Here is a 144179-nt window from a genome sequence, read left to right as displayed (position 1 = left end):
AAGCAACTTACTTAGCTACGGTGTACTCAAATATTAATATCCCATCACTTGTACGAGTCTTCTTTGATATTATCTTTTGTCACTATGGATTATCTCATGTCATCATTTTAGATTGAAATCCACGCTTCCTGCAAAGTTTTTGGCAAGCCTTGCTCAAGCTACTAAATACACAACTTGTCATGTCTATAGCCTTTCATCTTCAAATAAATGGCCAAACAGAGCATACAAATCGGACCTTGGAAGATATACTACAAGCTTTTGTGGCAGTTCATCATAATGATTGGAATAAATACTTGATGCATTTAGAGTTTACTTACAATGATAGTATTCAAGCTAGTACCAATCATTCACCATTTTTCCTTAATACCAGTCAATATCGAATTATAATAGCAACTCTCTATCGACCCATCGACACCAACAATCTGACAATAAAGGAATTTATATAACATCTTACAATGGCCTTATAAGAGGCATAGCACCGCCTTCTTATTGTACAAAATCAATAGAAGCAATAGAAAGCTCAAGATGGTTATTTAGGTGGAATTCACTACTTAAGAATATTCTAGAAAGTATAGGGTCATAGGATAAGGTATAAATAGAATTAGCTAGGACCTTTTGGAGCATCTTGTTATGTATGGCTTCAAACCTTTTGTCTTCGTAAAGTTTGGTTTTGCATCTTTCTATTCAAATTTGTTGTATTCTATTTTTATTTGCTCAGTTTTGTCTTTCATGTTCTATTCTATTTAGTTCCATTCAATTTTGTTTTAGTCTTTTTTGTCCTATTTTATGAAAAGGTCTTTGCCAGTCAAATGTGTAAGTAGAACTACAACTTAAGAAAAGTCTTTGATGAAGATCCAATAGTAGTTGGTAAATCCCAAAAAGCATTAGACATCTCTTATCGTTTGTGGGATCTTCCAATTCATAATACTTTGAACTTTCTTATGATCTATCATAAGTCCATCATTTGAAATGATATATCCTAAGAAGTCAACTTGAATAGTGTGAAATACACACTTTTCTATCTTGGCATAGAGTCTCGCATCTCTTAGTTTTTGTAATACTTGGCGAATATGAAGTTCATGTTCTTCTGAGTTTTTAGAATAGATTAAGATGTTGTCTAGGTAATAGACAACAAAATCATCTAAAAACTCTCAAAAAATATCATTCATTAGATGTTGGAATGCTGCTGGTACATTTGTAAGTCCAAAAGGCATGACATTGTATTCGAAATGTCCATATCTTGTTCAAAATGTAATCTTCCATTCATCTCCTTCTTTGATGTGTACCAAATTGTATGCTCCCCATAGATCTATTTTTATATAGATCTTAGCTTGATTCAACTAATCAAGAAGTTTAGATATCAAAGGTAGCGGATATCTATTTTTTATAGTGATTTTGTTGAGTCCTCGATAATCAACACATATTTGCAATGATCCATCTTGTTTCTTCACAAATAAAATTGGAGCTCCTGCTGAAGATTTGGAATGGCGTATGAAGTTCTTAGCCAAATTCTCTTCAATATACTCCTTGAGTTTAATCAACTCATTTTGAGATAAATTGTAGATTGGTCCAAATGGTGGTTGTGCTCTTTCTTGAAGGTCAATTGAACAGTCATAGAAACAATATTCTGAAAGAGTATCCGCATTCTTTTTCTCACATACATCTTGAAAATCTTGATATGGGCTTGAAATGCCACTTGAAGTCTTTCCACCAGTAGAAACAAGTATGGTATAAATGACACAAGGTGGTTTTTCTTTTGCAACATGCAAGAAAGCACTTGCACCTACAAATATAGGTTTAATTATACTAGACTTATGACTTTCTACTTGATTAACTACACTCTTAGTTATACTTTTAGAAAAGTCAAGACTACGAGAAGTCTAATCTATTTTAGGATTATATTTTTTTAGCCATGATAAACCTAAAATTATTAGATTAAAAGAAGATCTAATGATATTAAATACTATAAAGCTACTATGACCATTAGTTACTATTTCTATGGGAAGGATTTCATGAGTAACATCTCTTGAAGACAACGGATGACCATCTATGACTTCTACATGAACAAGTTTAGTTTTCTTTACTAAAAATATACTATATCTTTTAGCAAATTTTTCATTTAAGAAACATCTTGAGGCTCCTGAATCTAGCAAGGCAGAGTCTTTGAGATGTTTAGGTCCTAGAATAACATTTATCGTAAAACATGGAGAGGGTTCTAAGGAGAAGATAGGACCTTCACCAGGCATTGTACAAGGTTCCAAGTGCATGGTCTCTATTGTAGCTGGACAAATTTATTTTCCGACATGCTATCTTCTTTGATCACCATACTCCTCATTTTATGGTTCCATGGCTTCTTTGGACAATGTTGAGTATTGTGCTTAGGTTCTCCACAATATAAGCACAATCTTTCTTGACGACAACGAGTCTTTTCTTACTTAGTAAGAGATTTGAAATATACTGCATCAATTTACATATCCTCTACTTCCGAATGTATGTGCTGAAGAGATGTTGGTGTTGCCATTGAATTATAGTAACATTGTCATAATACATGAAGTCTTGCTTGAGAATGCTCCGGGCACCTGACTGTGGAAGGAAGAATGGAAATTACAATGACAAAATCCTAATTCTAATAGAATATTAACAATGCTCTAATTAGACCATACTAATGCTAAGCAAGCTTAATCAAATTCAAAAAAATCTCAAAGAAATTTCAAACAAACAATAAGAATTCTTAAAGAAATATTAAAAGGATCACAAATATTACTCAAATACATCTCAATTCAATCTTAATTTAATTCTAGTTAAAATCCTATTGAACTTCATTCAAACTTTAGGCCAAAACTAATTTAATCTTAAATCCTAATAAAATCCTAAACCCTGAATCAAACCCTAAACAAACCTTAAACCAAATCCCAATCAAATCCTAAACCAAATCCTAACCAAACCCTAAATCCTAAATCAAATCCTAATCAAATCCTAATCCAAATCCTAAATCCTAAACCAAACCCTAATCCAAACCCTAATCCAAATCCTAATCCAAATCTTAAATCCTAAATCAAACCCTAACCAAATCTTAAATCCTAAAATAAATTCTAACTAAACCTTAAATTTTAAATCAAACCCTAACCAAATCCTAATCCAAATCCTAAATCCTAAACTAAATCCTAACCAAATCCTAAATCCTAAATAAACCCTAACCAAACCCTAGAACCAAACCCTAGTAATTCCTATAATAGATTTAAATCTGAATAACTAATGAATAAACCGTTGATCTTAATTCAAATTTTGCATACTTCTAAAAAAATAAGTTAAGAATAAGCACAAAAAATTAAAAATAATTGGAGTTACCAAATTGATGATAACCTCAAAAATGTGCTTGAGTATTGGTAGGCCTCCTTCTTTAATCTTAATGTCAGTCTTCTAGAGCCAATATCTCTCTTTTGCACCGTTCGATTGATTTCAAAATTCTCATACACATAGAAAATCAAGTCTTATATCTTCTCATATAAGTTTTGTTCCAATCCAACTAGTAGATTGCAAGAAATCTTAAAAATCCACACTAGACCTAAAATTCTACTTTCTAAGATCTTGACCCACTTAAACCTTAATATCTCTCAATTCAACCATTAGATCGAGCTCAAATTCACAATACATATTGAACACATTTATAACCATAATTCCACAAAATTTCACTCATAGATCTATAACAAAACTCAAAAAATCACCCAAAACGTAAATTCTATTTTATTTCATAAAATCCAAGTCATCTGAAACAAACCTTGACTTTGCAAAGCTATTACAAAGTCATTACAATTCCAAAACGCCCAAAATTGATGCCTATAAAAACCCTATCTAATTTTCTATCAAATTCCACTCTCCGATCTGCTAAAGAGTCTCGGAGTTGTCATCGAGACTCAGTTTTGTGCCTCAGGGTTTGATTTCGACCCTGGTTCATAACCGACCCTCTCCGAATATCAACATCTAGTTTTTTTAAAGTAATTTTTACTAGAATTTACTCTTAACTTCCTCTTAAAGATGTCTATATCATTTATTTTTTCAATCTACCTTATTTTGCCTTATTTTTGGCCCTATAGAGTAAATAGAAGCTATTTCTATTAAAAGGGCAGCATTACTACTAAAAGTTTTACTATCTTCATGTCTTTTATCCATATTTTTCTACCTTTTCTTTTAACTTGGCTCTTCTATAATATGATCCATATTATCATCTTTCACCATATAATCGTGTTACAACATGACAACGTTGAGATCCACTTGTACAGTTCTCAGATCGAAATTCAAAAAGGTGATTGTCGCACTTCACAGCAAAGTCAATTACTTGACTCAATTTTTGACGATCATGTAAGGAGCATTAATTTTTTTACTTCATATTGTAATCCCTAGAGAAATTGGCTAATAAGTGCAGCATCATCTTACTTGATATTAGTTGCAAGTTGTCAAAACTATGAAGCATACAATGTTACTGATCAATTGTCTTGTCGTAAAATATGGATCTTATTGGTTGCAATACAAATTGCATCATGTTTTCCATACATGGATCGAAACTTCACCAAAAAAGCTTCTAGATTATCCAATATTTATGGTCGTTTAAGAAAAGATGAAAACCATGATAATGTTGAATTTGAAAGAAGCGTATTAATGAATCTAACTTATGATCCTGGAGTTAGGTAGTTTTGGAGTTGAAGTTCAATTACAAGTTGTACTTGATTGATAAATCCTCTAAACTTTGATCTAGTGCCATCAAACTTCTCGGATAAGACAATTCTTGGTTCTCTAACACTAGAAGGGCGTTCCACCATAAGAAAAGGGACATGATTTGGTGCGGATGTTGAAGCAGCTCTAATCATTTCTATATCTTCACTTCCTGCCAATCTTTTTGCTTCCACTCGTGGTAAATTGAATTGATGCATCGCAAGCATTAACTTCCTCAATTGTTCTTGCATTTGTGCCATTGCACTCTTCATTTCAAGAAGTTCTACCATGATAACACTGAGAAAAGAGAAGATGTCTAATAACACTCAAGACAAACAGAAGAGAGGACTTGAGAATAAAGAAAATACTAAGGACGATATCAGTTTAAAAGAGGATAATCCGCAACTTCTAATATACTTATGTCTTATCAAGAAAAGGGGGTAATTCATTCTTAATCAAGATTAGATAAAGCTCTGATATTGTAAGTGTACTCTTGTCAATCTATCAAGGACAAGAACATAATAAAGACAAATAAACAAGTCAGACTTCTCTTATAGAAAGATGACAAAATAGAAATAACTTCATATATATATTATGAAAGAAACTGGAATGGCTATTATCAAAAGCCAAGAAAACTAAAGACCCTTGAAACTTGACTGGAAGTAAGAAAGGAGTTGACAAGACTGAAGAAGACTTTACTCTTGTCTCTATATATACTATCTAACTAGGAGCTACGTGGCGACGTTTTACAGGACCTCCAATATGTGTTGACTTTATAGGACACATGCCTTGACTTACAAGGCAAGTTTTTCTATGTGTGGGCTATATAGTTAGCTTAGTCTTCAAGCTAACAACATATGTGGCACATGGCCAACTTGTTGATCACGTTTTTAATACCAAAAAGTCAATTAAAGACACCTATAAAGTCAAAGCAGCGTCTATAAAGCTTCTATACCAAATACTATAGAATTAACTTATTTTTACCTATTTTTACTTATTTCAACCTATTTATACATGTAATTACTAGCTTACATGCGTATGTCCATAACAACTTTATGTTATTGTGGATTAAAAGGATCTTAGGTTTTTGAGATAGTCTAGTCTTAGTTCAGATATGAACTTAAGTTATGTAAAGTATAGAATAAAAGTTCGCTACTTTAGCATATATTCTATACATCTCTAAGTTTTTATAACATACAAAAAATATAAAGTTCATGATCTTTTGTGTTTTTAAAATAGATTCAAATATTTTTTAAATAATAAATAATAAAATTATCTAGAAATTCTTAGAAAATATTATTCATTAGAGGTTGGAAAGTAGGTGGTACATTTATGAATCCAAAAAGTATGAACTTAGCCAATACTTGCATAGAATGTACATCTTCCATTGCATGAACTTAGCCAATACTTGCATATAGAAGACTGTCTAGTAAGACTCCTAGTTGTAGAATGTAGTCCATTTCCACCAACTATGATTCATGATTTGCTACATGATTTTTCTTAATAAGATAAAAAGATTATTCAATGTGTGTAAAGGAAAAAAATACATACACATAAGGAGAGAGAAGTCATCCTCATCATCCTCAGATAGAGTGTACTTCGGTGGAGTATTCAGTGACAGCGAGCTCCTGCAGAAGAATTTAACCACATTGCAGAAAAGCCACACCTAATGCTCAGCACTTTGTAGGTTTGATGGGCAAGTATGTTGACGTTGTCTTCCTGGAAGGAGCATCAGTTGCAGCAGATTGGATTGAAGCGGTTTTGACTTATTTGGTTTCGATCCATTGCATTAATGTGTAGGTCATTTGCAACTAACAAACAATGTATGGAACACAAGGGAGACATCCCTAAGACACCGGTGGCCATCGTCTGAGCTCAGAATTGATCGCCTTCAGATTTTAAGAAGCAAACTAAAATCCATAGTAAGTGTGTCTCACTTCAATGCACCTGAGAATTTTATGGTCATTTATAATACCAGCCGAATTGCTTCTCTGCACATTTAAGAGCACCGTCGAAGATCATGAGCAGTTTTCTTATTATTATTGACGGTGACTAAAGACAATAACTTATACCAACTATTTTGTTGAAAGGAGTGATGGATACGCTGGTGCAGATCTGTGATCTGTTGTCTCTGTTGTTGCTTCTATAAAACCATCTGTTTGTAAGCACACTGTCAATGGTTTTCGATAATTGAGTCTACATGGATGCTCCCAAAGTATATGGTTTGGAGAGGGACGAAGTCAGTACATTTATTTGCAACAGGATGATTCACAGGTATCTCCAAACCATGCAACTTGAAAACAAAGCTTGACAAAGATGACCCATGGACAGAATGGACACAAGAAAGTAACTGTTCGGAGAAAGAAGCCACAGTCTTTCAATAACATGACCCTAGGGGAGAAACCACGAAAATTCAATATAAATACGCACAGGAGATGAGAAATGCAGAAGTGCATACTGCAGATTACACCGAAAAAATTATATTGGAGGATTTACGAGGATATGGAAGACATACTTGCGGATGTGCTCCATCAACAGCCCCAGAAAGAATCGAGAACATGGAGCTAAACTAATTTTGTACACAGGCAGCACACACTGCTACACTATGAGAGCGAAACGCGCTCTCCAATTCCCTATATCCTATAAGTTAGTCGGTGTTCCCCAACGGGTTAGGTTACTGCCTAGTTGCTACCTGCCCAAGTTGAGTTGTCGGTACAAAGTTGGTGCTCGGTGGATTCTGATGGTCAGCCGGATCCCTTTTGTGAAGAAGCTTCAGGAGGGAGCTTGCTTTGCGCTTCGCTCGTGGAGTGCCCATTGTGAGCAATGAGTATAATGAAGGAACTGCAGTGTTAACCTGCATGACGGCGGAGACAATTCGTTCTCCTCCATTCCTGCAGAGAGCTAGTAACACGGCAATGGCATTCTCTCTGCCCTTTGGAGTCCCCACCCTCAGCATCCGAACCAAAATGGGAATGGCGGATGCCTCGGCGATGGCTGTGAGGCCCTCAGTTGATCCTGCCACGAGTGCCAGGACCATCAATGCATCATCGGCAATGCCACCCTCTTCTTCCCCAAGAAGAGAAACCAGGATCGTAACAGCGCCCGATTCTACAATGGCAGACTTATTGCCGTGATAGACAGCAAGATTGAAGAGGGCAGAAGCGGCATCTTTCTTTCCTCTTCGCGGTGTGCCGTCCCTGAGAAGTGCCACGAGAGCAGGAATGGCAGCTGGTCTCCTGCCAATCGCGATCTTGTATCCATCCACCACAGACAAAGAGAAAAGCGTTGCCGCAGCATTTTCCCTGGCCTCCATGCTTGCACCGAAGCTAAGGACATCTATGATAGGATCCAGAGCGCCAGCCTCGATTATCAATGGCTTGTTGTTATCATAAATTGAGAGGTTGAGAAGCGCGGTAACGGCATTCTCTTGGGTTTTGGGATCCTTTGACGAGAGAAGCGTGACAAGATATGGAATTGCCCCTGCCTCTGCTATGCACATTCTGTTCTCCGTGCCGCATTTGGCAAGCAACCGCAGCTCGTACGCAACCTGTTTCTGCACCTCGGGAGAACCTGTGGCCAGCTTACCCACCAGAAAAGATGCCGTCATTTTGGTTGCTTCAAGGGCAGCCTTCGAAGTCGCTACCTGGTTATTCCCTGCTCCTCCTTTGGAACCTTTCTCAAGCTTATCAAATGGAATATGATAGTCTTCGCACCACTGTGAGATCAGGCTCCGTAGTGCGTAATTAGGGATCAAGTTCACATGACCAAGCTTCTGCCCACTCTTTGGGCATGTAAGATGACCTGCCTCAATCCACTTGGAAATTGAGATGCGGTCGTAGGTTTGACCAGTGGCGACAATCACTGGATCGCGCATGAGGTCGAGAGAGATGGGGCAGCGAAACTCATCAGGAGGATTCACAACTACATCACTTCGTCCGCTCGTAGAGACCTCGCTGTCGCCCTCACCAGATGAAGTTCGAGGCCCATTAGAACCACTCTCCATCTCGGCCACCCCGTAGAGGACACACTTTCCATAGCGAACAAATACTACGAGATTAGTCACAGAAGCGAGTGTTTCCTCTGCATCATCAACAAACTCCAACCCTGCTTCCAGTGCCTGCACTTCCTTCTCACAGTCTCTCGCATTTTTTAACTCCAACTTCGAAAACAACTTTTGCAATTGCGCAGCGTCAGGCTCCTCTTTCCTCTCGAATTGAGCCAAAAGTTCGATCACCTCCTCCGCTAGTGCATCCTCCGCTGGGTCCACGATAAGACTGGCTCGCTGAAGATGCAACTTAACCAGCTCCACCTGCTCTCGGACTTCGTCAGAGATTTCAAGAAGTTCTAGGGGCAAAACATCCAGAGCAGAAGCCAAGCTTACGGTAATTTCATGAAATTTCTCCGACGTAGATTTGTTTCTAAAGACTAACAAGAAAACACTAGATTCCCTGCAGTCATCCAACAACTCCTTTGTCTTGGACATCACATGGAAAATGTCCCGGAATGCGATTAGCGCAGATGGAGGCATCGGCGGATTTGTATCACGAATCTCCTCGAACAGTGGAGACAACAACTTAATCCTGCGGGTAAGATTTGCCGCGTTCCGCTTCTGACACAATTGCGGCCTGTCGGGACTAGCAACCTGCTGCGCTAGAGCCACTATGGAATTGACCAGCGCCTGGGACGACATACTCTCAGGAGGAGGCGACATGTCTGCCATAGGTGATTCTGCCCTCTGCCTAAATACTCCACGCCGCCTGATTTGAGCCATGCTATTGGGATCTTACAGCTCCTCTGCCGCTACCTGCGTCTTCGCCAATTCATCAAGATCTGTGCTACAACCTAAATCAACCACGTGACCATCTACACTTACAAAGGCCAAACTCTGCGACTAACCATCGAAAACACAGCCTTACCAAGATTCAACCTCTCAACACCTTACACCACCACCAAAAACCTTCCAATACTGATCCATAGCTCTCCTATCCCCACCCACGAAACCCTAGACCAAAACCACCACGACCCCACCGCAAACACAACCCATTCTCACTCAAACCTGGTGCAAAATGCGTCGCTGGAAAGCCAAATCACAGACGCCCAACGCTCGCTACCTCCAGTAACACATAGATCACCCTCTTACGCAACACAGACACGGCGATGCAAACACTCTGCTGCTCCTGTAAGCCTAAAAATCCTGCGAGCTACACGCATCGAGCAAGAAAAGAGAGCCAAAACAGTCCATGGAACGACGAAGTCTTCCTGTTCGTGCCACAGCATGCATCGACAATAATACGTACTAAAAATAAATAAAAAGTAAAAAACTGTTTTTACCACTTATGTATTGAGGCTATTAGATTATTATCGTCCTGTCGTGCTTCGTGGGTGCGCACCGTTGACTGTGCGTTGAACGCTGGCCACACTACCCATTACTGCGTCCCGCTGGGGGAACGCGCTTGCCATTGGCGTTGTGGAATCAGCTGCCGGGTTGTCGAAATACTACCCAGTCCACTAAAACCAGTGCTGCAGCTGCTTCTTCTGCTGAGAAAGGTCTGGTCTTATTGACCAGCCCCGCTCCGTCGCACCCTTACCTCGAAATCGACCACCACTCATGACCTGTCATTTGAAAAGCCTTGTCATTCTTATCTCCATCGCTACTGCTGCTGCTTCTCCTGCCGCTACCGCTGGCTGCATGTACCACCCTACCTTGGCAGGATTCACGCGGAGCTAAGCTACATTCATGGAAAAAGTCGCAACCAGAGGACGGACGGAGAAGAAGATGAAGAAGGAGACGACGAATCCCCACAACTTCTTCTTCAGTTCATCATCGTAAGTTAATCTGTTCCGTTGTTGCTCTTCGACCACCACCACCGAGCGGCGGCAACTGAAGCAAAAGCATGGAAGACGACTCCATTCATAGCCTCGGGGCCATTTGCGAGCGAGCTCATTTTGTACCTTGGCCCCGACTCACCCTCATAAAATATAAATACTTACCGTATTCCCCTTCGTTGTTGATAGTCAATCAATGTGTACTGCCTTTCAAGGTGCGTGAGAAACTGCCTTTCTAGGGGGCGTGGAGGGCTACACACATTCATCCATGGATGGATGGATGAAAGGATTTCGGGCAATTTCTAAAAAAAATGTTTTATACATGTGTTGTCTATGCTATTTTTTAAGACCAGGTTTAGGGTTTAGAATTCATCCATGGATGACATGGATGGATGGATGGATGGATGGATGGATTTCAGGATAATATTGCAGGTTTCAAAAATTAAAAATAATAATAATAAGAAGAAGAAGAAGAAGAAGAGAGAAAGAAAGCAAGAAGAAGAAGACGAAGCTCAAAAAGCTCCAAATTTTATTAAAATCAAATCACATAATTAATTAACATTAAGAAGGGTTTTATTTAGGTTAACTATTTATTTTTTGACACACAAATGATTGTTTAGTGGATTTTTAAAATTTTGTTTATTTGAAAGCTGCGTTTTTTATTAAAAAAATAATTGAAACAATGTATTCATAATTATACTTATTAAATATATAATATAATTTATAATAATATTATTAAAACAATATACGATATTTGCAATTACTATACTTTATGAAAATATCATGTTTCTGTCTAATGTTATAACACATAACACAATCTGTTTTGATTTTAATAAACTTGGGACCATTTTAGTGGGCATTTAGGGTATTGTTTTTAGACAAACTTTGAAGGCTTTTACAACTTTAGTGCTTAACTTAGGAGAACCACATGGCATTTGCTGGCTCATATCTTAATCAAAACATCTCTATAATGGTTTTATTTTTTTAAGTGTGTGATTTTGTGTCTATTCTTTCCAAAAATATGATATAATGTTATTTAATTTGAATTTTAAAAATTTAACTTCTAAATTTGCTCTTTCAAAATCTACAGTAAATAAAAAATATTTAAAGCTTAAGTAAAAAAAAATTGAATCGTTTTTTTTTTGTACATATATACTGAACTCATTTTAAACCTCTATTGTGTAATAAAATTATTTTATACTACTATTATTTTTTTGTATTTTTATAACATCTTTATTTTATATATTTTTATATTTTTATAATTGATGTTACATGGGTTAGAATTTATTAGTATCAAACAACACTAAAGCTTTTATGATAACTAATCAAATAAAAAGATATTTGAACTTATAAAATCCCTCTTTAGGTATCCTAGCTAATGTCTTTTTTAATATATTTAATACATTTTTGTTTTCAACAAAACTTTTAAACATTTTTTAACTTTTTAACTTTAATTTTCTAATTTTGTTAACAAAACATGTACTATTTGTATAAATATTATATTTCTGTATATTTAATGTATACATATATATTACAGGAACATTCAAAATACATTTTAAACTTTTAAAAAATATGATAGTTCTATTTGATTAAAAAATAAGTCTAAATGTAAAATTCTAATTAAGACTATTAATTAGAATTGTTGTTCGCATAATATCTCTATTCTTTGATACTTTTACTAATTCACAATAGAAATTCCTAATGTCACCAAACTCAATCATATTCAACATGCATGCACTCATGGCTTTTTTCTTTCTTTTTGTTTTTATTTTCATTCATTTTTTAATTAATATTCTCAAGATTCATATTGCCAATCTTCTTAATAAGATGTTTTTGTTCAAGATCTTTGCTCTTGCTTGGTATACACTAGAAGAGGATCCACTCAAGCTAAAAATACAAAAGAAAAGATGACCAAATCAAGATCACTTTATATTGCAACAAATTTCAAAATTCAAGATTTTAAAAATTTAATTAATTTTTTTATTCAAGTTGTAGGAATAAACCTTGTAATAGAACCTATCAAGCATGATTGATATTTTCCAGGTGGGATTCAACCACCAATCTTGTCACTACTAATGTATATACTTTCAATGCAACTTATCATTTTTGAATAGTTGAAGATCATTCCATAAAAAATAATACAAAAAATGAATAAATCAAAACTCCAGATTTGACCTTGTGCCTTCACATGAAATTGATGAGTCCTCAAACCCTAAAATCCAGCTGAGATGGCGTTACGAACACCAATTTTTATTTATTGTTTTTCAACCTCAACACTTCAATTCCACTAACAAGGATTTCAACGGCCCACAGTTTTTTCAAAAAATTACTCAATGTGACGATGCTCCGTTTGAGTATTCAGATCTGGTTTTGGTGTGAGTATTCTGATCTGTTAGTTTCTTCAATCCCAGTCATGCCTCCGTCAATTTGTTTGTTTGTTTGTTTGTGTTGTGTCGTGCGCATTCTACACCGAATCTGCGGCACATCAACAGCACCCCACAAGACATTCAATTCATACAATAATACATTCTCTTCCTTTGCGCTTCTCACATTCTGTCTGAGCATTGTAAAGATTGAGCCTCAATGTAAAGATTGTGCCTCAATGTACTCAACCACTTAATGATTACATCGCCTGGCAGAGTCAATAGTGCCCAAATTTACCCACAAATACAAAAAATAAAAAATAAAAAAAAACAAATAAAAATCTTATGTAGATTCTTAAACGTGCGCCACGTTGTCATGATTTTGTGGCAGTTGAAACGAACTTCTAGTCTCTTCCAAGTGAAACGCAGTAACGTCATTAATCATTTGAAGCATCTTGTGGTTTATTAGTAAATGTGCTTTCTAGCTTTTAAAGTTTTTGTATTCTTTTAGAACATGATTTTGGCATGTCTTTTTTGTTCCTCCAGTCATCTCTGGTTTTTTATATGTTATAATTTATACCAATGGGACCATGCCAATCAACTTTTTTCTTATTGTTCACACATATGCTTGCTTGCAAGAGCTGTTTAAATAGTTATTTTACAAGACTCTGTTAGGCACATGTGTGATGCATCAACATTTATTTTATTTTGTTTTTTGTCAGCTGTTTACTATTTATCATCTGTAGTTGTGGACCTGGATTGTTTGTTATTATTCTAGGGCGACCGTGTGTAACTTTGTCAACGCTGGCTGCTTGCTTGAATTATTTCTTAAAATATTTTTGGTCTAAAAACTTGCTGTATGGCCCCAAATCAACAATTGAATGGAATCACTTCTTCATGTGTGCAGCAACTGGGTTGCGAACACTAAATCTATTAACAAACTAAAGGTAAGCTTTACCAAGGTCAGAGTACTTTATCCAGAGCAGATGCTTGATTTGGAGCAAATTCAAGCACATCATGCTAACCACAATACCAAATATAGCATTAAATGTTCAAAGCCCTAACACAATGTAGAAACACAAGTCAGCAATGGCAATAGTAAATTTGACTACCATTTTCAAGCTTTTTTGGATAACTTTTGGGTATTGTTAATGCTACCTCAATCTGTCATCCACCACATGTCACCACAGTTTATGGTAGTATTGTTAATGTTACCACAATCTGTCAATAACAAACAGTGGTGACATTAGCAACATCCTAATTGGTTTGGATGCACAAGTTGGTGAAGGATACACGAGGCAATAGACCCTGACAGCACACGTGAAGTACAGCTGATAGTCCTAGTGACACCATCAGCTTCAGGGCGGTAACTAATTGAAACCCAAAATAGTGCCCACTTGAACGGCTACAATTTTATGCAAGGTCACAAAGAAAACTCAAACTCAAGTTTGAGCTCAGCAAAACTGTAGTAAAAAAAAATGCATTGGACGAATTTTAGCAATTCCCAACCCGAACTGATATAGTCTATACACATCGGCCAAGAGACAGACTCAACGTCCATCTTACTCCGTGGTCCAATTTTCTAAGCTTAATTACTCAAGTATAACGACCTTGTGGAGAGAAACAAGAAGTCTCCCGCTTTTGCAGCCTCAATTATCCTGCCCAGACCTAACTAACAACTGGTCCCTGATCCAATCCTTCCATCTCGACCAAAAATCAATTTTACAACTGCCCTCTCTATAGCTCGTGCACATGCACCCCTAAAAGCAACTAAAATGCGCCGGGACATAGTTCAGGCACCCTCCTATAAAATACTAAGGATGTAAACTTGTGTTTTGCTAACACTCCTTAACCTGGCGCATCCACTGCAATCGAAGAGAAGGACAAGATGACCATTCCTTATATTATCTACATTACAGGCTACCATCTGAACATTCCAACTGAACTTTACACAACTTGATAACTATCCACCACCAATTGCGTCCGTTTTCCGAACTTTACAGAGTTACCGCTCTGAGTCTGAATTACGGATCCAACCTGCAAAAATGCACCGGAAAATCACAAATCGTTACATAAGCAAGGTCGAACTTCCATTTTAGATATGGCCAACCAACCCTTCAACTCTTACATCAAAGAAGTCTAGCATGAGGACACATACCTTCAGATCGCAGAAGGTCTTGTTTGATGTAAACTTCACATCTATAGGGAAAAACGAATTTGGATCTGCTGCAGGTACCACAAACTCCATAGATCCACTGCACCAAGAAGATAATCAGATGATGCTGATAGTCAAGAAGTGAACCTAGACGAGCAGTTGACTTGAAGTGTGCATCTCACCAACAGCAGGTTCTTGCAAGGCAAGCTCAGTCGTACCTTCTGTTAGAATTGTCAATCAGCGTGATGGACCACTCTAATACTGAATTCCTGGAATCATACCTGAAGGCACATACCAGAATGCAATCAGGATCAGGATTCGCATTCCGAGAACTACAAAGAAAATGTGCATTAGTAAGATAGGAGATAAGGTTCACTAGGGTAGCGGTATGCACTTAGTTCGCAGTTTGAAAATCCACTGACCTCCATTCGCCATCTACTTGGTTTACAGCCGGGACATCACGAATTGCTGGCAAAGGTATACGAATAACAACATTCTGAAGCTCAAATGTTCTAGAAGCTTCGTATTCGATGTTAACATACGATTCTCCACCGGAAACGGATGGCCAGCAATTAACTGAAAAAATAATGAAAAAAATGATGCCTTCAATAGCCCCAACAACAATTTCATTCATAGCTATCACAATATATACATACTTATCAGCACAACATGCACCACAAAAAGAAATGAAATAACAGTCACTTAAAAGAGGAATAAAGAGCATTCATAACCATAGGCAAGCCTTACATGTATATCTTTACATATAGCACATGAATGTGCACCATACAATAAACATTCAATTTCTTACTTAATTACAAAGTAAGGTTATACAGGGGCTTACTGCTCAAGGGAGCCATTGAATCCTGCTTGCTTTGCATGCGCCACTTCAAGATGTCCAGAGGATTTCCTGTAGGAAACGGCCTACTCGAATCCTTTAGACCCAAAACATTCTTCTCTGAGTAAAGATTCTTATCAATGTTTGGATGCGTCTTGAAGTTGAAATTCGAGTTTTCACTTGATTCAACCTGAATAGAAAACGGTCAGCTAAAAAATTGTTTGATGCTCCACATGAGCAACGTTGATATTTATAGAACTAGAATAAATATAAAAAAAAGAAAACTCGGACAACATGGATGAGTTAAGCACCTGAACCCGAATGTAGGCATCCTCTTCTTTTTGCACCACAAGAGACATGTTACCCTGCACTTCCAAGTTCTCAAGTCCTCCATCCTTCTTCAAAACGACCACAAGGTTCTCCTCCACACCCACCATAATAGGATCTGAACTGATGGGCAAAGCAGCTGATGACCTGACTGGCCCAGGTGCAACGTCTTCAACAATAACCTCGCCTTCCGCTTTCAGGGACTCCAAGAACTGATTTGCTTTAGTTGACTTGCCCAGTTGCATGCCTCCTTTTGAAGGAGCTGAAGTAGAAGTAACACGGGCTGAAATAGCAGAATATGGGAATCAGTCTATGCATCAGACGTTCATGTAATTATCGAACTGGGACTAGCAAATAACCAAATTTAAACAGAATACCATGTAAAGAAATGCGTTGCTAAATAAGCACACCTGGAGGTTTGAAGGTATCGTAATCAAGGCCTGATCCAAAGCTGGTTGAATTATTTCTCACACCTCCACCCATTGATGAGTCCGTGCCTTCGAAGCTATTGTCAAACCTTGAGCTCATTGAGGACATGGAAGAAACATAATTTCCTTTACCGCCTCTACCTTTCTCGATCTATATATTCAGACATGGAATTCAATAAATCATTACTAACAAAACAACGAGATGCATCTTTGCAAGATAACCAACTCAGTGAAAGACCCCGTAGAAGCACCTTCATGTGCGTTTTCATCAATCCAATACCTGATCACTGTAGTTTAGAGCAATGATAAGTAATGTACCTCATTGACACCGCTTTCGTTACATACGTGCGGGCTTTCTTCACCTAATGATTAGGGTGAGAGTAGATAAAATCAAAGTCAATCTAAAGAAATATGTACTAAAAATACATCACAAAATAACACACCTTATTCTTCTCGATCTCATTGGCCTTGCGCTTCATGAGATCTTTAGAGTCATTTATTTTGCTCTCGATCATGCGCTTGTGCATCCTTTCTTCATGGCTCTCCATCTCCACGTACTGTTTGACTTGCGCGATAGTGACGTTTTCTTTATGACCTAAGGAGATCACTTCATCGAACGCAAATATGAGTTCAAAGGCCATCCTGCAGACACCCTCCTCGTCGAGGGATGGTACGTATTCCGGTACCTGGCATGCGTCAAGGATTAAAACAATTCCGATGCACAAAATCTAGAAGCGATTATGCCCAGGCACTTGCCCATGTTAGTCAACACTAAGATCATGCCTAATGAGGGAAAGTTCAGAGGAAAACTTGGCCCACTCAGAATGACATGGTTCGCAGGTGACCCGACAAAAAAAAAGGTCTGTGACCACCCGTGTGATGATTGCACAGTGGTATTGACATGAATTTTGGGATTGAAGCACAACAAAATAAGCAATTGAGAAGGATACAAGCTTGGAGAGTGTTTGTAAGGTATCGCGATCTTCTAAAATGTTGCTCTGCTTGTTGGTCACCAAAAGAAGGTACAACGACTCCATCGGCTGATAAACATAACGAACATTGTCTGTTTCAACATATGTATGCTGCTTGCCGATGTCAACAAGCTTGGGGAAGGTAGAGAGCAACCCCTCAATTCGAATCCTAGACATGTCCACACATTGCCGAGAAACAAGAGCTGCAAAACAATATGAATCTTTTTCAGATTACAATTATGCAATAAAGTCTTCAATAATCCAATAATATGCATACCACTATCCACACGTCGAGATAAAAATGACCAAATCAAGGCAACATAATATAGTTCAAGGACGCTCATTCGAACACAGTAAATGTAACAAGTAACGGTTTCTGAAGGGAGACTATACCAGCACCTCAAAAGAATTGTGCTGCCATCATGCGATATGAAAACTTACAAGTATCATGTTCCAAGTCACCACATGTTTCAGCTAGAACACTTCCAAACTTGACCACACGCCTGAGTCTAGAACTACAGCACAATGTACTCATTCACAAGTTTATGAAGTATCTCCTAATTGTCATCAACTACGTCACCAACGATCCTGACAAAGACTGAGCCCTCCGCCGAGAATGGCCACCCTCCAGACTTCACAAAGTGTTAACATATTCTTGTTCTGCTCGGCTCGATCAATACCACCCGAGACATGGTCACGTGTTTAGACGTGACAACAATATCCTCGCAAAGTCTTCCAACTCACAATGCCGTGACCAATACTCGCAACACAAGACAACAGACTAATGAGCACGGAAAAAAAAATTAAAGTGCACAAGCCGTACCTTTCCCGGACTTGCTGATGATAGAGGCTGCTAACACCACCTGCCGCACGTAAGACAATCTCACTTTAGCACAAATACACGGGCAAACAGATATCAAACTCTCTAACCCTCTTAAGCCCACAGACAATCAGGCCAAGCACAAAAAGTTATGGAACCTACCATTGTGTCCGGAAAAAAAACAATCCTGAATTCGAACGCTTCCGGGATGCTCTTAATCGATCGCGGTGCCCCTTGTCCAACTACAATTAACACTTCCACATTTCTAATCGACAACAACCTTCTCTGCACCACGAAACCGCACTGAAAATGCCTTAAACTGTCTTGAAAAATGCCCGAAGACGCAGATGAAAAATTCCAGCAAACGCCACGATTTTAATCCGCAGATTTGGAAGAATGGAGATAAAAATGCACACGATCTGGAGTAATGGAGATAAAAATGACGACAAGAAGGCGAGACGAGGTGGAGCAACGCAGAGCAGTTCCAGGTGCTGGAGTTGAGAGCGAGAGAGAAGACCTCCCTCATTAGTGTTGAGCGCGGGTTGGGTCGGGTCAATGGAAACGTTCGGCTGCCTCCGCCCAGCATGTGACTCAATTTGTACGATCATTGTGCCAGAATATATGTTGGACTTTGCTTCGGGTAGAGCGACGGACTCATTGCATGGTTCGTATGACCGCTTCGCTCTTTTCACCGTGGAAAGGGCTTATGACCATGACCCATCTCACGTTCATGAGGTATGACCAAGACCGACCTCCTTCAAAAAAACACAGAAACGTCGATGATTTCTCCCACACGGCCTAATAAGGGATGATCAAAACATATGCAAAACATATGTTTTGATTGCAATACAAATTTCAAAGAATATATTTTTTTTTTATCATTTTAACCTTGCATCTGATCATATAGCTCGATCATGAATTAAAAAGAAAAAAAGAAGAAAAAAAAGAAAAACATTTTTAAAGTATACATATAACCTTTGAAAAAAAAATTATGATTAATAAAGACATAAACATATAGATACACATAATACCATTAAAAAATACAAAATATAACACAGAGAATAAGTTTTCTAGCTTTGAATGAATAATATTATTCTTCAAGATTGATTATATAAAAGATTTAATTTTTTTTTATTATTTTTTTAAATAAATTATTTTAAAATTAATATCTATATATTTTTCTATAATAATATAATATATTTTTTAAAAATTCATTATTTTTGTAGCAATAATTGATTTTTAAATTAAATTAAAATTAAATTTTGATTTAGTTTTTTTATATTTATATTCCAGAAAATTTTATTAAACATTATAAAAGGAATTTAAAACAAGACATTGAAATTAAAAAGATTTTAAATTGAAAGAAATTAAAACATTGAAAGTACCAACAATTTTTTGATAATACTTCAATTTTTTTTCTTAAGTAAAATTTATAGATTTTCATAATTAACATCTAAAATGTTCATTTGGAAAAATCTCTTAAACATGGTGGTTTGATATGGAGGACAAGAGACAAAAGATAGAGAAAAAAAAGAAAAAAAAAAAAAAAAAAAAAAAAAAATTGAGAATGAGGGATGGGAGGGTTGAGAACAGGGGATGGAGAAAAGGAAGGGGGGGGGGATTGGAAATGAAAGATGGGAAGGTTGGAAATGAGGGACGGGAGGCTATGAATGGGAGATAAGAAATAAGAACTTGAAATAAAGGACAGAATCAAGAAATGGACAAAATTAATGATAAAATGACAATAGGAGTATGGCTTTATTATCTTTCTTTCTTTCTTTATCTTTATATATATTTATATATATTAAAAGATATTATTGAATTCTTATTTTGAATATCTTTGTGTTGAAGTTTAATATATTTATTACATATAATAATTTAGATTTAAGATAAAGACAAGAAGATGCATTCTAATTGATTGTGAAAAAAGGAACTAAAGAAATTTGGATAACATGGGAGCATAAAAATTCAAACTAATTGGATCCATGAAGGTTTCTAAGAACAAAATTATTGAAACTTTGAAGGTTTTTAATAATAGCTTCTCTACCTAAGAACTATCCATTACACAAGGTACATTTTTCTTCATATTTTTTACTCTCACCCAATTTGTATTTTGTCTTTTATTCAATATCTTTTTTTAAAAGAACATCTTATTTTGTTGTACAATAGAACCAAGTTTTGTAGGCGCTTTCCAACAATGATGTCTTTTAACTACATCATTAATAAAAAAGATTACTTGTTAAATTTATATTCTAAAATTATAAATTTTATTATTTAAAAATATACTATGATGTATTAAGAAATTAAGTATAGTTAATATGTCTAATATTCCTTCTTTTTTGTATCTTTAGTTCTAAGCATGGAAAAACAAAGACAAATTGAATACAAGTTTTGGAATATTTTTAAGAATTTTTGTCCAGGATTATATCTATTATCAATCAAACAACTAAAGTCCTAGCTAGATCATAAGAATGTAGAAATTATCAAAATATAAAAGTTAATAAGCATAAGAAGCTCAAGTAAAGGACTTAAAGATAAAAAGATAACAATCAAAGTAAAAAAGATCATAATTATGATTTTAGAAGAAAATAATGTAATCAAAGAAAACTAAGATATATTAAAAAATGATTAAGAGATTATTATCAAAAACTTAAAATTACTCTACTTAATATCAAGGTCTTTGTTTCATAAAATTCACGTACAAGAACTTCAAATACTAATAGAAAGATATCTACTTCCAACTATTCTATAGCCTTTTCGACAATATTTTTTTCTAATAATGCATTAAATCTATCTGCAATTAATAAGCCATGAGATTTATGCCACTATTCTTTATATTTATCTTCATTATTTCAATCTTATAGAATATATAATAATCTCTACTTTCATCATTTTTTTTTAGCCTCTTTAAGTATTAAAGTGTAAAAGCTCTTATTGAATATGTAGTAACTTTTTTCTTTTTCAATATGCAAGGCTTTCAATTAATTTTAAAATAATATAATTTCTAAATCAAGACTAAAATTCTTTTAAGTTTTTAAAATAATTAGATTTTTTTAATAAATATTGCTTATATATTTTTTTTAATTTATCCTTTACTAATAGAATCTACAAAAAAAAATTACTATTTTTTATTTCATCTAATAATTCTATGATACTTCTAAAGACAATAGTGCTTGTAGAATAGATATTAGTTCGTTTCTGTAAGATATTGATAAAATAGACTAATAATCCATAGAATAGTCAGTTTAGGAGGACAGATGATTGATTTAGTTATTAAAAGTGGTTAATTATAGGATTACAATTAGAATCTGGGAATCAAGAGCAATTATATAGAAGTTGTAGAAGTTTGTTGGATGCCAGACTATGATAGTCATGAGCCGGGGTAAGCTTGGTACTACCTCTTTGTTTCTTTGTTTTCTTTGTTATTGAAGAATAATGGATAGTTTCCAAATATTGAGAAGTGAGTCTGTGGAATAAATCAAAGATTGATTTATGAGTTATTGATTATGTAATTAGAGTACTGAGAGATTGAAATATATGAGGAGTTATTGGAAGATTATGATTGCTGTTTATTGAGAGTTGTGTGTGTTTTGGACAAAGAAAGTTGGTGATTATAGAAATTCTGTGAATTCAGATTGGTTGGAGTGAAGTCTGTTATTTTTGGTGTTGGATAGAAATTATGTGTTTTGAGCGGTCTTTTGGCAGTGCAAGATTGCACATTGTTGTTATCAGTTGATGAAGGAGTATTGTTACTGAGAGAAAGCATTATAGTGTTTCTTAGTATTTTAGTGGTTTGGAATATGGTTAATTGTGTGACCCTAACAAGAAAAACTCATGCACTTAGTCTTTCAATGTGTTTGAATTCCCCTATACATATTTATTCTGAAAGAAATTGTAGAATAAGTAAAATGACAATGTCAATGCTACTTGTTTTTTATTTTGAATATCAAGGATATAGATCTTAAATAACCAAAAATTCAATACATTCTTGTGTAATTCAAAAAAAATAGTTATTTATTCAAAAATAATATAATATTAAAATTGAAGTGATTATTACCAAAAATAAGTAGACTAAAAAGTCTAAAAATAAGACTAAGAACTAGAAAGGCATTAACAAGAATGAAGAAGGCTTTATTCTTGTCTCTACATATACTATCTAATTAAAAGCTACATAGCAATGTTCTACAAGACCTCTAATACATGTCTAATTTGCAAGATACTTGTTTTAACTTATAATACAAGTTTCCTATATGTTGACTACATTATTAGCTTGTATCACAAGCTACCAATATATGTAATATGTGCCTAACTTGTTGGCCAAGTTTTTAACCTATCAATTACATATAGACATGTACAAAGATGAAATCTTGTCTATGAAGTTTTTAAGAAGCTTCTTTATAAGATATTATTAATTAACTTATATTTATTTATTTATTATATCTAGATAATTATTAGAATAAATATATATATATCTATGATATTATTTTCCTCTACCTCTCTTCTTTTTAAAGATAAGATCTACAAAGAGCATTGTTACATGTTGAAGAAGTTCAAGATATAGTGAATTATATTTGCGACATACTCTAATCTTTGTTTTCTTTGAAGGTAGTTAATAGGTCTTCTCATCCTTCAATAATATTTCATTCAAAGGTAAAATTATCAACCTATTATTTGATAATTTTTTAGGACTTTGTAACTTCCTTCAAACAAAACATTTATAATATCATCAAGAGTTGTTCCTACTTCGAATGAAATCACCAAACATTAGAAGTGTCTTTCAAGTTTATGATATTAAATGCATTATATTTTGCCATTTATTTAAAGGATAACTTATTATTCTTGACAATCTTCATGTTGATTATATTGTCTTAAAGGCTATGATAATTATAATGTCTTATCCAATAAGTCAACAAATGATGGCTTTTGAATTGAATCTATTAGTTCTTGATTTTCCATCTCTTTAGAGCTACAAATACATAGAAACTACAAACAAAAATTAAAAATCAAATGTAATCTTTCATGAATTATAGTTCTTTTATAGCAAATATTTATTAACTTGCATCTGAATTTTATGTTAGAGAGAAGAATTTGATAAAAGTAAATAAATAAGTATAAAAAAATAGAAATAAAAAGGTATGTATATTAAAAAGAAACTGGAATAGCTATTGTCAAAAGATAAAGAAACTAGAGATTCTTGAATCTAGAATAGAAGTAAGAAAGAAATTGACAAGAGAAAAGAAGACTTTATTCTTACCTCTATATATACTATCTAATTAAGAGCTACATGGCGACGTTCTATATGACTTCTAATATATATTGACTTTATAGAATACATGTTTTAACTTATAAGACAAGTTTTCTATATATGTGCCTCATAATTAGCTTGTCTTTTAAGCTACCAACATGTGTGGTACATGGTTAACTTGTTGACCACGTTTTTAATCTAAAAAATCAATTATAGATACCTATAAAGTCAAATTAGTATCTATGAAACTTCTAAAAAGCTTTTATAGAAGATATTATAGAATTAATATAATTTTATCTACTTTTATCTAATAATATAGATAATTATTGGTTTACATATATATTTTTGTGATATTTTGATGAATGTTGTCAATAAAAAGTATTAATCTTCTTTATTGTATTTATAAGATTTTCAATTGGCTCTCATATACGTTCACTAATAATATATTTGTGCCAATAATCAAGCTATTCTAATCTATTTTGATATTACCTTGAATCTAAAACTTCTTTGACTTTATATTTTTAATAATTATCTACTTATATAAGAAGAAGTGATATTTTTTGTCTTCTTGATATATTTATTATCTTGTATGGCTCAAGAAGAGACACATGAAATATGGAATGGATCTTCATAAACCCAAGTAGGTACAATTAATAAGCAATTGAATTAATCCATTCATATATAAAAAATGGTCTAAATTTATAGTAATCCAATCCGTCATAAAGACAAATAGTCTCAATATTACAACAAAGTATCCCTACCTTCTTGCCAACATGGAATTGAGATTGTTTCTTGTCATAAGCATCTGCATTGATCTTTTTTTATTTTTAAGTTTTTTTTAGTTGTGCCTTTATTGTTACATGAAGCTTTGACTAATACTTTTTTAAATGTTTTATTATAAGATTAGCAAATTTTGAAAAGTTAAAAGTATCAAATTATACATGATAACTATAATTGGCAAAGAAAGTTATTTTTTGAGTAACAAAATGTATTGTGTTATTATAAGCAAACTTTTCCAATGATAAAAGAATTGTCCAATCATCTTGTTGGTAGCTAATGATATACCTCAAATATTACTCTAAAACTTGATTTACTTATTCCATTTGGCCATTAATTTTAGGATAGAAAGTCAAAGATAGTTTTATGTCTACCTTCAAAATCTTAAAAAGAATTCTCTAAAATTTTGATATAAATTATGTCCTCTTATCCAATACAATATTCTTTGAGAATTTATGATAGTAATAGATGTTTTCAAAGAAAAGCTTAGCTATTTTTTATCTATAATAAATTTTATATATATTATAAAATATGCCATCTTTATGAATTGATCTACTATTATGAATATAGAGTCAAAAGAATCTTAGACTAAAAGATTCATGATAAATTCCATAGAAAAAAAAAACCATGGTTGTTTTAGAATATGTGATAGATGAAGAAGTAAATAAGGTTGATAATAATGAATTATTAATCTTAAAAAATGTAACAAGATTGTACAAATTCTTTAATAGTCTTTCATATTTGAGGCCACAAAAAATCTCTAAATATTAGCTCTAAAGTTTTATTATATCCAAAATATTTGGCTATTGGAAAATTGTGAGGAACTCAAAGAATGCATATTGATGCTTTACCTTTTAAAATATGTAATTTTTTCTTGAAATAGAATAAATTATTCTTAAATTTAAACTTAGAAATATTATAGTACTTGGAAGAATTATTCTTAATATCATGAACAAGAAGATTAGAGGACATATTTTATTGAACTTGCTTGAAAAAGGTTGAATCAATAATTGATATTGATTTCATTACTCAAAAACAAAAGTGCTCTAGGTTTAAGAAACTTATTCTTTGTTATTTAAAAAAGATATTCTTTTTTTTATATAAGATAAGAATATTTAAAAAGAGCATCTAAATAATCTTATTATTTTTTGGATTAATAAGTAATCTTGATTATGACATGTTCTTACATACTTGGCAACAATTCAAAATACATGTTGATATAATGTATTTAAGATTCTTGTGATTCATATATATAGTGACTAGATTCAAAGCGCCTTCTAGATAATGATACCATTCTTAAAATGAGTCTACAATTATAAGAAGCTCTTTATTATGGATCTTGTATTTAATCTTAGTTACTAAAAAAAATTTAGAATAAAAAGCTATAAGGTAGAGCCTATCATTTATTCCCATTTATGACAAATCTATACTCAAAGCAACGTTTCATGCATTTATTTTCATAAAAAATACCTTAAAATAGTTAATATGATTCAAAATTGGTGCAAAAATAAATGATGTTTTTAAGGCTTTAAAAAATGCTTTAGCTTCTTTTTTCCACTCAAGTTTGTTTTATATGTAAAATATATAGGAGAAATTGTAATTTCAAAAAAAATAAAGATTTTATAATAATTAACAAAATTTTAAAAATATTGCATATATTTAATTGTTTTTGGAATCTTCCAATCCATGATAGTCTATACCTTCTTAAGATCAATCATAAGGCTATTATTTGAAATGATATATCATTAGAAATCAACTTGAGTAGTATAAAATATATACTTTTTTATTTTGGCATATAATCCTACATCTTTTAATTATTATAAAACACAATGAACATAAAATTTATGCTCTTTTCTATTCTTAGAATATACTAAAATATTATCAAAGTAACAAACAATAAATTCATTAAGAAATTCATTAAAGACATCATTTATTACATGTTGAAAAGATCTTCATGCATTCATGAATCCAAAAAGGAATGACATTATATTTTAAATGTTATTTTTTATTATTTAAATGTAGAACTAATTTAAAATATATTTTTTCATTCATCTCCTTATTTAATGAATATCAAGTTGTATACACTTCATAGATGTATTTTAGTATAGATCTTTGCTTAATTGAGCTAATCAAAAGTAGAAGATATTTATTTTTTATGGTGATCTTGTTGAATCCTTGATAGTCTACACACATCTATAGAGATCTGTCTTTTTTCTTCATAAATAAGATAGGAGTCTATACTAAAAATTTAGAATGGTATATGAAGTTCTTAGCCAAATTTTTATCAATGTAGTCCTTGAATGCAATCATTTTTTTTTTTTTTTAATAAACTATAGATTGGTCTGAATAGTGGTTGAATTCTTTCTTGAAGATCAATAGAAAAATCATAGTTATGATACTATGAAAGAATATTTACATTTTTTTTTTCAAAAACATCTTGATAATCTTGATATTAATTTAAAATGCCACTTTAAATCTTTTTTATATCAAAAATAAGTATGGCATATATAACAAAAGTTGACCCTTTTTTTTGTACCACATATGAAAGCTCTTATACCTACCAATAAGGATTTGGATATATTAGATGTACGAGTTTTTATTTGATTAGCAAAATCTTGCGTTGAACTTTGAAAAAAATCAAGATTACAAGAAATCCAATCTATTTGAAGATTATATTTTTTATCTGTGATAATTTTTAAATAATTGGATTAAAAAGAGATTTAATCACATTAAATATTACCAAGCTATTATAATCATTATTTACTATATTTAAAGAAATAATATTATATTACATATTTTCTTGCTTGAAAATACACGAGGCACCTAATTATAGAAGGTAAATAGAAATGCAACAACCATCCTATCAAAGCTAATAGAATCTTAAATAAATTTAAAATAATCCTTAATAATCTTAATTAAAATTTAACCAATTAAAAATAAAATTTTAAAAAAATACAAAAAAATACACAGAAGTCTTAATTTAATCTCAAAAAAAATTAATAAAAAAATATTTAAAAAATATTAAAAAAAACTTTAAAATAATAATAATAATTTTAAAAAATATTAGAAGTAATTTTTTTAAAAAAAGAATAAGCCTTTAAAAATACTAAAAATACAAATTCTAAATAAATCTGAAATAAATTCTAATCAAATCTTATTTTAATCCTAATTAAAATCCTAATGAATCTTAATTAAATCCTAAGTCAAATCCTAATGAAATCCTAAATCCTAAATCAATTCTAATAAGTTCTAATCAAATCTTAATCAATATTACACAAATCTTAGTTAAATCTTAATCAAATTCTATTCAAATCCTAATCAAATCTAAATAAAATCCTAAATCCTAACCAAACCTTAGATAAATCTTAATTGAATTTTAACTTAATCTTAGATTATAAATCAACCCTAATTAATCTTTAATCAATTCTTAAATTTTAAATAATTCTTAACAATCCTAGAGTAGATTAAAAATTCAACAACTAATAATTGAATCATCAATTTTAATTCAAAATTTTTATTCCTTGCAACAATTAAGTAAACAACAAGCACAAAATATTTAAAGAAGATCACAGATACCAATAATAAGCAAAGCTTTGAAAACCTCTTGGTTGTTGGCTGTCCTCCTTTTCCAACTTAAATATTTATATTTTAATACAAATTTTTTATTTCTAAAAAATTCAATTACTTTATAATTTGGATTATGTATAGATATTCCAATCTAAATTTCTTTCACCAATTTTTGCTTCAATTGAACTAGCAAATACTACTAGATTGCAAAATCCGTCACTGATTCTAAATCTCAATTATTCAAAACCATGATCTACAAAAATCTTCATATTCTTTAATCTAATTGCTTGATTGATCTTGAATTTTTCACATGCATTCAAAACAAGCACAAGAACAAATTATCCAATTTTCACTCATAAATATACTTCAAAATTCATAAAAACTTGAAATTTATAAACTTATTTTATTTCTTAAAATCTAAATCCAATGCATACATCACTAACTTTAAAAATCCCTCAAAATCTTAATAACAATCCAAATGACATGAAACCAATATTTAAAAATCTTTTTTTAAGTTTTCTCTCAAATGCCAATCTCTAATTTGCAAAAGAACTCTAAAATCACTATAGGTGTGTGATTTTGTGCCTTGAGGTTTGATTTCAATCCAAGTTAACAACTGGTCTTCTTTAAATATCAAATTTTGATAATTTGAGGTAATTTTTTCTTTAAGCTATTATTAATTCTCTTCTAAATATTCCTATATTATTTTCTTATCTCATTATTTTGATTTGGCTCATTTATGCTTCTAAAAAATAAAATAAAGTTCCTTCTATAAAAAATAGCATTAAAATTAAATTTTTTACTACCTTTCTATCATTTATTTTTATTTTTTTACAACATATTTCTGTTAGATTTTTTTATAATAACATCCATATTTTAATTTTTTTAGTATATAGCCATATTGCCACATGACAATAATTTCATAGTTGATATCTCTAAAAAAAAACAAACAACCATCTATTACTTCTATATGTACATGTTTGGTTTTTTTTAATTAAAGATATTTCTTATTTTTTTTATAAAGTCTTTATCTATAAAACAAGCTGAGGCTCTTAAATCTAATAAGGCTAAAATATTGTGATTTTTTTTTCATAATCAAATTTCTATTATAAAAGAAAGTGAAGGATCTAAGAAAATGATAAGATCTTTATTAGATGTCATATAAGATTCTAGTTGCACAGTCCCTATTGTAGTTGGAAAAGCTAGTTTTTCAATACATTATCCTTTTTGGCAACCAAGCTCTTTATTTTGTAGTTGTATTGCTTTTTTTTGATAATATTGAATATTTTACTTATGTTCTTCAAAATATAGGTATTATCCTTCTTGATGGCGTCGAGTCTTTTTTTGCTTATTAAGATGTTTGAAATGTACTATGTCAATTTGCATAGATTCTTGTCTTTATGAAATAAATAAGCTTCTATGAATTTTGAAGCTATTACCATGACTTAAATTGAGCTTCTTTAATCAAATCTTTGTTCTTGGTATCTTTTAAAGAATCAATTATCGCATGCAATGGCTTTAATAATAAATTTTTCTAATAAGTTTTCTTCTGATATTGTCAATAATAAATCTTCAATATTATCTTTTAATTTATATCAAAATTGATTGATAAAGACTTTATCATTCCAATCCACATTACAAGCAAGATTTTAGAATTCAACATCATATATGGTGGTTGATCTTTGTCATAAAGATATGATTTTGATCTCTGCTATTCTTTTTTAATTACTTTTTCTAAATATAGTTGCAAAGATTTCAAAGAATGCATTTAAATTATAGAATAGTTGTGAATCATTTTCTATCAAAAGTGCAAATAAAGAGACAATATTTCCAAAAAAAAGTGTACTTATGAATCCAACTTAAGTAAATCTATTAAAATATTAAAAAAGATGCAACCTTAAATAGAGCTCTATTTGTTGTAGGAATCTTTGAAACTTTGATCTTGTTCTATCAAACTTCTCTAGATACTTATCCTTACCTCCTTCATATTTGTAGTAGTAAGACTTCTCAAATTTAATTGTGAATTTAATCTATTTGCTTCTCTCAATTGCATAAGTTCGTGATATAGACTTTAAAATTTATTATTGATCTTGTCTATAGATTTTGGAATATTACCTCCATAATTGACATTAAAAATACATAAAATTTCTACCTTAAGATTGTTGACAAGATTGTAAATATTTATAATGAATGCAAATCTATTCTCAATTTTGTTAAGAGTAGCATCTATAATTTTTTCTTTTATAGATAGCTCAAACAAATCTATAAGTTAAATTTAAAGAAAGTAATCTACAACCTCTAATATTAAATAAAAAAATTCCACAAAAAAGAATAGTCTACTCTTTTTAAAGAAAAAATCACTCTTAAAGAATTAAAATATTAGATTGAAGGTGGATGTCAAGGACATACTCATGTAAGCTAGTAATTACATATACAAATAGGTAGAAGTAAGTAAAAGTAGATAAAAGTAAGTTAATTCTATAGTATTTACTATGAAAGCTTTCTAGAAGCTTCATAGACGCTGCTTTGACTTCATAGGTGTCTTTAATTGACTTTTTAGATTAAAAACGTGGTCAACAAGTTGGCCATGTGCCACACATGTTGTTAGCTTGAAGATCTAGCTAACTATGTGGCCCACACGTAGAAAAACTTGCCTTATAAGTCAAGGCATGTGTCCTACAAAGTCAACACATATTGGAGGTCCTATAGAACATCACCACGTAACCCCTAGTTAGATAGTATATATAGAGACAAGAGTGAAGCCTTCTTCACTCTGATCAACTGCTTTCTTGCTTCCAGTCTAGTTTCAAGGGTCTCTAGTTTTCTTGTCTTTTGGCAATAGCCATTCTAGTTTCTTTTTCAATATACATACTTATTTATTTATGTTTTGTTACCTTTCTTTGAGTAAAGGCTCACTTGACTGAATTGCTTTTTCATCGAATTCTTGTCCTTGACAGATTGACAAGAGTACACCTACAATATCAGAGCTTTATCTAATCTTGATTAAGAATGGATTACCCCTTTTTCTTGATAAGATATAAACATATTAGAACTTGCGGATTATCTTCTTCTAAATTGATATTATCTTTAGTATTTTTTTTTTGTTTTCAAGTCCTCTCTTCTATTTGTCTTGAGCGATATTAGACATCTTTTCTTTTCTAAGTGTTATCATGACAGAACTTGTTGAAATGAAGAGTGCAATGGCACAAATGCAAGAGCAATTGAGGGAGTTAATACTTGCGATGCATCAACTCAATTTACCACCACAAGGAGTAACAAGATTGAGAGGAAGTGAAGATATAGAAATGATTAGATCTACTTCAACATCTGCACTAAACTATGTCCTTTTTCCTATGGTGGAATGCCCTTTAAATGTTAGAGAACCAATAATTATCCTACCCGAGAAGTTTGATGGCACCAGTTCCAAGTTTCGAGGATTTATCAATCAAGTGTAACTTGTGATTGAACTTCAATCCCAAAGCTATCCAACTCTAAGATCGCAAGTTAGATTCATTGGTACGCTTCTTTCAGATTCAGCACTATCATGGTTTTCATCTTTTCTTGAACGATGAGATCCAATATTGGATAATCTAGAGGCTTTTCTGGCGGAGTTTTGATCCATGTATGGAGAACATGATGCAATTCGTGTTGCAACCAATAAGATCCGTATTTTATGACAAGGCAATCAATTAGTAACGTTGTACGCTTCACAATTTTGACAACTTATAAGTGATATCAAGTGAGATGATGCTGCACTTATTAGCCAATTTCTCTATGGATTACAATATGAAGTAAAAAAATTAATGCTCAACTTACTTGATCCTCAAACATTGAGTCAAGCAATTGTCTTTGCTGTAAAATGTGACAATCACCTTTTTGAATTTCGATCTGAGAACCGTACAAGTGGACCTCAACGTTACTATAATTCAATGGCAATACCAACACCTCTTCAACACATACATTCGAAAGTAGAGGATATACAAATTGATGTAGTATGTTTCAAACCTCTTACTGAGCAAAAAAAGACTCGTCGTCGTCAAGAAGGATTATGTTTATATTGTGGAGAACCAAAGCACATTGCTCAACATTCTCCAAAGAAACGACGCAACCATAAAATGAGGAGTATGGCTATGAAAGAAGACAATATGTCAGAAAAAAAAGTTTGTCCAGCTACAATAGGGACCGTGCGGCTGGAACCTTGCACAACATCTAGTAAAGGTCCTATTCTCTCCTCAGAGCCTTTTCTTTGTTTTATATTAAATGTTATTTTAGGACTAAACATTACAAAGTCTCTGCCTTGTTAGATTCAGGAGCCTCAGCGTGTTTTTTTAGATAAAGAATTTACTAAAAAACATAGCATATCTTTAGTAAAGAAAACTAATCCTGTTCATGTAGAAGTCATAGATGGTCGTCCATTGTCTTCTGGAAATACTACTCACGAAATCCTTCCTACAGAAGTAATAATCAATGGTCATAATAGCTTTGTAATATTTAATATCATTAGATCTCCTTCTAATCAAGCCATTTTAGATTTATCGTGGTTAGAAAAATACAACCCTCAAATAGATTGGATTTCCCGAAGTCTTACTTTCTCTAAAAGTATAACTAACAGTGTAGTTAATTAAGTAGAGAGTCATAAGTCCAATTCAATTAAACCCATATTTATAGGTGCAAAAGCTTTCTTGCATGCTACTATAAAAAAATCACCATATATTATTTATGCCACACCTGTTTCTACTAGTGAAAAGACTTCAAGTCGCATTCCAAGCCAATATCAAGAATTTTAAGATGTATTCGAAAAAAAAAATGTGCATACACTCCCGGAACATTGTCCCTATAATTGCTCAATTGACCTTCAAGAAGGAGCACAACTGCCATTCGGACCAATCTACAGTTTATGACAAAATGAGGTGACTGAACTCAAGGAGTATATTGAAGAAACTCTAGCCAAGAATTTCATACGCCATTCTAAATCTCCGACAGGAGCTCCAACTCTATTTGTGAAGAAAAAAGATGGATCATTGCGGATGTGTGTTGATTATCGGAAGTCAACAAGATTACCATCAAGAATAGGTATCCACTACCTTTAATATCTGGACTTCTTGATCAGCTGAATCAAGCTAAGATCTATACAAAAATAGATCTCCGGAGAGCATACAATCTAGTATGCATCAAAGAAGGAGATGAATGGAAGACTGCATTTCGAGCTAGGTATGGACATTTTGAATTCAATGTCATGCCTTTTGGACTTACAAATGCACCAGTAGCTTTTCAACATCTAATGAATGATGTTTTTCGAGAGTTTTTGGATGATTTTGTGGTCTGTTATCTAGACGACATCTTGATCTATTCTAAGAATCCTGAAGAACATGAACTTCATGTTCGTCATGTGTTACAAAAATTAAGAGATTCTGGACTCTATGCCTGGATAGAAAAGTATGTATTCCACACTACTCATGTCAATTTCTTAGGTTACATCATTTCAAATGATGAACTTATGATGGATCCTAAGAAAGTTCAAACTATTATAGATTGGAAGATCCCAAAAATGGTAAGAGATGACCAATGTTTTTTGGGATTTGCCAACTACTATCGGATCTTCATCAAAGACTTCTCTCCAGTTGCAGCTCTACTTACACGTTTGACTTGTAAAGACAAACTCCAATAGAATCAAGAAGCGGAAGTTGCTTTTGAATCTTTGAAGACATAGTTTGTTTTTGCTCTAATCTTATATCGTGTTGATTTTTCCAAAGCATTCTTTATCAAAATAGATGCATCAGACTCAACTCTGGATGCGATTTTATCATAAATCGAAACAAATGACAAACTTCATCCAATAGCCTTTCATTCAAGAAAATTCTCAGCAACAGAAATCAATTATGAGATCCATGACAAAGAACTTCTTGCAATTATCGATTCTTTTCAAGAATGGCATCATTATCTAGAAGGCGCTTCCAATCTAATCACCGTGTATATGGATCACAAGAACCTCGAATATTTTATGTCAACACGCATATTAAATCATTGTCAAGCTCATTGGAGCATGTCTTTATCAAGATTCGAGTTCATCATCACTTATCGGTCAAGAAAACAACAAGATTTGTCCGATGCCTTGTCTAGACGTTCTTATCTTGCACCAAAAGAAAGAGATGCAGCTTTTAAGCAACAAAGAACGATTCTCTTAAAACTGGAGCAATTTCATCTTCGAGTAATAAAATCAACATTGACTGTTGATTTAACTTTTCTTAAGCAAGTCTAGTTAAATATGTCTTCAGATCCTCTTGTTCATGATATGAAGAATAATTCTTCTAAATCTCATGATCCCTCTAAATTTGAATTCAAGAACAACCTAATCTATTTTGAAGGACACTTATAAATTCCAAAAGTAGAAGCACATTTACGTATTCTTCAAGCTCGTCATGACTTCCTAGCAGCAGGACATTTTGGATATAATAAGACTTTGGAGCTGATATCTAGGGATTTTTGGTGGCCTCAAATGAGGAAGGCAATGAAAGATTTTGTACAATCATATGATGTTTGCTCAAGATCAAAAACTCCTTGTCATCCATCTTTTGGACTTCTTTAGCTATTACCCATTCCAGAACAACTATGGTCTTCTGTTTCTATGGACTTCATCACGGCTCTTCCAATCTCAGATTCTTATGATTCTATATTCATGTTAGTAGATGATTTTACCAAGATGGCATATTTTTTACCATGTACAAAATCTATCATAGGTGAAGAAACAACTAAGCTCTTTCTTGACAATATCTATCACTATCATGGATTATCCGAGGATATTAAATCAGATAGGAGAACTCAATTTGTATCAAGATTTTGGCAAACTCTTTTCAAGATTCTAAAAGTGGATATAAAACTATCTTTGACATTCCATCCTCAAACTGATGGACAAAAAAAGCGTGTTAATCAAGTTTTAGAGCAATATTTAAGATGTACCATTAGCTACCAACAAGATAATTGGACAACTCTTTTACCATTGGCAGAGTTTGGTTATAATAACACGGTACATTCTTCTACAAAACAAACACCTTTCTTTGTCAATTATGGTTATCATCCACAACTTGATACTTTTGACTTTTCAAAAGTTGATAATCCTGCTGCGAAAGATTTGGCAATTCATTTATCAGAGCTACATGCAACGATGAATTCGTAGTTAAAAGAGGCTCAAGAACAACAAAAGGTCAATGCGGATGTCTATCGAAAGGAACAACTACCATTCCTCTGAGATGATAAGGTATGGCTACTTCGTCACAATATCAAGATTACTTGTTCTTGTGACAAGTTGGACTATCGAAGGCTAAGACCATTTTCTATTTCTATACAAATCAATCCAGTTGCATATCGTTTACATCTACCGAAGTCAATGAAAATCCATCCACTATTCTACGTGTCTCTTCTTGAACCATATAAGACAGTGGACATACTAAGAAGACGACAAGCTCCACCTCCTCCTATAGAAGTGGACAATAATAAAGAGTTTGAAGTAGAAGAAGTCTTAGATTCAAGGCGGCGTCGAAATAAATTAGAATATCTTGTCCATTGGCGCGGATATGATATTAATGAACGCACATGGGAGCCAATAAAGAATCTTATAAATACAGCAAAGGCGGTGGAAGCTTTTCATCGATGACATCCATCAAAATCAAGATGAAAAACTTCTTTATAAAAGAAACAACATCTAGGCAAGATAGCATTCTACTTTCAATCCTTGTTTGTAGCTTCTTTGTAGTTGTGACGCTCAAGAGATAGAAAACCAACAACCAGCGGATTCGACTCAAGAGCCTTCATTTGCTGACCTACTGGATGAGACATTATGATTGTCACAACCTTCAAGCCGACGCAATCGAGATGAAGATCTTCAAGAATGACATATTCTTCCTCGAATAAATGGCGAGATACAACGCGTTTCGTATCACAATTTGGGAAGGGACTCCCGATGTTTGGTGATTTTGTTCGAGGTAGGAACAACTCGTGATGGTGTTCCAAATGTTCTATTTGAAGGAAGTTATGAAGGCCTCAACAATGATCAAATAACTAGGTGGTCTTCCCGCCCTGGTATGGAACACTACCGATGGTTGAGAGGTCCTATCAATCATCTTCGAAGAGATCAAAGATCAGAGTATGTGGCGAATACAATTCATCGCATCATAAATTTTCTCAACATATGATGACCGCTCCTCATCGAACTTGTCCCTAGAAGGGGAGGTAATGTCACGGATATACTCATGTAAGCTAGTAATTATATATATAAATAGGTGGAAGTAAGTAAAAGTATTTAAAAGTAAGTTAATTCTATAGTATTTAATATAGAAGCTTCCTAGAAGCTTCATAGATGTTGCTTTGACTTCATAGGTGTCTTTAATTGACTTTTTGGATTAAAAACATGGTCAACAAGTTGGCCATGTGCCATACATGTTGTTAGCTTGAAGATCAAGCTAACTATGTGGCACACACGTAGAAAAACTTGCCTTATAAGTCAAGGCATGTGTCCTACAAAGTCAACACATATTGGAGGTCCTATAGAACGTCGCCATGTAGCCCCTAGTTAGATAGTATATATAGAGACAAGAGTGAAGCCTTCTTCACTCTTGTCAACTCCTTTCTTGCTTCTAGTCTAGTTTCAAGGGTCTCTAGTTTTCTTGTCTTTTGGCAATAGCCATTCTAGTTTCTTTTTCAATATACATACTTATTTATTTATATTTTGTTACCTTTCTTTGAGTGAAGGCTCACTTGTCTGAATTTCTTTTTCATCGAGTTTTGGTCCTTGATGGTAGATAGTCTACAACCTTCAAAATATAATAGTAGAATTAGAGTAGTCCACTTACTTCTAAAAACAAAACATGAACAATGAATTAACATTTTTATTAAATTATAAAGGACGTGATTCTTAACAAACCAAAAATTCAATATATGGTTGTATAACTAAATAAGAATATTCATTCAAAATTAATATAGCATTGAAATTAGAATTACTATTTCTAAAGATAAGAAGATTAAAAAGTCTTAAAACATGGCTAAAGATTAGAAAGACATTGACAAGAATGAAGAAGGCTTTATTTTTGCCTTTGTATATACTATCTAACTAAAAGCCATGTAAAGACATTCTATAAGACCTTTGATATTTGTCTAGTTTACAAGACACATATTTTAATTTATAAAGCAAGTTTTTTATATATGTGCCACATTGTTACCTTGTACCACAAGCTACCAATATATGCAACATATTGATAATTTATTGGCAAAGTTCTTAACCTACCAATTCTCTGTAGACATGTATAAAGATGATACCACATCTATAAAGCTTCTAAAAAAACTATCCTACAAGATATTATCAAATTAATTTGCTTTTATCTATTCATAATATCTATATAACTATTAAAATAAATATGAATATTTACAACATCGATCCAAATTGCACTTTATCTTTTTGCTCAATATCTTTTTATAGAGAGGTTTTTTTGCTTTGTTGTGTGATGAGCAAGGTTTTGTAAGTGTTTCTTAATGATGGAGTCTTCTAGCTATGCCATCAAAGAAGAAAATCACAAGATATGCTATATTTGAAATTTAATGCATCTATCTTTGTTTTTATCTATTGAGTGTTTAAAAAGGATTGCAGTTCTTTAGATAAACTTGTTGAAAGTTAGATGATAGTAATAAGTTAATTTCTTCAAAGATACCATCATCATATTTTATAATATTATGGCTATGTAATTATTGCCATTGTATACTACTGCACTTATTAATAAATATTGTTGTAGATAGCTTTGCAAATTAAAGTTGCATGTGTAATTTGGAAAGTTTGCTTCACAATCACCACATTACAATTATGAATGTTTGTAATACAATATTAAAGTAATTTATAGAAAGTTATATAAATTTTTACACATAACTAGTGATAGTTATAATTATTCTTTCAATAAGCTTGAAATAATTGAATAGATTTTTTTAGTTAGAGTTTCATCAAAAGATTTTGTATGAAGTTACATGAGGGCTATTACATGCTCTTATAGTAATTCACCTTACTTCTACAAATTCCATTCATCTCATGAGACAATATATTTAGAAGGATTATTTGTTGCTTTAGAACTAAGTCAATAATTTTGAAAAAAATATATTTTTGCATTAGATCTCTAAAAACAATGTTATTTTAGAATAGTATTTCAATTACATTTTTTACATTATTACTTCATAGTTTTTATGTAGAAGGTGATATTATTAAAGCTATGATATATATTTCATGCTAAATTATAATATATTTTAAAATTTTAGATAGAATCCCAAAAAATTTTAAAAACTTAAAGATTTTTTATTAATAATATTTTGGTATTTAAATATTACTTGATTTTAGTAATATTACAAATGTAAGATAACTTAAAGTTGAATTCTAGTATTACTTGTTATTTTTATGTTATTCAATTTTATAAAGAATTTTCTATAATTATCATATGCAAATATAAGAGTGATCTAAATAGTAAATCAAGTAGTTTTCTTATAATGGATGTAAAATTTGATTTATTGATAAAATTTGATATTTAATTTACAATCAATGAAAAAAATGGAGGTGCCATTATGAAAAATAGCTCAATGATGTAATACATTTACAAGTCCTTGAATGACTCAAAACCTATCCATACTATAATCATATTGATGGAGGTGTCTTAATACATTAAATTATGATAAGAAGTTGGGTTATTTCAAAAGAATACAATATCATGAAATCTAAGGGTATTAACATGAAGTAATTTTAGATCTTAGGTTTTAGATGATTGTGTCTTTAGAGACATTCTCAAGTGGTAGTTTTTAAAAGATTTGAAAAACTGAAATATACATAAATCAATGACTATTCATCATGATGCATTAATTAAATTGGTTTGATGTATTTGATATGTATATGCACACAAAGACAAGGGCATTCTTCAATTGCAGTAAAAGAACACTTTTGCAAGTAAATGTGGGGCACTAAAAATTAAAGAAGAGAAGAAAAGGGAGAGCTACAAAAGTTGAAAGAACCAAGGTACCATCAAGAAAAGCCATGCAAAAAAGGACACGTAAAAAAATGTGAAGAGGAAGGAAGCAATAAAGATGCATCAAGAAAAAAAAGTATGCAAATACATACAACAATATAAATTCAAGAAGTGTGTAATTAATATACTTTTTTGATGCAAAAAATAAAGACGCATCCGCAAGGTTAATTAGATTGTTTATTCAATTTTTTCTATTAAATAAATATTTCTAGAGAAGAAAATATTTGGTTTTTCAGCAAATATTGAATTGGCTACAATAAGATCCAAAGAGAGAACATATATCAGCATGAATAATGTAATTACAATTAAAGGAGCTAGAACTATAGGCCAATTCAAGAAAAAATAATTGCACCTATCTATCTATACATTTGTTTAGGCTATTGGGATTTTATTTTTTTACTTCAATATTTAACCAAATATAAGTCACACATTTTACTTCAATAGATTATGTAATATGACTTATATTTTCTCTTTGTTTAATTGAAGGTCAGATCTATTTTTTTAATATTACACATGCTTACTCAATTTACAACTTAAGAAGTATATAATCAATTTCTTGGAAAAATGTAAAATCTTCTTTAAAGTGTTTGGAAGTGTTTATTTTTACTTTTTGGATTCTATGATGATTTCAAGTTTCCAACACCATTCATAAGGCTCTAAAGCTTGCATGCGATATATGATCTTAGTGAACATTTTTTTTTTTTATCATAGTTAAAAGTTTATTGTAGGATAAGATTTTTAAATACTCTGATTGTGGAAAGGACACATTTTCATGGTGTAGGAGGATATAAATAGAATTTAAATTTTATAAAAAATAATTTTGAAGATCTTTTTTATAAAAATAAAACACAATTGGCTATCTTTTAATATGATTCATGTAGTAGATGTATGTGTGTAACATAAGGAACTTGAAGAATATAGAAACAACATAAGAACTAAGAAACACAAAAAATTATACATGAAGAAAAGAATAGATGAATGTATCAAAAACCACAATGTTCAATAACATTAATCTTTGTTAGAAAATATGAATATGTAGTAAATTAGATATATGTTTACTAATTACACTGAAGAAATAGAAATGGTTCTATTGTTATGCATATATATATATATATATATATTCTTAATCAATGTTTTTTTAGAAGTAATTATTTTTTCCTTAGCAATTACAAATTTAAATTTTATATCTTTTTTGCAATCAATAGCATGGATTTCTACTAGTCTGTATGTATATCATTATCATCATCATCATTATAATTTAAATCACAATAGTTAATCATATCATTATTATATTATGAAAATGTACTTATAATTTATTTAATTTAATAAAAATATTAAATATTATTTTATAATAATTAAACATATATTTGATAAATAAATTAATTAATTTTTAAATATTTATGATTAATAATAAAGAAAATAATATTTTTTAATTTAAAAATTATAGATTTTTAGTACAAACTCTAAAATTCATGTTGTATATTTAAAAGAATACCAAGCAAAGAATAAAGAGTCTACAATTTTTAAATGCTTAGATGAGTTGCAATTAAAAAGTTTTACTTAGTTGGTTTTTGTACTTAGAAAAATCAAATCAAAAGTTACAAGAGAAAAAGATGAGATTGAATGTACTTTTATTTGTATGGCATAAAAAATAATGTCTTCCAATTTTTTTTGTTAAGTTCATTTTAAAAAAGATTTCTTTCCAAAAAAATTGAAAAGAAATGTTTTTTAAATACAAAAAATAGTTTTTTTAATACATATATATATATATATTATTTAAATTAATTTTTAGAATAAATATAAATAATGATATATTTAAAATAATATTTAAATTTTTATTTGGTTCATTTCATTGATTCTTCTTACTCTATGCTGTCTCTAAAAGCAAGGGCTTTAAAAAAAATTAAAACTAAAAATTAAAATTAAAATCTTTACCAAAAGAGGGACCTTTGTAAAGGTTTTGTACTACAGGTTTTTAAATCATATGTATTTATTTAATGATAAACATAAAACTCATATTAATAATAAATTTATGAATCATGTTATAAATAAAAAATTAAGTAAAAGTCTTAAATGTTTAAAAATATATAATTTGAGTTCAAAATCTGCATATTCAAAACTAAAAGTATATTATCTAAAATGTTTTCAAAGGTTTCAACTTAAAAGTAACTTGGACAGGAGTAATTCTACTGTATCCTATACTATACTAAACATACATATTCATTCGGGAGAATACGTATGGCGAGATCACGGAGATCCATCGGGATCCTATCACCAACCCCCGATGAGCAGGCTCCTTCCACCGTGTCTATTTCATCTTCCGGTGCCGCCAATTCCGCGGCTCCACTGTGTGGGTTTCTCCCAACCGGCCCCCCTCACGCCAAATCGAGGCAACAGATCCCGAATTCAGGAATCGGAGATAGAAGAATTGGTAGTCTTGCGCAATGTGTGGTGTCGAAAGAGCGATGTTGAGAGATCGAGGTTTGGGGATTTTTCTCTTCAGGAATCCGTGTGATGGGCCGGCTGTGCACTTTCTTGCACGCTGCTTGGAGATGTAATGTTGCACTGATGATGCAAACGTTTATTTCTTTTGCTTTACCTGATGATTCTCCCTCACTGGAGCATGAGGATGTGTTTCTATGAAGGTTTTGCGACGTCCTCTGGAGCAGATTAGGGGACTCGGGTTTACACTATCCATTTCTATGAAGGTTTTGGGTTTTGTAAGTGATGAGTAGACCCTCACTGTATGAGCAGGACATGGAAGAATGCTGGCTTTACTTGCATTGTAGATTTCGATTGTAGAAAGAGGTGCTTGGGTTTGTGGTTTAGGGGGTGTTTGTTCAATTGTGATGGAATGTTTCACCGAGATGGCGGGCGGATTGGTCAAGTAAACAATGTGCGCAAATTGGGTTCGTGGGTTTTTGTTCCAGTGGAATAGATGAGGTGCACTCAGTTAGTCGTGGTGGTCGCAGACTCGTTGTGTGATCATTATTGAAGTTTTCAATGGGAGTCAAAGCCTTCGTGCATCGGGGTTTGATAATTCTACCAACGGAATGCCGCAGCCCGCCATTTTTGATGCTTCGCATTGGCCGCTACGACGGAAGTCAAGAGAATTATGTCCCAATCAACGATGACGGGGGCAGTCTGACATTACCGCTTGCAGGGGACGAGCATGTTGCCGCTCTGGACAGTGTTGGATGTCGGAAGACGGGCCTAATGTGCACATGTCTTGTGCTAGCCTCTAGGGAAAGACTCAGGATTGGTAGGCTGGACATCGAAAACTCGACTTATGAGGTTGCGGGGTCGATCTCGCTAGCAGAGGAAGGAGATGTTGGGGAGTGCCTCCAGTGTTGGCTCGTTGATGGACCAACTCTTGTAGCGTGGTTTGGGAGTAAAGTAGTGGTGGCCTCAGATAGGCAGGAACACATTCTACCTTATCTTGCGTTTGAGCGCCACAGCTGTTCCAGTTGGAAGGCTGACATGCTGGAGGGGTCATTTCAGCGGGTGTTTGTTGCCGAAAATCAAGTCTTGTGCGTTTCTAGCGTTGCTGCGAGTGCTTCGTCTTCTGCACAGTAAGGTTAACTACTGGTTTCCTGCCTGTTCGTTCCTTCATTGACCTAAGTCGCTGAAGCGTCTGCATTCTTTGTCTCGAGCCATTCTATGGTGTGAGGTTTTAATTCTTTGATTCTTACTGTGCACACCCGATTGTGCAGATACGCCAATCTTCAATGTTTCACACTCCCGTCTGAAAATCAAGTCGGTCGATACTCTCCGACCCTTACCGAAATTGAGCTTCCTTTGGAGGTGGATCCATGTTCGATTACCTGTGTGGCGTATTTGGCGACAACGCTCAACTTGTCATATAAAGTCGTGTTCGGTACCAGTGAAGGAAGACTGAAGTGCTGCTCTCGTGGTAAAGTCGTCATGGAGGTTACGCTGGAAGACTCTCCTCTTTCAGTGCATTCTGCAGAAGCGGCACATGGTGTTCAAGTGTTGGTCGTTAGTTTGGGTGGAATGGATCGTAAAGTCGTAACACTGTTCGCAGATTCTCTCCGTCAAATTAATGCATGGACAGGAGTTCAACAGGTAGATATCGGTTCTTGTTCTGTTCTGCTTCTCGAGACCTTTCGATTTTGTTTTTTTGTTGAGTTCTTCTGAGTGTTGTGTTCATATTAGTGGATTGCGAATAGGTAGGGATGTTTATTTTCGTCCAGAAGTCCTTTGAAACCAATATGTTTTCACCTGTATTTGGAAATATATCTAATCTATACCAAGGTGTGGGTATCATCATGTAGATAGCGCTTAGCATAACTGTGGTCCCTCCAATAGTTATCAGATGTACAATTAATTCCCTTGATAATTATTGCAGGTGATTGTGGATGATCTTGCAGGGATTGGGCACGATCAAATGTTACTGGTCACACAACCGCTGTCTTCAACAGCATCCTTCGAGCATTGTCTTCGTATTTCCCTTCTTGAATTTGCTCCTCAAAGTGCAGGTGATAAGCATAAGAGCAACATTCTCAAGTCCGTCAACGAAGCTTTGGAGATTCGTCTGCAAGATGGAATGAAGGAGGTTCAAGAAACCGAGCAACGGAGATCAGACAAGATGCTTATGTTGAGTGCTGCTTGCAACTTGATGCAAAGCATTGCGGTGCATCAGTTGGGTAGTAAAATTGAGGACATGATTGTCCCAGATGATGCAGTATGTATGGAGTCTATACAAGTGCAGGAAGCATATATGGGAAGATGGTTTCTGGTCATCAATGTAAATGTAAATAAGAACGTGCCTGAAGGGTTTCACTTACGTCGACCCACTCTATTCGCAACAAGCTTGCTCGGCTTCGTCAAAAGCATGGCTTCCCGTCTCCCATCTCAGGCGAACTTGCAAAGTTTCCTCTTCTCCTTTCCAATTAAGGACTGCCACTTCCCGCTTCACATTATTTTGGCAGCTGAAGCTAGCGGAAACAAGAACATGTCATCAGCATGGGATCCAGTAGGAGCAAGCTTCAATGTTCAAGACAGCCAACGTAGCAAAAATTATCGCACCTACACCCAATGGATACACACAATTGACACTATTGACACAGACTATGAATCTAATGCCGCTGGGTTTTTGGGTACCCATACGGCCTTGTGCGAAAGATGGATATCTCTGATGGGCGGTGCTGACAGTCCTCATCATTTGAGTGTACTTGTGAAGGCTGTTTCAATGCACACAACTTCAGGGAATTATACGTGGGGCAGCTATGGTAGTTCCAAGGAATGCGAAAGGCAGTACGTGACAGAGGGGCAAACCAAGGCACCTCTTTCATCGATGTATATGCACGATGTTTCACTTGCGAGGAACATTGTAACTACAAACTTCTTGGGCACACTGTCAAAATTGTATGGTCCAAGGCTAGCAGAGATGGTGGTCCAATTTGCTGATGTAGTGCTGGAGGAGATCCATAGCTATGTGAATGAGGGCTCGGATGCCTGCTTAGCCGAACTGCAAGCTGCCACTGATCGGTGTTTGTGTCACTTGCTTTCGTCAATCACTTATAACAGTTTTGGGGACTTTTGAACACCAGTGAAGGTGGGTAGCCCCTTGGCATAGGATCACCCATTTTTTACGAGTAGAGTGTTGGATTTGCATCCTACTGAACCCAAGAATTATCTTGTTATGTTTGGCGTACTGTGCCAAGTGGAAAATTTCCTTACTATGAAAACTTAACCTTCATACTAGCTTTCAGCTGAATTTCCTGAATGGTAGTGCAGAGTTGTGGAGTTCAAAGTGAATAACTTGTCAAAAGTTGAGTTCTCAGTATGCAAACTTAGCACAAGATTCATAAGCGATTCACACTTAAGCTGTTTTAAAAGTCTGAGTCTTGTAATGTTGTTTGAACTCAAAACGAGCAGGCTTGTATTGCACCAATGTAAGCGTGTATTTGCATGTTGCCCTTCTGAAACATGAAATGCAAAGGTTTTAAAACATGAAATAAAATGTGGTTTTGAAGGAACCAAAAAATTCTATAAAGTTTAGTTTTTTTCTAAATGATTAAATAATATATATACATACATATATCTCAATGTATATCTTCGAAATTTTTAAATTGTTCTAATGTGAAAAAATTATTTAATGAGTTAAATAACAGCTAAAATTTAAAGAATTTAATATGGCAAATCTTTAATGTGAAAATCCTGGTTGGATTTTATTAATTTATTAGTTACACACGTTATTTACTAATATAACAATTTTGAAAAGAACAAAGTATATATATATATATATATATATATATATATTTAATATAAGTTATATATTATTGATTTTTATCTATGCAAAGATTTGTGAAAATTAAATAGGTATGTTTTATTTGTGATGTATTAGAATTTTTTGTTGATAAATTAGATACATTTTTTCTCTCTTAACAAATCTATGTGTATAAATTTATATTAGAAGCCAATAGCTTAACATATATGATTATAAATAATTTATATTTGATAGCTGCTTTTAGAATGAGTGTATTTTTTTCTTACATATTTGAATTTAAAAAAAAAGGTAAGAACACAATTCTTGAAAAGTAAAGGATGAAAAAAATGATGAAAAAAAGAAAAAGAAAAATAGAAAAATAGAAAAATCACCAGATTTATAATTTATTATAAGAATTTAACCCCAAGACCTATAACACTATGTCACATTTATCTAGCACCTGTGCTATAGTATATTATTTATGCTTTTCCATGAAAATTTCAACTATATATATATATATATATATATGAATAAATCAGGATCTTGTTGCCCACTAAGTACAAGGAGCCATGCTTGGTAGATAACATGCATGAGAAAACTTTTCTTCATAAATATTATCCCATAAACAATTATCTAGTTCTATCAGAAGACAATCTTAAGATTATAAAGAATATTGATAAAAACAGCTAATGTAAAAAAATAAAAATCTTGTTTAATAAAGAAAATAAAATTATTGAGGATATAAACTAGAATATTTATTAATTAATTGTACCTCTCCTCCTTTCAAATAATTACTCCCTCCTGCCTATACAAAATGGTTACACCAATTGTTTCTGCACACACACTAACAGAAAATTAAACTAGGCTACAATCACCTACCTACGTTGCCACATCAAGAGATGGTTTAACATGAACATTGATCCACACTCTCATCCCCCACACCAAACATTTGCATACCATCAAATCTACCCATTTCTATACACACATGGAGAATTGGCCCAGAATGAAGATAGAATACGAAAACATTGAAGGAGTGCGGCGATTGTACATCACTGTCCCGAGTCAGCACGCGGTGTCGGCACCGTGTCTTCACCGACACCATGTCTAAGGTGTCAGTTTTGGTGACAAAAGGTGACAGTTTTGGTGTGCATGGGACGTCGGACCCCCCCCCCTACACGACTGCAGGAAAATCGGTCCATCCCTTTCGCAAGTGCGAAGTTCCCCAGGTGAGACTTTAATGCACACTCTCCCTAACAAATTATACAATCTTTACACATGAGTTTCTGTTGCACATCGTGCATTGTTGCGACTTGAAGGTGGGCCGAGTCGTGGCGTCGGTTCCGCTGGGGATGAGATTGTGAGACCCTGATGAACGTCCTCATCTCTGGCTTCTCTCCCGCTGCGAAGATTGGTTCCATTCAAAGCATTGGCGGTGCTTGTTTCGTGAAGGAAGGATTCAAATCAGGGGGGAGACCAAGCACTTGGCATGTATTTGTCATGTGGGCCCGTGTTGTGTAGCTGCATTCTTTCCGGATCGGAGGTCTCGTTTGGGTCAAGGATTTGGATCGCAGCATTGCGAGTTTCCAGCATCGGCTCTGTGTTGGAACCTCCGGTAAATCCTTCCTTCAATAGCTGGAGTGCCAGATACACTTCACGAGCTTCTCTGCAGAAATTTGGCCATTTCTGAATGGAAATCCGCTTAAACTCCGGTTTGAACTGTTCCGGATTACGATTAGATAGTGAAAGTGAAGTAGAAGTTGACCTTCTATCCGAATAGGTTTTTCCGCTTCAGTACAATTGAAGATTGCTTTTCACCTGAGCGATAGTGAGTTCGGGGAAGTTCACGTGCTGGGGTATCCTCTTTGACGTCGCTTCTGAACAAGCACAAAATCACGCGGACATGAATCGTCTATTTGACGAATCCAGCAATTTTCTCCAATGCAAGTTTTTCGTGTCACACGTTTGCGATTGATTATGGTAAAATTAGTGAACTGGTCATCAGCCTGAATTGACAATTCTTCATTTTTTGCTAGATCAACTGCAGTCCTATCACCTGCAATTGAAAAGTAAACGAACATTGACTATGTATTTAGGGCAAATAAGCTCACTGCTTTTCCCTCCAAAGTAGTTCACGGCGCAAAGAAAAGTATGGTGCAGTCCCAGTGTCCACTTGATTTTGTACATGCTTGAGCGAACATAAGGGCGAACATTGCTCGCCTCTCGCTGATACTCCACCATTGAGTCTTCAACGACAAAGACGGTTTTTCTGCTGCTCCTCCCTGCGGAATCACAAGATAGCGTTGCCTAAAGGATCAATTCTCCTAAGGCTCAATCCGACACAATGTGCATTCTCACACCATTCACGTTCAGACAATCCATGCGCAGTAGAATGCAGACTTTGAATTGAGCTGGTAGAATGCAGCTCATGGCCCTGGTAGAGTGCAAACGAATGCCCGCCTCGTTGTTGAGCCAACAAGCTCCTGGAGCTCTTTGTCCATGAAAAACTTCGCAGAACTGAAATGGGTTCCAACACACCAAGTTAAGATCAATCACACAGGACATGAAAGGCAAGATGTTAAGTGCACAATCACGATGTGTACTCTTTGCTACGCGAAAGGAACAATCGCCACTTCGTCTCTAAACATGAACCTTGCTCCACCGAAGAAGCTCGCCACTCAATTCTGCTTTCTATCTTTGCAATAGCTTCGTGCGCACTCTGTCCTCTACACCCAAGCTGGGACTACATACAACAGTCGGAGATACCGTTTTTCTAGACGTGAGTTCCGCCGCGCAAATTGATGGGCTGTAGCACTCCACTAAAAGACGCGGAATAGAGTATGTGGAAGCATTGAGCTTCTAAAAACCAGGGTTCTCGACCAATAGACCCCTGGGTACTGATTCTTGTGATGCTTAACCTGTAAATATAACCACATTCTGGACTGTGCTAAATTTGAATGTTGAGTAGAATTATAATATCTCTATCTAGTGGCTAACTTGGCAATAATTTGTCTTTATTGAAGAAATACAACAAGTAAGATACAATAATTTGTCTTTATTAAAGAAATACAACAAATAAGATACAAGTAAGTAGAAATTAAAAATATTTCATGCAAGAGAAGTGTGGAATGAGATGCCTCTCTCTTCCAACACCTTTTACTTATAGAAGGAATTTACATCTATTGTAATTGAACTTTATCTATAATCATCTTCATCCATCTAACTAAATCCTACATTCTTCTTAATTTAGTTTCCATAATAGTAACTTCACTATTTTTTAATTATTAGCAATTTATCTAAAATAATATTATCTTATTATTACTTTAATATTTTTACTTTGATATTGATCAAAGGCTTTTAAACCTAATGCTTTAGTCAACTTTTGATACATATTCTTTACTAGTACTTTTATTAGTAAATCAGTAAGTATATCTTTTGTTGCATAATATTTCATGTTAATTACTCCGATTTCAAACTTCTCTCTAATGGAGTGATATTAAATGTCAATATACTTGATTCTTGAGTGATGCTTTGGATTCTTTGCAAAAACAAGATATCTTTGATTATCACACTTTATTGGAGCTGCTTTCAATTGCACAAGTCCAATATCTTCTAAAATTTGTCTTAGCCAAATTGCTTATAATTGCACCTTGACTTACTGCCATATATTCCACCTCCATTGTAGATCTTGTAATTGTTGGTTGTCTCTTATAATTCCATGAAATTGCTCCTATTCCAACTAAAAAGACATATCTTATTGTTGACCTTCTATCATTTGCATCTTCAACCTAATTTGTATCACAATAACTATGCAATACAATATTATCTCATCTAAAACACAATTTGAAGTTCAAAGTACTTTTTAAGTATCTGTCAAGGACAAAGACTCGATGAGGGAAAATATACACAAAAAGGCTATCTCGATATAATAAGTCAAAATATAAACAAGTAGGTATATTAAAAGGAAACTGGAATGGCTATTGCCACAAGACAAGAAACTAAAGACTCTTGAACCTGGACTAGAAGCAAGAAAGGAGTTGATAAGAGTGAAGAAGCCTTCACTCTTGTCTCTATATATACTATCTAACTAGGGGCTACGTGGCGACGTTCTATAGGACCTCCAATATGTGTTGACTTTGTAGGACACATGCCTTGACTTACAAGGCAAGTTTTTCTACGTGTGGGCCACATAGTTAGCTTGATCTTCAAGCTAACAACATGTGTGGCACATGGCTAACTTGTTGACCACGTTTCTAATCCAAAAAGTCAATTAAAAACACCTATGAAGTCAAAGCAGCGTCTAGGAAGTTTCTAGGAAGCTTCTATATTAAATATTATAGAATTAACTTACTTTTATCTACTTTTACTTACTTCTACCTATTTCTATATGTAATTATTAGCTTACATGATTATGGCCGTGACATTACCCTCCCTTCTAGAGACGAGTTCCACGAGGAGCGATCATCATATGTTGAGGAAATCTATGATGCGACGAATTGTATTCGCCACATACTCTGATCTCTGTTCTCTTCAAAGATGATTGATAGGGCCTCTCAACCATCGGTAGTGTCCCATACCAGGGCGGGAAGACCACCCAGTTATTTGATCATTGTTGAGGCCTTAGTAACTTCCTTCGAATAGAATATTTGGAACACCATCAGGAGTTGTTCCTACCTCTAACAAAATCACCAAACATCGGGAGTCCCTTCCCAAATCGTGATACCAAACGCGTTGTATCTCACCATCTATTCAAGGAAGAACATGTCGTTCTTGAAGATGTTCATCTCGATTGCGTCGTCTTGAAGGTTGTGACAATCGTAATGTCTTGTCCGGCAGGTCAGCAAACAAAGGTTCTTGAGTTGAATCCGCTGGTTGTTGGCTCTCCATCTAATTAGCGTCACAAATGCAAAGAAGTTACAAACAAGGATAGAAAATTGAATGTTATCTTGCCTCAATCTTGTCTCTCTTATAAGAGAGATTTTCGTCTTAGTTTCGATGGATGTCGTTGATGAAAAACTTTGATTTTAGCTGATGCATTTGCTAGATTCCTGGATGGCTCCCATGTGCGATCACTAATATCATATCCGCGCCAATGAACAAGATATTCCAGCTTATTTCGGTGCCACCTTGAGTCTAATATCTCTTCCACCTCAAATTCTTCATTATTATCTACTTCTATAGGAGGCGGTGGCATTAGTCTTCTTCCTTATATATCCATTGTCTTATATGGTTCAAGAAGAGACACGTGGAATACAGGATGGATCTTCATTGACTCCGATAGATGTAACCGATATGCAACTGGGTTGATCTGTTCAGAAATAGAAAAGGGGCCAAGCCTACGATAGTCTAACTTGTCACAAGGTCGAGTAGTCTTGATATTGCGACGAAGTAGCCATACCTTATCACCCACGTTGAGTTGTGGTTGCTCCTTACGATATAGATCTGCGTTTATATTTTGTCATTCTTGAGCTTCCTTCAATTGTGTCTTCATTATTGCATGTAACTCTGACAACCGATTTGCCATATCTTGTGCTGCAGGATTATCAACTTTTGAAAAATCAAAAGTATCAAGTCGTGGATGATAGCCATAATTGGCAAAGAAAGGTGTTTGTTGCGTGGAAGAATGTACCATATTATTATAAGCAAACTCTGCCAATGGCAGAAGGGTTATCCAATCATCTTGTTGGTAGTTGATAGTACACCTTAAATATTGCTCCAAGACTTGGTTTACACGCTCTGTTTGTCCATGAGTTTGAGGATGGAAAGCCGAAGATAGCTTTATATCCACTTTTAAAATCTTGAAAAGGGTCCTCCAGAATCTTGACACAAATTGAGTTCCCCTATCCGATATGATATCTTTAGGTAATCCATGATAGCGATAGATATTATCAATGAAAAGCTTAGCTGTTTCTTCACCTGTGATAGATTTTGTACATGGCACAAAGTGTGCCATCTTGGTGAAACGATCTACTATCACAAATATAGAATCATAAGATCTTGAGCTTAGAAGATCTGTGATGAAATCCATAGAAACAGAAGACCATGGTTGTTCTGGTATAGGTAATGGCTGAAGAAGTCCGTAAGGTCGATGACGAGGAATTTTTGATCTTGAACAAATATCACATGATTGTACAAAGTCTTTGACTGACTTTCACATTTGTGGCCACCAAAAATCTCTTGATATGAATTCTAAAGTCTTATTATATCCAAAGTGCCCTGCTGTTGGAAAGTCATGACGTGCTTGAAGAGCACGTAAACGTGCTTCTCCTTCTGGAACATATAGGCATCCTTCAAAATATAATAGATTATTCTTGAACTCGAACTTAGAAGGATCATGAGACTTGGAAGAATTATTCTCGATATCATGAACAAGAGGGTCTGAGGACATATTGGACTGGATTTGCTTGAGAAAAGTTGAATCAACAGTCAATGTTGATTTCATTGCTCGGAGATGAAATTGCTCCGATTTCAAGAGGACCGTTCTTTGTTGCTCAAAAGCTGCATCTCCTTCTTTTGGTGCAAAATAAGAACGTCTAGATAGGGCATCGGACAAACCTTGTTGTTTTCCTGGCCGATGAGTGATAATGAACTCGAATCTTGACAAAGACATACTCCAACGAGCTTGACAAAGATTCAACACGCGTGTTGACATGAAATACTCGAGGTTCTTGTGATCTGTATACACAGTGACTGTACTAAAAGCGCCTTCTAGATAATGACGCCATTCTTGAAAGGAATCCACGATCGCAAGAAGTTCTTTATCGTGGATCTCATAATTGATCTCGGCTGCTGAGAATTTTCTTGAATGAAAAGCTATCGGATGAAGTTTGTCATCTGATCCCATTTGTGATAAAACTACACCCAAGGCAAAATCTGATGCATCTGTTTCCATAAAAAATGCCTTGGAAAAGTCAATACGATATAAGACTGGTGCAGAAACAAACGATGTCTTCAAGGCTTCAAATGCTACTTCCGCTTCTTGATTCCATTGGAATTTATCTCTACTAGTCAAGCGTGTAAGTGGAGCTGCAACTCGTGAGAAATCTTTGATGAAGATCCGATAGTAATTGGCAAATCCCAAGAAACATTGGACATCTCTTACTGTCCTTGGAATCTTCCAATCCATGATTGTTTGGACTTTCTTAGAATCCATCATGAGACCATCATTTGAAATGATGTATCCTAAAAAGTCAACTTGAGTAGTGTGAAATACACACTTTTCCATCTTGGCGTACAATCTTGCATCTCTAAGTTTTTGTAGTACTTGACGAACATGTATTTCATGTTCTTCGACGTTCTTAGAATAGATCAGGATATTGTCTAGATAGCAGACGACAAAATTGTCTAAGAATTCACGAAATACATCATTCATGAGATGTTGAAAAGCAGCTGGTGTATTCGTGAGTCCAAAGGGCATGACATTATATTCGAAATATCCATACCTGGTTCGAAACGCAGTCTTCCATTCATCTCCTTCTTTGATCCGTACTAGATTATATGCTCCTCTTAGATCTATTTTTGTATAGATCTTAGCTTGATTCAACTGGTCAAGGAGTCCTGATATCAAAGGTAATGGATACCTGTTCTTGATTGTGATCTTGTTGAGTCCTCGATAATCAACACACATTCATAAAGATCCATCTTTTTTCTTTACGAATAGTATTGGAGCTCATGCTGGAGATTTTGAATGGCATATGAAATTCTTCGCTAAATTCTCGTCAATATATGTCTTGAGTTCAGCCATCTCATCTTGCGATAAATTGTAAATTGGTCCAAATGGTGGCTGAGTTCCTTCCTTGAGGTCGATTGAACAATCATGTGGACGATGCTCAGGAAGAATATCTGCATTCTTTTTCTCAAAAACGTCTTGATACTCCTGATATTGACTTGGAATGCCACTTGAAGTCTTTACGTTTTCAGAAATAGGTGCAGCATAAATAGCAAAAGTTGATCCTTCTTTTGCTGCATGAATAAATGCTTTTGCACCTATCAGTACGGATTTTACTATACTAGACTTATAATTTTTTACTTGGTTAGTAGAACTATTAATAACGCTCTGGGAAAAGTCAAGTTTACGTGAATTCCAATCTATTCGAGGGTTATATTTTTCTAGCCAGGATAAACCTAAAATAACTGGATTGGACGGGGATTTAATTATGTTAAAAGCTATGTAGCTATCATGACCGTCTATTGTTACTTTTATAGGATGAGTTTCATGAGTGACATCTCCAGAAGACAAGGGACGACCATCTATGACTTCTACATGTACTGGTTTAGGTTTCTGTACAAAGGGTATTTTACGACTTTTAACAAATTGTTCATCTAAAAAACATGCTGAGGCTCCTGAATCTAATAAAGCAGAGGCTTTATAATTCTTAGGTCCTAAATATAAGTCTATTATAGAACAAGGAGAGGGTTCTGAGGAGAGGATAGGACCTTCATTAGGAATTGTACAAGGTTCCAGCTGCACGGTCCCTATTGTAGCTGGACGAATCCGTTTTCCGACATATTGTCTTCTTTGACCGTCGTACCCCTTATTTTATAGTTGCATCGCTTCTTCGGACAATGTTGAGCACTGTGCTTAGGTTCTCCGCAATATAAACATAATCCTTCTTGATGACGACGAATCTTTTCTTGCTTAGTTAGGGGTTTAAAACGTACCGCGTCAATTTGCATGTCTTCTACTTTCGAATGTACGTTTGGCAAAGATGTTGATGTTGCCATTGAGTAATAACATTGAGGTTCCCGTGAATGATTCTCAGATCGAAATTCGAAAAGTCGATTATCACATTTTACCACAAAATCGATTGCTTGACTCAAAGTTTGAGGATCAGGTAAGTTGAGCATCAATTTCTTTACTTCGTATTGCAATCCATAAAGAAATTGACTAATGAGTGCAGCATCATCCCACTTGATGTCAATTGCAAGTTGTCGAAATTATGAAGCATACACTGTTACTGAGCGATTTCCTTGTCGCAGAATTTGGATCTTATTTGTTGCAACACGAGTTGCATCGTGTTCACCATACATAGATCGAAACTCTGCCAAAAAAGCTTCCAAATTGTCCAATATTGCATTTCGTTGTTCAAAAAAAGACGAAAACCATGATAATGCAGAACCAAAAAGTAGAGTGCCAATAAACCTGACTTGTGATCCTGGAGTTGGATAGCTTTGCGGTTGAAGTTCAATTGCCAATTGTACTTGATTGATGAACCCTCGAAACTTAGATCTCGTATCATCAAATTTCTCGGGTAAGGCAATTCTTGGTTCTCTAGTGCTTACAGGGTGTTGTACAATTGGAGAAGGAACGTGATTTGTTGTAGATGTTGAAGCAGCTCCGATCATCTCTATATCCCCACTTTCTGCTATTCTTGTTCTTTCATGTGTTGGTGAATTGAGTTGATGCATCGCAAGCATTAACTCCCTCATTTGCTCTTACATTTATGCCATTGCACTCTTCATTTCAACAAGCTCTGCCATAATGACACTAAGAAAAATTTGTTTGATACTGCTCAAGACAAAAGAAAAGAAAGACTTGATAACAAAGAAGATACTAAGAACAATATCAGTTTAGAAGTGGGTAATCCGCAAACTTCTAATATGCTTATGTCTTGTCAAGAGAAAGGGGTAATCCACTCTCACTCAAGAAAAACAAAGCTCTGATATTGTAAGTGCACTCTTGTCAATCTGTCAAGGACAAAGACTCGATGAGGGAAAATATACACAAAAAGGCTATCTCGATATAATAAGTCAAAATATAAACAAGTAGGTATATTAAAAGGAAACTAGAATGGCTATTGCTACAAGACAAGAAACTAAAGACTCTTGAACCTGGACTAGAAGCAAGAAAGGAGTTGACAAGAGTGAAGAAGCCTTCACTCTTGTCTCTATATATACTATCTAACTAGGGGCTACGTGGCGACGTTCTATAGGACCTCCAATATGTGTTGACTTTGTAGGACACATGCCTTGACTTACAAGGCAAGTTTTTCTACGTGTGGGCCACATAGTTAGCTTGATCTTCAAGCTAACAACATGTGTGGCACATGGCCAACTTGTTGACCACGTTTCTAATCCAAAAAGTCAATTAAAGACACCTATGAAGTCAAAGCAGTGTTTAGGAAGTTTCTAAGAAGCTTTTATATTAAATATTATAGAATTAACTTACTTTTATCTACTTTTACTTACTTCTACCTATTTCTATATGTAATTATTAGCTTACATGATTATGGCCGTGACAGTATCTCATTATCTTCTTGATGGTTGTTTAATAGATTGTTCTAGCCTTTAACATGTATTGACTTACAACACTGACCGCATATATAAAATCCATCTTTGTATCAATCATTGCATACATAAGTGAACTTATTATTGTCTTTTATGAAATATCTTTTATTTCATCTTCAACTTCATTAAACTCCTCATCCGTGAGCTTCATCGACTTCAAATTAGCATCTAAGGTGTTTTAATGGACTTACACTCATCTATATTAAATTGTTTCAACACCTCTTCAATATACTTGTTTTGGCTTATTGTAATGGTCTTGTTACCACAATTTCTTGCAAACTCCATTCTTAAATAATAGTAGAGCTATCTCAAATCACTCATCTTATACTCCTTTTCTAACTTTTTCTTCAATCAATTCATCTTTTTTTTATATTACTTAATATGATTAAATCATCAATATAAAAAATAACAATCAATGTGAATTTATTTTATTACATTGCATACAAGGAATAATCAACTTCATTTCTTATATATCCTTCATTCACAAAGAATATGTCAATTTATTACTACTATGCCTTTGGTGATTATTTTAGTCCATACAAGGATTTCTTCAACTTATACACAAGGTATTGATTACTTTTTTCAACAAATTTTTGAAGTTAATCCATGTATATATCTTCTTCCAACTTTTTATTCATGAAAGCCATATTCTCATCCATTTGATGCATCTTAAAGTCCATTATTACCCTAATTTTTATAATAGTTCTAATTGTAGTGAATTTGGCCATGAAAGCAAATAATTCATTGAAATCAATACTAACAACTTGTAAGTAGCCTTTGGCCACTAATCTTGCTTTATATCTTATAATATTATCTATTGTATCCCTTTTTGTTTTAAATACCTACTTACAAGTAATTAAAGATTGATTCGGTGGAAGTTGAGTCAATTTCTATGTTTTATTGTCCATGAGTGATTTGTACTCTTCTTCCATAGCCTTCTTTCACTTTGTAATATTCATGGATTTCATTGCATCATATAAATTCAGTGGATCAAAAAGAAGTGCAACATTGGCATGTTCTTCACTTACTTGAAAAAAGATGTGGTTCTTCTATCATTCACCATGTGGTCTTATTTCTCTGAAAGGACATTTCCTTTAATTTAAAAAAGATTCATCTTGTTGCAATCTATGCTCTCTTCTAAACTTCTTCTTCTTTAAAGCTTATCATTTCTCACTCAAAGGTTGATATTCATAATCATTATTATCATCATAATTTTCAACATCTTCATTATTGGTCATAGGAATTGTAAAGGTTTCATTTTTCATCTTTATTCTTGGTCCTAGGAATTATAGAGGTCTTCATTTTTATCTTCATTTCCTCTTCACTTTCATTTATACTTCCGCCATCTTCATTGTCATTATCTTGTTTTACTTTCTTTGTTGAATTTAATGATGTGTCTACAAATATACCATTATTTTTACTTAGACACATCTCTAAGTACTCAAAAGCACTCATATACTCCAAAAATTCTACATCATGACTTTTGATGATCTTCTTGGTATCTAAATACATTAGCCTATATGCCTTAGTATCTTTACAAAATCTAATATACACACATTTTGTATTTTTTACATCAAATATGGATCTCATACAATCTGATACCTTTGCATAAGCAATGCATCCAAAAATCTTCATATATGAAATATAATATTTCTTCCCATTCTGTTCTACTTCTAAAATCATTGATATGAGTGCATTTGTAGGGCACTTATTTCTTATATATACCACAGTCACCATGGCTTTTGTCCAAAATTCACATCCAATGTATTAGGTATGTAGTATATTTCTTGTTATTTTCACAATGGTTTGATTTGCTGTCAAGGACAAGAACTCGATGAAAGCTAAAGAGTAAGTGAGACTTTTCTCAAAAAGAAATAGGACAAAATAGAAATATGTATATTAAGAAAGAAACTGGAATGGCTATTGCCAAAATACAAGAAAACTAGAGACCCTTGAAACTTAGACTAGAAGCAAGAAAGGAGTTGACAAGAGTGAAGAGGGCTTCACTCTTGCCTCTATATATACTATCTAACTAGAAGCCACGTGGCGATGTTCTATAAGACCTCCAATATATGTTGACTTTCTAGGCCACATGCCTTTGCTTGCAAGGCAAGTTTTCTATGGATGGACCACGTAGTTAGCTTGTTCTTTAAGCTTCCAACATGTGTGGCACATGGCTAACTTGTTGACCAAGTTTCTAACCTAAAAGTCAACTATAGACTCCTATAAAGTCAAAGCAGCGTCTATGAAGCTTCTAAGAAGCTTCTCTAGAAGATATTACACAATTAACCTACTTTTATCTACTTTTACATACTTTTATCTATTCATATAGGTAATTATATGTATGTCCGTGACATTACCCCCCCTTCTAGGGACGAGTTCCACGAGGAGCGGTGATTATATATTGAGAAAATCTAATATGCGGCGAATTGTATTTGCTACATACTCTGATCTTTGTTCTCTTCGAAGATAGTTGATGGGTCCTCTTAGCCATCGATAGTGTCCCATTCCAGGGCGAGAAGACCACCCTGTTATTTGATCACTGTTGAGGCCTTCATAACTTCCTTCAAATAATACATTTGAAACACCATCAGGAGTCGTTTCTATCTCCAATAATATCACCAAACATCGAGAATCTCTTCCAAGGTCGTGATACCAAACGCGTTGTATCTCACCATCTATTCGAGGAAGAACATGTCGTTCTTGAGGATCTTCATCTCGGTTGCGTCGTCTTGAAGGTTGTGACAATCGTAATGTCTCATCCGGTAAGTCAACAAACGAAGGTTCTTGAGTTGAATCCGCTGGTTGTTGGCTCTCCATCTAATTAGCGTCACAAATGCAAAGAAGTTACAAACAAGGATAGGAATTTGAATGTTATCTTGCCTCAATCTTGTCTCTTTTATAAGAGAGGTTTTCATCTTGGTTTTGATGGATGTCGTTGATGAAAAACTTTGACTTTAGCTGATGCATTTGCTAGATTCCTGGATGGCTCCCATGTGCGCTCACTAATATCATATCCGCGCCAATGAACAAGATATTCTAGCTTATTTCGGCACCGCCTTGAGTCTAATATCTCTTCCACCTCAAATTCTTCATTATTATCTACTTCTATAGGAGGCGGTGGCATTTGTCTTCTTCCTTGTATATCCACTGTCTTATATGGTTCAAGAAGAGACACGTGGAATACAGGATGGATCTTCATTGACTCCGGTAGATGTAACCGATATGCAACTGGGTTGATCTGTTCAGAAACAGAAAAGGGGCCAAGCCTACGATAGTCCAATTTGTCACAAGGTCGAGTGGTCTTGATATTGCGACGAAGTAGCCATACCTTATCACCCACGTTGAGTTGTGGTTGCTCTTTACGATATACATCTGCATTTATCTTTTGTCGTTCTTGAGCTTTCTTCAACTGCGCCTTCATTATTGCATGTAACTCTGACAACCGATTTGCCATATCTTCTGCTGCAGGATTATCAACTTTTGAAAAATCAAAAGTATCAAGTCGTGGATGATAGCCATAATTGGCAAAGAAAGGTGTTTGTTGCGTGGAGGAATGTACCGTATTATTATAAGCAAACTCTGCCAATGGCAGAAGGTTTGTCCAATCATCTTGTTGGTAGTTGATGGTACACCTTAAATACTGTTCCAAGACTTGGTTTACGCGCTCTGTTTGTCCATCAGTTTGAGGATGGAAAGCTGAAGATAGCTTTATGTCCACTTTTAAAATCTTGAAAAGAGTCCTCCAGAATCTCGACACAAATTGAGTTCCCCTATCCGATATGATATCTTTAGGTAATCCATGATAGCGATAGATATTATCAATGAAAAGCTTAGCTGTTTCTTCACCTGTGATAGATTTTGTACATGGCATAAAATGTGCCATCTTGGTGAAACGATCTACTATCACAAATATAGAATCATAAGATCTTGAGTTTGGAAGATCTGTGATGAAATCCATAGAAACAGAAGACCATGGTTGTTCTGGTATAGGTAATGGCTGAAGAAGTCCGTAAGGTCGATGTCGAGGAATTTTTGATCTTGAACAAATATCACATGATTGTACAAAGTCTTTGACTGACTTCCACATTTGTGGCCACCAAAAATCTCTTGATATGAGTTCCAGAGTCTTATTATATCCAAAGTGCCCTGCTGCTGGAAAGTCATGACGTGCTTGAAGAACACGCAAACGTGCTTTTCCTTCTGGAACATATAGGCGTCCTTCAAAATATAATAGATTATTCTTGAACTCGAACTTAGAAGAATCATGAGACTTGGAAGAATTATTCTCGATATCATGAACAAGAGGGTCTGAGGACATACTGGACTGGATTTGCTTGAGAAAAGTTGAATCAACAGTCAATGTTGATTTCACTGCTCGGAGATGAAATTGCTCCGGTTTCAAGAGGACCGTTCTTTGTTGCTCAAAAGCTGCATCTCCTTCTTTTGGTGCAAAATAAGAACGTCTAGACAGGGCATCGGACAAACCTTGTTGTTTTCCTGGCCGATAAGTGATAATGAAGTCGAATCTTGACAAAGACATACTCCAACGAGCTTGACGACGATTCAACACGCGTGCTGACATGAAATACTCGAGGTTCTTGTGATCTGTATACACAGTGACTGGACTAGAAGCGCCTTCTAGATAATGACGCCATTCTTGAAAGGAATCCACGATCGCAAGAAGTTCTTTATCGTGGATCTCATAATTGATCTCGGCTGCTGAGAATTTTCTTGAATGAAAAGCTATCGGATGAAGTTTGTCATCTGTTCCCATTTGTGATAAAACTGCACCCAAGGCAAAATCCGATGCGTCTGTTTCCATAAAAAATACCTTGGAAAAGTCAACACGATATAAGACTGGTGCAGAGACAAACGATGTCTTCAAGGCTTCAAATGCTGCTTCCGCTTCTTGATTCCATTGAAATTTATCTTTACTAGTCAAGCGTGTAAGTGGAGCTGCAACTCGTGAGAAGTCTTTGATGAAGATCCGATAGTAATTGGCAAATCCCAAGAAACATTGGACATCTCTTACAGTCTTTGGAATCTTCCAATCCATGATTGTTTGGACTTTCTTAGAATCCATCATGAGACCATCATTTGAAATGATGTATCCTAAAAAGTCAACTTGAGTAGTGTGAAATACACACTTTTCCATCTTGGCGTACAATCCTGCATCTCTAAGTTTTTGTAATACTTGACGAACATGTATTTCATGTTCTTCAACGTTCTTGGAATAGATCAGGATATCGTCTAGATAGCAGACGACAAAATTGTCTAAGAATTCACGAAATACATCATTCATGAGATGTTGAAAAGCAGCTGGTGCATTCGTGAGTCCAAAAGGCATGACATTGTATTCAAAGTGTCCGTACCTGGTTCGAAACGCAGTCTTCCATTCATCTCCTTCTTTGATCCGTACTAGATTATATGCTCCTCTTAGATCTATTTTTGTATAGATCTTAGCTTGATTTAACTGGTCAAGGAGTCCTGATATCAAAGGTAATGGATACCTGTTCTTGATTGTGATCTTGTTGAGTCCTCGATAGTCAACACACATTCGTAAAGATCCATCTTTTTTCTTTACGAATAAAATTGGAGCTCCTGCTGGAGATTTTGAATGACGTATGAAATTCTTCGCTAAATTCTCGTCAATATATGTCTTGAGTTCAGCCAACTCATCTTGCGATAAACTGTAAATTGGTCCAAATGGTGGCTGAGTTCCTTCCTTGAGATCGATTGAACAATCGTATGGGCGATGCTCAGGAAGAATATCTGCATTCTTTTTCTCAAAAACGTCTTGATAATCCTGATATTGACTTGGAATGCCACTTGAAGTCTTTACGCTTTCAGAAATAGGTGCAGCATAAATAGCAAAAGTTGATCCTTCTTTTGCTGCGTGTATAAATGCTTTTGCACCTATAAGTGCGGGTTTTTCTATACTAGACTCATGGTTTTTTACTTGATTAATAGAACTGTTACTAATGCTCCGAGGAAAATCAAGTTTACGAGAAATCCAATCTATTCGAGGATTATACTTTTCTAACCATGATAAGCCTAAAATTACTGGATTAGAGGGAGATCTAATTATATTAAAAATTACGCAACTACTATGACCATTTATTACTACATCTACAGGAAGTGTTTCGTGAGTTACATCTCCAGAAGACAACGGACGACCATCTATAACTTCTACGTGTACAGGTTTAGTTTTTTGTATTAATGATATTCTATGACATCTAGCAAATTCTTCATCTAAAAAACAAGCTGAGGCTCCTGAATCTATCAAGGCAGAGGCTTTGTAATTATTAGGTCCTAAACGCACATCTATTATAAAACAAGGAGATGGTTCTGAGGAGAGGATAGGACCTTCATTAGAAGTTGTACAAGATTCCAGCCGCACGGTCCCTATTGTAGCTGGACGTACTCGTTTTCCGACATACTGTCTTCTTTCACAGTCGTACTCCTCATTTTGTAGTTACGTCGCTTCTTTGGACAATGTTGAGCAGTGTGCTTAGGTTCTCCACAATATAAGCACAATCCTCCTTGTCGACGACGAGACTTTTCTTGCTCAGTAAGAGGTTTGAAACGTACCGCATCAATTTGCATATCCTCTACTTCCGAAGGTATGTGTTGAGGAGACGTCGGTGTTGCCATTGAATTGTAGTAACGTTGAGGCCCACTTGTACGACTCTCGGATCGAAATTCAAAAAGTCGATTGTCGCACTTCACAGCAAAGTCAATTGCTTGACTCAATGTTTGAGGATCAGGTAAATTAAGCATCAATTTCTTTACCTCATATTGTAATCCGTAGAGAAATTGACTCACAAGTGCGGCATCATCCCACTTGATATCAGTTGCAAGTTGTCGAAATTGCGAAGCATATAATGTTACTGATCGATTGCCTTGTCGCAAAATACGGATCTTGTTGGTTGCAACACGAATTGCATCATGTTCTCCAAACATGGATCGAAACTCCGCCAAAAAAGCCTCCAGATTATCCAATATTGGATCTCGTCGTTCAAGAAAAGATGAAAACCATGACAATGCTGAACCTGAAAGGAGTGTACCAATGAATCTAACTTGTGACCCTGGAGTTGGATAGCTCTGGGGTTGAAGTTCAATTACTAGTTGGACCTGATTGATGAATCCTCGAAACTTGGATCTGGTACCATCAAACTTCTCGGGCAAGGCAACTCTCGGTTCTCTAACACTCGAAGGGTGTTCCATTCTGGGAGAAGGGACATGGTTTGGTGTAGATGTTGAAGCAGCCCCAATCATCTCTATATCTTCACTTCCTACCATTCTTGTTGCTCCTTGTGGTGGTAAATTGAGTTGATGCATCGCAAGCATTAACTCCCTCAATTGCTCTTGCATCTGTGCCATTGCACTCTTCATTTCAACAAGCTCTGCCATAGTAGCACTTAGAAAAGAGAAGATGTCTAATAACGCTCAAAACAAATAGAAGAGAGGAATTGATAACAAAGAAAATACTAAGAACAATATCAGTTTAAAAGAGGGTAATCCGCAACTTCTAATGCGCTTATGTCTTATCAAGAAAAAGGGGTAATCCACTCTTAATCAAGAAAAGACAAAGCTCTGATATTGTAAGTGTACTCTTGTCAATCTGTCAAGGACAAGAACTCGATGAAAGCTAAAGAGTAAGTGAGACTTTTCTCAAAAAGAAATAGGACAAAATAGAAATATGTATATTAAGAAAGAAACTGGAATGGCTATTGCCAAAATACAAGAAAACTAGAGACCCTTGAAACTTAGACTAGAAGCAAGAAAGGAGTTGACAAGAGTGAAGAGGGCTTCACTCTTGCCTCTATATATACTATCTAACTAGAAGCCACGTGGCGATGTTCTATAAGACCTCCAATATATGTTGACTTTCTAGGCCACATGCCTTTGCTTGCAAGGCAAGTTTTCTATGGATGGACCACGTAGTTAGCTTGTTCTTTAAGCTTCCAACATGTGTGGCACATGGCTAACTTGTTGACCAAGTTTCTAACCTAAAAGTCAACTATAGACTCCTATAAAGTCAAAGCAGCGTCTATGAAGCTTCTAAGAAGCTTCTCTAGAAGATATTACACAATTAACCTACTTTTATCTACTTTTACATACTTTTATCTATTCATATAGGTAATTATATGTATGTCCGTGACATTTGCTCCTTCAACAACTCCATTTTTTTGTGGAGTATAAGAAGTGGAGGTTTATCTTAAAATACCTTGAATGTTCAAAAAGTCATCAAAATACTTTGATAAATACTCACCTATATTATTTATGCACAACACCTTGATCTTAAACTCATATTATTTTTTCATAAGTGCCTTAAATTTCTTAAATCTTAAAAAGTACTCACTCTTAGATTTGAGAATAAAAATTCACATCTTCTTTGAAAAATCATTAATGAATGTAACAAAGTACCTTATTCCTCCAATTAATGGTGTTATCATTGGTCCACAAACATCCAAATGCACAATCTCTAATAACTTGCTTTCATGTGTTTTAACTCCACTTAGAAATGAAGTCTTTTGTTGTTTGTCTTAGATACAACCTTCACAAGCAAGTGACATGACATTGTGGTTGAATTGACAAAGATCCAAACTACTTATTATAAATTAGAGTTCCTTCATGCTCTTGACATTTAAATGACCAAAGTATGGATGCCAAATGCCAAATTTGTCTTGATCATATGAAAACTCAACAAATGCGGCTATTTCAATTCCATTCACTTTCTTATATTTGATAAAGTAGAGGTTTCCATTTCTAAAGTCCTTAGCAATATCATTTCTACCTAATGACTTTACAAGGCATCTATTCTTATCAAAATGCACCTTACAACTAGGTAAAATTAATTTACTTATTAAAAGGAGATTTTTCTTGATCTTGGATGCATGCAAACGTCTTTCAATCTACTCTTCTTGGTTTTTCCTCTCAAAAGAATTTCTACTACAATAAAGTCCATTCCAATGGCTTGTATCATGCTATTGACTCTCATAAAAATATTTATTCCTAAAATTTCTTCATAAGTATTAAATGAATACTTGTATAAAGTCATATGCTTGGTGGCACCCAAATCAACATTCTACTTGGATATGATAGCCATGAGGTGCCTTCACTTACCATGAATATAAAATCATGTCTTCCAAATTGTTCATATACATTGTTGATACTTTTTTTTTTTTTTTTTTTTTTTTTTTTTGTCTTGTAGCAATTTCGTGCAAATGTCTTGGTTTTTTACAAATGAAGTAAGTTCTCACATTGTCACATTGATTAAAATAGTTGTATTTACCTTATCTTGAAAAGAAAGCCAAATCTCCACTTTGAAGCTTTTTTTCTTTCCTCTTAATTACTTTATGGACAATTCTTCCATTATGTAGTCTATTATAAGTTCTTTCAACTTGATGGACTCCAATGCCACAATAAAGTAGTTGTATGACTCAGAAAGGCTCATAAGTAAGGTCATGATAGTATCACTTTCTTTTGAATGCTTGTCAACAATTGTTAGTTGATTTATAATCACTTTTATCTTATTTACATGAGCCATGAGGTTTTCACCTTCTTCTATTTTGTAAGTAAAGCATTTTCTCCTTGTGAAAATGATGTTAGATAAGTTCTTGCTTTCATATATGTTGCAAAGAATCTTCTACGCTTCTACTGGTTCTTTGCAAGAAATAATGTGAGAAAATTGGGTTCATTCAAATTGTTTGTAATTATACCAAAAGCGTTCTTTTCATGCCTTTTGAAGTCCTTCTTTTCCTTAGCATTTGCATGTCTGCTTGAAGGCTCTCTACTTTCATCTAAAATATCCCAAAGGTCCAAAGACACTAATAAAAGCTTCATTTTGACCTTCAAATCGTAAAAACATCTCTTTTAAACTTCTCAATGACTTTCAAACCGTCACAATCACTAAAAGCCATGTCTAAGAAGAGCTCTATCAAAAAATATCAAAAAAAATAGTCTTTATATGCTCAAAATCACCAAATCAATTTGACATTAACAAAATCTCAAAATACCCTCTTATAAACAATGGAGTGCTTTCTTACTCAAAATACTTACAAATCAAGTTTTGAAGCTTTTAACAAGTATGTGCACTCCAAAGAATCTTACCATTAAGATCTCTTATTCATTCAAACCAACTATTACACAATATATATGAGGGAAGTGAAATAACTTCAATAATACAAAAAGATACTATTAAGGTCTTTTTATAAGGTCTTAAACTCACAATCCTAATAGTTAAGAATCTACTAAACAATATTAAAAATCTATAAGGTCAAAAATAGTACCTCCTAATGCCATAATAGTAGTTTTGATCCTACAAACTTGAACATCAGCAAATACCATAAGATCTATTCTATACGAGTACAACCACTAGAAAATGACATTAATTTACTTGAATGGTACAACAAAGTGTGTGTAGATCCATAACTTATTGAAGAAATATAACAAGTAAGACACAAGAAAGTAAAAATCAAAAGTATTACAAATAAAAAAAGTATAGAATGAAATGTCTGTTTCTTCCAACATCCTTTACTTATAGGAAGAATTTACATCTATTGTAGTTGAACTTCATCTATAATCATCTTCATTCATCCAACTAAACCCTACATTCTTCTTAATCAAGCCACCACCTTAATAACTTCACTATTTGACTACCCTTTGACCATTAACAACTTACCTAAAATAATACTATCTTATTATTACTCTAACAATCTTCAACTCGAATTGTGTGTGAGAATGAGTATGGCCAGGGCAGTTACCATTACAGGTACATAAAAAGGTACAAAAATAGACATGCGGTTTTAACACATGAATCGAGTCGTAATGCAACCATGGACAACATCCTGATTGATCATTGTATCATATTCTACGACAAAATTGACAGATGCTTCAGCCCACTGACTCAAAGCATCGTATGGGTTTAAAGAGTTGGCGGATTGCTGTAGTGACTGGTGCCCTGGATTTGACCCCACAGCCATCAAGCAAACCCTACCGTGTTTATGGTGTTTATATCAAAGTGGCTCAATTTAGCTGACTAAGATGAACTAACTAAGAACGATCAATCGACGACGATGGATTGGAAAACTATCTGTGGATATTCTAGACAATGTGCAGATTTACAACCACCGAATTGCAGGTCAAAAGCAAGTGGCTTGATTACGAGGCAAGTTAAAAGACCTGAAGCAGCTAGCGGTTGATAATCGACCCAGTGCAACTGCACAAGCCTCATGCTATTTTGTAATCCGAACAAAATCTTTCAGGTCACTGAACACCAGCTTCGAGTAATTTAATCCTACTTGTCGCAAGTGATGCAATTATTACTTTATCTAAACCAACTCACTTGAGGATGAAACTTCAGCAGCAAACCTTGACATCCAACCAACACTCGTTTAGCGTGGATAGTTGCAGCCACAAAGACCTCCACAATGATCTAGTCCCCCCTACAGTTTGCTGAAGAGTTAACGTTATTTGAAGGTGATAAGAAAACGAAATGAAACGAATGATGCAGTCAATTAACATTCACAAACAAATCTAACAATGAACAGGAATTCCACCTCGACTGCGAGTTTTCGAACGTTGAATTGGTCTCTTTAAAAGTACGTTCGTGCGATGTCAATTGCGACCACTCGCATCACTGGCGTGGTTTTCTAAGAACTGAACTTGTGCATTAAGGAGGTCAAGAACACCTAACTTGGCTATCAACGTGGACTCCAACGTTTCAAAGCTTGAAAAAATCTAGTAAGTTTCAGCTCATACGAGCTAGTTAGTCTCTGCAACACCTTTTTCCGCATCTGCCAATATTCTGTGAGAACTATCACGGACGTCCGAATACTGTCAGATAACACCCAATCATTAGTGAACTAACACGAGTTCGTCAGTTAATCAAATTCAAAACTTTTTCTTGCAGAAACATGACAATGATAATGCAAATCGAACAAGAGGCACCAAATCTGGTATCGACAAAATTCGACATCACATCCTGAAACGAGCACACGATTTTATGGTCTGTGTGAACCTCTTGCAATCGTGTGGGTCAACAGATTCGCTTAACTGTGGACACTAGCACAATGTAAAGCCTACGACACGAATTGGGATGCACATGATGCAATCTGGTGTAGCGAAAATAGAGCGGAATGTTCCGGTTTCATTTATAAGAACTTGGTTGCAGAGTCTCAACTGTCCCGACAGAATTACATTTCTTTCCTTCACTGTCAACGAACAAATGGTGAAGCTTTATATATATACATATATATATATATATATATATATCATTCGATTGCGCAAGTTATGTATACCCTAAACACTGAAGGTTTCAATCGCCGTGGCATCGGACCAAATTTCAACTGTTTTTAAATGAAGGACCCCACTGAATTTAACATCCTGGGCAGAAAAGATGGAATGAATGCACAGTTCCAGTTTCTAGCTTGTGGGTTTGTGCATGAGTTTGAAGGAGTTCAATAGAGTGACGGCACCCAACCAGCTAAGCAGTGCTCCTCGCCTGCTCTCTACCTGCTTGCGTTGAAACGTGAGAGAGAGGTGTCTGACCTCCATATCAGCACGCACCTGCTAAACATCAGTTGTAGCATCATTGCAGGCTTCTAATGTCATCAGCTTCTCTTGAAGCGGTCTTTGAAGGCGTAGGCCTACCAGACAACTCTCATAGATGAATTAAAGCTCTCTTTCCATCAGAAGTAGAGTCATTGTGCCTGCTTTGAAGGGACTAACCATCGTCGTCACTCACTTCCTGAAGTGGATCCCTGCCACAGCACATGTTGGCTTGCTTTATCTGTCCCACACAGACAATTACTAAGTTACAGGTTGCATCAGGTGGAAGCAAAGAATCCTGGTCACTGACAGAAGAGTTCTTTCATAGGATTTGGAACTCTATTTTCAGGTATTAGATTGCTGTAAAAGTAAGATGCACTCATTGTAAGGGACAGGTAGTGAGTGATCTCCAGATGCTGCAAGACGTTGTATCATGCTCAAAATTGGTTAAGGCTCCCTAACTTCAATCCTAAAGGACAAATTGGATAAGTGATACCCAATCAATGTCACCCGAAACAGCAGTTAGCTAATTTCTCTTTAGATTGCGTCATTAGATCTTTTATTAAATTTCTTTTTCACACAAGACTTCTAAAAGTGTATTCAGCCACATTATTAAATTTACACTCAAGGTGTTCGTCCTTGAACTAGACGGTTCTTACCAAATCACAACAGCAGACTAGATAAATTGCAGTCAAGAAATTCTAAATGCAGAAGTACAGAAACTTGAAAAGCAAGAGTGATTTTCAAACTAAGCAATCTGCTAACCACAAGCTGTATGCATCTAACGGCAAACTGCCGGATCCAAAATTCCAATGCCAGCATCCCACTGTACTAAGTGTGTAGCGATTGCAGAACACCACTATTTGAAAAGAGGAAATCGCCCAACACTTGATAAAAGCAAATAAAGCTCTCATTCCAGAGTAGGTTACGACTAAGTAGACATCAAAATGTCGACACTGATACTATGCCCGTAAACATAGAGGCAAAGTGCCAAACCGATTTCGAAACCTTCCTAAAGGAGAATTTGATACAGAAATCGATGTGGTTTAATGAACCGGATTTCCACACACTAAGCTTGTATCTCCATCCTCTGAAATATACACAAACAATATACCCTATAGAACGGAATGTGTATTAACATAATAGTACAGAAATATTCCATTTAACAATAGGTTTCAGAGAAACGCAGAGCAGTGAAAATCTCAGTAGAAACTATAAAACTCGACAAGGCAAAAATGCCCCTTGACATATCACCCAATTAATAACGTTACAAACAACACAAAACCCTGCAATAGAGCTTCCACTAACTTTCATCAATTCCTACCAAGACTCAGATCACTTAAGCAAGATCTAAATGCATTTAACTCATTGCTCTACATAGCTAACACGGTGTGCGCATCCAATGTTAACGATCTTCCCTGTCACATCTGGCATCTAGAAATCCTTCTCAAAAACAATAAGAAGTACCATTCGCACATGGACTCTATTCTGTTGAGACACCGAGTACAACCTAGTCGTGACCGCTGGAAATGCAACAACCTAAGAACCACCAACACACTTTCCTTAAATGTATACCACAAAATATACTCATACTACAGCTGCTACGGAAACCATGCTCACAGGAAAGGTGCAGATAAAACAGGCTGCCCTTTAGTATGCAACTGTCGCTTCTGGTGCAGCCGGGGCTTGCATAGTCGAATCGTCCTTGCTCGCAGGACCAGTGCTGAGCTTAGCCATCCCAGCGCCGCTCTCTCGGCTGTTGCTACTCTTAGAACGCCTGTTCACCGACTTCCTGACTTCATCTTTGAATGTGTTGTCTCCATTCCTAACTCGAGCCACTGGAGATTTAGATCCATCGTGCTCCGCTTCGTACAAACTGGCTCTCCGCGCTGTAGTCAGCTTAGGAGAAATAGGTCGGGTTGGTGGAATCTTCTTAACTTCCACTTTTGGTGGACCTTCGGCATAGAAACTTGGCAGAGGAGTGGCCTTGAACTTGAGACCCTTTCGCAACTCCTTCACTTTGTTCTCTGCTTCTTCTTCTTTCTTAGCCTCCAATTGATTCTTCTCTTCTTCTTTAGCCTTCATTTTCTCCTCCAATTTAGCATAGAATTCTCTCCTCTTCTCAGCACGCTCCTGGCTCTTGACACCTAATGCGGAAGTATTGCCACCTTTACTCTTGAGAGCAGCCAATTCTTCTCCAAGCTTTGCATCTTCTTTATCCATGTTCTCGAGAGTGTCTTGGTCCTCTTTAGAGAGCTTCAATGCAGGGACTCCGTTACCTGTCTTAGGTGCAAAACCTTCGGGAAGAGACTTCCGGACCTGCGGCAACGGTTTCTGGTTCCAGGTGATGATACAAAACTCCATCAGTACACAGAATGCACACTCAGCCAAAAACTAGTTCGAAAAGCGAAGTAGTACTCTCACTAGTTTGGAATGGAGAGTATCATACTTTTTACTCCAATTAGAGTCAGTTTAAAGCACATCGACGTACCTTGACAATATCTGGCTTGACCTTCACGTGAAGCTTAGGCACTTTTGCGTGTACGTCGACATCCTTTAGCACAATTCCTCACAATAAGCAATGAACGCTATTCAACATTTTGTCAAAAAGGGTAACTGTGAGGTATGTCTAAAAAACTAGAGAATGCAAGCAGCGAACGCAAATATACTCCACATCACGAATGATATTTGGGAAAGTAGAAGGTACCGGAACATGTTTAGGTGCGGAAAGATCCTTTCTCACATGTGAACCCTTCTTCAAAGATTCCAATTCCTGCATAGATGACGAGGTGATCAACCTAAGCACATAAACGAATAATTTAAGGTGGAGAGGGCTCTTAAACCATCGGCCACATGAAACAAATAGGTTCTTACCAGTAAATACACAAATCAACAAAGCCACAAACAGAAATCAGAGTTAGCCATTGAATAAAGAGAAAAGAGAATTATAGAGCGCGTACGGACCTTCCGTGACTGCTCAAGTTTTGATTCCAACTCCTGGTTATGCTCTTTTGACTGCTGTAAGGCATTCTCAGCCTACACAGAAAGAACCAAGCTCTTAGAGAATCACAATCATACGTTCACCTTTAACAAGCAACCAATCACATAGCAGAGCAAGACAATCGATCTCCTACATGATGTTTAGGTTCGCTATTCCAAAATCTTCAAATCAGTGGCTTACTCTTGCACTTATCAAGGCAAAAGTACAAGCAAGATCCGATCTCAAATCTATAACAATTGAGGCAAATTTAATAAATGGGGTAAGTAAACGACAATCTAGACTCAGGACATCAGCTACGGCACAAAGTCCTACCGCGGCGAGCTTCTGCTCGAGCTCCTCGGACGCATGCTTCTGCGCCTCTAGCTGCTCTTGCAACTCTCGGATGAAGGCATCAGCCTTTGATACGACCACCTCAATATTTCCGCCCTCTGTCTCCAGCTCCGAGTCAGTCATGAACAGAGGCATTGTGCCGGCCTCCGCAACAACGCCTACACGAATCTAACAACCCTAAATCCAAGAGGCAACCCCTTCGCCTCTACTACTCCGTCGCGCGCAATCTGCAAGAACACAGTTGACTACGCCACTTCAGACCCAATCAAGGCAAACAACAAGCTACCAACTTTCCGCATCCTGATTAAACAACCGCACCACTTCCAAACACATAACTCGCACCACTGAACCCGCCAGTCAACACCACATCTCTCGAGTACAATGAGACCCACATCACCGTACACACAAAAACACACGCACGCATGCACAGACACACACAACCGGAACCTGATCCTCACACACGGAGATTCCATGCCAGAAAACAGACGGGCTTGGCTGCAACCTCATCAACATCAGCCTAAGCAACCAGATTAACAACAGATCGTCACCGAGACCAAAAATCCAACAAAGCTGAATTCCAAATGGCTCCGCACACCTCTCGCTCTCTCCCTCCCTCCACCTCGGCCTCACCAATTGATCACACTTCCCAATGAACAAGAGCAATGGCAAATCGCAACTAGAAATATACCAATGATCGAGGTAAGACGGCCTTTCTCACAAGATCACGAGGATTTCATATTGAAACTGTGGTTGAGGCGGTCCCGGATGTCCGACCTCTTCAACAATCTAGCTTCCAAACACAGTAGAGAGAGGAATGGGAGTTGAGGAAGGGGAGCTAGGCTGGGCTGGGCTGGGCTGGAGGAGGAGGAGGAAGGCAGACCGAGCAACAGGGCGCCAGGGGGATGCTGGCTTGTGGGTGGAGGCAGCTGGCGGTGTAGGATTTCCCTTTTCGCGATTTATCGAGATGAGGCGCGGGGAGCACTAATAAAACCTTATTCCACAACCCTCGTTGGAGTTTATTCGGGCTCCTTGCAGTTTCTTCAAATTGTATTCAAAGGGTGTTGGTGAACTGGCTTGCGGATCGGGAGGAAGATCAACTATTGCCTAGTCAGTGCCAGCCTAGGCCTTGCCGATGTTTTACTCCGAGTTCTTCTAGGGAGGAGGTGGTGCAATTTGAAGGGGCGGTTGCGACGCTTTTTTTATAAGGGGTTTTGAATCTTTCAACTGAATTCGCCGGCATGGGATTCGGGTTCGCCCTGTAAGAATCGATGCGCTCAGTCTTCTTTACCCAGTACAGTTTTCTCGTGTTTTTATCTTCCGGTGTCCTTCTTTCTTTTTTTCTTTTTCTTGGGTGTTCCTGATAATGGCGTGGTCGATGCTGCGTTGGAATAGGAGCTTATGAACGTGAGCCAATTTGTTTTTGACAGCGGGTTTCATCCGTGAGGTTGTTTGAGATGCCAATTTACGATGATGTGATGTGATAGGGCCATGTAAGTTCATTGTGACAGGGACGTTACTTTCCCTTTGGGTGCATCCAGTGACCGGTTGTTTTCAAACTCTGAACGTAATACCAATTGCAGGTGAGGCGGGTTGGAAATGTGTCACACTGAGGTGTCAAATCCTCTTCGTTGTATGCCACGCGGATTTTAGAAACACACAACAAGATGTGAAATCCTGAGACATGCCGAAGTCTTTTACCTGGTCTTGGAGGAGTTGAGGTGCCGGCATCTCTGCGGAATGATTGATCCAGAGGTGGACATTAACATGGTGAATCGCTTCGAGAAAATGTTCTGATCCAACACGTTGAGCGCACCTGAAGCAGGTGAGGTAATACAGAACGCAATATTGGATCTCTGCTTCAATAAATTGCTGAAGAGCAGAAAGGTCTCGACTGGCACAGGCTATTTATGCAATAGACACTGAGCTTTCCGAGCTGTCCCTGCAGTTCGTCGAGTTTCGTTACTTTCAGGCACAGTAAAATTTTGAGGTTCGGGAATGATGCCCGAAGAATGTAGCACGCACCAAACAGTAATCCACAAGTAGAGAGTCGTTTGTACAAAGATCTTTGTTTCCTGATTATCTAGTCGACCGCATAGAAACGCTTATGGACTAAACAAGGGCCCACTGTATCTAAAGCTAATTGAGTGAAGGTGTAAAATTGTCTGTGAGAGAACCCACTGGCTTCCAATGGATTTTATCACGCATCCCGTACATTCGACGATTTCTCCCAGCCACGAAAAAACTGACAAACTGGGCTGAAGGTTAAATGTGGAGAAGTGGAGACTTCACAATGGGGATGTAGATAACCGACGACTTACAACCTCATGGCACGGATGTCATGATCCAATTGAAGGTGTCTTCCTTACACTGTGACAGCCATAATGTTTCCAAATTAACCGCAAGTCTCCAAAGTTGGAAGACTGAACCTCTCAAAGCAGAATTGAGACAGATTTTAAAGTACAACTGGATCAAGCGCAGGAACATCGCTCACATACAGAAATGGACATATGCATGTTGGAACCTAATAAATCCTGGCCAGTCTGTCAACAGATCTAAAGCTTCAAAATTAGCAATTAACTCAGGTACATACGTGACATGAGATCTGTATTCCAAGGAACATCTTCCCCGCTCGATAATATGTGGTACTGTGGTACCCTTCGCCTCAGGACACCAGAAACTGCAGTTTGCCGAATCTCCAACCACACTCTAGCTCTAACATCCGACAACGAAACAACCTAGTGCCAGCGAAATCCACTATCGACTACTGTATACATCAAATATACTCATATTATTACAACTGATGCGGCCCTCATGCCCACACAAAACGTGTAGGCAACCACATCCTGCCCTCCTAGCATTCAACCACAGTTTCAGGTTCTACTGAGGTCATGTCTTCGTTGCTGCGTGCACTAGTGGCAAGCTTAGCTAGTCCAGAATCCAGGCTCTGGCGCCTGGTGTGAGAGGCAGTACTTTGTGGACGCTTTAGCACTCCCTTCTTCGTATCATCTTTGAAGCCTTGATCTCCGTTCTTGGTTCTGGCCACTGGAGATTTGGAACCATCCTGCTCTGCACCCAGACTAGCTCTCCGAGAAGTTTTCAGCTTCGGAGACCTGGGTCGAGTGGGTGGAATCTTCTTCATTTCTACTTTGGGTGGACCATCTTGGTAGAAGCTAGGTAAAGGAGTGGCTTTGAACTTGAGACCCTTTCGCAGCTCTTTCACCTTGTTCTCCGCCTCTTCTTCTTTCTTTGCCTCCATTTGGTTCTTTTCCTCTTCTTTGGCTTTCATTTTCTCCTCCAATTTAGCATAGAACTCTCTTCTTTTCTCTGCTCGCTCAAGGCTCTTGAAATTGAATCCAGAAGTATTGCCGCCTTTGCTCTTAACTGCAGCCATTTCCTCAGTCAACTTTGCATCTTCCTTGTCCAATGTTTCAAGCGCATCCTGATCCTCCTTAGAAAGCTCCATGGAGGCGACACCATTAATTGCAATGGTGCCATTGGTAGGTTTGGGTGCGAAGTCTGCTGGAAGAGACTTTCGGGTTGAACGAGAATTTTCGGGTTCTTGGATCAGAACATCTAGTGAAGTTTCAATTGCTTCCCTGTGAAGCAGAAATTATGTCAAAACAAAACTTTGCGGGCACGAGCGACAACAATGAGACTGACCAGCTTAGCAATTAGGAGTGACGAGTATTACAGCAGCGATTAATCATCCAGCGTTTCACAATGGCATCCAGATTTCAGTGACCCGGAATGAGGAAGGGATGATTTGAGGGCTGTGTATCACGCAGAAGTTATTCGAGCATGTATCTATGAGCGTACATTTTGCAGGATTCGGCAAGAACGGGAAACTAGAGCTTAAAGTATAGAGATGACAGGTGAGCAACATACACAGATCCTGTGCGTGAATGATCAGCAGGAGCGTTAACGACTCCGCCCTGTTTGGCCTTCACGAATTTAGGCTTGGTCTTCACGTTACCCTTTTGCGGCTTTTCCTTTTCCTTGTCGTCTACTTCCTGTGGCAAAATAACTCATAATCAAATCCCTGAAGCAGTTCAATTCCCATGGAATGAAATGCTGTTCATTTAGAGAATAAGAAAATGTGCTCCACTTCAAACTAGTCGTGTAAATTCACATCTCATATGCATCACGAACCGGAGCAATCTTGGCTGTAAGTCGATCTCCGAGCCCACCACGGCTTTTTTTCAACGAGTTCAATTCCTGCAAAATTCACTACTCGGGTTACATAAGTCACGGTGGTTTAACAATGGACTTGTTTAAATTCCAGACATTGTCGGTTCCAGTCCTTATCAACCGAACTACGTGATTGGGAAAGTTTGAGACGAGGATATCAATCATCCACGAGCAAGAGATAGGAGCTACAGTCTACAGGTGAAGAAAAGCGAACTTTTAAACCACCACACATCAAGAAATAAATTGCCCGGTAGTATGCTTTCGGTCTAGGGGAAATTTTGAGCATAAACCAAACAAACCTAACTTACATGAAAAAATTACACGAACCTTGCGAGTCGATTCAAGTTTTAATTGCAATTCAAGGTTCTGCGCCTTGGAATTTTGTAAAGCCTTCAAAGCATCTTTTACAGTTCCCTCAGCCTACACAGCAAGCAGCAAGCTGGGCATAACTCACGATCCAGATCTGCAAGTACCTGAGGCTATACCAATGGTGGGGCAAATAGATCGGAAACAAAAGAGCAACTCAACACGAGCTTTACAATCAGAAACGCAACAAGCTCGAAAAGCACACAACCAAAACTACAGTGCACTGATGTTTTCCAAGACAGCACCTGTGCAGATAGATTGGTGTCACAATGTGCTATTGTCTCGACAAATCTACGCTACCAAAAATAAAAATAAAACTCCGAGCGCACTCTCTTAAACTCGAGTCTCACTGCGATAAGGGGGAATTCCAGATGATAGAACAGCCATACATTGAGATATTTTTTCTCAAAATCAGCGCACGCTTGTTTCTGGGCCTCAAGTTGCTCTTGTAAATTACGGATAAAGGCGTCAGCCTTTAACACAACCACCTCAACATTCCCGCCCCCTGCCTCCAGCTCCGAGTCAGTCATAAACAAAGGCATTCTGTCTACTGCCGCAGGTACCCTAGAAGCAGAATCCAACTCGTCGCCTGTTACACCTCACAGTACTACAATCCTTGAGTACTGATGTCTCCAGACAGTCGATCGGAGTGAAAGCAGTGCTCCAGTTGCCACAACCTATTTCCAAACAGACACAGTCGCAGTTGAATGTTTAATTCAGGCAGAAATGCTCCTCAGAGAAGTTCTCAAGGCTGCGTTGAGAAAAGCCTTACACACCTAACAATTTGACTCTGGAACCCATAACCTCGTGCAGTGAACCCCGGCCTACGTCACAAACGAGCTTCACGTGCAACTGAGCGTAACCAACCAGTGTCCAAGGTAATACTATTTCGAACTAGATCGCCCTTCAAAAAGAATATCAAGCCGAATCCCTAGGTGTTGGCGCGGACTCAGAATCCGATATGCACAGAAGCTGGCTCCAAGTGAAACGGTTGATCACATACTTCCTACCCACCAACACATTCTACACAACACCATCACATCACACACACAGTGCATTACAGCGCGCCACAAGCCATTCCCACACCTCACGTTCATGAAGGATCCATGTCACACGAATCTCTCACCCCTGCTTCCCTCCCTTCCTCCTCTCCAGGCTCGCTTCCACTTCCGCTCCACCACGCTTCCTGACCCACAAGACGAAAACCCCGAACGCTTTCCACCCGGTGTCCCAGCAAGGCTTTCAATCGCCACCACCACCTCAGCCACTTAGAGCTAGAAGACTCACCCGCAGTCTACCCCTTCTCGCACACAAGTTAAAAACACAACACGGACCCAATCACACTCGCAACCAAACACCCGCAGCATGAAACGCAACCAGCGACCAAACAACACACACTCAAATACTCATTTGGTAAAAATAATCAAACAGAAACTTATCGGACCCACGTCAGGAGATTGTGCGTGACACTCTGTCCGCGAGTAAATCCGTGGCCGAGCTGGTGGGCTCAGCTTAGTAAGTCAAGGAAGGGATTAGAAGAAGGAGGAGACGAAGTCGGTGAGTTTTTCGCGGGGAAGGTCGCTCTGGCACCCACATTGTGACTTCTCTGCCACATCACTGGATGCGACAGAGCCAGTGCCACGGCCACCACGGAAACCTCGACGCCATGGACGCCACACACTCGCGCGCGGCGTCATCGTAGGCTCGCGCGGCGTCGCACGGTTTCCCACCTATCTGCCTCGTCATTGCGTGTGCCCCATCGCCCCGCACTTCCTCCTACGGTCGTGGGTCTCCGCGGCCTCGAGCAGCGGATGTTGTTCCTCGTGACCATGCACATAGCTGTTATCCGTGCTCATTCCTTTTACCCATGTAAGGAATTTCAAAGTTGTTTTTGGAAAGGAACTTATAAATGCATATTTTCAAAAAACTTAGATTTTATCTACTTAGAGTATTAGCATTGGGGCTCCTTGCTTAATCTCAAGAGTGGTATGGTAAAGTAAGTTATTATTTCTCATACCAAAAGAAGAATCATGACCATAAAAATAAGATAAAATAAAATAATTGTACTATGTTTTTTCAAGATTATTTATGATAATAAGCAATAGTCATCAACATTCATACCTCTATCAATGGCAACAATAGTAAATGCTTCAACATGTATTGTTAGGAGATAATAGTAGTTAAATTCAAATTGTAGTTGTTTATAACAAGACCATTAGTAATTGTGACTTTAAAATTTCTTATTTTAAAATTTTAAAATTTGTGATTTTTTTAAAGTACAAATAGACATCTTTAATTTTAATATATATATATATATATATATATGAATATAATAATAAAAGTCTAAAGCTCTAAAAGTATAAATTTGGTTATTATGGTTGGTGATAAATAATATTCAATATTTTTTTGTTTAAAAAAATAAAATATTATATATTTATATATTTATTTAATATTTAAAATCTTTTATAAAATCTTAATATATAGCACATTTTTTTTAGTCAAATTGTAGAATCTATACATACATCAAAGTTTTGCAAATAAATCATAAGTCAAATATACAAAATCAAATATTATTAAAAATTTTATATATATATTATTATCTTTTATAGATTACTATTAATTTTATAGGTTTTAAAAATATCATTTTATAAAATAACAATAATTAATAATAAAATAAAATAAAAACATGGAAATATACATTTGAAAGACAAAAAATACTTAGAATGGCTATTTCTAAGTACAAATAAATCAAAGAGGCTTTAATCAAGAGTAAAACATAAGAATTACATTTAGAAAAACTAAAGATGCCATTAATCTTCCTCCTATTTATATTAAATAATAATAATAATAATAATAAGATTATTAATTTGATTCATATTTTCATTAAATTGATCCATTATGTAGTATACGTGACCTTTGTGTGTATTGACAAAATGCCAAAGCTGATTTCTTTTTCAAATTCCTCTACCAAAGTTGTCATTAGTGTAAAATATAACTAAGTTTTTATAGCAAGAAGGAACACCACAACATTTTGGTAGATCTTTTGCAACATATCCATATATGAAATAAAATTTTTATACACATCATATTCAAATTTGGCAAGAACAATACCTCCAATGAGCTAGATGCACTCTTAACTTGTTAATGTAATGAAAAAATGCAATTAATGAGTTATCTATTTAAACTACATTGGTAAGTTTTACAAGTTAATATACATTGACATTTGACAATTTGAAATAGAAAATACAACTACAAGCCTTTGGCATCATTAACAAGCTAATCTTTTGCTTGTCATTTTTAGCCAATATATAAAGAAATAATTGTTCAAATGTTTGGTGCATTGGTGGCTCTAAAGAATGTTGTGATTCATTGTGTCAAGGAGACTCTATAACTCACACTATTGCTCATATCATCTTTAATGAGCTCCAATGTCTACATAAAATTTGCCTCAACAGTTGTCCATCTATTCTTATCATTATTATAAAAAAAATAAAAAAAATAATAAAAATAAATAAATAAATAAACTTTGTGATGCACTATATCAATATGTATACAAGTATAATGCAACAAGTAAGAAAAAATTCCTCAATTTCTAGCACACTTTAATAAGTCTAGGTTGCAAATGGATACTCATATAATATTATTATAGATTATATATACAAAACCAACAAATTCAAGATGCTCATAATACATGTTGGAGTAATAAATTTTTATATTTTTTATTACTCGTATAATTATTTTTTCTAAAACTACATTGACCCATATATATTCTAGGTATTAATGCAACTTATTGTCAAGAATAAGAACTCGATGAAAAAGCAATTCAGACAAGTAAGCCTTCACTCAAAAAAATGTAACAAAATATACATAAACAAGTATGTATATTTAAAGAGAAACTGGAATGGCTATTGCCAAAAGACAAGAAGCTATTGCCAAAAGACAAGAAAACTAGAGACCCTTGAAACTAGACTGGAAGCAAGAAAAGAGTTGACAAGAGTGAAGAAGGCTTCACTCCTATCTCTATATATACTATCTAACTAGGGGCTACATGGCAACGTTCTATAGGACCTCTGATAAGTGTTGACTTTGTAGGACACATGCCTTGACTTACAAGGCAAGTTTTTCTACGTGTGGGCCACATTTTTAGCTTGGTCTTCAAGCTAACAACATGTGTGGCACATGGCCAACTTGTTGACCACGTTTTTAATCCAAAAAGTCAATTAAAGATACCTATAAAGTCAAAGCAGCATCTATGAAGCTTTTATGAAGCTTCCATATCAAATACTATAGAATTAACCTATTTTTATCTATTTTTACTTATTTCTACTTATTTATATATGTAATTATTCGCTTACATGAATATGTCTGTGACACTTATTCACTTATATAAAAGCTTCAAATCCTTCACCATTAGAAGTCATCAAGATTTTGTATTAATAAATACTATTAAAGAAGTATTATCCACATTTTTTTTAATGTTGTGTATTTGACACATTATAAGAATATCTTAGCTAATTGCAAGCAGCATTTTGACTCCAAGTTGGAGAGAGATTAATCATACTTTTTTTCAAATCACCTTCTAACAAAGCCTTTGACATCAAGTGGTTGAGTTTCTATACAAAATATGCTTTGATGCCAATTAAAGAAGTTGTTAAGTACTTGTGCAAAACTTCATTTTTCACATAAAGGATGGTTTTTCAAAAGCTCATCAAATAATATTCTTTGCCTTGGGAGCATTACCAAATCACATACACATGGTCAGCATATGGCGCTAAAGTTGTATACAACTATTATAATATTTTGTTTTTTGTAGCAATGCTGTAAAATGTGTGCCAATGCAAACTATAGACCTTATCTTTAAACATTTCAAATTTGGTGTTGCACTCTAGAGTCCTAACAATCCTCCTTGCTTTGGCATATATATATATATATATAAAAAAAATATAAAAAATATAAAAACACATTGAATATTTTGTGCAAGTAACTTATTTGAAGCATGCTAAGCAACAAAGTATTTGTTTAGGGTTAGCAATTTCCATTCTCAATGTTAAATTTATTTTTTGCAAAATTGCTCCCATGCAAAAGAGTCTATGGAACAGAGACCTTCATAGTTTGACATTGAAGCTTCTGCAGCTGCAAACAGATGCCACCATAAGAATTGCAAAGAGACTAGACATAATATTTATATATGTCCAACTTGAGTTATATTTACTTTATAATGATTTGGATTGTGAATGAATCTCTATTTGTAGTGTTAGTAAGAGTGAGATGGGAGAAGGCTTTAAGGAAAAAAAAATGTTTAGTCAACTTGTTTACTCTTTGTTTTAATGTTGCTGATAGTTACATGGATTATTAAGGCCCGCAGCAATTTTTTAAGGTTTGGGCTAAAAAAATAATCAACAAACAGAGTCTCAACCAATACTTGAAAGGAAATTGTAAGAAAAAAAATTCAATGCATAATGGTCACATCAAATGTCACGTGATTGGTTGATATAGTAAAAAATTAGATTGATATAACAATTTTTTTTCTCTCTCTCTCTCTCTCTCTCTCTTTATATATATATATATATATATATAGAAATTAGTAGTATAACATATTACTAATATCTCAATCTATATAGACATGTAGTAACAACATTCTTAAGATTTTCAAAACCATGTTTAATAGTAATTAATTTTTAAAATAATTTTTAATACATAAAGAAATACAAATATAATTATATAATTTTTTTTGATAACCAATTCAAGACAAGGGTCTGAAATAATATTATTCAATAGACCTATACCTATGATTTTGTAATTATAACTTATTAATTTTAAAAAATAAAATTAATAATAATTATGATAGATAAGTTAAATTTAAAAATATTTCAAGTAAAACATCAATGTTTTTTCAAATTTTATTTTAAAAAGAGAATTAGATAAAATAATGAAATATATATATATATATATATATATATATATATATTCCATAAAGATTTAAATCTTGAATATCAAGAATTTTGATTCATATACTTAGAACACGAAATTAGGATAGAGAATCTATAACCTAAAATTGGATTTTCAGCCTTAAATTTTCATTTTTATTTTTAGAAAATATTTTATAATTATGATAATTAAGATTTATAAATTATGATAAATAAATTTAATTTTACTAAGGTCCATGTCTAGTATCTTAATCAAATTTAAGCTTATTTATTAGAACTAAAATTTGAGTGAAGATTAGGATTATTAATAAAACTAGATCACACATGAATTTTAGAACTAAGTCTTAAGGCTCCCAAAATTGAATCATAAAATTTGGTTCATATCATTTTTTGGGCCATTTAACTTACAACATTTGCAAAACTAAGAATGAGATGTTGACCGGTTGGATTTCTATATAGTGTAAAAGACTTAAAAAATAGACAGGATGGAAATTTATCATTGTTATTAACCATATTTGTTTATTTTCAATACATAGTCTAGCTCCCATGGTAGAATGTGAAAATTCATCTCCTCAACCATATATAAAGTGCTTCAATAATTTATTGTTTTTATCCTGCATTACTATCACATTAAGAAAATATTTAAACATGTAATACCCATAGTATTACATTTTTTTTTTTTCATATTTTGAAGTTTTGTAGTTCACATCGTATCTTCGTCACACAAATTAATTGTTGAAGGTTACTTTGGGAGCCACAAACTTAAGTTGCTAATACACCCAAGTTGGCTCTTCCACTTCGCAAGGAAAAATAATTTTCAAGAGGTTGTAGCTCTTTTCAAAAGAGGCAATCAAAATCTCAAAGAATCATCATGTTTCCAACTTTCCACTCAATCATAAAGCATTAAATGAAATTTATTCTTATTTTTATACATATACATATACATGGTCTTTTCAACAAAAACACTAGCAAATCAATCTATCAGGGTCACATCTGCAAACAGAGCATGGTCTCCAATGAGGTAATAATATGAACTGTGTAATGCAGCAACCACATCAGCCAGAATGGTGACGTGGCATGCTGATTGGCCATGTCAGCTCCCCCCCCTCCTTCAATACTCTTTAATCCTTTCCCCCCTTTTTCTTTTACGTTTACTTTTTACTCCCACTCTTACAATTGGGTTCCCTTCATTGTACGAGACTCTGGCAGTGGGTCCAAGTTATGGGTGGCGGAAGCAAAGTGGGGGGGGGGGGGGCTATGATTGTGGGGCTGCACATGATTTAGTGAGCTTCGTAGAAACAAACAAAAACAAAAATAAAAATAAAGACACAGTTTGGCACACCCTTATTTATTATTATTGGCCAGAAGGACCCTCCCACCCTCCCCCTTTCCCCATGTGGACATAACCCACCATTGGGAGCCCACATGGAAAGCAAAAATAACACACATTAATGGATGGATGAATAATGGTCCATCGATGGATGAATAGTCGGATGGGTGTCACTCTTCTCATGCTGCCAACAGGAATGCTAACTCACAGCTGCTGAGCTGGCATGGGGTGGAGGGGAGGGGGGGGTGGGTGGTCCACCATGTTCCGCTGCAGAATGGTTGTGCCCACCCCCATGGGAACAGGGAGGGGGGGGGATGTGGACTGTTCCAATGTGTAATGTGGGAATACAGTAAATGTAGTGAGATGGAGGTGGTGGTATTTATAGATGGTTTTGCTCAAGTCCACAACTCTGTTCAGGAGTGCAATGCAAGAATTGCTTCAATATTTTTTTATCAATCCAACCACTGTGCCATCAGAACCTTGTTTCCTCACCCTAAACAAAAAAAAATTATATATATATATATATATATACAAAACCCTAAGATCGCTGAAAAATCTTAAGTTGACAGTTTAAGGTATTCCGATATTAGATAGATGTGCCACTGTTGTTTTGTTTAGCCTTCCAATACTTTATTTCTCCTTTTTTTTTTTGTTTGTTTTTTTTTTTTGTTTTGATTTCCTATTTGTTTGGTTATTTGTGTTTTCTCTTTTCTATCCCTCTCTTCTGTTTGTTATTAATTTGTCTGTTTGTGCTTTTTCTTTTTTCTTTTCTTCTTTTTATCATTTGATTATCTGTTTATTTTCCCTTTTTGGACGGCAGCTTCACTTGTTGGAAAAAAAATCTCCAGAATCAAAGGGAGGTTAACTATATCCTTCACAAGCTTTTTGTGTTGGAAGCCAGGGTTTCTCATAAGAATATTTATATATATATATATAAATATATATACATACATACATACATACAAACACAAATGTAGGGGGTGATTGGCCACATGTTTTAAGTGAAGTTTAGCAGGGATTTCTTTTTTTGGATTTATTTGCTTTTATTTAGAAATATTGTAGAATTATTGAGTTTCTCTCCTTTTAATGAGTCATGAAAGGAGAGAGAAACATGGAGAATGAAGATGACTGAGACAATGACATGAAAGTTCTTCAGAGAAAGAATGATTGTTGAAATGGTCTTTGTCTTGACAACTAATGTGGAAAGTCTCTTTGGATGGCATCTAGAGGATTTGTTTGCAATAATAAATGATAAGAAAAAAAAAGAAAAGAAATTTTTTGTAAGTATATGTGTGTGTATGTATTGATTAATACAAACAAATATGGTTTTGATTCTAAATGATCACAAGTGTTGTTGATGAGGCAAATTGATCTGCAAATCATTCCATCCAACAAAGCTTTGATGATTTGGAGGACTTTGGATCTGAAGTAGACCTATCACAATTGTAGAGTATAGATTGAGAGGCTTTCACATGCTTTTTTGTGGTTGTGACATGGCACTGGGTGTAAAGCTCAATAATGAGGATCATGTTGAAAAGAAACCCATGGAGTTGTTGTTTTTGTCTCTATACACATGATTTTGTGGTCAAAAGGTGTTTGACTATGTTCCAATTCCTTTTAAAGCCTTTGCAAAAACCTAGACACATGCAAAAGAAATTTACTATGTATGATCCATATTCTGTTTAGTAAGAACAAACTGTTGCCAAATCTAGTTTTTTGTAAATGAAATTTAAAATAAGTAGGAACAAGGAAGTAAGAAACTTAAACAATTAAATTAAAAATTATGGTTCAAAAATGTTGAATACATTTGGTTACAAAATGTTGGATTAGTAATTTGGGTACATTTCTCTCTACATCAAAATTTGTTTATATGGGAATGGAAGAAAAAGGAGATCAGAGTGGAAGACTTAACTTCACTCTCAGCCCACGTGCGTAGTTAAGTGACTAAAGGCGATAGTTTAATAATTGTTTAAATGCTTCAGGTTGAATTGATACAAGGAATCCTAAAATTATTCCAAATTGTGCTTCGATGAAACTTTGGAATCATTACGTGCCCTATTTGCTCTTCAGAGAACATTACACACAAACCAAGTTTACCTTTGTTCTTTTCTTCCAAGTTTTCATATTTAATGCAATTTGTGCTTCCTTCTGATGCAACTTGCCATCCTCAAAGTTGTTTAAGGGCATTCCAGAACACAATCAAAAAATTCCTGTTCACTTCTTGTGCAGAGATACTTTATTACTTCTATTCAGACAAAAATCCCACATAGCCAATTCTCCCTATCTCGCAAAAGAGAAGAGAAAAAAAAACCATGTAACTTTTCATCTTCTGGTCTCTCATCTTTCTCCTTCCATTTCAAAGTTACTGAACTGTTCATATCTTCTCGTGGAATCCCACATTTCAATCGAGTTCAAGCAGACATGAAAAGTACACACGGTATTCAATAGAGAGACTCTTTCTATGCCCTTGAAAGAAAAAGTATATCCAGTTTCAAGCCAATCACGTAGATAGTTCTAATATTCAAGGGACACATTGTCTCAAGACAATACCAAGCCAAAAAGGAGCACTCACATATACTATAACATGTCTATCAACTCTCCATCTTTTCATCCCTTTGAACGATTGGCATTCCCAACATCAAACTCAAAGCGAAACATTTCATAAGAAATGATATAATTTTATTGGGTTACGGCGATTCAAATGAAGCAGCTCAAGTCAAAGATACCAGTGCAAGCTAGAGAAAACATTACAACTGATATGCTTGACACCTTTATGAATGGGAAAGAATCGAAATAAACATCCCAGCAAAAAAAAGCTGAGAGTTCGAATTTTGAGCGGTCGATCCAGGATACGCATAAGAACTTAACCTAGAATAGCTTGAAGAATGTACAATACTCTCAAAGCGCGAAGATGAAGAAAACTATAGTGTCTGCCCGACAGCATTATCATCAATGCGTAGATTCTGGTCGATTAAACTACGACTTTCATGCGTGAGATCATTTTGAAATACAGAGGCAATGAGCACCACAAAACTTAGGGCTGTCATGAAATACTGACAATTCCCTTCAACTAGATTTAATTAACATTAGTCTGAATATGTTTCTCGTAACGCTTGGCTTTCTCTCCCACTTGCTGATCATAAGCCTCAACAGCAGCACTCCCTGCAAGTGCTGCTAAGGTCAAAAATTGCGCGTGTAGCCTGTGGAACATCAAGTGAACCACATAAGTATAGCCCACACTGATCAAGCCTAGGTCTTCTCCAAGGGCCTCAGAAACGACGTTAGACATTGATAAAAAGAAAAAAAGAAAAAAAAGAAAAAATTGTGATTACATCAACATGCAGCCGTTCCAAAAAGAATCAAACCACCAATTAATTCTACAATGGTTACGAAACATCATTAGCCGTTGCAGTGATCTACCATCGCCTAAAAATACTTCGAAAAGTTCAAACAACAAAGTTCATGATTAAACTTCCAACGAAGCTCATTGAATTCCATCAGTTTCTCAAGCCAAACTGAGTTGAGTGCACATTCTTGCAGGCTTGGCCAACAATCTACACCATGAATTACATGTATCGCAGAGGTCTACTTTAGAAAAGAAGGAGATTAGGATTGTGAGTAACTATTTAAATACGAAGTTATTCCCAAAGTTTTCGACCATACTCTTCCTTATAATGGTTCTGGTTAGAAACTTACCTGGCGTGTATCAATTTCACACTCATCTTCACACCCGGCTGAGCGAAGTTGTAAGCAAATGAGCCTAGTAATGAGGACGCCCAAAGAGTGCCTGTAAACCGCCATACGATTTTCAGAATATAAGACTAACAAGGATGGACTAACATTCTTTGAAAATTACAAGAACGTTTCAAACTCATCAGGTAAAAGAAAACACATTAAGTACACTTCAAAAAATTTAAGCACTTTGTATTGTATAGAGCGAACTTTATGTTTCCTTTGAAATTTTCTTCATGGTAGATAGGACATTTTTCCAATTTCTTCTTTTAAAAATTAAAGAACCATTTCTCTTAAACTCCGCATATTACTTTGACAAATCAACCGAGATGACACATTACAGTCGACTGCCGATCGCAAGTATCTTCTAAACTTGCAAGCTATAAACCACAAACTAAGCATACGAATACCACATCCACTAGCAAGGTCACAGATTGCAAAAATAAACATGACCAAACTTCCTCGACAATGCACCCATTTAATCTCTTTTTAACCCTTCACACGGATGAGGCCTCTCAAACAACCCCACAACAAATGAGGTCGAACAAATTTCTCGAAACTAAACGCAATTACCCACAAACCCACAACACCAACCCACAACCTGAGCAGTGATCATCTGTCCAACCCTAAAATTCCCACGCATCGACGTCTGTGGCATCAGTCTAAAATCGGCAAAACTCATAAAAACACACGAGAAGGCTCGCTGCAAACTGACCAACTGCACGCAATTTGTGCTCCACAAACCACTCCCGAATACTCTGCATATCCATGGTGACGCCGGAAACGCTCCAGCAAACGGAGCGCTAAACACCTGAGAAGGAAAATCACAATAAATCAAAAAAAAAGAAGCTTGGTCCTATATTCCGAAATCGACACCACATTCCGCGACACCGTCGCCCACAGGACGTTTCCGCAGAGACTCCTTTTGGGGCGCCGGGCCAAGTGTTCGTTAGGGCTGACGTGGAATCGCTCGAAACGGTGGCCTTCTTTCCTCACTATAAACGTACATTTGATGTATATACTTTGTGGTACTGAAACTATGGATGACAATGCAAGGTATTGAGAAGATTAAGGATGATTGTAGAGGCTTTTTTACACACAGAAGTTCATTTTAAAAGGTCATGATTCAAAAACCTTCTCAAAATGCTGTTTGTTGTGATGAAAAGTTCTCTTTCGTAAGTTTTGGGCTTTTGGATGTAGAATAATGTAAGAGGGATTTTTTAAAATAGACCAAATTGTTCTTTAATCACAAGTATTCTTTTCTAATTTGTACTATTATTAAACTTCATATTATGCTAAACATACCATTTGCTCACAAAGTGGTTTCTTCATTCTACATTGCTGATTTTCAACATCTCATTTGCATTGTTTTATTCCTTGTACAATTTATTTTAAGGTGATATTTAGAATGGTTGGGCATTTCTTTCTAGAAAACCTATTTGACATGTTTAAATTGCTTAGAGCTTTTTGAGGTTTCATCTTTTCAATCTACTTGAGAATCTCTTTACCAACCTCAAACTCATCACATTTATATATTATATATATAATATTCATAATATATATATATATATATAATCAAATTTTAATATATGATTAAAAAATAACTTAGCATTTATAAGTTTGTAAACTTGCATTTCAAGTCCTTAATGCCTAAGACTATGTAATGCTTGAATGATGCATTACAAATCTATATAAATCTATGTATGTTACTATTCTTATATTTATTAGTGCAAATACAATTTGATAAGATAATTGATTATTGCACTACATTACAACTATTTTTTCAATTAAAAAATTGCTTGATGGTTTGTGTTTAATTGTATTTCTTCAACATAACTATATACTTATTTAATATTTCAAATTATTTTTTTATATTTTAAAATATTAAATTTATATAATTAATATAATTTATACACAATAAAAGGTGATCTAATTTTATATAATCAATAAATATATGAAAAGATTTTTTAAGAGTCTTTTATTTTTAATTCTTAAAGAGATTATAGATACATTATTTAATTTATTTAAAATATAATTATACTAAATAATATGTATATATATATTATTTATTTATTTATTATTTAATTTTTTCTATTTTAGGATAAATCTCAAATCATCTTATAAAGATTATACATATATTATTGTACTTTGATTATTTCAAATTTATTTAAAGTTTTTAAGATTGTAGATAATTATCATTTTGAATAATAATAATGATATAATCTATTTGATTTTTCATCATTCTATAATCCTTAAAGATAGACTTTTCAAAGACTTCTTCCTTTTCTATTCTTTAACTATGTAAAATACAAAGAGCATTTGAATTAAGTGGCTAGAAAATAATATGTAGCACATATAACATCTCAACAATAGCATAAGAATTCTACACGTTGCACATAAGAGGTTGTACATCATAATGTCTCAAATAAAATACAATATATATAAGTCCTCAAATTAGACCATGAGTGAATTGATACACATTGTATATCTTTCAAAGAGACATTGTGCCAATAAAAATTACAATCAAATAGAAAAGCATGTATTTTGGCAGGGCATATGATATACAAAGTTCTTCTTGCTTGTTATTCTTTAAATAAGCAAGTAGGTAATCTTTGCTATACTTTTGGTATAATAACCAGTTCTTATGGCCATTATTGAGCTCCTTACTACATAGAAGAATATATATCTAATTCTTTGTATGTAAATCTTTGCTTCAACATATATTACATCAATAAAAAAATCACTCTTTTGCCATCTTTTTTAAAGTCTATTAGAATATACTATCTATAAAGATAAAGAGTTCTACAAAAATATTCACAAATATAAAAATACATTAATTATAATGTATATTGAGCCAAATATAAATTAACATTTTGTACATAGCAATACTTTTTATTTACAATCTATAAAGAAAGATATACCATCAATTAGATAGTCTTTTTGCAATTAGAAGTAATACTCCAAAATTTGCGTAATTATATATTTTTAATTTGCAAGTTGAGTTAAATAACATATATGTAATGATTGTTGGACTAACACTATTAAAATCCATAAAAATTTCCAAAATAACACTAATAAAATCCATAAAAATTAACCATAAAATCCATTACTATAATTTTAGACTTTGTTAGCTTTGATTGCAAAAGGATGGAAGCTTTGCAAAACAAATTGCACACTTATGATCCATATGTACAATGGTTTGTTAATATTGGCTAGAGTTGAATGGACTTGCAAAAGATTTTAGTATTGAGCTCTTAGTAATTTGGCAAAAAAATGACCAACAATATAATGTATCATTTACAAATGAAGTTTGCAAAATTTTGGTGAAAGATGATAATAATGGCAGTTCTAGCAAATAAGACATTGTTGTTAGAAGTATCAATGGAGATCCTTACATTATTTTTGTATTACATCCATCATATTTACATATCCATTATGTACTTTTATTTATAGATAGACAAGATACATGAAGTCCAAAAATAAACTTGAATGGATTTTAAAAGAATATGGGTGTATTTATAACTAAGTATAAGAAATTGCTTATAATTATTTATAACTAAATATAAGTTGCTTAGCTAAAACTATTCAGATCAAAGCAATTCTAAGCATATAACTTAATTGCAATTCTAAAGTTGTATGCTTTACATGCATGCAATGAAACCTTGATCCTTTAAGTTAGATATATCTTTCTATAATTTATAATAAATAAGTATGCATATCTATAGTAGAAGCACTTTAAGTCTATTAAAAAAAAACTAGAAGTATATACCAATCCTTATTACAGACTCTAACATGCATTTAATGTCAAGGATTTCAATACAACAAATATAGGAAAGAAATTCATTCTTCCATCTTTATTATTAATAGGATTGTAAAAAAATTGTGCAACTATATCAAGATGGAATAATCATAGTGCATTAATTTGGACATCTATGCTTCTTTTTTATCATTATCTATAATTTCAAATATCCAAATTTTAATTAAACTTCTATCTAGTTAGAAAATAAAGGATAAATTTAAAATAGTCAATCAAGTATTTAAATTTAAATCAATTAAGCTTTACTAAAGATTTGTAGAATTTGTTTTAGATTTATTATTACAAAATTATAGGTGATTTCTTATTATTATTATTATTATTATTATTTATATATGTATATTTTAATTATTTTGAAAGATGTGTATGAAATATCTTTTTTTAGAGAAATACAACTCAATAGTTTTAGCTAAGCTCTCAAACTTCAATATATATCCTAAAACACAGGACATAATGGTCTTTTCGTTTGATTATTGCCCTAGTATTGTTGAGAATTCAAATGCCTCTTGTAAAGAACAAAAAAAAAGTGCACAAAATACTATTTCTATGATTTCAATTGAAAGACATGTTGTAATAAAGATAGATATTTGATGTATTGTCATTGCAATGATGATGTAAGATAGATAATTAACTCTAATAAAAAATTGATGTAAGATAGATAATTATTATGTTGTACCACATAATTTTAATTTGGCTACAAAATACAATACATATATCAACATAGAGGTAAAGCAAATAATTTTTTTTTATCATAATGTTTAATATTTTAGATATGTATATATATATATATATATATATATATATATGTATTTATTCAATTCATTCTTGTCCTAAAGAAATATTTTTTTTTTCCAATTTTTCACTCAAATATATTTATAAGAGTTACAACTATATTACTATTGTTTTTAAAAATCATGGCAAAACTAAACAATATGTTGATGATTGGTAAATTTCTATGTTTGAAGTAACATGGTGTTTGAGTGTTTTTGGGACACATGGTGGATCTCTGATTTGTTATGCAATTACGATTTTATTACACAATTAGCAATTAATTATATTTCATACAATTAAGAATATTGGACAAATTTAGAATCTTAAGAAGCTTAAAAAATAATATTGATTGAGTACTTTGGAGCAAACATGGTGATACTAAAAGCTTGAGAAGTGCTCTATGGAGATTATTTATACATCTTATGTAGGATAATAAGCACAAGGCTAGGAAAAAGTGTCAATGAGGCACTATAATTGATTACTTATATTTTGTCAACTCCTTAGTAAGTGAACAATATTTCCTCCAAACACTTCTTATAGTAGTTAAATTGACCACATTGTTTGAAGAATTTCAAATTGTTCATTGTCATGTTTATGAAATATTTCAGATTGTAGTTTACATGGCACAAATAATAAGTAGAAGCAATGTTTAACTGAAATTGTAGAAATGAGAAAAAATATATGATTTTGTTCTTTTTTTACACTTTTGACATATAGCATGTTGGCTTCTAATATAAAGGCTATAAAGTCTATGGATTTTATTTTTATTTTTTATTTTTTATTTTTATGGTGAACAAGATTAATATTTTGAAACAAATCTTAAAAATATGTTCATATTGTTTGTTTGTACAAAAATAAGTGAGCAACCACCATACATGTAATGTATACCAAGCTTGGAGATAAAACATTTGTTAATTGGTCTCTTTCTCTTAGTAAAAATAAACTCATTGGTATAGAAAAAGATTATGTTAATTGCCTGCCAAGCACGGTTTTATGTTAAGAATATATCTTGGGCTCAATCAATAAAACATACTATGGAATGCAAACTTGCCCATAAAACAAAGAATTTTTGAGTAAGCATGTTATTTTTACTACTTGCAATGGCGAACTTGTAATAAATAAAAAATTATTGACAAAAAGTCAAGGATTTTTAAATGTAGAAAAGATTGACAATCCAAAAGGCATTAAGATGGTTTCAACAAAATACATGAATATATTAGAGATATCTTTTCAACCAATCAAAAGATGTTAGATTAATACCCTCTCACCTTGTTTCTGGAGCATTAAGACTCCGTTGGTTTTGATTTAAAACTCTCTAATTTTTTATATTTAGTAATATTTATTTTAATTCATTTGTATCTTTTGATTGTATTTCTTTTTGGTCGTCTTTCTTTTAGTTCAATAATTCATAAGTATATCGTCTTTATTCTCAATATCTATAGATTTATATCTTTAATAATATAGGTATATTAGAAAGAAGCACATTGATTCTGAAAAAATACACAATTGTTCTTCAAAATATATATATGATTTTTTAAGTTATGGATGTTTTTTTAGTTAATACATCTATTAATCTCAAATGCTTTTGAAAATCACATGCAATGCAAAAATAAAATAAAATAATTGCAAGTTTTGATAATCCCAATAATAAATAAAACTTAATAAAAGTATTAATTACTTGTTGTCTTGTTATTTGCATAATTCTTGAATATATTCACGGTATTTATTTATTTTTTATCTTCAATTTCGGTTCCAAAATCCCACCTATAAATATTAAATTTAATGATGTTGAAAAATAATATCTTTGTATGAAATAAATAATTGAATTTATTGAAATCTAAAACATCCGAATTAAAGTTGTGCATATTAATACTATTAGTAAAAAAAATTAAAAATCTATTATTATAGTTTTATGTTTTCACAATTAATTTATAATTTTAGCAAATAACTGATAAAAATCATCTTCTTCACTATCTGATTCTATTTTTTATTATTATTAATAACAAAAGTGTAATAGTAAAATGTAAAATTTCAAGTAACTGTGAAGAACAATAGGAAAAATTAATATCAAGTTGAAAAGATTGATGGGTTATAATATGTTTGCATTAAACCAAAGACATTTCTACATAATATGCTAACCATTTGAGTTGGAATAAGATTGCATTTTAATATTTTTTAAATTCTAAAAATAGAAACCTTACATTCACCCAAAAATTAAAATATTATTGCAATCAATCATTTCTACTCCAAACTTTATTTTCATAAAAACATTACATAAAAAACTATCAAATTTGGCAAATTTAATTCACTTAGAAGCAAATTCTTGTACACATCAGCACACCCCTTTAACACTAATAAGCTACAATAAAGATGATTTGTACACAATGCACTATTAATTTACATTACATCTAAGCACAACTGTAACTCAAAAAAATAAATAATAAATAAAGTAAATAAATCCTTACACACTTCCAATATTGTAACAATTTCTATAAAAATTCAATAAAAGAAAATTCATTATAGGAAAATATAATGTAAAGGAAAAGTAACATGCCCCGCTGAATCAAAGGCTATACAACCCACCCACAAGCAAGTAGACATAATTTTCTTGGTCACAATATTGTGGACCAGATCACGTGCACATGCACATGGAATAATAACCCGGAGGACTCGGCGTCGCAAAAGCCTAAACTCATGGATCTAGAAACGCACCATCACAGATTGAATCCACAACACCGTCGCAGTTGGTGGCGTTGAAATCAAATCCATATGGTTCATGTACTTCCAGCGACACAATCACAGCTCCAAAATGACGCATCAGTTACAGTCAAAAGAGGCTGTTAGCCCATGTATTACGATGAGTTTTGTGAATGAGCTCCACCTGTGAAGATAACTTCACAACACCGAAGTATATGAGTCCTTGCAGGCGGGTTTGTTTCAAGCCTCGGAGACCAGGGTCTGCGTGCTTTCTGTGCTTGTAGCAGGCTCCGCACACAGACATTCAGGGGCAGGATGTGTGTACAGTGACGCTTTGGGTGGCTGGGTGAAGTGATCATCTGTTTTGACCGGAATTGGCTTTCGAAGCTGGAATCCATTGATGTCGCTTTGCCTGCGCATATCTGTCAGACTTTTCCGAAAGATGTCCCATCTGTGAAACCAGCAGGATGGATCAGAAATAGATATACGACATGGGGTCAACTTGGGTGCACGGATCTGCTCACTCACGGTGGAGATCTGGACCTTTGTCGCCAAGTTTGGATCGGAGGCTCTGTACATCTTGCGAGTGCGACTAGAAACTCTGAAACCGTGCTTGCACTGGAAACTGGAAGACTTACTCGATGTGAGGGTTGTCTAGCAGTCGGACAAGGTGTCGCTTGTCTGGGTTGATAGTTCTGGAGTGGCCTTTGTTTAGAAACCGGCGATGTCCCATTAGTATTTGGGGAAAATTACCACCCTGCGTTGTAACAAATACTTCGCTGTGCAGGCAGACGATGTAGTCAAGGGCTGCTAACCGCGATGAAAAGCCCTGCATGAAAGGAAAGCATGTCTGTAAGTTAGGTTGCCCTACACTTGCGTAACAAGCTACAGAGTGCAATGATCTCTACAGCCGTACGCAGCATTCAATGCATTTATGATGTCTTCAACCAGAACTATATGCGAAGTGCAAAATTGATCAACCTCAAATTGCTTGTGTTCCTCTGATGATAGTAAAGTATCTTTGCTATGGATATACGGAAACATTCTTCGGAGCGGCTCCATACTTTCCTCTCCTTTGTATATTACTCCAGCTGCTAAATAGATAGGGGTATTCTTGTCGAAACCCATCCCACGCAGCATCATTCCCACCTGCTACCATTAGATGTCTTAGAACTGTTTCCAAAGCGCTAATATATTTCTCGCTCAATACAAATTAAACACAAATAACACAGAACCGCAATAATAATGAAAACATCTTGTACACAAACTGTTCATAAATAACTCCAGAGGCAAAGCCCACTGCAGCTTGTAGAACCATTTAAGTTGGGTCAGTTCTGTACCTCGACAGGCGTTAGAGGACACTTCCCATTTCTTCTAATTTCGTCCGGTGGTGCATTGGCACGGCCCTCTCGTGTGAACTTGCCACGCCAATCTCTTTCCCGAGTATTATCAAGCCTCGTCTTTTCTTCTTCATCATCATCGTAGACACACTGAGAGAAAGCCACCATATCCTGTAGTGCATACATTCATAACATTACCATTTCGTTAAGACTCGGTCTGTAAGGGTACAAAAGAACGAGCACATGACTACGTAGAAAATCAGTACCGGTCCGTAAAGTATCAAATACATACCTCTTCGAACCGCAGGTGAATGGCGACATAATTGCCATTCATTTTCGCACACTTGGATTTCATTCGGCTAACTAACATGTTACCCATATCAGCAATCGGTTGGGCAAATCGCAGGGCAACAAAATTGGAATAGCACCTCAGTTTTTGAATTTCCGTCGGAATCCCATCATATGCCAATCGATTGGCGAAGGGAGAAAATTTGACGACTCTGTTATCCACAATGTCCCGTAAGATTAGATCAGAAAACTCGATCTAATTTATATGATTGATACGTATCTAATCCAAGAGACTTTTTAAAGAGGATATTTAGGAGGGGAATTGCACTCACTCCCGTTCTATTAACACAGGGAGAGCTTCTTCCAGATAAAAACGGGGGAGAGACCACGCTGTCACTTTCATCTTGAATATCATGCTACCATTGTCGTAGCGATCCAGCATCTCTTGAGGCAGAGCTCGCAATATTCTTACTTGCTTAGAAAGAGATTCAATGAAGTGGTCCTCGTCAAATATATCTCCGAAAGTGCTGAAGATACCACGACGACATACTTAATATAAGAATAACAATTACAAGGGGGTACTCTATAGCATCTGAATTTTACTAGTAAGTGGACAAAAGAAAGCGTGTTTAACTGAAAGCATGATTTTCAGGCCAGTCTTCCAGTAAACATTCCTGAAAAGCTCACGAAATCAATATTCAGTTAAATCCAACAATGCATACCTGGGATCTTTCCATACGGTGTTGAAATGAAAGTGGGGTACTATAAGAGTGGCATTCATGAGCTTTGCAACTGCAACGGCATTACAAATCTGCAATCCAGCCACAGAAATGTCAGCAATCGGAAACAGACGTTGCCGCTAAACTTCGTGCCACCCCGAGTTATAAGTTTTCATTTCACGTGGGCTTCTTTGAATTCAGTTGAAGGTGGATACAAAGTGAAAACATACTGTGGAGCGCTGTTGATTCAGACCGCCATTTGCCTTGACGAGAATGTACCCATTTGAGTCTGGCAAACCTACAGCAGTTGCAAGTGGAACCATTTCAGAAGGAGAAGTTGGTCCGACCGATGGCCTAAACGAAACTCTCCATCATCGTCACACAAGCGAAATTCTTTTACTGACTTGCGCATGGTTCGCATAAACAAATAAACAAACTAGTGGCTCTACCCCTACACGAGCAACCAGCTCAAATGTTAACGCTTCCTCGACAAGGTCACCTGGGTCCTGGTAAACGGAATTAAGACACGGTGTGTAGCCTCCACCCTCCTTAGGATACTCCCAACCAGACCACACCTGCCGTGCATGACATCCTTCAACAGCATCAACTAGCGACCCAAACTACACCTACAGAGAGGTCCCCGCTAAAGTCATTCGAGTTGCTTGAATCCACTTAGAATGCTTGAGCATCTTCTCCCTCACAACAGCAATGCAATTAAACAAAACTGAATTATGATAATTCTTCCCTCAACTTCGGAGAGGTGATTGAACTCAACATTGGGAAAGGATTGAGAGGAGATGCGCACCCCATCTGAGGAGTAGTCAGCGCGCTCCATTTCAGGCCACAGATTCTCAAACACCCGATAGCTGCGATACACTGAGCCGGGCCGATACCGACCAGGAAACGAAGGAAATTTCATTGCAAAATCGCCCTCCATGTAAAGCAGCGTCCCCATTACGTAGATAAAGGGTATGAGGAGCAGAACCCGGTTGCGTCTCCGGAAGAATAAGAGCAACCAGTGGGTCAGCTTCTGCAGCCATGTCGAGCTGAGGCGGGGCTTAACAACGGGCGAGCCGAACTTGACTGCAGGCGAGCCGAACTTGACTCTGGGCGAGTCGTATTTCACTTTCGGCTCGCGAATGGGCATGGGGCGTACACCGTGAGGTCTCTCCCTAAAGTGGCGCGGAGAGTTTGCGGGAGAAATGAGAGGAGAGGAAACGAATGCAATGACATGGTTAAGCCCGAGCTGGAAAGCTGGTGTGAAGAACTTTTCACGCTTATGATCTGTGCCGTTCTGCATTAGCGTATGCGAGGAGTCCACCCGCCTTCACCGATCTGTAAAATGCACTGGGTTGCAATCCTCTCATCAATCGTCGTTTAATTCTGCGTTTCTGCTAAACCCTGAACTATATCATTGAAATTCGCTGATCAAACCTCATAGATTGAGATTCAAGGATATGCGACTAAGAACGCCTCAATGCAAGGAGATAAATCGCCAACGATGCCTCATTTGCTTCAACACGACCAGCTGCTGCAGCGCGAATTTTCCTGAATTTCATGCCCTTAGCGATAGTAAAGCTCCCGGAGATCCCATGAACACTTTTACAGAGAATCTATGAACAATAACAAGCAAGGCTGTGTCGTAATAGACAGCGACTCGTTATTCCCTCAATCCCTCAGACAAAGCGACTTTCGAGCCCCGAATGCACGATCAGTGAATAATAAGTCCTTTGTGTGCGACAAATCTGCAGGCATTCGACTCTAGATCAACTTCCTGTCCAAACCCTGTGAACTCAATGCACGTATTGTAATCTACGCTCTACCTTGTCAATTCCATCGATGAATCTCAGCACTGAGTCACCATTTGCACACCCCAAGTTGCCCAAGTATCACAGATTATAACGGAATCTCCACGAATCTTCCATGAACCCCAAAACTCTGAGCTTAAATGACCTTGCCCCTTGAAACTACAACCAAACCACCCAAATATAATCTCACGCTTGAGGAATTGCCGCCTCGCAACGTCAACCAGATCGATCAGACCCAGCTTCTTCGTAGCGTGCGGCGTAGTAAGGTCACTAGAAGAAAAAACAGACGTGGTGACTGGAAGATGGAGACCAACTTGACAACAACACCAGCGATGACATGACCTCAAGGAGACGAACGACCCGAGCGGATCGGGAGCATCGACGATAGCTCGCCGCTGGAAGCGGTACAGCTACCGACCACGATCCTCGGCTTCTATATCGACGCATACCAACTTCCGAGAACGAGGCCCAGGCTTCCCGCGAAATTCTTAGGCTCTCCGCCTATCACGCCACTCCTTAGGGATCCATGTGGAGTGATCTCATTGGTTATGAAATTTGCCCTTGCTGCGATTGCTTTGAGTCCGCGCCTACCACTGTCCGTCCCGCGTTCCACGTGGAGTATTATGGTTGGGTGTCCTCCCAACTCTTTCCCGCGCGTAGAGACCTCGGTTTTGTCAGTTTTGCTTGCTTTGAGGAGTAGAATTGGTCCCAAGTTTTAGAAGCTATGAATTAAGGGGTACAATTAGAAATCATATTATTATTATTATTATTATTATTAATTAAACATCTGGATTGTGCTGTGACCCCAAAAGATGACCTCAGGGTTCACAGTTAGCTGACTGGATGATGTTGGAAGTTATATATGTATATATATATATATTTTTTAATAAATGGACAAAAACTTTCCATCAGTCAGACCTTGGACTTGGTTCTAATTAAATTCGACCTGATGCAATTATTTATAATTGACAAAGTTTGACCCATATTATATATATATATATATATATATATATATATAGGAGTCAATTTCAGTCTTGTGCCAGGAACAGGAAATGAGTCGTCTTTGTTACTTGAATATAAAAGTGTTCTTGTTAATCTTGACGCTATTTCCAGTTTGAAACACCAAAATTGAATACTTAACATTATTTCTCAATTTTATATTGCAACATGAACTTGAATATTTTATATTCAAATAATACTGAAATGTAAAATGTATTGTGAAAAATGATACCAAGAAGTCATTTATTCAAATCTCATAACATGGTCTATTGAGCTAAAATTTAACTTTGATGTTTATTTTTATTTATTTTTATTTTTTAAGTATCATTCAAAATTGTTCTCGAACAAAATAAACAACATAATTGTCAGTTATACAGTTGGGAGAATTTTAAGCACCAATTTCTAATTTTTAACAAAATAAAATAAAATCTAAATCTGAATGTTATTTATTTATAACAAACTATTATATATTATAAATTTTAAATACATTGTATTAGAGTAATGAAATTTTATTTCATTTTTAACAAAATTGAAATGCTACAAATTCAAATTATATATATATATATATATATATATATATATATATTAATTTTATTTTGTGTTAGTTAAATATTATATATTCATGTATATTTTTTATTTTTTATTTTTATTCTTTTATTTGTTTATTCTTTTATTCTTTTTTTATTTTTTTGACACAAATAGAGGTCTCTTTATTGCAATAAAAATAGTGTTTACATAGTGATCCTAGTCAAGATTAATTACTCTCCTATTCCTAAAAAAATTAAAGTGTAGGACTTATCTCAATAGGGTTTCAAGAGGTTCTATTGAGGTTTATTCCCTTACTAATTGGCTGGCACCACATTAGAGCACTACTAGTACTTTAATTTCTCTATCAATTAAACTCTATATCCTAGATTCTATTTGTTCTTGTCTATTGTATAAATCCACACTATCCAACTATAATCTATGAGGTTTAGTCGTACTATATTATGCATTTTCTATAGGAGCTAAAATAACTTGTTAAAGATTATATCGTTTCATTCAATCTATAAGCACATGATTGTCCTTCACAGCAACAACTATATTGAACTAATCTTTCTTAGACATTGTAGTGTTCTATAAACAAAGTTACAATGATTTTAGTTAGGTAGGAATTAATTAGAGCCTATAACATGTTTGTATGTCTACCATCTAGTGTCATTTGTTGTAGATATGTCATCTTGTTTTGTGACCTAGTGAGCTGCCATAGTGGCTAATATTGAAGCTATGAGACTATTAGGATTACTCCTTGGAAGATAATTGACATCGAGTCATAACATAAGATATAATAAAATTTGTATTCTTCTTTGCCAAGCTCTTGTGCCAATAGACACTCCAAAAAATGATAGAGGACTAATTTATTGAAGTTGTTTAAAAATATTGGACAACATTGGACTACATTTCCATCAATCTTATTATACCATGCATTAGCCAACATTGCTTGGTTCTAGATTAATTTAAGTAGTTCAACTTCTTTTTAAATCCTCTCCAGATCCTACATGTTCATCTATCAAAGTTTGAAGTTTTGAGGTAGTATCCCTACATATTTTGTTTCAACTACTAAATGCACCTTGTATTGTTTTTATAAAAGATATCATCTATGTATTGCCATATAATATATACTAGATTCATTCTCCTCCCAATTATATTGACTTAGATCCATTTTAATTGATTAATGCACCTATAGAATAATAATATCTAGTCTTTTTTTCGACCTTGTTGAATCAAAATCACCCACATTTAATGTTGATTATTGTTGATCCATATATATTCTTGATTTTGTATTATTTTGCTTGTATTGATATTTTGTTGGGACATAATGAGAATTGGTGTTAATTGTGTCAATCTCTTAATCACTTTATACATTTGATATTGTATTAGAAACTAAGATGGAATAAATTCTAATATTATTATGTTATTTGAAGATATTTTTTAAACTTTCAATAACAAAGTTTGTAATTTTGTCTTAGGATGTAGGCCGACTTATTTGCTAATTTGAAGTTGGAGATGAATGGAATATAAGAGAGCCTTCCATTTCTAATGTAATGCTTATATGAGTGCATGTCATAGGCCTTTCTCTTGACCTCACACTCCAAACTTGGTGCATATTTCTTTGTGAGGTATGAAGGTACTATGTGTGAGTATATTATTTTATTGGCAGTATCCAGCTTTATACAAGGTACTCATCCTTGCTCTAAAAAAAATCAAGTCTGAAATTCTAAATCATTGTGTAGAACTAAAAACTACTATTCATGAATTCCTCACAACAAGTTGGCTAGGTGTATTAGAATTTTGATATCATTTCTTTCAAAACTTATGTAACTGTGGTTTGTACAATTTTATTTAAATAACAAGAAATAATAAAATAATCCATGTTAAGGTATCATTTCCATGAGATTTTCTTCAGCTACAATGAAAAATAAGTATAGGACAAATGGAAATCCTTATCTCATTCTTCATATGATTGAAAAAAGAGCCGATAATGCTCCATTCACTTTTACTCAAGCTGATGTATTTCCTATTTAAAGTTATATCATAGCTATAAATTCCTTTGAAAAGTCTAATAATATTATAATTCAAAATAAAAATTTCTAATCTACCATATCATATGCTTTAAAAAAATCTAACTTGAGGAATAATAAAGGCTAATATGAATGTTCAACCTATGCCATAATTTTATATGAAAGAAAAAAATTGTCTACTATGCATCACATAAAAAGAAAAGCCAATTGGTTCATACTAATGATATTCATAAGAATTGGTTGTATTTGTAATTCTAATGCTTTAAAAAAATATCTTATAATCCAAGTTCAAAAGTATGATTGGGCATCAATTAATTAAAGATCCTCTAGATCTACCATTGTATAAGAAAACTATAATTCTCTTAGTAACCTCAAGGTATAGGCTCCTTGAGATCAAACTATCATGTATCATGAAATAATATTCTTGATCAATCATATTTTAAAACATGAGGTAAGAATCTAATACTATTCTATCTATACCGTGCAACATTTATGAAATCTAAGTCGTTGTTTAAGATGAGAGTAGAGCCTTCGGTTGGCTCTATGATGCCAAATCTAACCTCATTATTGTGGCCTTGATCACTTATTTTTAGATACTTTGTATTATAAAGGTATCTAAGTTTGATGTACAGAGTTGCTTGTTATATGCTGTATAAATATTGGACATATCTACTTAGTTTGAATTAGTATACATAAACCAGTCTTTGAATTTATTAAGATAAGAAGCTGTAAATTATTCTTCAATAGCTTGAAAGAAGGTTCACAAGCACATGTCTCCTTCTTGGTACTACTTAAGTATACTCTTCTTTGTTTGTTATTCAATCTTTTATTCTTTGACTATCTAAAGGTATTCAATATATGTGATTAGGAGATTTGAAGTTACTAGTTACTAGGCTTGCCCTATAGTTCGATCATTATATCTTTGAGATGTCAGCAAAATGCCACTTCCTTTTTATATTGCTTCTTGGTTTTATTAATATACCAACCTTTATAGAAATTAATGCAGTAATGTAATTTGCCAAAAAATGCAAATTATAATGGATGGCCTTCAAGAAGCCAATGTAAGACTATACTACCAGATCTTAGAGAAAGCTTAGATTTATTACAAACTGCATGACTCTCTTGAGTTAAAAAAAGAGTTGTACTTGCTTCTATATAGAAAAATGACCTAAATAAATATTATCATCTAATATACAATAATTTGTAAAAATGGATCATGATTCAAATGCCCAAAATGTATAAACATTATTAAACTAGGCCACAGCTCATATTTTATTCTTCCAATAATTATCTCAGTTAAATTAAATTAAATTTGATATTAAAAAGTCATTGATGACTTAAAGAGCTTATCTAAGGATAATAAATAGTCTCACCTTATAAACAAGTAGTAAAATTTGTGCTTATTTGATTTATCTACTCTGTTTTTTTTGTGAAGTTTTAGTTGTTTTTAATTATTCATCTACAATTTTTTAGTAGGATGTGAATTAATTCCATTTGAAGCTTCCATCTCTCAACCAATGTAAAAGATGTATATAAGTTTGTAATGGTAATCTCAATCCCAACTATCTTTTAGTAGCAAATCTATTGAGCTCGGCTAATCCACAAGTGCTTCATAGCTATAATCAAGTGGGCCAAGTGAGATGCAATTCTATTGGGGTATACAAAGTTGTTGTATGCTACAATAGTCTCATGTCCTTAAAATTTTGCACTAAGCTAGAATTCTTCCTTGAATGTGAGCAAAGTATTGCCCTATAACCTATGTTTTTGTAAACATCATATATGTAATGTAGCTAAATAATTTTGCATGTAATTTCATATCCATTTTATTTTTTCAAGCACATTAAGGCCTTGGATATTTTGGTAAAATAATCTTATTTTTATCTTATTGTGATAGAAAATGAAGAAATTTGAATTGTTCTTGAGTGAATTTGAGTATTGTGAGATGTCTTTTGTTATAGTGGAGATAAAGGTGAATAAATTTGTTATATTGGAAATAAGCCAATTATTTGTTAAGTCTCATAATTATTTGTATTAATAGTCAGTGGACTATCAGTGAACTTGGTATATTAGTTTTTTAAATCTTGTTCTTACAATTATTTATAAAAAAAAGTAGAATAAGTTAAGAAGATAGGACATATGAGTATCTTCTCAAATTTTGAAGTAAGAAATTAGAAAAGTGGAAGATTCCTTCTAAATGCATCTTTATTACAAATTGAACAACTTATATGGTATTTTTTATTGCAATCATTTTGTGATTATCATTAGAGAGGAATTTGGCCAAATTTTAAAAATTAAGATCAATGTTTGATTTGTATTATCTTTTATATATGCTTAGTCAATTCTTTGATAGTAATAAGTATATCTATGGGTGTGTTTTTGGTTGTTGCCATATTGATGATTGCTACATCTTTTAATTGTTCATTTGTCAACCAGTTCATTCCTATTATATCTTTTGTTTCTTTCATATTATCTCTCATATTGCTTCTAAATAATATGCCATGTACTATAAACTTGTACACCTTATGTTGTACTAAAATTGGTACTAGATCTTAAAAAACTTTGTTTGTAATTTGTATATGTTCTTACTTAGCATTAATGGTCTTTTATTGAATTGCATTCTAAATTGCAATATTATTATAAGTAATTCTACAAATTTGGATAATGTAACATCATTAGAAAGAACTTGAATTATGCCAAGAATAATGTAGCATACTCTTTTATTTTCTTGCCATTCATTATATGCTTTAAGAAATTTATTTATATCTAAAAATTTATTAGTATTGAATTATGAATTCTACCTCCACATATTTTTTTTTGTGTATCATTAGATCCAACTCAAGCTTTCATGGGTATCTAAAAACAATGTGCCTTTGAAATGTGATTTATTATCTATTTAGTAGTGACTTCTTTTTGAACTAAATAAGTTGTTAAAGCTAGTAAATCATTCCATTGTGTTTTCTAAAATGACCAATTGTTATCTTCTACTTCTATATGATGCTATGATTAAAGATAACTAAGATGTCTAATTACCTTCTTTTATTGTGATAGTGGTCATGATGTGGATAAGATAATCCAACTTTTTGTTAGTATCCTTTGCAACTATTAAAAGTGGTTATGATTTGCACACATCTTACAAGATGGGGCTTTCTTTCACCAAGTAAGAAGTCAATATGTAATATCAACATCAAATCAAAAGATTATTATACTCTATCTTAATGAATGTTGTCTCATCTATGATTAGGTTCACTACTATTAAAGTTAGATCAAATGACGTCTTTATATTAAGTAGAATATTAAAAAATTGAACTAAAATATGTGTATTACCTTGGTGCTTATCCACAATAGAACCAAAACTTTGTACTAAGTCTTGTGCATTTTTTTGAAACTTGTCAATCATTGCTTTCAATATAATTCAAATATGTACTTCTATCTTGACTAGATGGATATGGTTGAAGCTTATAATTCAAGGTTGGAAGATGCATGTACTTCATTGAGAAATGTAGGGCATGTGCATTAATAATTTTTGAATGGCAATGTCTTCATTTTCTATAATCTAAAAAAAAACCATTTCTTAATTCTTGACAAAATTTGAATTCTTTTAGAATTTTTTTATAATGTTAATTAGTCACTCTTATATTAATTTAGGCAATTATTTACCTTCCATATAATACGTTATTACTATTTTTTTTATAATTATCTATCTTATAATCAATCTTTGTCTCATTTAATATAATACAATTTTTTTTTTCAATAATAAATTGTCAAGGATAAAAACTCAATGAAAGAAAATAAATAAGTAAGACTCACTTAAAAAATATAAAAAAATATAAATAAAGAAGTATATATATTAAAAAAAAATATTAGAATGGCTATTGCCAAAAATCAAAGAAACTAGAGACTCATGAAACTAAATTAGAAGTAAAAAAAGAGTTGATAAGAGAGAAGAAGGCTTCATTTTTCCTTCTATATATAATATCTATCTAGGATCTATGTGGTGATGTTCTATAGGACCTTCAAAAATGTGTTGACTTTATACGCTACGTATCTTAACTTATAAGGTAAGTTTTTTATATGGGTGCCACATAGTTAATTTGTTTCACAAGCTACGAACACATATAACACATGGTTAGTTTATTGACCAAGTTTCTAACCTACCAATCAACTATAAATACATGTCAAGTCAAAATTACATCTAAGAAGCTTTTAAAAAGTTTTCTTAAATGATATTATGAATTTAATCTATTTTTATCTATTTCTATCTATTCATATTACCTAAGTAACAATTATAGTAGCTATATATCCATGACATTATCTCCCCTTCCTTATGGAACTTTTCCATAAGGAGTGGTGATTACATGTTGAAGAAGTCTAAGATGCAAAAAATTATATTTGCCATGGACTTTGATCTTTGTTTCTTTTGAAAATAGTTGATAGGTCCTCTCAGCCATTAGCAATGTCTCATTCTAGGAGAAAAAGACCACCTTGTGATTTGATCATTGTTAAAATCTTTATAACTTCGTTCAAACAAAATATTTATAATATGATTAGGAGTCGTATCTATCTTCAATAAAATCACCAAACATTGAGAATCTCTTTTCAAGTTGTGATATCAAATGTGTTGTATCTTGCCATTTATTCAAGGAAGAACATATCATTTTTGAAGCTCTTCATCTCTATTATATTGTCTAGAAGGCTATGATAATTACAATGTCTTCTTTAGTAAGTCAAGAAATGATGGATCTTGAATTGAATCTGCTAGTTGTTGCTTATCTATCTCCTCAATGCCATAATTATAGAGAAACTACAAACAAAGATAAAAGGTAGAATGAAATTTGTTCTAAATTGTGTTTCTTTTATGATATAGGTTTGCTATCCTTCATCTTGCTTTTGATGGATGTCGTTGATGAAAAGTTTTAATCTTCTTTCTTATATTTGTAAGATTTTTTGCTGGCTCTCATGTACATTTGTTTATATCATATTTGTGCTAATAAATAAGATATTCCAAACTTTGTTGGTGTTATCTTAAGTCTAGAACTTCTTCTTTCTTGAATTCTTAATTATTACTTATTTCTACAGGAGATGGTGGTATTTGTCTTCTTCTTGAAATATCTACTATCTTATATGGCTCTAAAAGAGATACATAAAATATAAGATGGATTTTCATAGATTTTAGTAGATATAATCAATAAGCGACTAAATTGACTTATTCACAAACTGAATGGATATGACTTTCTAGCTAAATTTAAACTTTGAAGCATCATGAGACTTAGAAGAAGAATCCTTGATATCATAAATAAGAAAATAAAATGACATACTTAATTGAATTTTTTTAATAAGGATTAAATCAATAATTAATGTTGATTTTATTGCTTGAAGATGAAAATGCTCTGACTTCAAGAAAATCATTCTTTGCTGATCAAAAGATGAATCTCTTTTTTTTGGTCTAAGATAAGAATGTCTAGAAATAGCATCTGATAACCTTGTTGTTTTTTAGATTGATAAATAATCTTAAGATTAAATCTTAAGCAAGACATGCTCCAACGGGCTTAGTGACGATTCAAAACATGTACTAATATAAAACATTAATGATTCTTATAGTTGATATAAACAATAATTAGATTAATAGTGCCTTCTAGATAATAATACCATTCTTGAAAAAAAATCTACAATTGTGAGAAGTTCTTTGTTGTAATTCTTGTAGTTAATCTTAACTATTAAAAAATTTCTTCAATAAAAAGCTATTAGATGAAGTTTATTATTTTTTCCCATTTGAGATAATACGGAAAGCAAAAGAAAGTCTTATGCATCTATTTCCATAAAAAATGGCTTAAAAAAGTTGACACAATACAAGATTGGTATAAAAATAAAAATTAACTTCAAAGCTTCAAATGCTTCTTTCGCTTCTTGATTCTATTGAAATTTGTCTTTACAAGTCAAACATGTAAGTAGAACTATAACTTTATAGAAGTTTTTAATGAAGATCTTATAGTAATTAATAAATTCCAAAAAAAATTAACATCTCTTATTTTTTTGGAATCTTCCAATCTATAATAATTTAAACTTTGTTAGGATCTATGATAAGTCCATCATTTGAAATGATGTGTCTAAAAAAGTTGATATGAGTAGTATAGAATATATATTTTTTTTATCTTGGCATAAAGTCTTAGATCTCTTAGTTTTTGTAATACATAATATACATGAAGTTCATATTCTTTTGTGTTCTTAGAATAGATTAAGATATCACCTAGGTAACAAACAACAAAGCTATCTAAAAACTCTTGAAAAATATCATTCATTAGATATTGAAAAGCTATTGATATATTTGAAAGTCCAAAAGATATGATGTTATATTGAAAATGTCCATACCTTATTTGAAATACAATCTTTTATTCATCTTCTTCTATAATGTGTACTAGATTATATGCTTCTTATAGATTCATTTTTGTATAGATATTAGCTTGATTCAATTGATCAAGAACTCCATATATCAAAGGTAGTAGGTACCTATTTCTTGATAGTGATTTTGTTGAATCCTTGATAATCAACACACATTTACAATGATCTATCTTTTTTCTTCACAAATAAAATTGAAGTTCATGCTAGAGATTTGGAATGGCTTTTGAAGTTCTTCGTCAGATTTTCTTCAATATACTCCTTGACTTCAATGAACTTATTTTGTAATAATCTAAAAATTGGTCCAAAAGTCGATTGATCTCCTTCTTAAAAGTCAATTTAGTAATCATAGGAATAACGTTTTGCTAGAGTATCTATATTTTTTTTTCAAAAATCTCTTGAAAAACTTGAGGCTTAGAATGTCACTTGAAGTCTTTCATCCATTAAAAATAGGTGTAGCATAAATGACACAAGATAATCCTTCTTTTGCAACATGCAAGAAAGTACTTGCATCTACAAATGCAGATTTAATTACACTAGACTTATGACTTTTATTTGATCAACTATACTATTAGTTATGCTTTCAAAAAATTCAAGACTACAAGAAATTCAATCTATTTTTGAATTATATTTTTTTAGCCATGATAAATCTAAAATGATTGGAAGAAGATTTAATGATATTAAATATTATAAAGCTATTATAATCATTAATTATTATTTCTATAGAAAAGATTTTATAAGTAATATTTCTTTAAGATGATGGACAACCATCTATGACTTCTATGTAAATAGATTTAGTTTTCTTCACTAAAGATATGCTATGTCTTTTAGTAAATTTTTTATTTAAGAAACAAGTTGAAGCTCCTTAATTTAACAAAGAAAAAGCTTTGTGATGTTTAGATCCTAAAATAATATTTATTATAAAACAAAAAAAATACTTTGAAGAGAAAATAAGACCTTCATTAGGTGTTGTATAAGATTCCAACTAGATGATCCCTATTGTAGCTAGACAAACTTGTTTTCCAACATACTATCTTCTTTGACGATCGTAGTCCTCATTTTGAGGTTGTGTCACTTCTTTGAATAACATTGAGTAGTGTGCTTAGGTTCTCCATAGTACAAGCACAATCTTTTTTTAACAATAATGAGTCTTTTTTGCTCAATAAGAAGTTTAAAACATATTGTATCAATTTACATATCTTCTACTTTTGAATATATGTGTTGAAAAGACATTGACATTGTCATTGAATTATAGTAATATTGAGGTGTACTTGTGCAACTTTCAAATTAAAATTCGAAAAGTTGGTTGTCATACCTCACTACAAAGTCAATTGCTTGACTCAATGTTTGAAGATCAACTAAGTTGATCATCAATTTTTTTACATCATATTGTAATCCATAGAAAAATTGGCTAACAAGTGTAGCATTATTCCACTTGATATTAGTTACAAGTTGTCAAAATTGTGAAGCATATAATTTTACCAATTGATTTCCTTATCACAAATATGGATCTTATTAGTTGTAACACAATTGCATCATGTTCTCTGTACATAGATCAAAATTCTACCAAAAAAGCCTCAAGATTATCCAATATTGGATCTTATCATTCAAGAAAATATATTTGATAGCTTTATGATTGAAGTTCAATCATAAGTTGTACTTGAATAATAAATCCTCAAAACTAGGATCTTATGCCATGAAACTTCTTAAGCAATGCAATTCTTGATTTTTTAACACTAAAAGAATATTCAACCATAGAAAAAGGGATATAATTTGGTATAGATGTTCAAGGAGCTCCAATCATCTCTATATCTTTCCTCCCTGCTATTCTTATTGCTTCATGTGGTAGTAAATTGAGTTGATGCATTGCAAGCATTAATTCCCTCAATTACTCTTGCATTTCTGCTATAACACTATTTATTTCAAGAAGCTCTACTATGATAACACTTAATAAAAGGAAGATGTCTAATATTAATTAAGACAAGTAGAAGAGAAGACTCAAAAATAAAAAAAAAATAAAAAATACTAAAGACTATCAATTTAAAATAGGATAATCTATAATTCTTAAAATACTTAAGTCTTATCAAGAAAAAAGAATAATTCACTCCTATCTCAAGAAAAGATAAGGTTCTAATATTGTAAGTATATTCTTATTAATTTTTCAAGGATAAGAACTCAATAAAAGTAAATAAAGAAGTGAGGCTCTTTTATAAAATATGACAAAATATAAATAGAGAAGTATGTATATTAAAAATGAAACTAGAATGGCTATTGCCAAAAGTCAAGGAAATTAGAAATTCTTGAAATTATACCAAAAGTAAGAAAGGAATTGACAAAAATGAAGAAGGTTTTATTCTTGCCACTATATATATTATCTATATAAGATCTATGTGGCAATGTTCTATAAAATGTATTGACTTTGCATGACACATATCTTAACTTGCAAGGCAAGTTTTCTATATGGATGCTACATAGTCAACTTATTCCACACGTTGCCAATACATATGGCACATGGTTAATTAGTTGACCAAGTTTCTAATCTACCAATCAACTACAAATACATGTATAGTCAAAATTACATCTACAAAGTTTTTAGGAAGCTTTTCTAAAATGTATTATAAAATTAATCTATTTTTACCTACTTCTACTTATTTATATTACCTAGGTAATAATTATAGTAGATATATATTTGTTCTACAAATTCTTATTACTTCAAAAGAATCCTTCAAGGAAGATTTTACTTGGCAATGCTTATGCAGGGTGAATTTTTGTGTATTGCTCCATCTATGTAGTGGCAACGATTCTAATCTCTCTTTTCTTCAAACTTGTTCTACTTACCTTTGCTCTTTTAATGCAATGAATGACATTGATGTGTATGTCCACCAATTTTTAAATGTTGTAGCATAGGTCATTGATGTTGCCATGTTTTCTCTTGATTTCTCATATCTTTCCTCATTTGACTATATTGGTGCTATTACTTGGTTTTGGATCAAATAGCTAGTTCAATACTCCAATAAATCTTAAATCCAAAAGAAGGTTCTACCCTAAATTGGTATCTTACATGCATTATATGCTATAAGAAGATTACCAATTCTTTGCACAATGTATAAGGAGACTAAAGATTGGACCTAATAATTTATCACAAGCTCAATGTGTGATGCTCCATATACTCCTATTGGTCCTTACACCCAAGTAGAGGATGACAAAAGAGTCATCTTACCCATGAATTCCTACTTTTTCCTTTCCATACTTGCAATGCATATTATATGAGTAAATTATATATATATATATATATATATAAACTTTTCTTTTTTTTTCTTTTTTTCTTTTTCCAAAAGAGGTGCTGAAATTTTATTTACAAGTTTTTGAACATATTCATGCATACATACATACATACAAACATACATAGAAGTTGGTGGTCAAATTACTTTTTTGCTACTCTGCCTTTTTTGTTTTTGGATTTTGAAAACTCGTCCTTTCAGTGCTCAATTTCTTCCATGTGTTGCTTTTCAAAATCTCATCTTGACATAAAAAATAAATCTGCTTTACATCAACAAATATTTCAGTCCATCTGCACAATGTCTAAAGTGTGGCAAACTATTTAGTTGTTCCACCAAAGTAAGTTCTAGAAAAAGAATAATTGTCTAAGATTCAACAACCCAACATGTTTAGAGGATTAAAGAAACCTTGAGGCAATTACTCATTGTTTCTATTATTGATTAAAGTAATTATTTTTTTCCTACACCTCTAGTTGAGGTGAATATAAAATAAAAAAAAAAAACTTCCTTATATATAACCTTCTTTTGTAAATGTTAGTTGATATATATATATATATATATATATATATATATACACACATGTAACTGCATATATGCATGCATAAACATATTTTTTAAAGTATGTTTGCAGAAGTGTAGTGTATATATATATATATATATATATATACATATATACATTTTAAGAGAGTTGGGTTATTTATTTTAACAACAGAATGAAAAGTTGAATTGTTTTCTTTTTAAAATAAATAAAGTCTCAAAGATTTAAAAAGTAAAAATTCATAATAATAATAATAATAATAAAAACCTCCTACTCCTGTGGTTCTTTCAATATACCCAGAAAAATTATTAAACAAAGTTGATAGTAACAGAGTTGTACAAGTAATAATTTCTTAAAAAAATGTGAGATAATGGAGTATTTGTATGTACACGGAGGCATAATATGGATTGTCCAGCAATTATTATATTAATAAGAGGGCCTTTATATTTTGGACACTTTTATAGCAGAAGTAGTTTTAAAATTACCATATGAAGTTATAAGACCGTTGTTGGGAGTAAGTTGTTAGATAATAGCATTGCCATGTGTAATTAAGTACAAATAAAATAAAATGCGCATTTAAAATTTTAATTTTTAAAAAAAGATAATTACATAGAAAGTTCGTCATTGAGCTTAGTAATTAAGAGCTTGCAACTTGAAGAATTTCAATCAATATCATTGTAATTTTGATTAGATGCCTTATATATATATATATATATATGTATATATATATATATATGTATGTTTATATTTAGAGATAGATACAGAGTGATGAATTTTTTTAAAATAATTTATATGAAATATTAATTTAATCCCTAATTTTGATTTCAATTAATTATTATATCTGTAAATATGTATACAACTTAACAAAATACTCCTAGGGATTATACCAATTAAACGGACATTGAACGGAAAAAATTGTTTCACTATCAAGTTAAAAGAAAATTTACATTGATTTTTATTTTATTTTATTTTATTTATTATCACGTTAGCCATTTGAAGCATTTTTGTTGCACTTTTTGCTTTTGAAGCGATTCCATAGAATCTGTTTCAGAAATGACTTGTTTTGTGTATTTGGTTCTATTTTGTGGAAAAATTTCAGATTTAAACTTATGAAATATAAAATCATAAGTTTTAGAAAATAATTTGGTAACACAATCGTATATATTCAAATTTGATTAACCAATGTTAAAGACCACCTCAGAGTTGAGAGTTCTTACTAAGTAGAAAAGCTACTTTAGTTTGTCTTTAAAGTTTGCGCAGCCCGACTTTACCGGTTGATGCCCGTATCGATCGGTGGCGAGAACCGGGAGAAACGATACCCTGTTCCCTAAGTGTTCCCGGCGGGGAACATCGTCTTCGTTGTGGCACCGGTTGAACTACATGGCATAAGCATTCGCAGTGCCTTCGACATTGTTAGAAGAATTGCAGCTCCATTCAGAGCGCGGGGGCTGTGTAGGGTTTGGCGTTTACGAATCCGGCACCATGTTGGCGAGGGGGCTTGGGCGCAGGCTGCTCGTACTTGCTCGTCTAGCGCAGTCCTCTCAGGGCGCTTCTTCTGCGGCTCTCGTAGACCTAAGCAGCGGTTATACTACTAAGGAGGATCGCGTTGTGAGTGATGGGGGCATGGCGTTGTCTCCCTCCAGCTCCTTCAGCCGGTCATGGCACTTCTCTCGCGGTAGGTTTCTTATGCGACTCTTCTCTCGTGTTTTAGCCTGGACAAAAGCGGTCCAGCTTTGAGCTTTTGTTGTGTCTGTTTCGGACGTGATTCTTCTGTTTTTCTGCTTCTTCCTCTTCTTCCTTCGCTTCGTCCGTTTACTTTTTCCTCCCTATCTTGTTTGGATTTGGTATGTTTTGATTTTATTATTATGATGACTATTAATATCACCTTGAATACCTTTCGCTCGCGTGGTTAAATTTTATGGTGTGGTGGCAATCAACCTGTGGGATGTGGCCCATTCTGTTTGTTGTATTTTTATGGAAACAACGAGCTTTTCAGAGGAACTTTTTGTTTTATTCTGACCTAAGTGATGAATGAAACAAGAAGTTTCAGTGCATTTGATAGTGAGGCGCTCTTTTCTTCTTTTTGTTATTATTATTGGGTTTTTGAGTGGTTGAGATCGTTGTGGTCTTGATGTTGAGGCGGTGCGAATTTTATTCTTGAACGAGTCTCCTCGACATAGAGTTCGCTATTCATGAGCTCCAATGAACTGTTCCTATTCTTTTTCTTTTTTTCTTCTTTCTGTTACTATTGGGAAGAATACCTTGACCGATCCGAAATCGACGTGTAATGTGTGGAACAACTGGCTTTGGTATGAGGTTCCGAAAACAATATGGAGTCCTAATGAAAATTCATACCACTTTATTATACTTAGATGATGATTCTCCGAGTATAGAGAAAGCAGGATGATGTCTGTAGAGTCGAGATATTCTGGATGCTTTTTCGACTAAGGCGATTCTCCTGAAATAGGATAATGGAGTGCACAGTGGCAAATCAAGTTCAATCTTGCTAATACAACGGTGTAAATGTGGGCTTTATTATTGGGGACTTCAGGATTTCTAAACTTCTCCGATAGTCGGCTTGGCATATGACCCATAACATTTATATGGAAGTTTGACCAGAAATACGCAAGTGTCACGTTGTGATTGTTTACTTATGTAGTCAACCCCTTCCACACGACGGCGATAGTTAATGGCGCTTGCAGTATTGGTGATATCATTGAAGTTCTGCTGTGCTATCCTAGGTAGGCAGGTTTTTCGGAGGGGTTTTAGTGTTATCATCACATTGCAACTTAATAGATCAAGTCATCTGTTGTTGCCATTTCACAGGATTTGCGTCAGATGCCTTGGCTGGGACTGCATCGGGCACGCACACAGTACCAGCCACAGTACAGGCCTTGAAAAATATATCGAATGAGATCACATACGACGAGCACACGCACGAGCGATGTGCACCAGGAGATCCTAGCAAGAAGGCTTTCACTTACCTCGTCCTCACAGGTACATTCTGATTTTTTCATGAATGTCTTTTACATCTCTATCACGGCACCTCCCCCTGAAGCTTGCTTCACTTGTGCGATCCTGAACTGGCGAGTTGTTGGTTTTCGTGGCAGCCATCACTTGGTGAATGATTTCATCTCCTTAAAAATCTGTCTACTCTTTAAATTGCAAACTGTGTGCATTTAAATGTAACACAACTAACACAATGTTTTTTCCAGGTGGACGTTTCATTTATGCATCAGCCCTGCGAATCCTTGCGCTGAAGCTGATTTTGTCTATGTCAGCCAGTCGCGATGTTCTTGCAATGGCCTCCTTGGAGGTTGATATATCTAGCATCGAACCTGGCTCGACCGTGACCGTGAAGTGGCGTGGTAAGCCTGTGTTTGTGCGTCACCGCACTGAGGCTGACATCAAGCTGGCGAACTCCACTCCTATGAATGAGCTTCGGGACCCCGAGGAAGATTCCGTAAGGGTGCAGAATCCTGAGTGGCTGGTAGTGGTAGGCGTGTGTACTCACTTGGGATGCGTGCCTCTGCCGAATGCTGGGGACTATGGAGGCTGGTTCTGCCCTTGCCACGGTTCTCATTACGACATTTCAGGACGTATCCGCAAGGGTCCGGCTCCTTACAACTTGGAAGTGCCACAATATAAGTTCACAGAGGAGACGAAGCTCCTGATCGGTTAAGTGGGTTAGATTGAGGATTATTTGAATAATTTTGGGCTTCATCTGAAGCATCTGTTGAGTTGGTTGTGATCTTGGAAGGCGTGGCAGGAGTTTGCTACTCATAGTGGACATATCAACATGGAACAACAACGTTCAGGTGTTGGAAAGTCAATTTTTAGGTGGTACATGTTTCACACTTATATTAACATATGAATGAGGAGCTAGTTCCCTTTCTATCCATGTCCGAAATTATCCGGATTTACAAATAAATGTAAACTCATTTTTGGCCGTCGAAGGATCTTCTGCGGTACTTGAACGTTTTGAGCCTGATGCGTTAGGCACACATGTGCTCGTGTGTAGTGCGGTGTGCAGGGTAACCTTATTTTCACAATCTGTGGAGGACAGAATCCATGGAATTATAAGAGTGCATGTTCAAGGTGAAAAATGATAACCTTGTCTGATATGTAATACATTACAATATCCGATCATTCCATTACAGACAGACTATTTTGTAAATTTTGACGAAGTTAAAGCATTGCCACCAGTTCCTCAGAGTATATGCACTGAGAGAACCCACCATGGATCCCGTGCCTCAACAACTGCACTGAATGTGCCAATAATGGATATGCACAATAATGAGCAAATTCATTCATGGTTCTATTTTACTATCAGAATCAAGAATGGGAACAGGTAAGAAGAATGGAGCAACAATTGTGCTCGTTTTGAATAGCTCATGTGCAAACAGAATTTTAGATACTCGAGACTAAAAATTTGTTACATGAATGTTCCATAGTATGACACATAGAGGATTCCGACACTAGAATAATTATTCTGTGTATTTGATTATTGTTCAAAAGTACTACTACTACTGAGTAATTTGATTGTAATGTAAGAATGGGTTTCGTTTTATTGGGTTTGACATTTTATTTCAATTCCATTGTGTAAATCAAAAGGTTGATTACAAAAAATTAAAAACATGGGCATCAATGATTTTAAAGAAAATCAAATTAACTATTTGATAGTTGTAGAATAATATTAAAAAAACAGATTACAGATGTATTAACAAGTAAATTTGTAATATCATTTTTAAGATTAAAAGTTTACAATTTTATTAGTTTTTCTTTGAATTTGAAAGTCATTATTAGATATGAATGTAATTTGTGATTAAATTGTATAATATATCTATTTATGTTACTGTTTACATACTTTAAAGGTCATACAATTTGAAACAATTATCAGATATTATATTTGTATGTATTTAGTTCAATATTTCATCAATTTTCAAAGGATGATATTAAACTAAAGTGAAGTTTACCTTCTTATACACACAAGAACAATATTTAAATTGAATTGTTGTAATCACATGTATATGTTTTTACCTTATTATTTTAAATCATAGGAATTACCACATCAAAGTAAAAGCATTGAGAGAATTATATGTTGATTAATATTAATGTTGATATGTAGAAAGCATAGTCATCTATTTTTGAAATTCAATGCCCTTATAATAACTTAAGACAAAATATCAATATTAACTATTGTTGGCTTATTCTATTTTTGAAAGTAGAAGAAAGTTGCATAGAATTTTTTTTTTATCCTTTCATTCAAGAAATTTATTGAGATGTTAAATTGGATATATATGTCAAATTATAAAAATTGTGACTTTTAACATAATTAATGGAATTTGTGATAAATATGCGTATTCATGAAAAGAGCAAAAAAAAGTAAAATACTTAGATAAAATGTTTATTTACGAATCTGAGATTGTTCCTTGGTAATGTATTTGAACAATCAATTTTTTCAAATTCTAATATAGCTGTCAAATCATTTGTCTTTTCTTCTACATACCATTTTATATTTATTGATTTAACTATACAAACCATCTTAAGCAATTTTTTTTAATCTTTACATTAGAACAATGTTTAATATGTTTAAATTAAATCAAACAAAAAAAATCTAGTATATATAATTATTAGTGTAATATATGACATGACAAGTAAATTAATTGAAGAAGAAGAAGAAGAAAAAAACCAACAAACTAGTCATTAAGTTATATGTTTTTTTTTATTTATTAATTTAAATAGTTTATTACACATATAAAAAAATTTATGTTATCTTAGGTGTTTTAAATATTATTAAGACTTTTATTTATTTTGAATATAATATTTTTTAATAGATTACAATTCATCTTAGTTGAAATACAATATGACATTGGAAGGTTTTTAAGAATTTAAAAGCAAAATAAATAAAGAGAATAAAAACATTGGAATTAATATATATATATATATATATATATATTAAAAAAAAAAAAAGCCTGAAACAACTAATAATGTGTATATTTGGAGATGTTAATGATATTTCTAAAAAACAAATCATAAAAAGGAAATTATAAAAGAAAGAAAGAAAAAACCAATTACTGCTTCATCTAGGCTCGTTCTTAACAATCAAGTGGTTTGTGTAAAAACATTTGAATAGTAAAAGAAAACATTCTATTTCTATTTTTTAAAAAATATATATAAAAGATAAAAGTATTACAAATAGGCCTATTGAACAGAAAATTATCTTCAAGTAGTCTTTGCTCCTCCAAATCAACATAAAGCCCTGTGCTTTATATATGCAAAATGTATCTCTTTAAACCAAACTTTTCACCACACAATCAGATCTTCAAAAGCTCTTCATAAGCAAGCACTATGCTCTAAAGAATGACAATAGGTACAAAATCAATACCTTGACTTTGAGTGCCTATATTGCTTTTATAAAAACCTCAAATCATACAAATTTTACACCAAAGCTATATCCAAAATCCTAAAATTAATGACCCCAATCTCTAATGTTCAAATGTCTTCAAATAGTAACCCTAATTCCTAATAAGACCTCAAGCAACCTCCTTGAAGTCCATTGAACATGACTTTTGGCCAATAGGAATAGATATTTTTATCTTCCATCTCCATTCATCCATATGGTTGGCTTAACTATCTCTTTTTATATAAAAATTCTTCTTTAATCCTTTTTGTAATAAATTTTATATGATGTGTGCCTTAAACACCAAACAAAAGAAACAAAACAAGATTTTAAGAGTCACCAATGTCTAATAAAAATGGCTCTAAATATATAAAAACTATTATCAACATAAATCAACCTCAATAATAGCCTTTTTAGACTAATTACTTCAAAATTGCAATCTAACCATATTTTGTAATCAATTAAAATCTAATAATGTGTCTTTCACTAAATTATATAATAAACTATATATTAAATATATATGTGCAATATTTTTATATGATAGACAAATTACAACACAACAACATAGACTTTGAACTTCATTGTTGACTTCTTCCCTGAGTATAGGAATAGTGCCTCTATGATTCACATTAGAAATACGTGAGTTTTCTATCTTAAGAATATTGATAAGCTCATAAAAATTTGTAATAGTTGCAAATCTATTCTTATTTTTGTGAAGAATACAATCCATAAATTATTTTTTTATAGACAACTCAAATAAATTCAAAAAGTTAAATTAGAGGAAGAAAATTTTTAATCTCTAATATCGAGTAAAATTTCTACAAAAAAAGATAATCGACTCTCTTTAAGAAAAAATTCAAATGTTAATAAACTAAAAGTTAGATTAAAGATAGGTAGTCCATAATATTTAAAAATATAAAAATAGAAATTGAATAATCTACTTACTTTTAAAATAAAACAAGAACAATGAATTATGATTTTTATTAAATTGTCAAAGACATGACTCTCAAAAAACTAAAAGATCAATATACACTTATGTCATTCAAATAGATTGAAGAATCATTCAAAAATAGTATAATATTAAACTAAAATGATTATTTCTAAAGACAAGAAGAGTTGAAAATCTTGAAACAAGATTAAGGCTAGAAAGACATTGACAAGTGTGAAGAAGGCTTCATTCTTATTTCTATTTATACTATTTAATTAAGAGCAACATGGCGATGTTCTATAAGACCTCTAACACATGTTCACTTTGCAAGATATATGTCTTAATTTGCAATGCAAGTTTCCTATGTGTACGCCACATTGTTAGCTTGTATCACAAGCTATCAATACGTGCAACATGTAGCCATGTTGTTGGCTAAGTTTATAACCTACCAATCAACTACAAACATATAAAAAGTCAAATATGCATCTATGAATCTTCTAAGAAACTTTGCCATAAGATAATATCAAATCTATTTACATTTATCTTTTATCTAATACTTTTTATCTAAATAAATATATATATTTTTGATAAAAGATTTGTGCTTATACTAACGAGAAGCTAAGTACATTGCTCAACATTGTCCAAAGAAGCCACACAACCATAAAATAACGAGTATGATTGCATATACAAAACATAAAAGAAAACAATGGAGAAATATTGAAACAAATTATATGAAGTTGCAATCATCAAAGAATGACCCAATTCATGAATGGGACACAACAGTGATGTATCCATTCAAACCTCAACATGGGGCCACTTTTAAGCATTGTGGAATGTTTCAATTTGACCCAAGTCCTAATTGAATTCAAAAGAAACTTTATATCATCAATTAAAACACAATCTGCAGATTCTCGTCTACAAAACTTTGTAGGTGGGAAGTGAATGGTGGAAGTAATACCGTCAATTCCACAGTTTCTTCCTGTTCCCTTGCCCTGAGTGGCCCAGATTTAGACCGGGTCGGGCCTCCCACGGCCAGGCCGGTGAACGGTTCTCTCTATATTTAGCCCCTTTTCTCACTGTGGGTTGACTGAAACAGCGGTGACCGGACCTGTGGTTAAGGATGTCGATCGCGTGGAGCCCCTAAACCGCGGGCTGCAGTGAGGACGCCCCTTTGCGGATGGAGCTTCTGGTTTCTTCTGTGAGCTTCCTCGTCGTCGAAGCTCCATTTCCTGGCGATCTGGACCACCGTTTTCCGCTTCGCAGGCGCGTTTCGCTCCGCCCTCGTGATCGCTGCGACGTCGTTGTCACTCTCCAGGTGTGTGGGTTGTCCTTTGCGCGTTTCGTTTTGGGCGTTAGGAACCAATTTTGCGAGTATTTTTTAGTTAGTCTTTGAGTGTCGAAGCGGGTCTTCCCCTTGTAGGTTCCGTGGTTTCGACGGGGAGCAGGGGGCGAGGAATTGCGTAGTGGGGTTCATTGCGGCCCTTGCATGTGGGATTTCGTGCTTCGTTGCTTGGGTGCCGTTGGGTCAGGCCTGTGCTAGCGATTCGTCTCCTCACCCTCCTTTTTGGGTTTTACCCTAGTCTTGGTGTTCTGGGGTGTGTTGTATAGTTCTTTTGGGGCTAGACAGTCTGGTTATCGTCGTGTAGGTCGTGTTGTCCATGTTGGTGAATTAGTGTTTTAACTGTCGGGGCTGTTAGGGGTCGCAATGATCCCACCGAAGTGAAACGTTTACTTTTCGTGGAGTTGGGGGGTTTGTTCACATTGGCGATAGGTATGATCTGTTAGAAACGCTTGTCCGATCCTGCTCTAGATGGCATGTCTTGGAGTTTTGCTTGCTTTACCTTACAATCTTGGTTCCAGGAGTCCACGTTTAGTAGCCTCATCTGTGAGTATAGACTTCACCCCACATGGTTTATACAAATATGCAGGTATGGCCGTTGTATTGCGTCCAATGTCCAAATCTTTCTAATACCTCCTGGATGGTATGTTTGTGAAGCAGGCAGGTTTGATGTAGTGGATTTATGCGCTTGTTTTTCCCTGTAACGAGTAGCCGTGTTTCTGTGTGTTTTGCAGTTCTTTCACGAGGGGAAAGAGTGTGACATCTTAGCGCACTCTATATCTCGGACCATTTGGGTGGCTCTTTGAATACATTGAAGAACAGGGTCGATTCAGGGGAAGCAGCCATGCCCTCCGAACTTCTCAGTATTCAGCCTGGGGAGCTGAAGTTTCCATGTAGGTTATGGTGTCCACTTCACCATCAGTGCACATTTTGTGTGCTGTATCTTGTGTACGGATTGTGTTGTTCATCGCAAATTCCGAGAACCGAAGAATTTTTGTACGAAATGCATAATGCGGCATATATTCTGATGTCCATTAATGGGACACACATCAACTGTGCACAAATGCACGTTAGTATTAAGCAGTGTTTAGGTTTAGGTCTGTTTGAGATGTCTTTATTCAGAATCATTTTTGTGTGCTCAACTTTTTCCTTTTTTTTTCAATACGTACAGTGGTTTTATCAGCTGTTTACAGAATGATGCAGAATGAAACTCGTAGCGTAGTTGGTACTTTAGTAGAGTATTTTTGAAGAATCAATCGAGTTTTGGAGTGTTGTACTTATCACGCTTGGCTTTATCAACTTGGCTGTGTAAGAAGTGATGGCCTTTCATGCCTCTACGTTCAGATATATCCGTAGCAGGAGAGCATGTTTCTATCTATTTTGTGAGTTCACTATCCTGAGTTACATTCCGTTTTTCTGATGGTGATCGAATTCATTTTCTTGTTACAGTTGAGGTGAAGAAGCAGATATCAGCTTCGCTTCGGCTCATCAACTCTACCGATCAGTATGTGGCTTTCAAGGTGATTAGCAGAGCTCACTCCTGAACAGCTTCTACGCACTTGTCAAGTAGACTATAAAGTTGCAACAGTTGATACGTTAATACATGGTTTTGAAAAGTTTGTGTAAAGATTTTGAAGACGGATTGAAAAGACTGTTTAATGTATAACACCATTGTCCTTTGAAGAAGTGTTGTAGTGATTTGATTGTAGTGGGTAGCGTTTTGGTGTCGAGAGACAGGAACCTTTAGTGTGAAGGTCATCCGTACTTTATTAAACATCCATGCCTTTCGATTGACTTTCGTTGGAAACTATCATCTCAAAGTTTTAGCAAAAAATGATATATTCATTACCTGAAAAATACAGTATCCTGCTTGTTTCAGGTCAAGACGACTTCCCCAAAGAAGTATTGTGTGCGGCCGAACACCGGCATCGTTCAGCCTCATAGCAGTGCAGAAGTTACCGGTATTAAACTTTATCTGTCCTCGCTAAGTTGCTTGTCATTCTGTTTTATGACAGTGCATAAAGTTTTGATACTAACAGTTTATATTTGTATTTTATGTTTTATATCTTTTGTTGAACTGCAACAAATCACCAAATGTTGTGCGATACTTCTTTTTGTTTGAAAAGCTTTAGGGGTAGAGTTTTGATCTGTTTTGTCATGTGTTGTCAGTTACAATGCAAGCACAGCGAGAAGCTCCTCCAGACATGCAATGCAAGGATAAATTTCTCGTTCAGAGTGTAATAGCACCAAACTCGGAGGTTACTCAAGAGATGGTACTCTCACTTGCCCGATCTTTGATATCTTAGTTTTATCTTGCACCCTGCATGGTGTCCATGCGAATTTAAAGGAGTAATTAGACGCCATTTAGTTTTTGGTTATTTTAGTGCTTCTGTAAATACACGGTAGGTCTTCGGCATTTCTCTGGATATTACTTGTTTTATTCTTGAAGATGTCTTCCTTGTTTTCTGTAGCAGTTCATGTTGATCCCTGTAGGCTCTCAATGTGTACCTTTGTTTTTGCTTTGTTTTAAGTTCAATGTCTAAATGATCTGTTTCCTAAAGAATCTTTGCTTCCCTTTTTGAGCTCTGAAAGTTCAGTTATTGCCCTTCTTGAGTCTTTAGTTTTTGCTGGTTTTCTGTGTTTCAGTTCTCAATCATTAATATATTCCTTTACCTGTGCAGTTCAATAAGGAAGGAGGAAACGAGGTGCATGAAGCAAAACTGAAAGTTTTGTATGTCTCACCACCTCAACCACCATCACCTATCACAGAAACAAATGAGGAAGAGGGGAACTCACCAAAAGCTGCTGCAGTGATAGATAATGGTGATCGGCACCATATACTCCCCGATCTGGTAACCATTCATACCTTGTATGCCCATCCTATTGTGTCTCTTACAACTGTAATACCAGATCTTAGTATGGAAGGCGTTTGAAATACTGATCTGTTTCTTATTCACTTCTTTTGACAGACGACAAAGACTGAGAATGAGTGGAAATACAAGTTGAATGAGGTACGCTCTTACCTCTGCGAACAAGACTTTTTTCACTGTCTTACAATTAATTCATTATGTGAGAAGTATTACCATCTGTGGGTTTTTTTGTTATCGGAAACCAGGAACTCTAGGTTATTGAGCTGTTTTATTATTGACTGAAAATGAATTCTCATGGGACTGTATCTTCGATGTAAGGCAGTGTTGTGATGGAATTGCCGGCATTGCCTTGTATTTAACAATCACACATTTCGTACATGGTCCTGATATTACTCGGATTCTTGCAGACAAAGGCATCTCTTAGTCTTCTGACGGAAGAACGAAATCAGGCTGTGCAAAAATGTCGAGCCTTGCAGCAAGAGTTGGTTAGTACTCAGATCCACGTCAATTTATGTGTGTTTTGCGAAGGATCCTAGTGGTTGACAGTATTTGTCGTGGTTAGTTATGGAACAGGAAATAATCCTGATGTGCGACTGTTAAATTTTGATTACACTTTGTTCTTGCATGTTTCTTGCTTTATAAATGTGAATGGCTCAATCTTTTAGCATTTTTCTTGTTTTCAGCTTACGTACAAGAGTGGGAACTCAAGATCTGGTGGAGGTTTAGCGCTAAAAGATGGTCAGAAGTCGCAATCAGGATTTTCGTTCTTGTTTGTTATGCTCGTTGGCCTGTTGGGCGTGCTTATAGGCTATCTCCTCGGAGGCTAGATCTTAATTTTGCACAAAGTAACGTGAACAAAAGTAGGGTGCGAAGTAGGAGCTGCGTTTAGTTGGCTCAACGTGTATGGGTACCAGGAGCTTGTTGGAGAGAAGTCCTGCTCTCTTTGGAGTTTCTGGAATAGGTTATTTTGTATCTATGGTACAGAGGTTAGGGAGGTTCTTTCCAGCACCCACGCCCTCAGACGCTGGCATGAGCATGGGTATGGGTTGTCCTTGGTAATGCGAGTAGGTTTTGATCTGCACTGGTAGGCACGGTAGAGATGATTTTATTCCTTATTTTAATTTTTATCCATATTTAGTTCTCAGGAATAATTCGTTCTCAATGATGGAGTTCACCACTATGCTGCCTTCTACTGCCCGATACTTTTGTGCAGGTTTTGTAAAACACTGGTTACGTAAGTCGCGTACTATTAAGTAATAGGATGGGCAAGGCGCCCGTACTTTGGTCCGCCTTTTTCTTTGAAAGATGAGGTTTTCTGTTTAAGATTTTTTTTCAGTGTCCCCAATATATCTTCATTGACATTTCCGTATGCATCTCATACGAATGCGAAAAGCCTGGACTCTCGCTCGTCTGAACCATGAACTGCTCGAACTATTTTTGCCATCCTTTAAATCTTCTATGCATGGGTTCCTTGAAGCTGGTTATTATCAGCTCCTTAGTTTTGAATTATGGGCAAGGAGATCGAGAAATGGGTGGAAATATCATATTGTCATAAACATGCTAAGTTATGTCACATTTGTTCCCTATCAGTTCAATTTTCATCAGACATGTAACGAATGGTGCATCGGCTCAAAACGGCCATTGAAGTAGATTCGAAAATTATTTTATCAAGTACTGATCAACTCTTTGATTTGAAAGTACTTAGCACTGCGAGACATGATTCTCCATTTGTCCAGCCGTGTGAAACTCGTCATGATCACGTGTAGAAGTAGCTAGGAACTATCCTCGATTAGTAGTGATATTTAGCAAGCGGGATCAGATCAGGAAATACAGATTCTATGCACACGAACTTTTGACGCTGTTTCCACAGACATCGACTCTGAGCTGAAAGGAGTGGGAAAGGTAGGGGCGCAGCATTGGAGAGCGTGCATTTGCCCGTGGAGAACTGTACCATTGCCGAGGCTATCGTGGTGGCAACATTTGAGGCATGCCAGTGCATATCAAATCCACTGAATTTCAAAATGTGAAGAAATATGGGTGTCTGAAAAGTCTCCAATTCGATTGCTGACAAATCAGCAGGCCATTAACAATTTGTGGGGCGACACTTGTATATATATACATGTTTCGAAGTGCGAGATTGAGAGGCAACAATCGCCATCTCATAGACCCAGCTCCACATCTGCTGTGAAAGTGAATTTCCTCAGAACAGGTCAAAGAAAAAAATTCTGTACATTACAGAGTCTGAATTAGACTTGATTACAATCCATGCTTTGAGCTATTTCAAAATCTTCGTCACGCTCACTGTATACTTTGTAGTACCTAGGTAGCCACGGTCCTATGCAACCCGGCAGTACTTATGACGTTTCCAACACCTGACTAACGTAAGCTCCAACGAAGAGTTCAACGTTGCGACACTCAATGCTTGTGGTGCCTCTCTCCAAACAAGTTCCTTTTGATGCGTCCCAAGTAGAAAAAGGGATTCACGTAGTTGATCTTCCTCTTCAATTTCCACTTCTGGTGATCCACAGGGTGCATCACCTTGTGCTTCTTCAAGTTCCATCTGTACTTTGGGTTGTACCTACAAGAATTCGAAGTCATCTCAGCACAGCAGCAATAGAATGCAACTAATTAATCAGCAGTATCTTCCTAATACTCATGGATGGGATCTGCCATAACTCTAGCCCGTCTAAACAGGGTTTCCTAAATTTCTTGACAGACATGGTGATGCGGAGCGAGACAGACTCGCAAGTGAAGACGTGAGCTAGAAGTAATTAGGGCTACAAATAAACTTTGTCAAAATCCAAACTAACACAAACGTCAAATGTTGCTCTGATGTGGAAAGCATTTTCAAATAATGCAGAACTTTCACGCCGTACATGAATTCCCGACGGATACAAGCACACGAAAACTGTCGTTCGTCAAGAAGTGCACTATGCTTTCACTTACCGGTTCAAGCGCCATCTGAGCGTCCGTCGGGGGTGTGTGGCCATATTAATGCGCGCATCCGCACGTCTGAGAGCATCCATTTCGCTAAACTTGTCTTCCTACACTCACTCCAAACAAGAACAGCTCCTCTTCGAAAAAGGCAATAAAAAGTATCCCCTACAGGTTCTCTCAGTCTTCACTACCAAACCAGAATCCAACCAAACACTTGCCGGATTCCTCCACTATCAACTCCAACACTAGAATTGTCAGATGAATAACTTCACTGAGTCTTGAGATCAATATATATACATATATATTGTTCCAGCACCACACTATTGCGCATCCAACATGAGTCTCTTTCCTTGCAGATTCTCAGCCAGTCCTCAAGTGAACAATCCAAATATCGACCGACACATCCGTCCCACGCGTCTAAGGACGGTTAAAAGACGCAGTTTTGGAGGTGGGGTGCGTCAAGTCGGTGCTTGAGAGGGGGGTCTTCGTGGTAATTGGACACCACCGTACACGGCAATGTACATCGAATATTGTGAAACCCTGCAGAATCTTCCTAGATTAAACTTAAATTGCTTACATAAAAACAAAAAAATAAGGGGCGGTTAGGTTTCTGATTGCAGATGTTGACCAGTGCCCAGTGGAGCTGCGCGCTTGCAGATCGGCGGAGCCATGCACAACAAAGCAGCGCTCTTAATTGAAGCATCTTCAGCATCTTCAGCATCTGGATGGAGTAGAGCACTTTGAAATCGACCGAATTACATGGTTTGGCAGGTTTCAAGCAATCCTAAAAAAACCATTTCTTCTTTGTCCGGCGAAATTTCATGCTACGAAATCTTAGTGTCCACACGATCTATTACTATGGTTCAAGCATGAAAGTAAATTCAAGAGAAATCCACGAACCACTGAATATTCACTCCATCACTACTAATGATCATCTTACGAAGACCCCTGGTACTTGAAACTGCTACCGACTCTGGAGAACCATGTAATTCCTGAAAATATTCCTAACAATACCAAGTTAAAGAAATCGGTGTAATTAACAATTTATAGATTTTAGTTTTAGATTTTTTTAGTTTCTTTTTAAGTTCTTTATTTTATTTTGTGATATAATACAAAAATGACTAACATTTTTAAAGCTTACAAACAATGGAGGAGCTTCTACTTAGACTTATGTATAATGAAACTTTATGAATTAAAAATTTTTATCTTTAATCCTTTCATTAGTTTCAACTTTATTTTTTGCTTCATAAGATAAATAGTATTGCTTAATATATATATATATATATATATATATATATATATATATTTGTCTTGTACAATCCATGGAAATAAATAACAAAATTATAGTGAACATTTCTTTGAAGAAAATAATTGTCTTGTTATTAAGGACATAAATCACAAACAAATAAAACCTAAATACATTCTTGTGCTACTCAAAAAGAGTACATATTCAATAAAATAATAAAATATTAAAACTAGAATGACTATTGTCAAAGTTAAGAAGATTAAAGATTCTTGAAACAAGACTAAGAAGAAGAAATGCGTAGATAAGAGTGAAAAAAGCTCCATTCTTGCCTCTATGTATACTATCTAATTAGAAACTACATTGTGACATTATATAAGACCTCTAACACTTGTCCAACTTGCAAAACAAGTTTCCTTCATGTATGCCATGGCCAACTCGTATCACAAGTTGCTATCACGTGTGGCACGTGGCTAACTTGGTGGCCAAGTTTCTAATCTATCAATCAACTATATATTGAATGTGATACATTAGAATTCACTCAAAGCTAGTTTTTTCAATAAAATTATTTAATAAATAATTATTTTCATGAATGATCTTTGGATCAATTTGTAGTACTACTTGATTTTTTGAGTCTCATAAGCACACACCATAAATGTTACATAAGAATCTCATTTGTACATAAGTTGACTAATAATTAGTAAAAATGCATTTCTTGACCAAGTAGTTTTATGATGGTATCAAATTGGGATTAATATCCAACTAGTGAGTATTATTCTTAGGAAAAACTTTTTTCTACTTTTATAAATAACAATAAATTTACTTAATGAAGTTTTGCTTTGATAAGAAATCAATGGAATCTTTGATCTTTATTTGAAATAAGAATTATGTCAAGTAAATAATCTTCCATAATCACTATCTGTAAGAGTAATCAATTGAAAGATTTTATAAATTTTAGTTTGTGGAAATTGAAAATAAAGGCATTGTTAAAGAAAGAAAATATGTGAGATTTAATATAGAGAAAGATGATACTAGTATTATTTCTAAATATAATAGATGTATCAACATTTATAATAGAGTAATTTAAAATCTATAAGCTCAAGACTTGGGCCTTAATTATGATGGCAATAAAACATGTTTTTATAGTAACTATCTTAAAAACTAAAGATCTTTTTTATATCTGGCAAGCTATGAAGAATATATATGAAGTTAGAGAGTCATCTCAAATATTACTGTTGACAACTTATCTTTATAACATGCAAATGACAAAGAGGGAATTAATTGAAAAGTATCTATGCAATGCTAAGAATTTAAAGAGCAAACTAGTAGCTATGGATCATAAAGTTGCAGATGAAACTTTGGTACAACTTATTTTGAACAAACTTCCTTCTAGCCAATAGGAACTAATTCAAAGTCTAATCATAAAGAATAAATTGTTTATTTTTGCATTGATTAGTTTAAAATTATTGAATAAATCACATTGCTACAAAATACATAGAAACTATTTGGGAGAAAAAAGGATTGATTATGTAATTTTAATATCATCCAAATCACTTAGAATATCAAACTATTAATTGTGAAAAATTGCATACCTATGCGCATGAGACTACAACACATACAGCCATAGCATTCACTAATGAAGATTATGATTTCAAGCAAGCAACTGAGTATTTCAAAGAGGTCCTTCTTATAGTGATCACCAATTTTTCGTTTTCAATACTTTGTATATGGGTCACCAAATCATTCCATTCAAATTTGTCACAACAAATACACAATGTACAAGGAAGAAAAAAATATCAATCTACTCACTAGTAAATATCATAAAATAATTGATGCACTTAAAGACATAAATATTGAGCTTACAAAAATCTCATATGAAATTGAAAAGAACCAACCATAGTGTGTTAATTTGTGAGCAACAAGACATATAAGAAGTAACAATAAATTTCTAAAATCATATACATCGATAAAATAAGACAATATAATAATGGTAGGAGGTAAAAAATATTGCATAGAAGGACCAAGTAGTATCAAAATTTGTACCAATGACGGAAAAATAAAATTGAATAAGATTCTTTACATGCCTAGTCTTAAGAAAAATTTGATTTCAATAGATTGTTTAGGAAAAATTAAAAAATTAATTGCATTATCTAACCATAACTATTAAATTATGAATAAAAACAATCAATTAATGTTAGCAAGATAGCAAGATCAAAAATATGGCTTGTATAGAATTAACTATGTATTTTTAGCACCAATTGAGAGCACTATGTATACTACCAAAAAATCAACAATAACCTTCATTGATCCAAAACTAGCCAAACTATGACATTGGAGGCTCGGACATCTTAGTTATAACAACCTCCAATACATTTTACACAAAGATATGGTTTAAGATACACCACCAATTACCATCATGAAAACCATATGTGAACCATATTTAGCCATGAAGTAGTACTACAAATGATTTTTGAAGAAATCAACTATTAAGGCAAAAAAAATCTTACAATTACTACATGCCAATCTAGTCAGATCAATAAAAACTCTTTTTTTCAATGGCTCTAAATAATGTACTATCTTTACTAATGATTTTTTACAAAGATCATAGATATTTTTTATTTGTAAAATTCAAAAACATTATAAGTATTTCATTCCTTGAAACAACTTATTGAAAATGAAACTAGACACATAATTAAAGGATTGTAAAATTGGCCATGGTCGAGAGCTTATGTCTCTTGAATTTCAAAAATATTGCAAATCAAATAGCATAAAAAGATAACCAACTCAACTTCATACTCCAGCACAAAATGGTACTGCAGAGAGATGAAATCAAACATTATTCAAACAAATACATTGCATGCTCATAGATTGTAACCTTCTCAACTATTTATGGTGTAATGCTATTAATATTAATTATCCGAAGACTTATTGTTGCCAATTGGAGAGTTATTCTATATGAGAGGTACCAAAGATCTAAACTAGATATGAATTTTTTGAAAGTATTTGATTGTCTTGAATTTATTCATGTACCAAAAATGTGCAAAAATAAATTAAAAAGTAAGTCAAAGAAATGTTTGCTCATAGGCTTTGATAAATATACAAAAGCATACCATTTATTTTATTCTTCAACTTATAAGATTATAATGTCTCAAGATGTAGTGTATGACAAATTAAAGATTGGATATAAATATGTTACAAAAAAAACCGAGGTAATAGAACATGTGACTCCATTATCCAAAAAAAACATTGATCACACTAAAAACTTGAACCATTAATCTAAACAAGCTATATATGATGGTTCAAGTTTTTAGTTTTAGATTAATCATATTTAAAAAACCATCATATATAGCTTATTAGATTAATAATAGCAACTCTCAAATATTAGAAAAAGAGTTATTGATATGTGAAGAAGAATTATCTTCTATCAAAACTTCCTACTACAATGACAATACTAAATTAGGTAACATAACCATTCAAGGAACTAAAGATCATAGAGATTCTATCCAATTTTTTTTGACCCAACTTAGAATCAAGAACCGCAACAATTGTGAAATCTGAAGTCCGCAAATATCCTATCTGAGGCCGCAGGTCTAGCTCAAGATTAAATAATTTCATGACTTTTTTGATAGAATATTATAAACTACATAACTTCAAACATGCTGTTGAATACAAGGATTGGAAAAAAGCTATATATGATGAGATAGAATCTATTACAAAAAATAATATATAGGAAGTTATGAACTTGATAGAGGAAAAGAATGCCATCATTTCAAAATGGATCTTCAAGGTAAAATCAAGAAACAACAGCAAACTAAATAAGTTGAAAGCACAACTAATTGTATGGAAATTTAAACAAACTTACAGAGTGGATCATTTCAACACTTATGCTCCAGTTGTCACACTTTTGAGATAGTTGAGCTTGTATATCTTATAACAAAATTAATACAAAATAATTCTGAGATATGGTTACATGAAGAAAAATATATCAGCAAACTACTTCATAGATTTGATATGATTAATTGTAATCCCAGAAGAATTTTAATGATCTCCAACATATACATACAAGCTGATATGTACTAATCACTATTTGATTAAACAAATTATCAGTCACTAATTAGCAGGCTCTTATATGGTTTGATAATTTCTAAACCTGATATCTTCTTTGCAATAAACACTCAAAGTTGATATACTAAATATCTCCAAGAAGCTCACTTAATTGATGCTAAATAAATTATGCAATACCTCAAGGACATTATAAAGTCTGAAGTTTTCTTTTGGCATAACAATAATTTTATTCTAGTGAGTTATGCAAATGTTGATTATGAAAGAAATATTGATATCAAAAGACAAATTTTTGGTCTTATACACAAGCTTGGTAAATCTTCCATTGAGTGGTCAAATAAAAGATAAACTATTATTGCTCTAAGTACCACCAAGATTGAATATTTGGTGCTTTTTGAAGTGGCAAAGGATATCATTTCCCAAAGACACATGTTATAAGAACTAAAAATCATTGGTGCTAATCTGTCACCTATTCTTAGTGATAATCAGAGTTGTATAAAACTAGTTGATAACCCTGTACTATATTCTTGCACCAAGCACATAGAGATCAAATTCTATTTTATTTGAAAAAGAAGCCTTGTAAGAGACATCATTGTTGATTACTTGCCTACTTCAAAAAAACAAGCTGATATTTTGATCAAATTATTGGATTCATTTATATACTGATGTATGCATGAAGTAATCAACATCATTCTTCAATCTAGAATCCAAGCTAATTTCTCATATACCATTGTACAGATCTACTATCTCTAAAGCTTTTGAATTGATCTCTCTTGAAGTCAATTATGTGAGACTTACACTAATCCCATGATTCACAAATCCCTAGTTGAAACCTTACTTGGACAACAAATAAATTCTAAAGTCTTAACTTAGATCTAGATTTGTTAATTGTTCCTTGACTTCTTATAGTTCTAAAAGGAGCTTCATCTTTAGGATTATCTCTTATTTTATATATATATATATGCTTTCCAATAAATTAAGAATAGAAGTGAAGATACTCATGCAAGCTCAATGCATTGCCACTACAATCATATATAAACTTAGTTTAAATAACTTACACTGCAACAAATATCAATATTACTTAATTGACAAAAAATCCAATAATTGAAGAATGGCAGCAAAAAATACAACTTACAACTTATTTATCTTCAATTTTTTAATACCAACAATCCATAGTTGTCAAATGTAATGAGCTCTAGTGCAAGAGAGTATTAAATGTAGCACACTAGAATTCATTTGAAGCTAGTTACCTTAGTAAAAGTACTTAATAAATAACCATTTTCATGAATGATCTTGAAATCCATAAGTAGTGCTATTAGACTCTTCAAGTCTCACAAGCAATAAAACATAAATTTTACACATGAATCTCATATGTTCATAAGTTGATTAACAATCAATAAAAATGCATCTCTTGACAAAGTATTTTTATCACTATAAACATGTATAAAGTTAAATCTGCATCTATAAAGCTTCTTGGAAACTTCTCCACAAGAAATTATCAAATCTACCTTCTATCTAAGACTTCTTATTTAAGTAATTATGTATATTTGTGATACTCAACAATAAATGACATAGTTAATTTTGAGTAATATCACAAGTATAAACTACTTCTACTTGATAGCAATAGAAAATAAAAAATAAAAAAACCAAATTATTACTAAAAATTAAATAAGTATTTTGATACTTACTTTGATACCACAATATTAAATTCTAGTCTTCCTTAAACATTGTTTGCTTGAAAAAGGCCTTTTGATATTATTAATTAAAGAATATTAAAAAAAAACTATTACTTGCATATATACAAAATAAGTGTCATCAACCACAAAGTAAAAATTTCTACTTCATGAACATTGATAACCTCATTTGCTAAAAAAAATACAAAACAATATGATATATCTAATTAAGTTCTTATGGTAATTGACTATACATAACAAAATATGTCAAAAAATAAAATGAAAATTCTTTATTAATCTTCAAGGATTCAAAAATAAATATGAAAAAAACTAATAAAATATCATACCTAATGTTTAAACAACTTTCTTATCTTATATAATAGGCCTTAAACACCAAAACTTCATAAGAATTTTTTTATTAAAAAAATAATAAATTCTAAATTTAAACAAAGATATCTTAAATCAAGTTAACATAAACCATAGAATCATCAAGTACTAATATATAACATCACTCTTTTGTTAAATAGGATCCTAAATTTTAACAAATAAAAGTACACATATTAGTTACTTATAGTGTATATTTGTACTAAAATGGTTCTAAATAAAAATATTTGATATACTTTTAAAAAAGTGAATAAACATCATGATTTTGTTGACTCAATTCCATCCTGTTCTAATAATTAAGTATATTTTTAAAAAATCTATTATCAAATCATCTACAAAAATTTGTATTTTGAAAATGCAAACTCCCATATGGAAACCTCTCTTACAAAGGCAACTTCTATTGAAAGATAATTTTCACAAGGGCTTCATCAGCCATCTTCAAAGACACCTTTGTCGCACATTCCTTTATGAATTCTCCAATAAAATATATTACTCCATAAGAGGCTGTTTCATTATTTTTTCTTCACCTCCAAAACCTCACATATTCCTTGTTCAACTTTTTCTGAAACTCCACAATCCTTACTCCAAAATTACTCCATTCATCCAAAACTGATTAAATGAGGGATAAATATACATCATTATTTCCTTCCTCAAAGAATTTCAAATAACATTGCATAATCATTCAATAACCTTCAATTATCACTTTCACAGTTCTCGACAAAATCTTACATCCATGGCACCCTACATGTACATTGCATTGCAGAACAAAACATTCACGAAAAAACTAGCGATCACTCCACATGGCACATCTTCTCCAAAATTTCCTTAGCTTCTCTCCTCTGGAAATGTGACCTCTTCTACTCTGATACTCGGTGATACATCTTTTCATGCGTTTCCGTTCCAAACATTGTCACCACATTCGAGCCGACATACAAACACACACACACACACAAACGTGATAACAATCTGTGTCATTTTCAACCCTGTTGCACAATTCCATTACAATATTTACATTCTAGGAAGGCTAAAAGTGCATATTGATCCTCGTCCCTTCTGTTGCCTTCAGCTCAAAATCCCAGATGCTCCCAATCCACGTCTTGATAATTTTGATTTTTCAAAAGTAAAAAATCCTAGATGCTCATCACATATCTTCCAATCTCAGATTCTTATGACTCTATATTCATGATAGTAGATCGTTTTACCAAGATAACATATTTTGTACTATATACAAAATCTATCACAAGTGAAGAAACAACTAAGCTTTTTATTGACAATATCTATCGCTATCATGGATTGCCAAAGGATATTATATTGGATAGGGGGACTCAATTTGTATCAAGATTTTAGAGAATCCTATTCAAGATTCTTAAGGTGGATATAAAACTTTCTTTAGCTTTTCATCCTCAAATTGATGGACAAAGAGAATGGATAAATCAAGTTTTGGAGCAGTATTTGAGATGTATCATCAACTATCATCAAAATGATTGGACAACTCTTTTACCATTGGCAGAGTTTGCATATAATAATTCGATACATTCTTCCACTTAACAAACACCTTTCTTTGTGAATTATGGTTATCATCCACGTCTTGATACTTTTGACTTTTCAAAAGTTGATAATCCTATGGCAAAAGATTTAGCAAATCGCTTGTTAAAGCTACATACAACAATGAAGATACAATTAAAGGAAGCTCAAGAACGATAAAAGATCAACGCGGATGCTTATCGCAAGCCATAATATAACATGGGTTAGAAGATATGGGTAAGAAGATATAGTTACTTTGTCTTAATATCAAGACTACTCGTCTTTGTGATAAATTAGATTATCGTAGACTAGGACCTTTTCCTATTTGTGAACAAATCAATCTTGTTGCCTATCGATTACATCTATCGGAGTCTATGAAGATCCACTATATATTTCATGTGTCTCTTCTGGAGCCGTATAAGACAGTGAATATCTTCGAAAGAAGTCAAATGCCACTTCCTCCTATAGAAGTGGATAATAACCAAGAGTTTGAGGTGGAAGAAGTCTTAGACTCAAGGTGGTGCCAAAATAGGTTGGAATATCTTATTCATTGGTACAGATATGATATTAGTGAACGCACATGAGAGCCATCAAAGAATCTTACAAATGCAACAAAGAAAGTTGAAGTCTTTCATCAATGACATCCATCAAAATCAAGATCAAGAATAGTAAACCTTTGCTATAAAAGAAACAAGACCAAAGGAAAATAAAATTCTACCTTCTATCTTTCATTGTAGCTTTTGTGTATTTGTGATGAGATGGAGCACCAACAATCAACAGATTCAACTCAAGAACTTTTATTTGCGGACTTACTGGATGAGACATTGCGATTGTCACAACCTTTAAGACGACAAAATCAAGATGAAGATCCTCAAGAATGACATATCTTTCCTTAAATAGATGACGAGATGCAACGTGTTTGGTATCACAATCTTAGAAGAGACTCCCAATGTTTAGTGATTTTATTAGAGGCACGAACAAGTCTTGATAGTACTCCAAATATTTTATTTGAAGGAAGTTATGAAGGCTTCAAAAATGATCAAATAACAGGGTGGTCTTCTCGCCTTAGTATGAGATACCATAGATGGTTGAGAGGACCTATCAACCATCTTCGAAGAGAGCAAAGATCGAAGTATGTGGCAAATATAATTTGCCACATCTTGGACTTCCTCAACATATGAAGACCGCTCCTCGTGGAACTCGTCCCTAGAAGGGGGGGGGGGTAATGTCACAGGTATATATATTTACGTCAATAGTTACTTATATGATTAAGTAGAAATAGGTAAATATAGAATAATTTCATAAAATTTTCTAGACAAGCTTCCTAGAAGCTTTATAGATGCGATTTTGACTTTAAATGTGTTTGTAGGTTAGAAACTTGGCCAAAAAGCTAACCATATATTTGTAGCTTGTGGAACAAGTTATCTCTATATAATAGCTTGTGGAACAAGCCAACTACGTTGCACATACAAAGATAACTTGCCTTGCAAGATAAGACATGTGGCTAGCAAAGTCAACACATGTTGGAGGTCCTATTGGACATCGCCATGTAGCTCTTAGTTAGATAGTATATATGGAGGCAAGAGTGAAGCCTTCTTTAATCTTGTCAACACCTTTCAAGTCTTAGTCTTGTTTCAAGACTTTCTAATCTTCTTGTTTTTGGCAATAGCCATTCTAGTTAATATTACATCATTTTTTGAGAGACTTTCTAGGTCTCTTCACTGATAGAAGATTATATTGAAGATTCTCTTTCTTTGAGATTCATGTCCTTGACACTCAAATCCTAAGAAAAAAAAACTTTATGTTTTTAAAATAGACTTAAAGTTAGCTCTCTAATTCCAATTGTCAATCTCCAAATGCTCCTATATTTTGTCCTAAGCAGCCATTTTAGTAGCTAGAGGTTTGATTTCGATCTTATTCCATAAACACTCAACCCTCAAGTACCAATCCAATCTATACGAGTGGCTTCTTAGTCTGATCCTACTTTCAACTTAATCTTAGTATCAATGATATTAATTATTTGCCTCTTTTACCTTATTTTTATTAATTAATAGATTTTTTAATGTAATAAAAGAGTTTTTATAATCTTAAAGGTAAAATTATTAATTAACCTTAAATGTATCAGCTATTACGATAAAAAAATAAACTAAAAAGATTTTATAAAAGCCATATTTAAATGTCTTGAATTATTATTGAATCAAGATGATTAGATACTAATTTAAAATTTTATTTTTGATTATATTTTTATCATATAGATGTATTATTATACGACAACATATTGATAGCTTGTGGAATAAGTTAACTATGTAGCACACATATAAAAAACTTCTTTTGCAAATTAAAACATGTGTCGAATAAAATTAGAATGTGTTGGAGGTCCTATAGAATAATGCCATATAGCACTTAATTAGATAGTATATATAAAGATAAGAGTAAAGCCTTCTTCACTCTTATCAATATCTTTCTAGTATTTAGACTTGTTTCAAGACTTTTAGTCTTCTTGTCTTTGGCAATAGCCAATCCAGTTTAATATCTTTGAGTGATTTCTTAGTCTTTTTAAGTGACATAAGAGTATATTGAGGATTTCTTTCTTTGAGATTCATATCTTTAATACTTGGTGGTATTAATACAAACTATGGATGTTCAAATAGTTTGTTTGCGAATTCACAAAAACCATATACAATTCTAACTGAGAAAAAAATATTCTCTATACTTGAGAAATTTATACAATTTAAAACTGAGGTACTGAGCTTATTACCATTGGCAGTTGAATCTTACCATGTAGACTTAACTCCTTATGTTGACTTAGGTACAAAGTACTTTTGAATATGATTGATCTTTGAAAAGATACATTCTTTTAAATTAAAAGCAAAAGTTTATAAATAAAGCTTTTCGGAACCAACTGGCTAATCTCTAAAAAACGTGGTAGACATATTGACAACTTTCATATTTGCTTTCACTATATAAGTCTTAGAAACACATTTTTCTAGACTTGCTTGTAGCTTATACACTTCTTCATTATAATGCAGCATATTCTCCTATGGTATTTATTTGATAGAACTCAAATATCCCAAAAGAGACATTTAACTTTTTTTTAACTGATATTCCCTCACAAAAGCTTCTTTCAATTCAGGCCAATTTAACTTAACAGGTTTTAGTTGTCTTTTGTACCACCTTCCAACTGCTTAATGTAAGAATTATGAAAAAAGTAACGACCAACATTTTTCATCATCATCTTAACTTGCCTTACAAGTTCGTTTGTACTCTCCCAAGTATGCTTTGAAATTCTTATGATCTTCTCTGCAATACAATATTCCATTGCAGAACAAAACATTCACGAAAAAACTAGCGATCACTCGAGATGGCACATCTTCTCCGGAATTTCCTTAGCTTCTCTCCCCTGGAAATGTGACCTCTTCCACTCTGATACTCGGTGATACATCTTTTCATGCGTTTCCGTTCCAAACATTGTCACCACATTCGAGCCGACACACAAACACACACACACACACACAGACGTGATAACAATCTGTGTCATTTTCAACCCTGTTGCTCAATTCCATTACAACATTTACATTCTTACAAGGCTGAAAGCGCACATTGACCCTCGTCCCTTCTGTCGCCTTCAGCTCAAAATCCCAGATGCTCCCAATCCGAAGCCTCGGTTTCAGCTTCAGTTCCGGCTCCGGTTCCGCTAAATATACACTCTCACATCTTCACTCACTCCTAGCAATGTACAAGGGGACCGCGTCGTCTTCGACGTCGGTCATAATTTACAAGTTCAGGGAGCTGTGGATGAATCCAAGTAGGGGCCCCTTCAGGTAGATGTTCTCCGTCACCAGCAGAGCCACCAACCCGATCATCGCTGCTCGCCCGTTCCATCTCTCATTCTGCGCGTTGAACGGGCCGTTCTCGCGGCTGTCTGGAGACTCCTTGTTGTACATCGGGATCAACGTGGCGCCGATCACAATTGGCGCCACGAACAGGAACCAAATCAGGCCCCGCCCTTCCGTCACCTGCTCCCACACGCTTTGCCCGGTCAGGATCTCGGCAACGAAGGCCCACGTGATGCCCAACATGGCCAGCCGGCTGTTGATGGTCTCGGGTGCGGGTCCGTCGAACTTCATCATGCTCTCGGTGCTGGTGTTGCCGTCTTCCGGACGACGCTCGCTTTCGGGGCGGTAGAACTTCTCCACAGGCGACCCCTCGAAAATGCGGAGGGGGTCGTCCTTCTTCTCTGGCTCACGCTTCGTTCCGGGCTGCGCAACACAATTCATTGCCACAACACTCAGTCGTCCGCATGGAAACGCGAAACTCAACCCATTGGTTCCCAACAACCTGTTCAACAAGCAAGGTCACGCCCGTTCGGCCTACGCCAATCGTCTCGCACAAAGCGGCTGGCCTCATGAACTCGAGCTGTGACGTCCCTTCTCTCAACAATCCAACATCCGTCCACCCGCGACCAAGACCTCAGAACACCGCACGAGGCGAATGTGATGCTCACCAGAGGAGTCTCCTGCTTGGCACGCACAACCAAGCTTCGCCGCCCAAGCTGAGAGTTGAACCTCGGAGCTCCGAGCAATGAACCACTCGCCCTGCTCTTCAGTCCCGCACGTCCCAACGACGGGAGTCCAGCCACCGTCTGCACGCAACTCGTGCTCAACAAGCTCGAGGCCGCCATCTCTGCGAGTCACTTGGCGATGCTCCGACCAGGCTATCCGTGGAAGTAAGTGCAGATGAAAACTCTGAAACAGCTTCAATCGGAATCACAATCAAAATTCAGCAAGTCTGTAAGGGCGATTGTCCAACTTGATGAGTGATGCTCGATGCTTGCAATGTGCAGCAGGAGAGAGGTTTTATGAGCGGAGAAGAGCCGAGGAAGGGGTGGAGGTGGCGGGGAGCATTGGGCGCCATGTGGGGGCGTGGCGACGGCAACAGCTGATGGCATCGTCTCCGTCGGATTCCAATGGTCTTCACGGAGGAGGGAGAGATCCAAACCCCCCGCTGCCACGGTGGCGGGAAGGTGGTTTCATGGCCCCTTCCGATGCCGAATGAGGGTGCGCCACATCATTCATCCCTGGCTTTGTGGACAGCCAGCGATGCAATTCCACGTGGGATGGACGATTGTGTGAAGAGACGATCCTGTTCTTTGCGAACTGGATGTGTGTGTGAACATGTGCAGCGAGTGAGTGTTGGTGTGTGGGAGAGTGTTGCTGAATGGGTGGAAGGTCTTACGACATGAATGAATCAGGAGATAGATCAGCGATACAACCTTAGTATTAGTATTGTAGAATGTGTGCAAGTAAACTATTATGCACTGATCCTTTTAATATCTGATACCTTCCATCTTTATTCATGTTTGCACAAATGGCTTCTTCAAGGTCATCACAGTGCTTGCTTGCTGGTCTAATTTTAGTGTGTTGTTTTACCGTTGCTGTGTAGCAATCTCCAAAAGTAGTATGACATGTGCATTACTATAGATTGTGTAGCACTATTCTTGCACACACACTTTTACATGAAACTAAGTGTGTTCTTATTGTTAATGAATTGATTATTTTGAAGTAGTTAGAATGTGAACTAGTAAACACTTTTACATGAAACTAAGTGTGTTCTTATTGTTAATGAATTGATTATTTTGAAGTAGTTAGAATGTGAACTAGTAAACACTTTTACATGAAACTAAGTGTGTTCTTATTGTTAATGAATTGATTATTTTGAAGTAGTTAGAATGTGAACTAGTAAACACTTTTACATGAAACTAAGTGTGTTCTTATTGTTAATGAATTGATTATTTTGAAGTAGTTAGAATGTGAACTAGTAAACACTTTTACATGAAACTAAGTGTGTTCTTATTGTTAATGAATTGATTATTTTGAAGTAGTTAGAATGTGAACTAGTAAACACTTTTACATGAAACTAAGTGTGTTCTTATTGTTAATGAATTGATTATTTTGAAGTAGTTAGAATGTGAACTAGTAAACACTTTTACATGAAACTAAGTGTGTTCTTATTGTTAATGAATTGATTATTTTGAAGTAGTTAGAATGTGAACTAGTAAACACTTTTACATGAAACTAAGTGTGTTCTTATTGTTAATGAATTGATTATTTTGAAGTAGTTAGAATGTGAACTAGTAAATACTTTTACATGAAATTAAATGTGTTCTTATTGTTAATGAATTGATTATTTTGAAGTAGTTAGAATGTGAACTAGTAAACACTTTTACATGAAACTAAGTGTGTTCTTATTGTTAATGAATTGATTATTTTGAAGTAGTTAGAATGTGAACTAGTAATAGGTGTAACTTACACAAGGGATTGCAAGTCAAAAAGTATGTACAAACTTCACAGAGTTGTGCATATTGTACATATACAAATAATTTGTTCATAGATGCATTTGTTTGATTTGTGATGTTGCATGTAAAATGACTTGCTTGTACAATTGACAATGTGAAGCCTAGAAATAAATAATAATATATTTTATATTATATGATATATCTTAAAATCTCTATTATTATTTTTTTCATATATCTTTTATTATATGTTTTAAATTCTTTAATAATCTAACCGAAAGAATTGTTGTTTATTCAATAAAAAAAAAGTAATCCATTGTAATACAATATTTCTATAAAGTGAAACTAGTGTATTTTTTCTTCACATTGCATTGAGTAAAAAGAACAATCTATTTGCAAATAGTAACTAACACATACAAAATACTAATAAACCTGCTTAATATACTAGAGAATGCTAAATCTTTAAGATTTGTTTAGATTTTTTATCTAATTTAATCTTTACAAATATTGAAAGAGGTTCAAATAAATCTTTTATAGAATAAAAATTTATCATTTAAAAGCTCATAACTGTAATCTTTTTATTACTTCCAATTCCAATGCAAATTGTGCAGTCTACATCTTACATAATACCTAGTAAAGGTCCTATTCTTTTCTTAGATCCTTCACCTTGTTTTATAATAGGAGTTTATTTAGAAAGAAAAAATTACAAAGCCTTTGCTTTGTTGAATTTGGAAGCCTTAGCTTTATTTATAGATAAGGCCTTCTTTAAAAAATAAGAAATATTTTTAGTTAAAAAAAATAAATCCATACATGTAGAAGTCATAGATAGTCATTTGTTGTCCTTTGGAGATATTATCCATGAAATAATTTCTTTAGATGTAGCAACTAAAGATTATAATATCTTAGTAATACTTAATATTATTAAATCTCTATCTAACTTAAAATTTTTAGAATTAACATGGCTAAAGAAATATAATCTTCAAATAAATTAGATTTTTCATAACCTTGATTTTTTTTTGTAGTTTAGTCTAAGATCTTGCTAGTCAAGTAGATATCCATAAGTCCAATACAACCAAATCATTGTTGATAGATGCAAGAGCTTTTATGCATGTAGCAAAAAAAGAATCAACTTTTGCTGTATATGCTATACCTATTTTTGATAAAAAAAAGGCTTTAAGTAGCATTCCAAGCTAATATCAAGATTATTAAGATATTTTTTATAAAAAAAATGTCAATATTCTTTCAAAATATTGTCCATATGATTGTTCCATTGATTTCAAGATAGAGCTCAATTACTATTTGGATCAATTTATAATTTTTTATAAAATAAATTGATTACAGTCAAAGAATACATTGATTATTATTTTACTATATAGTCGTGTTACATCACGATAATGCGTACCATCAAACTTGTGTGGGAGGCTCATTTAAAGCTCCTTTTGTTGTATGACCAATGGTCCTTATTGAACTAGAGGCAAAGCTACTTTTTTTGGTGCTGAAACTTGAGGTTGATGAATCCTCGATCGTGGCATCCTGGATGCTCCATCATTATGAAGTCTTGCAATGATTCCTTTAATTTCTACAATCCTCTATAATAACGTAGCAAGAACATTGATAATGTTATCCAACTTGGACTCTGAATTTTCAATCATACTAATATCTTGACTTCCGGCCATTCTAAGAGAAGAAAAAAAAACGACTCTACAAGAAGGCAATATTGGTTTAAAGGAGGGTACTCTGTAATCTCTAAAACACCTTAAAGCCTTGAAGAAGAGACATAATCTACTCTCTCCAAGAAAGATAAGACTCCAATATTATAATAGAAGAAATATCAATTTAGAAGAGGGTAATCCGCAACTTCTAAAATACCAGCACCTTCAAGTAGGGAGATAATCTACACTCTAACAAGAAAAAACTAGCTTTGATATAAAAGACAAATGCAGTCTCGATAAACTGTCTCAAAATTAGAATAATGATTGGAAATCTAAACAAGAAGCTCAAGAAGAATTGGCAAGAACTAGATTAATCAGATGAGTACAAGAACTAGATTAATCAGATGAGTACAAGAATAAGATTAGGGAGGTGAGCTAGAACTCAAAGAGATGTGTTGTCGAGAGTGAAGATCCCCTCAATCTCAGCTCCTATGTTTACTACAAGCTAGGAAGCTTCTCAACAAGCTTCTACAAACTAGGAAGCTTCTTCTAAACCTAGTCTGATTTCGACTGTTTGTGAGACAGGGTCGAAATCAAACCTCTGGCCACTAAAACGACGGCCTAGGGCAAAATAGGGTTTCATTTGAAG

At 34.2% G+C, this 144179-nt stretch overlaps 11 protein-coding genes and 1 long non-coding RNA gene across 21 annotated transcripts; 3 read left to right on the top strand and 9 right to left on the bottom strand.

Annotated features, from left to right (window-relative positions):
• Positions 1–7146: 7146 nt before the first annotated feature.
• On the bottom strand, positions 7147–10515 carry LOC112275987 (U-box domain-containing protein 1). Its single transcript, XM_024506888.3, has one exon. It carries the CDS (start codon positions 9479–9481, stop codon positions 7385–7387), a length of 2097 nt encoding a protein of 698 aa, XP_024362656.1. The 5' UTR covers positions 9482–10515; the 3' UTR covers positions 7147–7384.
• Positions 10516–14363: 3848 nt separating this feature from the next.
• LOC112275549 (coatomer subunit delta-1) lies at positions 14364–19007 on the bottom strand. The gene is made up of 11 exons (XM_024506003.3): positions 18598–19007; positions 18439–18478; positions 17595–17818; positions 17088–17330; positions 16627–16795; positions 16201–16499; positions 15896–16079; positions 15477–15630; positions 15273–15335; positions 15058–15154; positions 14364–14936 (listed from the first exon to the last, which is right to left on the bottom strand). The coding sequence occupies exons 1-11, from the start codon at positions 18598–18600 to the stop codon at positions 14847–14849; spliced, it is 1566 nt and encodes a 521-aa protein (XP_024361771.1). The 5' UTR covers positions 18601–19007; the 3' UTR covers positions 14364–14846.
• Positions 19008–41425: 22418 nt separating this feature from the next.
• Positions 41426–44796, top strand: LOC112275471 (uncharacterized). 2 transcript variants are annotated; one of them, XM_024505808.3, is made up of 4 exons: positions 41470–41789; positions 42042–42641; positions 42783–43155; positions 43439–44796. In XM_024505808.3, the coding sequence occupies exons 2-4, from the start codon at positions 42073–42075 to the stop codon at positions 44633–44635; spliced, it is 2139 nt and encodes a 712-aa protein (XP_024361576.1). In that variant the 5' UTR covers positions 41470–41789; positions 42042–42072; the 3' UTR covers positions 44636–44796. The 2 variants fall into 2 exon arrangements, with proteins under 2 accessions (XP_090102816.1, XP_024361576.1); XM_090246690.1 differs by having other exon boundaries at positions 41426–42641.
• Positions 44797–46308: 1512 nt separating this feature from the next.
• On the bottom strand, positions 46309–48011 carry LOC141044853 (putative Myb family transcription factor At1g14600). Its single transcript, XM_073530701.2, has 2 exons — positions 47410–48011; positions 46309–47175 (listed from the first exon to the last, which is right to left on the bottom strand). The coding sequence occupies exons 1-2, from the start codon at positions 47537–47539 to the stop codon at positions 47090–47092; spliced, it is 216 nt and encodes a 71-aa protein (XP_073386802.1). The 5' UTR covers positions 47540–48011; the 3' UTR covers positions 46309–47089.
• Positions 48012–69351: 21340 nt separating this feature from the next.
• Positions 69352–72473, bottom strand: LOC112275491 (uncharacterized). 7 transcript variants are annotated; one of them, XM_024505875.3, is made up of 6 exons: positions 72355–72473; positions 71457–71701; positions 71108–71179; positions 70851–70916; positions 70635–70697; positions 69352–70477 (listed from the first exon to the last, which is right to left on the bottom strand). In XM_024505875.3, exons 2-6 carry the CDS (start codon positions 71607–71609, stop codon positions 69794–69796), a joined length of 1038 nt encoding a protein of 345 aa, XP_024361643.1. In that variant the 5' UTR covers positions 71610–71701; positions 72355–72473; the 3' UTR covers positions 69352–69793. The 7 variants fall into 7 exon arrangements, with proteins under 7 accessions (XP_024361643.1, XP_024361640.1, XP_024361641.1 ...); XM_024505872.3 differs by lacking the exon at positions 72355–72473 and adding an exon at positions 71977–72276; XM_024505873.3 differs by lacking the exon at positions 72355–72473 and adding an exon at positions 72023–72276.
• Positions 72474–73988: 1515 nt separating this feature from the next.
• On the bottom strand, positions 73989–77725 carry LOC112276208 (uncharacterized). The gene is made up of 6 exons (XM_024507313.2): positions 77579–77725; positions 77155–77322; positions 75990–76082; positions 75624–75689; positions 75360–75484; positions 73989–75070 (listed from the first exon to the last, which is right to left on the bottom strand). Exons 1-6 carry the CDS (start codon positions 77723–77725, stop codon positions 74326–74328), a joined length of 1344 nt encoding a protein of 447 aa, XP_024363081.1. The 3' UTR covers positions 73989–74325.
• Positions 77726–85942: 8217 nt separating this feature from the next.
• On the bottom strand, positions 85943–87837 carry LOC112275636 (uncharacterized). Its single transcript, XM_024506176.3, has 3 exons — positions 87733–87837; positions 86982–87072; positions 85943–86485 (listed from the first exon to the last, which is right to left on the bottom strand). Exons 1-3 carry the CDS (start codon positions 87785–87787, stop codon positions 86362–86364), a joined length of 270 nt encoding a protein of 89 aa, XP_024361944.1. The 5' UTR covers positions 87788–87837; the 3' UTR covers positions 85943–86361.
• Positions 87838–91814: 3977 nt separating this feature from the next.
• LOC112275742 (O-fucosyltransferase 10) lies at positions 91815–98864 on the bottom strand. Its single transcript, XM_024506356.3, has 10 exons — positions 97452–98864; positions 97146–97221; positions 96877–96944; positions 96650–96738; positions 96260–96454; positions 95932–96139; positions 95640–95810; positions 95281–95448; positions 94938–95128; positions 91815–94750 (listed from the first exon to the last, which is right to left on the bottom strand). The coding sequence occupies exons 1-10, from the start codon at positions 97944–97946 to the stop codon at positions 94540–94542; spliced, it is 1872 nt and encodes a 623-aa protein (XP_024362124.1). The 5' UTR covers positions 97947–98864; the 3' UTR covers positions 91815–94539.
• A 116-nt stretch (positions 98865–98980) lies between these two features.
• Positions 98981–116179, top strand: LOC112276141 (cytochrome b-c1 complex subunit Rieske-4, mitochondrial). Its single transcript, XM_024507199.3, has 4 exons — positions 98981–99080; positions 113623–113898; positions 115050–115220; positions 115439–116179. Exons 1-4 carry the CDS (start codon positions 98981–98983, stop codon positions 115903–115905), a joined length of 1014 nt encoding a protein of 337 aa, XP_024362967.2. The 3' UTR covers positions 115906–116179.
• A 4575-nt stretch (positions 116180–120754) lies between these two features.
• Positions 120755–125067, top strand: LOC112276005 (vesicle-associated protein 1-2). 3 transcript variants are annotated; one of them, XM_024506913.3, is made up of 9 exons: positions 120755–120869; positions 121628–121786; positions 122343–122413; positions 122773–122854; positions 123063–123166; positions 123575–123745; positions 123863–123904; positions 124171–124248; positions 124447–125067. In XM_024506913.3, exons 2-9 carry the CDS (start codon positions 121738–121740, stop codon positions 124588–124590), a joined length of 741 nt encoding a protein of 246 aa, XP_024362681.1. In that variant the 5' UTR covers positions 120755–120869; positions 121628–121737; the 3' UTR covers positions 124591–125067. The 3 variants fall into 3 exon arrangements, with proteins under 3 accessions (XP_024362681.1, XP_024362683.1, XP_024362682.1); XM_024506915.3 differs by having other exon boundaries at positions 120765–121482; XM_024506914.3 differs by lacking the exon at positions 120755–120869 and adding an exon at positions 120970–121325.
• A 906-nt stretch (positions 125068–125973) lies between these two features.
• On the bottom strand, positions 125974–126961 carry LOC149986503 (uncharacterized). Its single transcript, XR_016500410.1, has 2 exons — positions 126710–126961; positions 125974–126341 (listed from the first exon to the last, which is right to left on the bottom strand). It is a non-coding gene; the product is annotated as an uncharacterized LOC149986503 (long non-coding RNA).
• Positions 126962–139120: 12159 nt separating this feature from the next.
• LOC112275737 (low molecular mass early light-inducible protein HV90, chloroplastic) lies at positions 139121–140402 on the bottom strand. The gene is made up of 2 exons (XM_024506348.3): positions 140091–140402; positions 139121–139845 (listed from the first exon to the last, which is right to left on the bottom strand). Exons 1-2 carry the CDS (start codon positions 140265–140267, stop codon positions 139360–139362), a joined length of 663 nt encoding a protein of 220 aa, XP_024362116.1. The 5' UTR covers positions 140268–140402; the 3' UTR covers positions 139121–139359.
• Between the last annotated feature and the right edge of the window lie 3777 nt (positions 140403–144179).

This window comes from Physcomitrium patens, chromosome 23 (genome assembly GCF_059467195.1).
Source record: "Physcomitrium patens ecotype Gransden chromosome 23, ASM5946719v1, whole genome shotgun sequence".
NCBI lineage: Eukaryota > Viridiplantae > Streptophyta > Bryopsida > Funariales > Funariaceae > Physcomitrium > Physcomitrium patens.
The sequence above is the reverse complement of the archived record's forward strand: the minus strand, read 5'-3'. Positions and strand labels throughout refer to the sequence as shown.

Excerpts from the sequence above, each read along its gene's own strand:
- LOC141044853 (XM_073530701.2), bottom strand. The coding sequence starts at position 47,539 with ATGGTGGAGTATCAGCGAGAGGCGAGCAATGTTCGCCCTTATGTTCGC. Across the intron at positions 47,176-47,409 it reads CTACTTTGGAGGGAAAAGCA|AAGCGACGTCAAAGAGGATA; the intron begins GTGAGCTTATTT and ends GTGCTTGTTCAG.
- LOC112275742 (XM_024506356.3), bottom strand. The coding sequence starts at position 97,946 with ATGCAGAACGGCACAGATCATAAGCGTGAAAAGTTCTTCACACCAGCT. Across the intron at positions 96,140-96,259 it reads CCTGTGTTAATAGAACGGGA|AGTCGTCAAATTTTCTCCCT; the intron begins GTGAGTGCAATT and ends TGTGGATAACAG. Across the intron at positions 95,449-95,639 it reads GTCCTCTAACGCCTGTCGAG|GTGGGAATGATGCTGCGTGG; the intron begins GTACAGAACTGA and ends TAATGGTAGCAG.
- LOC112275549 (XM_024506003.3), bottom strand. Across the intron at positions 16,500-16,626 it reads CGATACCTTCAAACCTCCAG|CCCGTGTTACTTCTACTTCA; the intron begins GTGTGCTTATTT and ends CTGCTATTTCAG. Across the intron at positions 15,336-15,476 it reads CAAGTAGATGGCGAATGGAG|GTATGATTCCAGGAATTCAG; the intron begins GTCAGTGGATTT and ends ATGTGCCTTCAG.
- LOC112276208 (XM_024507313.2), bottom strand. The coding sequence starts at position 77,725 with ATGACGCCGCGCGCGAGTGTGTGGCGTCCATGGCGTCGAGGTTTCCGT. Across the intron at positions 77,323-77,578 it reads GCGAAAAACTCACCGACTTC|ACTGCGGGTGAGTCTTCTAG; the intron begins GTCTCCTCCTTC and ends GAGAAGGGGTAG. Across the intron at positions 75,690-75,989 it reads AACTTGAATCGACTCGCAAG|GAATTGAACTCGTTGAAAAA; the intron begins GTTCGTGTAATT and ends TGAATTTTGCAG.
- LOC112275987 (XM_024506888.3), bottom strand. The coding sequence starts at position 9,481 with ATGGCTCAAATCAGGCGGCGTGGAGTATTTAGGCAGAGGGCAGAATCA.
- LOC112276005 (XM_024506913.3), top strand. The coding sequence starts at position 121,738 with ATGCCCTCCGAACTTCTCAGTATTCAGCCTGGGGAGCTGAAGTTTCCA. Across the intron at positions 122,414-122,772 it reads ATCAGTATGTGGCTTTCAAG|GTCAAGACGACTTCCCCAAA; the intron begins GTGATTAGCAGA and ends TGCTTGTTTCAG. Across the intron at positions 123,746-123,862 it reads ACCATATACTCCCCGATCTG|ACGACAAAGACTGAGAATGA; the intron begins GTAACCATTCAT and ends TTCTTTTGACAG.
- LOC112275636 (XM_024506176.3), bottom strand. The coding sequence starts at position 87,787 with ATGGATATGCAGAGTATTCGGGAGTGGTTTGTGGAGCACAAATTGCGT. Across the intron at positions 87,073-87,732 it reads GCACAAATTGCGTGCAGTTG|GCACTCTTTGGGCGTCCTCA; the intron begins GTCAGTTTGCAG and ends GGCGGTTTACAG. Across the intron at positions 86,486-86,981 it reads GTGAAATTGATACACGCCAG|GCTACACGCGCAATTTTTGA; the intron begins GTAAGTTTCTAA and ends GATGTTCCACAG.
- LOC112275471 (XM_090246690.1), top strand. The coding sequence starts at position 42,073 with ATGGGAGTCAAAGCCTTCGTGCATCGGGGTTTGATAATTCTACCAACG. Across the intron at positions 42,642-42,782 it reads AGTGCTTCGTCTTCTGCACA|ATACGCCAATCTTCAATGTT; the intron begins GTAAGGTTAACT and ends CCGATTGTGCAG. Across the intron at positions 43,156-43,438 it reads CATGGACAGGAGTTCAACAG|GTGATTGTGGATGATCTTGC; the intron begins GTAGATATCGGT and ends TAATTATTGCAG.
- LOC112275737 (XM_024506348.3), bottom strand. The coding sequence starts at position 140,267 with ATGGCGGCCTCGAGCTTGTTGAGCACGAGTTGCGTGCAGACGGTGGCT. Across the intron at positions 139,846-140,090 it reads CCAAGCAGGAGACTCCTCTG|CCCGGAACGAAGCGTGAGCC; the intron begins GTGAGCATCACA and ends TGTGTTGCGCAG.
- LOC112276141 (XM_024507199.3), top strand. The coding sequence starts at position 98,981 with ATGTGGAGTGATCTCATTGGTTATGAAATTTGCCCTTGCTGCGATTGC. Across the intron at positions 99,081-113,622 it reads GTTCCACGTGGAGTATTATG|TGCCTTCGACATTGTTAGAA; the intron begins GTTGGGTGTCCT and ends AAGCATTCGCAG. Across the intron at positions 113,899-115,049 it reads GTCATGGCACTTCTCTCGCG|GATTTGCGTCAGATGCCTTG; the intron begins GTAGGTTTCTTA and ends GCCATTTCACAG.
- LOC112275491 (XM_024505875.3), bottom strand. The coding sequence starts at position 71,609 with ATGCCTCTGTTCATGACTGACTCGGAGCTGGAGACAGAGGGCGGAAAT. Across the intron at positions 70,917-71,107 it reads AACTTGAGCAGTCACGGAAG|GAATTGGAATCTTTGAAGAA; the intron begins GTCCGTACGCGC and ends TCATCTATGCAG. Across the intron at positions 70,478-70,634 it reads TCAAGCCAGATATTGTCAAG|AAACCGTTGCCGCAGGTCCG; the intron begins GTACGTCGATGT and ends ACCTGGAACCAG.